Source organism: Phyllobates terribilis, unplaced genomic scaffold, assembly GCF_046119375.1.
Source record: "Phyllobates terribilis strain yellow unplaced genomic scaffold, ASM4611937v1 Scaffold_7__3_contigs__length_470593459, whole genome shotgun sequence".
Taxonomy (NCBI): Eukaryota; Metazoa; Chordata; class Amphibia; order Anura; family Dendrobatidae; genus Phyllobates; species Phyllobates terribilis.
The window spans coordinates 70084962-70229140 of record NW_027362767.1 but is presented as its reverse complement, the minus strand read 5'-3'; the positions used below and the strand labels follow the sequence as shown (position 1 = coordinate 70229140).

The following is a 144179-nucleotide window of genomic DNA, read 5'->3' as shown; positions in this document are numbered from 1 at the left end:
ATGACAGCATAAGCGGGTTCACCGGAGTTCAGGCAGCGCTGCTCCGGTTAGCTGCTTTACGGCCCTGCTGTATAGTGAGAAATTCCCACGGTACAGCAGTGCCGTAAAGGAGGTCTCCGGAGCTGCGCTGACTGAATGCACTCCGGTGACCTCAGTCAGTGGCTCCCGCTGCCGGGAGCGGATGTGTTCCCGGCAGTGTGAGCTTACAGCAGCCATGCACAGCTGTCACCATCTCCAGATGTGACAGCTGTGCATGGGAGATCAGCGCAGGAACGTGGACAGGTAACTATTATTTTTAGTAAACTAAGAATTAAATAAAATTGTGTGTTTTATTTCAAATAAATTATTTTTTTCTGGGTGTAGTGTGTGTTTTTTCTTTTTAACACTTTGTAGGTTAGTAATGGGGGTGTCTTATAGACGCCCATCATTACTAACCTGGGCTTCATGGCAGCTGGCGCTGACATGAACCCCACCACTATTACCCCCTGCCACCGCACCAGGGCAGCGTGGAAGAGCGAGGCTAAGTGCCAGAGTTGGCGCATCCTATGGATGCGCCATTTCTGGGGCGGCTGACGGCTGGTGTTTCTAGCCTGGGAGGGGGCCAATATTCATGGCACCCTTCCTGGGCTATTAATATCAGCCCCCAGCTGTCTGCCTAGCCTTTGCTAGCTATTAAAATAGGGGGGACCCCACGTCATTTTTTTGGGGGGGGTCCCCCATTTTAATAGCTAGTAAAGGCTAGGTATTCAGCTGGGGGCTGATATTAGTAGCCTGGGAAGCTCCGTGGGTTTTACCCCCTTCCCAGGCTTCAAACATCTGCCCCAGCCGTCTGCTTAACCTCCGCTAGAGACTAAAATTATGGGGGATCCCACGCCATTTTTTTTTTAAATAAATCCATTATTTTAACACTAAATGACATTTGAGGAGTTAATAAAGATGCAGTCCCTAAATTATTATTTATTTTTTAATTAATTTTTCCCAAAACTTTTGACGTGGGCTTCGCCATATTTTTGTATGCCAGCCAGGTACAGCATCCAGCTTCTATGAACGCGCCATTTTCCGGGGCGGCTGCGGACTGCAATTTTCAGCGGGGGGCAGAAAGCTTGGGCCTCCCTGCGCTGCAGATTCCATCCCCCAGCTGCCTAGTTGTACCTGGCTGGACACAAAAATAGGGAGAAGCTCCACGTTTTTTTTTTTTTAATTATTTCATGAAATTCATGGAATAATTAAGAAAAAAAGGGCTTCCCTATATTGTTGTGTCCAACCAGGTACAAATAGGCAGCTGGTGGTTGGGGGCAGCCCGTTCCTGCCTGCTGTACCTGGCTGGACCCAAATATAGTGCAAAGCCCCACGTCAATTTTTTTTAAATTATTTCAGGAAATTCATGAAATAATTAAAAAAAAATTATGTGGGGCTTCGCCCTATATTTGTGTCCAGTCAGGTACAGCAGGCAGGAACGGGCTGCCCCCAACCACCAGCTGCCTATTTGTACCTAGCCGGACACAACAATATAGGGAAGCCCTTTTTTTCTTAATTATTCCATGAATTTCATGAAATAATTAAAAAAAAAAATACGTGGGGCTTCGCCCTATTTTTGTGTCCAGCCAGGTACAACAAGGCAGCTGGGGGCTGGAATCCGCAGCGCAGGGAGGCCCAAGCTTTCTGGGCCCCACCCGCTGCAAATTGCAGTCCGCAGCCGCCCCGGAAAATGGCGCGTTCATAGAAGCGCCATCTTCTGGCGCTGTACCCAACTCATCCAGGGCCCTGGTGCGGTGGCTCACTGGGTAATAAAGGGGTTAAGGCCAGCTTGGCATTATCAGCTGGCCCTAAGCCCGAAATTCATGGGGTCACGCCAATATTAGACATGACCACCATGAATTTCTAGTAAAGTATTTAAAAAAAACACAAACACCCAGAAAAAAGTCCTTTAATTGAAATAAAGACACAATTCTTTATTGTTCTAAATTAAACCATACTTACAGTCACGCTCATTCCAGCTGAAGCCAACGATCTCCTGCAATAAAAGTAAAATAATAAAGCAACCTCATCCTTACCTTTCCATGGTTCCCAGGACAGCTTCAGCTCTGCTACATCGAGATGACAGGCTGGACCGCAGCAGAACGCTGCCATCCAGCCTGTCATCCCGCAGACACTGAGAAGCGCAGGCATGCTTGCGCTCCTCAGTGTCTCGCTGTGACGGCATCCAGATGAGCCAAGATCATGTCCAATGAACTCAGCTCACCTCATGCACGTCACTGACAGCGTGGGAAAATTCTCCTGCACTCAGCGCTTCAGCGTGAGAATTTTCCCACGCTGTCAGTGACGTGCATGAGGTGCGCCGAGTTCATTGGACATGACCTCACCTCATGCACGTCACTGACAGTGTGGGAAAATTCTCACGCTGAAGCGCTGAGTGCAGGAGAATTCTCCCACGCTGTCAGTGACGTACATGAGGTGAGCTGAGTTCATTGGACATGATCTTGGCTCATCTGGATGCCGTCACAGCCAGACACTGAGGAGTGGAAGTATGCCTGCGCTTCTCAGTGTCTGCGGGATGACAGGCTGGATGGCAGCGTTCTGCTGCGGTCCAGCCTGTCATCTCGATGTAGCAGAGCTGGAGCCGTCGTGGGAGCCATGGAAAGGTAAGGATGAGGTTGGTTTATTATTTTTCTTTTATTGCAGGAGATCGTTGGCTTCAGCTGGAATGGGCGTGATGGTAAGTATGGTTTAATTTAGAACAATAAAGAATTGTGTGTTTATTTCAATTAAAGGACTTTTTTCTGGGTGTTTGTGTTTTTTTTAAATACTTTACTAGAAATTCATGGTGGTCATGTCTAATATTGGCGTGACCCCATGAATTTCGGGCTTAGGGCCAGCTGATAATGCCAAGCTGGCCTTAACCCCTTTATTACCCAGTGAGCCACCGCACCAGGGCCCTGGATGAGTTGGGTACAGCGCCAGAAGATGGCGCTTCTATGAACGCGCCATTTTCCGGGGCGGCTGCGGACTGCAATTTGCAGCGGGTGGGGCCCAGAAAGCTTGGGCCTCCCTGCGCTGCAGATTCCAGCCCCCAGCTGCCTAGTTGTACCTGGCTGGACACAAAAATAGGGCGAAGCTCAACGTTTTTTTTTTTAAATTCATGAAATTCATGGAATAATTAAGAAAAAAAGGGCTTCCCTATATTGTTGTGTCCGGCTAGGTACAAATAGGCAGCTGGTGGTTGGGGGCAGCCCGTTCCTGCCTGCTGTACCTGACTGGACACAAATATAGGGCGAAGCCCCACATCAATTTTTTTTAATTATTTCATGAATTTCCTGAAATGATTTAAAAAAAATTGACGTGGGGCTTCGCACTATATTTGTGTCCAGCCAGGTACAGCAGGCAGGAACGGGCTGCCCCCAACCACCAGCTGCCTATTTGTACCTGGTTGGACACAACAATATAGGGAAGCCCTTTTTTTCTTAATTATTTCATGAATTTCATGAAATAATTAAAAAAAAAAAATACTTGAAGCTTCTCCCTATTTTTGTGTCCAGCCAGGTACAACTAGGCAGCTGGGGGATGGAATCTGCAGCGCAGGGAGGCCCAAGCTTTCTGCCCCTTCCCCCCCCCCGCTGAAAATTGCAGTCCGCAGCCACCCCGGAAAATGGCGCGTTCATAGAAGCTGGATGCTGTACCTCGCTGGCATACAAAAATATGGCGAAGCCCACGTCAAAAGTTTTGGGAAAAATTAATTAAAAAATAAATAATAATTTAGGGACTGCATCTTTATTAACTCCTCAAATGTCATTTAGTGTTAAAATAAAGGATTTATTTTAAAAAAAATTGACGTGGGGCTTCGCCCTATATTTGTGTCCAGCCAGGTACAGCAGGCAGGAATGGGCTGCCCCCAACCACCAGCTGCCTATTTGTACCTGGTTGGACACAACAATATAGGGAAGCCCTTTTTTTCTTAATTATTCCATGAATTTCATGAAATAATTAAAAAAAAAAATGCGTGGGGCTTCGCCCTATTTTTGTGTCCAGCCAGATACAACTAGGCAGCTGGGGGCTGGAATCTGCAGCGCAGGGAGGCCCAAGCTTTCTGGGCCACCCCCGCTGCAAATTGCAGTCCGCAGCCGCCCCGGAAAATGGCGCGTTCATAGAAGCGCCATCTTCTGGCGCTGTACCCAACTCATCCAGGGCCCTGGTGCGGTGGCTCACTGGGTAATAAAGGGGTTAAGGCCAGCTTGGCATTATCAGCTGGCCCTAAGCCCGAAATTCATGGGGTCACGCCAATATTAGACATGACCACCATGAATTTCTAGTAAAGTATTTAAAAAAACACAACACCCAGAAAAAAGTCCTTTAATTGAAATAAACACACAATTCTTTATTGTTCTAAATTAAACCATACTTACCATCACGCCCATTCCAGCTGAAGCCAACGATCTCCTGCAATAAAAGTAAAATAATAAAGCAACATCATCCTTACCTTTCCATGGCTCCCACGACAGCTTCAGCTCTGCTACATCGAGATGACAGGCTGGACCGCAGCAGAACGCTGCCATCCAGCCTGTCATCCCGCGGACACTGAGAAGCGCAGGCATACTTCCACTCCTCAGTGTCTGGCTGTGACGGCATCCAGATGAGCCGAGGTCATGTCCAATGAACTCAGCTCACCTCATGTACGTCACTGACAGCGTGGGAAAATTCTCCTGCACTCAGCACTTCAGCGTGAGAATTTTCCCACGCTGTCAGTGACGTGCATGAGGTGAGCTGAGTTCATTGGACATGAACTCGGCTCATCTGGATGACGTCACAGAGAGACACTGAGGAGCCTGTCATCTCGATGGGAACCCCACGCCAATTTTTTTTTAAATAAATCCTTTATTTTAACACTAAATGACAAGTACAGTAATCAACACTATCACTGTACTTCATATATATGTGACTGACATGTTTCTATCTATCTAATCTATGTGTGATTCTCTATTCTTTCTATTCTAAATTGTCGGGTACTGAATTGCCGGCCGGCTTTCTTAAAGAGACGGTGCACGAAAACACTAATATTTTTTTTAATAAATCCTTTACACTAAATGACAAGTACAGTAAGCAGCACTGTCACTGTACTTCATATATATGTGACTGACATGTTTCTATCTATCTAATCTATGTGTGATGCTCTATTCTGTCTGTTATAAATTGTCGGGTACCGCTGCTGAATTGCCGGCCGGCTTTTTTAAAGAGACGGTGCACGAAAACACTATTATTTGTTTTAATAAATCCTTTACACTAAATGACAAGTACAGTAAGCAACACTGTCACTGTACTTCATATATATGTGACTGACATGTTTCTATCTATCTAATCTATGTGTGAAGCTCTATTCTTTCTGTTGTAAATTGTCGGGTACCGGTGAATGCCGCTGCTGAATTGCCGGCTTTTCATGTCATTCTACATTATTCTTAGTTGTTTTACTTCATGTAGAATTAACCTACAAGGAAAGAAAGGGTTTATTTTCATTCCGATATTTGTGTCCCATTGACTTGCATTGGTTTCCGGTATCGGAATCGGCGATATCCGATACTTTTTGGGTATCGGCCCGATCCAATCCGATACGATATTTCCTGATATCGGAAGGTATCGCTCAACACTAGTCTTGTCAGTTTTTAATGCCCGAGAAGGACATACAGTACCTGATGCAAATCTTGTGCACCGGTCCGACATACAAATCCAAATAAGAAAACTCTGCATCCAATGTTTTTTAGGCTAGCTCTAGAACCAATCCTGAGCAACAACTGAAATGCTAGATGAAAAGGAATGATCACATAGAAATCTATGGGATCAATTCTGCCATCAGTTTCCCTGTTGGTTGGCTTGTACGGAAACCAACACTGAACCTTTATCCTGCCAATGATTTACAGTCATGGCCGAAAGTGTTGGCACCCTTGAAATTGTTGCAGAAAATGAAATAATTATCCTCAAAAATTATTGCAGTTGCACATGTTTTTTATACACGTTTATTTCCTATGTGTGTATAGAAACAACACAAAAAATAGAGAAAAAAAGGCAAATTGGACATAATTTCACACAAAACCCCAAAAATGGGCTGGAAAAAATTGTTGGCACCTTCAGCTTAATATTTGGTTGCACACCCTTTGGAATAAATAACTGCAATCAATCGCTTCCTATAACCATCAACAAGCTTCTTACATCTCTCAACTGGAAATTTGGACCACTCTTCTCTTGCAAACTGCTCCGGGGCTCTCATATTTGAAGGGTGCAATCTCCCAACAGCAATTTTAAGATCTCTCCACAGGTGTTCAATGGGATTTAGATCCAGACTCGTTGCTGGCACTTCAGAATTCTCCAGTGCTTTGTTTCCATCCATTTCTGCGTCCTTCTTGAAGTATATTTGGGGTCATTGTCCTGCTGGAAGACCCATGACCTAGGATGCAAACCCAGGTTTCTGACACTGGCCACTAAATTGCAACCCAAAGTCCTTTGGTAATCTTCAGATTTCATGATGCCTTGCACACAGTCAATGCTCCCATTGCCAGAGGCAGCAAAACAACCCCAAAACATCTTTGAACCTCCACCATATTTGACTGTAGGTATGGTGTTCTTTTCTTTGTAGGCCTAATTCTGTTTTTGATACAGTAAAATGATGTGCTTTACCAAAAAGCTCTAACTTGGTCTCATCTGTCCACAAGACACTTTTGGCTTACTCACATACATTTTGGCAATCTGCAGTCTAGCTTTTTTTATGTCTCTGTGTCAGCAGTGGGGTCCTCCTCGGTCTCCTACCATAGCATTTCATTTCATTCAAATGTCCATGGATAGTTTGCGCTGACACTGATGCACTCTGAGCCTGCAGGACAGCTTAAAATTCTTTAGAACTTGATTGGGGCTGCTTATCTACCATCTGGACTATCCTGCATTGCAATCTTCCATAAATTTTTCTCTGCCGTCCATGTTCACGGAGCTTAGCTACAGTGCCATAGATTGTAAACTTCTTGATTGTGTTGCTCACCGTGGACAAAGGAACATCAAGATCTCTGGAGATGGACTTGTAACGTTGAGATTGTTGGTATTTTTCATGCGCATTGCCTCTTCAGAGAAAAAGAGGACTTGTACTCTATAGCGCCACCTATTGGAAGCCGCAATCCTACAAGTCACAATCAACCCTTTAACGAGTCGTGCAATATGACTTAGGATAAAAGCCAAATCAGAATCTCAATTTGCAGACACGGTGTTTCGTGCTGTTGGCCCTCGTCAGTGCAAAGTATGAGAACTGATTTGGCTAGGTGAGAGGCTCTGGACTGAGGTCTAAGGGGTAACGTTTCTCCTTATAGAGAGTGACACACCAACGCTGGAACGTCAAGGTAAGGAGGCTTATTCACCGTGCAATGCTCCTCTGGGAATTGGTTTTGTGTGAAATTATAACCAATTTGCCTCTTTTTCCTCTTTTTTTGTGTTGTTCCAATACACACAAAGGAAATAAACAATGTGTATAACAAAACATGTGAAATTGCAATAATTTCTTGGGACAAATACTTCATTTTCCAGAAAAATTTCAAGGGTGCAAACACTTTCGGTAATGACTGTATATCTTGCCAGGAAACACTTTAGTAACTAAAAATGTATCTGATACATCCACTCTAGCTCTAGGCTCTGGAATAGGCTAGACAGCAGCAGGAGCCCCAGTCTTGGTCTTATTTTAAACTCAAGATTGCAAATTGTCTCTTCAGAGAGGAAGTGGACCAGAACTCTAGTGCCACCTACAGGAAGTAGCAATCCTAAAAGTCAATAGTGACCCTTTAACGAGCCTTATCACATGACTTAGGATATAAGACAGAAGCAGAAACTCAATTTGCAGACACTGTGTTTCGGGGTACTGCCCCTGGTCAGTGCAAAGTGTGAGTTCTGGTTTGGCTTGGTGAGAGGCGTCAGACCGGTATCTAAGGGGTAACATTTCTCCTTGCGGAGAATCTAAACTATGCATATATATATTTAATATATATTTTTTAAAATCAACCCTTTTCCCCATTTAAAGCAAAAAAAAAAAAAAACATGTGGTATTGCCTTGTCTATTAAAGTATGATCTATAAAAATGTTAACTTATTTAACCTATAAGGTAAACTGTGAAAAGAAATCAATTTGTAAAATTGCCATATTTTGGTCGCCACCAATTCTCCCAAAATTGGTGGGAGGATAGGAGTAGTAGTCTGCGCTGCTGTGCTAGATTCAAGAAATCTGGAGGACGTGATAAGGGATCATGTGGTTTATTCTCAATGCGTTTCGAAGTTGAATCAACTTCTTCATCAGGAGAATTCCAATTGTTCAACACGACGGGATCTCCCCACCTGAGGGTACTGCAGCAGCTGTCACACCTTGATTCCTCAGTTGTGGATTAAACAAACCCAAAAATTGAGCAATTCCTATACTTCTCACTAAGGCTTAGTGCCCACGATGCAGAAATGAAGCAGAAATTTTCCTGAGCATTTCTGCATCTCCTTGGCAGAAAAACGCATGCGGTTTTTACATGCGTTTTTTGACGCGTTTTTGCACGCGTATTTTCCATGCGTTTTTCATGTCCGTATTTTTTCTGCGAGTAAAATCCGCACAGAAAAAATCCTGACCATGTGCACAGAACTTGCAGAATGTCATAGGAAGTCATGGGATAAGGTATGCAATGTGTTTCTGGAGCGTTTACGCGCTGCAAATACGCACCGAAAATGCATCGTGGGCACACAGCCTTAGGCTGTGTGCCCATGATGCATTTTTTAAGCATTTCCGCAGCAGTAATTCCGCTGCAGAAACGCTTAAAAAACGCTTGGTAGAAGGCCTGCCATGTTCCCCAATGATAATCCGCATGTGCTGTGCACATACTGCGAAAATTTCCGCTGCGGATTATCATTGCAGAAAAAAAAGCAGCACTACCAATTATTTTGCGGAAGTGCTGTGTTTTCGCCGCCATTGACTTGCATTGGAACGCATGGATTACGCATCACTGTATATGTAGATGCGGAATCCATGCGTTTCAATGTGCGGATGGTACCTGGGTGTGGAGGACAGGAGACTCTCCTCCGGACCCGGGTACCATAGTACCTGTAAAAAAAAGAATAAAGTAAAAAATAAATATTATACTTACCTTCTGATGGCGCCCGGTGTGCTTGTCTTCACTTGCCGGCAGATCGCGGTGGACTGTAGGACCTGCGCTGACGTCATTTAGTCATGTGACGGCAGGTCCTTTAGTGTACCGCGAGCTGCCGGCAAGCCAGGACGGAGCGAAGAAAGACTCCGGGGGCCATCAGAAGGTAAGTATAGATTTAATTTTTTATTTTTTAACATTCTTTAAGGTCACACTATATAAATCCATGCCGGTTGCATGGATTTATATAGTGTGATCAAGTTGACAAGCACTTTCCAAGTGATGCTAAAATCGATTGGAAAGCGCTTGACAACCCGCATGCGGAAATGCATGTGAAGAACGCTTCACATCCGCAAGTCTTTGGCAGGAAAAAAAGCATCTACAATCCGCATGTACAATCCGCATGTACAATCCGCATGCGTTTTTTTCTGCCAGGGGAGATGCAGAAACGCTCAGGAAAAAATCTGGAGCATTTCTGCATCGTGGGCACATAGCCTTAGACCGATTTCTCCACCAGATAAAACCCTATTGCGCTTGGTGTCTCCCCCTCTTTCTAATTCTTCAAAAATGCAATACAAAGGAACAAAATATCACAAGTATCCCCAATTAGAATTTTTTTATATTCTGTTTTTCAGTATATTATATGATAAATGTCAATGTTGTCATTCAAAACTACAAATAGTCCTATATGAACTAAGCCCTCATATGGCTATGTCTACAGAAGAATAAAGTTATGGCTCTTTGAAGAAAGGGATGGAAAAAAATGAAAGTTTAAAAATGAAAATTAGCTTTTATACACCCTGCTTTTGGGTGCACGCTGCCACAGTTTTGGAAGTAAATTGCCTAAAAAAAGCGCTCAAAAAATACTTGAAAACCTCTTCCTATTCAATTCTGTTATAAAATGACTTGCTGTTCATATGTTCAGGCTATCGAGAGTTTTTAACCACTTCAGGTTTCGAAAAATACCAAGCAGTTAAAAGAAGTGACCTGATCACTCTTCAGGTAAAGTTGCTCCATATGTTATAATAGAAGCCAATGGGAAAGCTACAAAAATACCACAAGGAAACCTTGGCATCTTTTTGAGGGTTTTCTAACTGCGTCTCAAAAAATGCAAATGTTTTATTCATTGATTTTAGATGTCAAAAAACATGAGAATATGGCCCCAAAAACGCATAAAAAGACACGTTAACAGAAAATGGCCAAGAAAACGTTAAAAACATTCCAACTGGTACCACAGGGGTCAGTATTGGGCCCCCTTCTTTTTAACATATTTATTAATGACCTTGTAGGGGGCATACAGAGTAATATTTCAATATTTGCAGATGACACTAAACTCTGCGGGGTAATCAATACAGAGGAGGACAATTTTATATTACAGGAGGATCTATGTAAACTAGAAGCTTGGGATGATAAATGGCAAATGAGCTTTAATGGGGATAAATGTAAGGTAATGCACTTGGGCGGAGGAAACAAAATGTATAATTATATGCTTAATTGTAAAACACTGGGCAAAACTGTAACTGAAAAAGACCTGGGTGTATTGGTGGACGACAAGCTCACGTTTAGTGGCCAGTGTCAGGCAGCTGCTGCAAAGGCAAATAAAATAATGGGATGCATTAAAAGAGGCATAGATGCTCATGAGGAGAACATAATTTTACCTCTATACAGTTCACTAGTGCAACCACACTTAGAATACTGTGTACAGTTCTGGTCTCCGGTGCATAAGAAAGACATAGCTGAACTAGAGCGGGTGCAGAGAAGAGCGACCAAGGTTATTAGAGGACTGGGGGGTCTGCAAAACCAAGACAGGTTATTACACTTGGGGTTATTTACTGTGGAAAAACTAAGGCTTAGGGGTGATCTTATTACTATGTACAAGTATATGAGGGGACAGTACAAAGACCTTTCTACTGATCTTTTTACTCTGAGGTCTGAGACGGGGACAAGGCGGCATCTTCTACGACTGGAGGAAAGAAGGTTTAATCATAATCACAGACGCGGATTCTTTACTGTAAGAGCAGTGAGACTATGGAGCTCTCTGCCGCATGATGTTGTAATGAGTGATTCACTACTAACATTTAAGAAGGGCCTGGATGCCTTTCTTGAAAAGTATAATATTACAGGTTATAAATACTAGATTCCTTGATAGGGCGTTGATCCAGGGAACTAGTCTGATTGTCGTATGGAGTCGGGAAGGAATTTTTTTCCCCAATGTGGAGCTTAGTGTTTGCCACATGGTTTTTTTTTGCCTTCCTCTGGATCAACATGTTAGGCTATGGGTTGAACTAGATGGACTTAGTCTTCCTTCAACCTTAAAAACTATGTTACTATGTTAACAAAAAAATTGTCTGGGACAAAAAATGACAGCATTTTCTGAAGCTTCAAACACGCCTCGTTTTTGGACAACCGGAAAAAAAGACTCATTGTGACCCTACTCTGAGGATATGTTCACACCAAGTTCTTTTCAGGAGTTTTTGAAGCAGCAATTCTCCAAAACCTGTGAGAAGTTTAAATAATATACAAGCTTTAATTGGAGATATGTGCTATGTGCACAGAGTGTTTTTTGCAGAGTTTTCTTTTTTTTTTTTTTTTTAGAGGAAATTGAGCAGACTCTCAGAGTTTTTCAGGAGTTTTGCATTGAAGGATTTGAAGAGTTCCCTCTCAGTTTCTGCTATAAAAACTCCTCAAAATACTCTGCATGCACACAGCCATGGAATTTTTGCTCTATAAAAAGCCCACTCTTTGGGTGTCTGCACATAAAGTATTTTTCAGGCATATTCTGCCTGCAATCCACCTGAAAAAGCTCTAAAAAGCTACAAAGAATGAACATAACTTGCAGAGCCTTTGTTCAGCCTTTTGGAGCTTCTTTAAGGCTATGTGCCCACGTAGTAGATTTGATGCAGAGCGTTTTTGCCTCTCTCTGGCAGCAAAAAGCACATGCAGATTTACATGCGTTTTTTCTGCCAGAGAGAAGCGTTTTTTCATCGTTTTTACATGCGTTTTCGCTTGCGTTTTTTCAAGCCATTTTGAGCATCACTTGGAAAAGTGCTTGACAAGTTGGTCACGCAATATAAATCCATGCAACCGGCATGGATTTATATTGTGTGACCAACTTAGATGCTTTAAATGCTGCATCTATAGTAAAAAAAAAAAATGAAAAAGTTAAAAATAACAAAACCTGTATACTCACCTCTCCAGTCTCCTCCCGGCGGCGTCCTCTCTCTTCGGCGTCCCGCGGTGTACTTGCAGGACCTGCGGTGACGTCATTTAGTCAGCTGATGGTCACGCGACCATCACCTGACCGCTGACGTCAGCGGTCGCGTGACCATCAGCTGACTAAATGACATCAACGCAGGTCCTGCCAGTTCACCGCGGGGCGCCGAAGAGAGAGGATCGCCGCCGGGAGGAGACTGGAGAGGTAGGTATACAGTTTTTTTTTATTTTTAACTTTTTAATTCTTTTTTTTTCTTACAATAGATGCAGCATTTAAAGCATCTAAGTTGGTCACACGATATAAATCCATGCCGGCTGCAAATTCGGCGCGCTAATTAGTGCATCATGTGCACAGCACATCCGAATTCACATTGCTTTGCATGGCAAACGGTTTTACAAGTGTTTTCGCGGCCGTAAAAACGCCGCAAAAACGCTACGTGGGGTCTTTGGGTATGTTCACACAATGTTTCTTTAAGGCAGGTTTAGAGCATGTCCACTCCAAGACCCGCCTGAAAGAGCGCTCAGAAAACGCTAAAAAAAAAATGAACATATTCATTTGTATGTAAAAACGACTTGCTGTTCATACGTTCAGTCTTTTGAGCGTCTTTTCATCGCTTCACACTTCCAAACTTTATAATAGAAACGGGAAACCTCGAAAGGTGCCTGGGTGTTTTTTTGAGCGCTTTGTCAGTATTTCTGCTTCACAAACTGCTAGTGTTTTTTTCATTGTTGAATGGAGTAAAAAAAAATCATCTGGAAAATGCCACAAAATGCTGGAAAAACATTCTAAAAACCTGCCAGATGTTAAAAACAGGGCAAAGAAAGCAACAAAAAACACCAAAAAAGATTCTTCAGGTTTACAAACCGCCAGAGAAAAGGAGAGTTTCCTGAAGTGTCTTCTACTTGAAAAATAGATGTTTTTGTCTGTCTGAAAACATAGGCGCCAAGTAATGCCACAGCTAGTCATGACTTAGACGAGCCTCCGCTGCGCCACAGTTTTGCCAATTTTGGCATAGCTGAGAAAAACTGGCATGAAAACGCCAAAAATCGCAACACTAAGGTTGCACCGAAACTTTGCTACTTTTCAAAGCAATTTATGCCAGAATTCTTGAAAAATTGCTTTTGCTGAATTGGGGTCTTGGTGTGCACATACCTCCGGCTATCTTCACACATGGCTGTTTATTTTTTTGAGGTGGTCAAAAATTATTTTTCGAGCATGTGCACGACATTTTTTTTTTTCAGGCAGATTTAGCCTGTAAAAAAACTCTGTCATTATGTCACTTTTTTTAACAGCTTCAGGGCTTGGAAGCCGTAAAGCAGATAAAATAAATAACATGTTCATTCTTCATCACTAGTCATAGCTGAAATTACGGAAAAGAAAACAGGAGACAATAGGAAAATACCGCCAGCGAAGACCGAAGTGTTTCCGACAGGGAAGAATTCGGCGGGCACGAACGTCCTTCTAGTACAGGGATGTTAAACTCAAATACACAGAGGGACAAAAAAAACTTTGACAAACTTGCGTGCCAACCTGTATACAGTATAATGGGCCCAACATAGTCCTCCATACAGTATAATGGGCCCCAGACAGTCCTCCATACAGAATAATGGGCCTCACATAATTCTCCATACAGAATAATCGGCCCCCATACAGAATAATGGGCCTCATGTAGTCGTTCATACAGAATAATTGGCCTCACATAGTCCTCCATACAGAATAATTGGCCCACATAGTGCTCCATACAGTATAATGGGTACATAGTCCTCCATACAGTATAATGTGCCCCACATAGTCCTCCATACAGAATAATGGGCCCCACATAGTCCTCCATACAGAATAATGGCACCACATAGTCCTCCATACAGAATAATGGACCTCACATAGTCCTCAATACAGAATAATGGCCCCACATAGTCCTCCATACAGTACAATGGGCCCACATAGTCCTCCATACAGTATAATGGGCCCACCTAGTCCTCAATACAGTATAATGGCCCCACATAGTCCTCCATACAGTATAATGGGCCTCACATAGTCCTCCATACAGTATAATGGCCCCACATAGTCCTCCATACAGTATAATGGGCCTCATATAGTCCTCTATACAGTATATTGGGTCTACATAGTCCTCCATACAGTATAATGGGCCTCACATAGTCCTCCATACAGTATAATGGGCCCACATAGTCCTCCTTACAGCATAATGCGCCCCACATAGTCCTCCATAAAGAATAATGTGCATCACATAGTCCTCCATACAGAATAATGGGCCCCATATAGTCCTCGATAAAGTATAATGGGCCCCAAAAAGTCCTCCATACAGTATAATGGGCCCCACACAGTCCTCCATACAGAATAATGGGCCCCACATAGTCCTCCATACAGAATAATGGGCCTCACATAGTCCTCCATACAGAATAATGGGCCCCACATAGTCCTCCATACGGAATAATGGGCCCCACATAGTCCTCCATACAGAATAATGGACCCCACATAGTCCTCCATACGGAATAATGGGACCCATATAGTCCTCCATACAGAATAATGGGCCCCACATAGTCCTCCATTTAGAATAATGAGCCCCACATAGTCCTCCATACAGAATAATGGCCCCACATAGTCCTCCATACGGTATAATGGGCCCCACATAGTCATCCATACAGTATAAAAGGCCCCATACAGTCTTCCATACAGAATAATGGGCCTCACATAGTTCTCCATACAGAATAATGGGCACCACGTAGTCCTCCATACAGAATAATGGGCCTCACATAGTCCTCCATACAGAATAATGAGAACCACATAGTCCTTCATACAGAATAATGGGCCTCACATAGTCCTCCATACAGAATAATGGGCCCCAGATAGTCCTCCATACAGTATAATGGGCCTCACATAGTCCTCCATACAGAATAATGGACCCCACATAGTCCTCCATACAGTATAATGGACCCCACATAGTCCACCATACAGTATAATGGGCCCCACATAGTCCGCCATACACAATAATGGGCCCCACATAGTCCTCCATACAGTATAATGGGCCTCACATAGTCCTCTATACAGTATAATGGGCCCACATAGTCCTCCATACAGTATAATGGGCCTCACATAGTCCTCCATACAGTATCATGGGCCCCACATAGTCCTCCATACAGAATAATGGGCACCACATAGTCCTCCATACAGAATAATGGGCCCCACATAGTCCTCCATACGGTATTATAGGCACCACATAGTCCTCCATACAGTATAATGGGCCTCACATAGTCCTCCATACAGTATAATGGGCCCACATAGTCCTCCATACAGTATAATGGGTACATAGTCCTCCATACAGTATAATGGGTCCCACATAGTCCACCATACGGTATAATGGGCCTCGCATAGTCCTCCATACTGTATAATGGGCCCCACATAGTCCTCCATACAGTATAATGGGCCTCAAATAGTCCTCTCTACAGTATAATGGGCCCACATAGTCCTCCATACAGTATAATGGGCCTCACATAGTCCTCCATACAGTATAATGGGCCCACATAGTCCTCCTTACAGCATAATGCGCCCCACATAGTCCTCCATAAAGAATAATGTGCATCACTTAGTCCTCCATACAGAATAATGGGCCATATATTTTCCTCGATACAGTATAATAGGCCCCACATAGTCCTCCTTACAGTATAATGGGCCCTACATAGTCCTCCATACAGTATAATGGGCCCCACACAGTCCTCCATACAGAATAATGGGCCCCACATAGTCCTCCATACAGAATAATGGGCCTCACATAGTCCTCCATACAGAATAATGGGCCCAACATAGCCCTCCGTACGGAATAATGGGCCCCATATAGTCCTCCATACAGAATAATGTGCCCCACGTATTCCTCCATATAGAATAATGAGCCCCACATAGTCCTCCATACAGAATAATGGCCCCACATAGTCCTCCATACGGTATAATGGGCCCTACATAGTCCTCCATACAGAATAATGGGCCTCACATAGTTCTCCATACAGGATAATGGGCCCCACGTAGCCCTCCATACAGAATAATGGGCCTCACATAGTCCTCCAAACAGAATAATGTGAACCACATAGTCCTTCATATAGAATAATGGGCTTCACATAGTCCTCCATACAGAATAATGGGCCCCACACAATCCTCCATACAGAATAATGGGCCTCACATAGTCCTCTATACAGACTAATGGGCCTCACACAGTCCTCCATACAGAATAATGGGCCTCACATAGTTCTCCATACAGAATAATGGGCCCCCATACAGAATAATGGGCCTCACATAGTCCTCCATACAGAACATTGGGCCCCACATAGTCCTCCATACAGAAAAATGGGCCCCACATAGTCCTCCAAATAGAATAATGGGCCCCACATAGTCCTCCATACAGAATAATGGTCCCACATAGTCCTCTATACAGTATAATGGGCCCCACATAGTCCTCCATACAGTATAATGGGCCCCAGACAGTCCTCCATACAGAATAATGGGCCTCACATAGTTCTCCATACAGAATAATGGGCCCCCCATATAGAATAATGGGCCTCACATAGTCGTCCATACAGAATAATTGGCCTCGCATAGTCCTCCATACAGAATAATGGGCCCCACATAGTCCTCCATAGAGTATAATGGGCCCCACATAGTCCTCCATACTGTATAATGGGCGCCACAAAGTCCTACATACAGTATAATAGCCCCACATTGTCCTCCATACAGAAAAATGGGCTCCCACATAGTCCTCTATACAGTATAATGGGCCTCACATAGTAGTCCATACAGAATAATGGGCCCCACATAGTCCTCCATGCAGAATAATGGGCCCCACATAGTCTTCCATACAGAATAATGGGCCCCACATAGTCCTCCATACAGTATAATAGGCCCCACATAGTCCTCCATACAGAATAATGGGCCCCACAGTCCTCCATACAGAATAATGGCCCTACATAATCCTCCATACAGAATAATGGGCCCACGTAGTCCTTCATACAGAATAATGGGCCCCACATAGTCCTCCATACAGTACAATGGGCCCCACATAGTGCTCCATACAGAATAATGGGCTTCACATAGTCCTCCATACAGAATAATGGGCCAAACATAGTCCACCATACAGAATAATGGGCCCCACATAGTCCTCCATACAGTATAATGAGCCCAACATAGTGCTCCATACAGTATAATGGGCCCCACATAATCCTCCATACAGAATAATGGCCCCACATAGTCCTCCATACAGAATAATGGGCCCCACATAGTCCTACATACAGAATAATGGCACCACATAGTGCTCCATACAGAATAACGGAACTCACATAGTCCTCAATACAGAATAATGGCCCCACATAGTCATCCATATGGAATAATGGGCGCCACATAGCCCTCCATACAGTATAATGGGCCCCACATAGTACTCCATACAGTATTATAGGCACCACATATTCCTCCATACAGTAAAATGGGCACCACATAGTCCTCCATACAGTATTATAGGCACCACAAAGTCCTCCATACAGTAGAATGGGCCCCAAAAAGTCCTCAATACAGTATAATGGGCCTCACATAGTCCTCCATGCAGTACAGTGGGCCCACATAGTCCTCCATACAGTATAATGGGCACATAGCTCCTCCATACAGTATAATGGGCCCCACATTGTCCTCCATACAGTATAATGGGACTCATATAGTCCTCCACACATTATAATGGGCCCACATAGTCCTCCATACAATATAATGGGCCCACATAGTCCTCCATACATTATAATGGCCCCACATAGTCCTCCATACAGTATAAAGGGCCTCACATAGTCCTTCATACAGTATAATGGCCCCACATAGTCCTCCATACAGTATAATGGGCCTCACACAGTTCTCTATACAGTATAATTGGCCCACATAGTCCTCCATACAGTATAATAGGCCTCACATAGTCCTCCATACAGTATAATGGTCCCCACATAGTCCTCCATACAGTATAATGGTCCCACAAAGTCCTCCATACAGTATAATGGGCCCACATAGTCCTCAACACGGTATAATGGGCCCAACATAGTACTCCATACGGTATAATGGGCACCACATAGTTCTCCACATAGTATAATGATCCCCACATAGTCCTTTATACAGAATAATGGGCTCCACATAGTCCTCCATACAGTATAATGGGCCTCACATAGTCCTCCATACAGTATAATGGGCCTCACATAGTCCTCCATACAGTACAATGGGCCCACATAGTCCTCCATATAGTATAATGGGCCAACCTAGTCCTCCATACAGTATAATGGGCCTCACATAGTCCTCCATACAGTATAATGACCCCACATAGTCCTCCTTACAGTATAATGGGCCTCACATATTCCTCTATACAGTATAATGGGCCCACATAGTCCTCCATACATTATAATGGCCTCATATAGTCCTCCATACAGTATTATGGGCCCCACATAGTCCTCCATACAGAATAAAGGGCCCCATAAAGTCCTCGATACAGTATAATGGGTACATAGCCCTCCATACAGTATAATGGGCCCCACAAAGTCCTCCATACAATATATTGGGCCTCACATAGTCCTCATTACAGTATAATGGGCCCACATAGTCCTCCATACAGTATAATGGGTACATAGTCCTCCATACAATATAATGGGCCCCACATAGTCCTCCACACAGTATAATGGGCCTCACATAGTCCTCCATACAGAATAGTGGGCCCCACATAGTCCTCCATACAGAATAATGGGCCCCACATAGTCCTACATACAGAATAATGACACCACATAGTCCTCCATATAGAATAATGGACCTCACATAGTCCTCAATACAGAATAATGGCCCCACATAGTCCTCCATACAGAATATTGGGCCCCACATAGCCCTCCATACAGTATAATGGGCCCCACATAGTCCTCCATACAGTCTTATAGGCACCACATAGTGCTACATACAGCATAATGGGCCAAACATAGTCCTCCATACAGTATAATGGGCATTACATAGTCCTCCATACAGAATAATGGGCCCCACATAGTCCTCCATACAGTATTATAGGCACCACATAGTCCTCCATACAGTATAATGGACCCCATATAGTCCTCTATACAGTATAATGGGCCCACATTGTCCTCCATACATTATAATGAGTACATAGTCCTCCATACAGTGTTATGGGCCCCACATAGTCCTCCATACAGTATAATGGGGCTCACATAGTCCTCCATACTGTATAATGGGCCCACATAGTCCTCCATACAGTATAATGGGCCCACCTAGTCCTCCATACATTATAATGGCCCCAAATAGTCCTCCATACGGTATAATGGGCCTCACATAGTCCTCCATACAGTATAATGGCCCCACATAGTCCTCCTTACAGTATAATGGGCCTCATATAGTCCTCTATACAGTATAATGGGCTCACATAGTCCTCAATACAGTATAATGGGCCTCACATAGTCCTCCATACAGCATAATGTGCCCCACATAGTCCTCCATAAAGAAAAATGTGCACCACATAGTCCTCCATACAGAATAATGGGCCCCATGTAGTCCTCGATTTACTATAATGGGCCCCACATAGTCCTCCATACAGTATATTGGGCCCCACACAGTACCATACAGAATAATGGGCCCCACATACTCCTCCATACAGAATAATGGCCCTCATATAGTCCTCCATGAAGCACAATGGGCCCCACATAGTCCTCCATACGGAATAATGGGCCCCATATAGTCCTCCATACAGAATAATTGTCCCTACATAGTCCTCCATATAGAATAATTGGCCCCACATACTCCTCCATACAGAATAATGGCCCCACATAGTTCTCCATACGCTATAATGGGCCCCACATAGTCCTCCATACAGTATAATGGGCCCCACACAGTCCTCCATACAGATTAATGGGCCTCACATAGTTCTCCATACAGAATAATGGGCCCCACATAGTCCTCCATACAGAATAGTGGGCCTCACATAGTCCTCCAAACAGAATATTGGGAACCACACAGTCCTCCATACAGTATAATGGGCCCACTTAGTCCTCCATACAGTATAATGGGCACATAGTCCTCCATACAGTATAATGGGCCCCACATAGTCCTCTATACAGTATAATGGGCCTCACAAAGTCCTCCATACAGTATAATGGGCCCACATAGTCCTCCATACAGTATAATGGCCCCACATAGTCTCCCATACAGTATAATGGGCCTCACCTAGTCCTCCATACAACATAATGGGCCAACAAAGTCCTCCATACAGTATAATGGGTGCAACATAGTCCTCCATACAGTATAATGATCCCCACATAGTCCTCCTACAGTATAATGGTCCCCACATAGTCCTCCATACAGAATAATGGACCCCACATAGTCCTCCATACAGAATAATGGGCACCACATAGTCTTCCATACAGAATAATGGACCCCACATAGTCCTCCATACACAATAATGTGCACCACATTGTCTTCCATACAGAATAATGGACCCCACATAGTCCTCCATACCGTTTAATGGGCACCACTTAATCCCCCATACAGAATAATGGACCCCACATAGTCCTCCATACACAATAATGGGTACCACATAGTGCTCCATACAGAATAATGGGCCCCACATTGTCCTCCATACAGTTTAATGGGCACCACTTAATCCCCCATACAGAATAATGGACCCCACATAGTCCTCCATACAGAATAATGGGCCCCACATAGTCCTCCATACAGAATAATGAACCCCACATAGTCCTCAATACAGAATAATGGGCCTCACATAGTCCTCCATACAGTTTAATGGGCACCACTTAATCCCCCATACAGAATAATGGACCCCACATAGTCCTCCATACAGTATAATGGACCCTACATAGTCCTCTACACAGTATAATGGGCCCCACATAGTCCTCCATACAGTATAATGGGCCCCACATAGTCCTCCATACAGTATAATGGTCCCCACATAGTCCTCCATACAGTATAAGGGTCCCCACATAGTCCTCCATACAGTATAATGGTCCCCACATAGTCCTCCATACAATGTAATGGGCCCCACATAGTCCTCCATACGGTATAATTGTCACCACATTGTCCTCCACATGGTGTAATGGGCCCCACCTAGTCCTCCATACAGAATAATGGGCCCCAGACAGTCATCCATACAGTATAATGGGCCTCACATAGTCCTCCATACAGAATAATGGACCCCACATAGTCCTCCATACAGTATAATGGGCCCCACATAGTCCTCCATACAGAAAAATGGGCCCCACATAGTCCTCCATACAGTATAATGGGCCTCACATAGTCCTCCATACAGAATAATGAACCCCACATAGTCCTCCATACAGTATAATGGACCCCACATAGTCCTCCATACAGTATAATGGGCCCCACATAGTCCTCTATACAGAATAATTGGCCCCATATAGTCCTGCATACAGTATAATGGGCCCCACATAGTCCTCCATACAGAATAATGTACCCCATATAGTCCTCCATACAGTATAATGGACCCCACATAGTCCTCCATACAGTATAATGGGCCCCACATAGTCCTCCACACAGTGTAATGGGCCCCACATAGTCCTCCACACAGTATAATGGGCCCCATATAGTCTTCCATACAGAATAATGGGCCCCATATAGTCCTCCATACAGTATAATGGTCCCCACATAGTCCTCCATAAAGTATAATGGGCCCCACATAGTTCTCCATACAGTATAATGGACCCCACATAGTCCTCTACACAGTATAATGGGCCCCACATAGTCCTCCATACAGTATAATGGACCCCACATAGTCCTCCATAGAGTATAATGGGCCCCACATAGTCCTCCATACAGAATAATGGGCGCCATATAGTCCTTCATACATTATAATGAGTGCCACATAGTGCTCCACACAGAATAATGGCACCACATAGTCCTCCATACAGTATAATGACCCCACATGTTCCTCCATAAAGAATAATGGGCACCACATAGTCCTCCATACAGAACAAAGGGTCCCACATAGTCCTCCATACAGAATAATGGACATCACATAGTCCTCTATACAGTGTAATGGGCCCCACATAGTCCTCCGTATAGTATAATAGGCCCCAGACAGTCCTCCATACATAATAATGGGCCTCACATAGTTCTCCATACAGAATAAAGGGCCCCCAATACAAAATAATGGGCCTCACTTAGTCGTCCATGCAGAATAATTGGCCTCACATAGTCCTCCATACAGTATAATGGGCCTCACATAGTCCTCCATACAGAATAATGGACCCCACATAGTCCTCCAAACAGTATAATGGACCCCACATAGTCCTCCATACAGTATAATGGGCCCCACATAGTCCTCCATACAGAATAATGGGCTCTATATAGTCCTCCATACAGAATAATGGGCCCCACATAGTCCTCTATACAGTATAATGGGCCCAAATAGTCCTCCAAACAGTATAATGGGCCTCACATAGTCCTCCATACAGTATAATGGTCCCCACATAATCCTCCATACAGTATAATGGTCCCCACATAGTCCTCCATACAGTATAATGGTCCCCACATAGTCCTACGTACAGAGTAATGGGCCCCACATAGTCCTCCACACAATATAATGGGCCCCACATAGTCCTCCATACGGTATAATGGGCACCACATAGTCCTCCACATGGTATAATTGTCCCCACATAGTCCTCCATACAGAATTATGGGCCCCAGATAGTCCTCCATATAGTATAATGGACCTCACATAGTCCTCCATACAGAATAATGGAGCCCACATAGTCCTCCATACAGTATAATGGACCTCACATAGTCCTCCATACAGAATAATGGGCCCCATATAGTCCTCCATACAGTATAACGGGCCCCACTTAGTCCTCCCATACAGAATAATGGGCCCCATATAGTCATCCATACAGTACAATGGGCCCCACATAGTCCTCCATACAGTATAATGGGCCCCACTTAGTCCTCCACACAGTATAATGGGCCCCATATAGTCCTCCATACAGTATAATGGGCACCACATAGTCCTCCATAGAGAATAATGGACCCCACATAGTTCTCCATACACTATAATGGACCCCACATACTCCTCTACAAAGTATAATGGGCCCCACATAGTCCTCCATACAGAAAAATGGGCCCCATATAGTCCTCCATACAGAATAATGGACACCACATAGTCCTCCATACAGTATAATGGACCCCACATAGTCCTCTATTCAGTATAATGGGCCCCACATAGTCCTGCATACAGTATAATGGACCCCACATAGTCCTCCATAGAGTATAATGGGCCCCACATAGTCCTCCATACACAATAATTGGCCCCATATAGTCCTTCATACATTATAATGAGTGCCACATAGTGCTCCACACAGAATAAGGGCACCACATAGTCCTCCATACAGAATAATGGGCACCATATAGTCCTCCATACAGAATAATGGGCCCCACATAGTCCTCCATACAGAATAATGGACCTCACATAGTCCTCCATACAGTATTATGGGCACCACATAATCCTCCATACAGAATAATGGACCCCACATAGTCCTCCATACAGAATAATGGCACAACATACTCCTCCTTACAGAATAATGGCACCACATAGTCCTCCATACAGAAAAATTGACCCCACAAAGTACTTCATACAGATTAATGGGTCCCACATATTGCTCCATACAGAATAATGGGCCCCACATAGTCCTCCATACAGAATAATGGGCCCCACATAGTCCTCCATACAGAATAATGGGCCCCACATAGTCTTCCATACAGTATAATGGGCCCCACACAGTCCTCCATACAGAATAATGGGCCCCACATAGTCCTCCATACAGTATAATGGGCCTCACATAGTCACCCACACAGTATAATTGGCCCCATATAGTCCTCCATACAGAATAATGGGCCCCATATAGTCCTCCATACAGTATAATGGTCCCCACATAGTCCTCCATACAGTATAATGGGCCCGACATAGTCCTCCACACAGTATAATGGGCCCCACATAGTCCTCCATACGGTATAATGGGCACCACATAGTCCTCCATACAGAATAATGGACCCCACATAGTTCTCCACACAGTATAATGGACACGACATAGTCCTCTACACAGTATAATCGGCTCCACATAGTCCTCCGTACAGAATAATGGGCCCCACTTAGTCCTCCATACAGAATAATGGGCCTCACATAGTCCTCCATACAGAATAATGGACCCCACATTCTCCTCCATACAGTATAATGGACCCCACATAGTCCTCTACACAATATAATGGGCCCCACATAGTCCTCCATACATTATAATGGACCCCACATAGTCCTCCATAGAGTATAATGGGCACCACATAGTTCGCCATACAGAATAATGGGTCCCATATAGTCCTTCATACAGTATAATGAGTGCCACATAGTGCTCCACATAGAATAATGGCACCACATAGTCCTCCATACAGTATAATTACCCCACATAGTCCTCCATACAGAATAATGGGCCTCACATAGTCCTCCATACAGAATAATGGACCCCACATAGTCCGCCATACAGTATAATGGACCCCACATAGTCCTCTATACAGTATAATGGGCCCCACATAGTCCTCCATACACAATAATGGGCCCCATATAGTCCTTCATACAGTATAATGGCCCTCACATAGTCCTCCATACAGTATAATGGTCCCCACATAGTCCTCCATGCTGTATAATGGTCCCCACATAGTCCTCCATACAGTATAATGGTCCCCACATAGTCCTACATACAGTGTAATGGGCCCCACATAGTCCTCCACACAGTATAATGGGCCCCACATAGTCCTCCACATGGTATAATGGTCCCCACATAGTCCTCCATACAGAATAATGGGCCCCAGATAGTCCTCCATATAGTATAATGGACCTCACATAGTCCTCCATACAGAAAAATGGGCCCCAATAGTCCTCCATACAGTATAATGGGCCTCGCATAGCACTCCATACAGAATAATATACCCCACATAGTCCTCCATACAGTATAATGGACCCCACATAGTCCTCCATACAGTATAATGGGCCCCACATAGTCCTCCATACAGAATAATGGGCCCCATATAGTCCTTCATACAGTATAACGGGCCCCACTTAGTCCTCCCATACAGAATAATGGGCCCGATATAGTCATCCATACAGTATAATGGGCCCCATATAGTCCTCCATACAGTATAATGGGCCCCACTTAGTCTTCCACACAGTATAATCGGCCCCACATAGTCCTCCATACGGTATAATGGGCACCACATAGTCCTCCATAGAGAATATTGGACCCCACATAGTTCTACATACAGCATAATGGACCCCACATACTCCTCTACAAAGTATAATGGGCCTCACATAGTCCTCCATACAGAATAATGGGCCCCACATAGTCCTCCATACAGAATAATGGACACCACATAGTCCTCCATACAGTATAATGGACCCCACATAGTCCTCCATACAGTATAATGGACCCCACATAGTCCTCTATTCAGTATAATGGGCCCCACATAGTCCTCCATACAGTATAATGGACCCCACATAGTCCTCCATAGAGTATAATGGGCCCCACATAGTCCTCCATACAGTATAATGGACCCCACATAGTCCTCTATTCAGTATAATGGGCCCCACATAGTCCTCCATACAGTATAATGGACCCCACATAGTCCTCCATACAGTATAATGGACCCCACATAGTCCTCTATTCAGTATAATGGGCCCCACATAGTCCTCCATACAGTATAATGGACCCCACATAGTCCTCCATACAGAAAAATGGACCCCACATTGTCCTCCATACAGAATAATGGCCCCACATAGTCCTCCATACAGTATAATGGGCCCCACATAGTCCTCCATGCAGTATTATGGCCCCACATAGTCCTCCATACAGTATAATGGACCCCACATAGTCCGCCATACACAATAATGGACATTACATAGTCCTCCATACTGAATAATGGACCCCACATAGTCCTCCATACAGAATAATGGCACCACATAGTCCTTCATATAGAAAAATGGACCCCACATAGTCCTTCATACAGAATAATGGGTCCCACATAGAGCTCCATATAGAATAATGGGCCCCACATAGTCCTCCATACAGAATAATGGACCTCACATAGTCCTCCCTACAGTATAATGGGCACCACATAATCCTCCATACAGAATAATGGACCCCACATAGTCCTCCATACAGAATAATGGACCCCACATAGTCCTCCATACAGAATAATGGCACCACATAGTCCTCCATACAGAATAATGGCACCACATAGTCCTCCATACAGAATAATGGACCCCACCTAGTCCTCCATACAGAATAATGGGCACCACATAGTCCTCTATACAGAATAATGGGCCCCACATAGTCCTCCATACAGAATAATGGGCCCCACATAGTCCTCCATACAGAATAATGGGCCTCACATAGTCCTCCATACGGAATAATGAGCCCCACATTGTCCTCCATACAGAATAATGGGCCCCACATAGTCCTCCATACAGAATTATGGGCCCCACATAGTCCTTCATACAAAATAATGGGCCCCACATAGTCCTCCATACGGAATAATGCGCCCCACATAGTCCTCCATACGGAATAATGCGCCCCACATTGTCCTCCATACAGAATAATGGGCCTCACATAGTTCTCCATACAGAATAATGGACCCCACATAGTCCTCCATACAGAATAATGTACCCCACATAGTCCTCCATACAGAATAATGGACCCCACATAGTCCTCCATACAGAATAATGGACCTCACATAGTCCTCCATACAGAATAATGGGCCCCACAACATCCTCCATACAGAATAATGGACCCCACATAGTCCTCCATTCAGAATAATAGGCCCCATAACATCCTCCATACAGAATAATGGACCCCACATAGTCCTCCATACGGAATAATGAGCCCCACATTGTTCTTCATACAGAATAATGGGCCCCACATAGTCCTCCATACGGAATAATGAGCCCCTCATTGTCCTCCATACGGAATAATGGGCCCACATTGTCCTCCATACAGAACAATGGGCTCCACATAGTCCTCCATACAGTATATTGGGCCCCACATAATCCTCCATACAGAATAATGGACCCCACATAGTCCTCAATACAGTATAATGGGCCCCACATAGTCCTCCATACAGAATAATGGACCGCACATAGTGCTCCATACAGAATAATGGACCTCACATAGTCCTCCATACTGAATAATGGGCCCCACATAGTCCTCCATACAGAATAATGGACCTCACATATTCCTCCATACAGAATAATGGACCCCATATAGTCTTCCATACAGTATAATGGACCCCACATAGTCCTCCATACAGTATAATGGGCCCCACATAGTCCTCCATACAGAATAATGGACCCCACATAGTGCTCCATACAGAATAATGGACCTCACATAGTCCTCCATACAGAATAATGGACCCCACATACTCCTCCATACAGTATAATGGGCCCCACATAGTCCTCCATACAGAATAATGGGCCCCACATAGTCCTCCATACAGAATAATTGGCCCCACATAGTCCTCCATACAGAATAATGGGCCCCACATAGTCCTCCGTACAGAATAATGGGCCCCACATAGACCTCCATGCAGTATAATGTGCCCCACAAAGTCCTCCATACAGAATAATGGGCCCCACATAGTCCTCCATACAGAATAATGGGCCCCACATAGTCCTCCATACAGAATAATGAGCCCCACATAGTCCTCCGTACAGAATAATGGACCCCACATAGTCCTCCATACAGTATAATGGGCCCCACATAGTCCTCCATACAGAATTATGGACCCCACATAGTCCTCCATACAGTATAATGGGCCCCACATAGTCCTCCATACAGAATAATGGACCCCACATAGTCCTCTATACAGAATAATGGCCCCACATAGTACTCCATACAGTATAATGGGCCCCACATAGTCCTCCATGCAGTATTATGGCCCCACATAGTCCTCCATACAGTATAATGGACCTCACATAGTCCTCCCGACAGTATAATGGGCACAACATAATCCTCCATACAGAATAATGGACCCCACATAGTCCTCACCAGGCCCAGATGGCATACACCCCCGGGTACTAAAAGAATTAAGTAATGTGATAGACAGACCGCTGTATCTTATATTCAAGCACTCTTTATGGACAGGGACTGTCCCACTAGACTGGCGCCAAGCAAATGTGGTACCAATATTCAAAAAGGGGTCTAAAAGTGACCCTGGGAACTATAGACCAGTCAGCTTAACGTCTGTTGTGGGTAAATTGTTTGAAGGATTTCTTAGAGATGCTATTGTAGAATATCTTAATGATAATAACTGTCTAACTCCATATCAACATGGATTCATGAGGGATCGCTCCTGCCAAACAAACCTGATGGCCTTCTACGAGGAGGTGAGCTCACAGCTGGACCGGGGAGAGTCAGTGGATGTTGTATACCTTGACTTCTCCAAAGCGTTTCATACCGTGCCACACAAAAGGTTGGTATATAAAATGAGAATGCCTGGTCTGGGGGATAATGTGTGCAAGTGGGTAAATAGCTGGCTGAGTGATAGAAAGCAGAGGGTGGTTATCAATGGAGTAAGCTCAGGGGGTGTCAGGGTTACTAGTGGGGTGCCTCAAGGGTCTGTCTTGGGCCCTATATTATTTAATATATTTATTAATGATCTAGTGGAAGGGTTGCATAGTAAAATAGCAATATTTGCAGATGATACTTAACTTTGTAAAGTAGTTAATACAGATGAGGATAGGGCACAGCTACAGGAGGATTTAGATAAATTGGGGAGTTGGGCCAAAAAATGGCAAATGGGGTTCAATGCCGATAAATGTAAGGTCATGCACATGGGAAACAAAAACAGCAGTCACCCATACATATTAAATGGGAAACCGTTGGGGAAATCTGACATGGAGAAGGACCTGGGAGTCTTGGTTAATAGCAAATTAAATTGGAGTGCCCAGTGTCAGGCAGCAGCTGCGAAGGCAAATAGAGTCATGGCATGCATCAGAAGAGGAATAGGGGCATATGATGAGAACATTGTTCTTCCTCTGTATAAAGCGCTGGTAAGGCCGCACTTAGAATATTGTGCACAGTTCTGGGCTCCGGTGCTCAGGAAAGACATATTGGAGCTAGAGAGGGTACAAAGGAGGGCGACTAAGGTAATAAAGGGAATGGAGGGACTAGAATACCCAGAGAGGTTGTCAAAATTAGGCCTATTTACATTGGAAAAGAGAAGGCTTAGGGGAGACCTCATAAACATGTATAAATACATCAGGGGGCAGTACAGAGATCTCTCCCATGACCTGTTTATACCAAGGATGGTGACAAAGACGAGGGGGCACACTATGCGTCTGGAGGAAAGGAGGTTCCTACACCAGCATAGAAGGGGCTTCTTTACGGTCAGAGCCGTGAGACTCTGGAACTCTCTGGGAGAGGAAGTGGTGATGTCCAACTCACTTAATGAGTTCAAGAGAGGCCTGGACGCCTTTCTTGAGAACAATAAAATTACATCTTATGCTTAGTGATGGTTAATTAATCCAGGTATTTAATCTGACTGCCAGATTGGTGTCGGGAAGTGAATTTTTCCTCAATGATGTAAATTGGCCTATACCGCATGGTTTTTTTGCCTTCCCCTGGATCAACGCTGCGGAATAGCTGCAGTGCACAAGAAATAGGCTGAACTGGATGGACGCTTGTCTTTTTTCGGCCTTATAAACTATGTAACTATGAAACTATGTAACTATGTAAATACAGAATAATGGACCCCACATAGTCCTCCATACAGAATAATGGCACCACATAGTCCTCCATACAGAATAATAGACACCACATAGTCCTCCATACAGAATAATGGGCACCACATAGTCCTCCATACAGAATAATGGGCCCCACATAGTCCTCCATACAGAATAATGGGCCCCACATAGTCCTCCATACAGAATAATGGGCCCCACATAGTCCTCCATACAGAAAAATGGGCCCCACATAGTCTTCCATACAGTATAATGGGCCCCACACAGTCCTCCATACAGAATAATGGGCCCCACATAGTCCTCCATACAGTATAATGGGCCTCACATAGTCCTCCATACAGTATAATGGGCCCCATATAGTCCTCCATACAGAATAATGGGCCCCATATAGTCCTCCATACAGTATAATGGTCCCCACATAGTCCTCCATACAAAATAATGGACCCCACATAGTCCTCCATACAGAATAATGGGCACCACATAATGCTCCATACAGAATAATTGGCCCCACATACTCCTCCATACAGTATAATGGGCACCACATAATACTCCATACAGAATAATTGACCCCACATAGTCCTCCATACAGAATAATGGGCCCCACATAGTCCTCCATACAGAATAATGGGCCCCATATAGTCCTTCATACAGTATAATGAGTGCCACATAGTGCTCCACACAGAATAATGGCACCACATAGTACTCCATACAGTATAATGATCCCACATAGTCCTCCATACAGAATAATGGTGTAGTGCCGGCGTCCCTGCCCTCTGCTAGGCAGGGACGCTGCTCCCCTCACCGCTCTGCTCCGTGCCCGGCTTCCTCTCCCCGCTCTGCTGTCAGCGCGCGCTCCGTCCCGACGTCCTCCTCCTGCTCTGCTCTCAGCGCGCGCTCCTTCCCGGCCCCTGTGCTTAGGGCGCGTGCGCGCGCGCTCCCCTCCTCTTAAAGGGGCCGCGCGCGCCGCCCTAAAGAGTCCCCGGCCAATGGCCGGAGGACTTCATCATATATAAGGCACCTCCTCCAAAATGGAGGTGCCCGAGCAATGTTGTTTGCACCTGTGTCTCACCTGTGCTTCAGCCCTCAGGTTCCGTTGCCAGTTTCCTGCCAGTTACCTGCCAGTTACCTGCCTGATTCCTGCCTGAATACTTGTTACCTGTCTGCCAGTCTGAGGTCCGACGGTCTGCCTTACTACTCCTGTCAGTCTGTCTAAAGGACCAGCCTGCCCGCTCACCTGGGAGCGCATATCAGCTACCTGCCTGCTTGCCTGAGGTCCGACGGTCTGCCTTACTACTCCGGTCAGTCTGTCTATGGACCAGCTTGCCCGCTCACCTGGGAGCGCTTCTCCGTTATCTGCCTGCTTGCCAGCCCGGAGGCTCCGTTGTCACGTGCTGTGACCACCTGCTATCTCAGAGACTCTTGCCCGCTCACCTGGGAGCGCATCTCCGTTACCTGCCTGCTTGCCAGCCCGGAGGTCCCGTTGTCACGAGCGGGGACCTCCAGCTATTCCAGAGACTCTTGCCCGCTCACCTGGGAGCGCTTCTCCGTTACCTACCTGCTTGCCAGCCCGGAGGTTCCGCCGTCACGTGCCGTGACCACCTGTTATTCCAGAGACTCTCGCTTGCTCACCTGGGAGCACACATCTACCATCTGCCTGCTAGCCTACCCGGAGGCTCTGCCATCACAGGTCGTACCTACCCTTTACCCAGAGACTGCCCTGATCACTTGCCGTATCTCCCTGTCCGTTCATCCAGAGACTGCCACCCGCTCCCTTACAAGGGCCGCCCCCTTGTATAGTAGCTCAGAGGTTCCGCCTCCCAGACCCGTTACAGTTTGCTCGGGCCATGGAACCCGGTGGCACCCAAGCTCCCTCGCTCTCGGACCTCTGTCTTGAACTGTCCCGTCAGAGGTCCCAACAGGAGGCCATCCTGGGTCACCTGCGGAATGTTAATACTCGCCTGAACACTCTGTCTGATCCACCAACAACCTCCGCCAGTGCCATATCTTGCAATCCGGCAGCTCCGCTGCCCACTAATACTATGGTATCCTACCCCGGACCCCGGCTTTCTGCACCTCCTCGCTTCGGAGGCGACCCCGTCCAGGCTCGGGGCTTCTTAAATCAGTGCACCCTGCATTTTGAACTTTTGTCCTACCAGTTTAACTCCGACCGGGCCAAAATTGCCTTCATCATGTCCCATCTCACCGGGGAGGCCCTGGCCTGGCTGAATCCTCTATGGGAGAGAGGAGACCCCCTGGTGTCCAACTTGCCTGCTTTTCTCACGGCTTTCCGGAAAGTCTTCGACGAACCCGGACGGAAGACCTCATCTGCATCATCGTTGCTACGCCTCCGTCAGGGGAGTCTCACCGTGGGCCAATATGCCATACGGGTCCGTACTCTTGCCTCGGAGCTGGCCTGGGATAACGACGCTCTGGTTTCCGTCTTCTGGGAGGGTCTGTCCGGCCGTATTAAAGATGAACTTGCCGGTCGGGACATTCCTACCACTCTCGATGACTTAATAACTCTTGCCACCCGGATTGACCTACGGTTCCAGGAGCGTGCCAAAGAGGTCACCCGTGAGAGAAGGATTCCACGTTTAGCTCCTACTTTCCAGAAACCCGTTATTCCCTCCATCTCTCCCCAGGTACACTCACCTGAGCCTATGCAGGTCGACCAGACCAAGATGGTCAAAACCCGTCAGGACTCACGCCGTGCCGAGGGGAGCTGCTTCTACTGTGGCAGTAAGGAGCACCGGATCCGTGCCTGCCCGGAGAGGTCGGGAAACGCCTGTGTCTAGGTTCGCTCAGAGAGGTCCACCTAGACAAGAATAAATCCTCTCCATCCCTGCTGTTGTCAGTTTCGATCATCTACGGGGAGAACCGTTATTTCGAACTAGCCCAACTGGACTCTGGAGCAGCCGGGAACCTTATTTCACAGTCCCTGGTTGAGAAATACCGCATCCCCACCAAACCTCTGGCTGTACCCTTGTCTGTCGCTGCCGTGGATGGGGGCCTCTTACCTCGCCCCATTCAACTCATCACCGAATCCATTACCCTGCAGGTGGGAATGCTGCATTCTGAAAGTATCTCCTTTCATGTTCTGCCTGGACTCTCTCACGCCCTCTTGCTAGGTCTGCCCTGGCTCCAGAGACATGCACCCGTGCTAGACTGGCAAACCGGAGAGGTCCTTCGCTGGGGACAAGACTGTCATAAAACCTGCCTGGTTCCCGTCCATCCCGTCCGTCCCTCTCCTACCCCAGCTAATCTACCTGGACTTCCGATTCCTTATTGGTCTTATGCAGATGTCTTTAATAAAAAGGAGGCAGAGACATTACCACCACATAGACCATACGACTGTCCCATCGATCTGCTACCCGGTACTACTCCTCCCCGTGGGCGTATCTATCCTTTATCCGCTGCTGAGACCCGGTCAATGTCCGAATATATTGAGGAGAATCTGGCCAGAGGATTCATCCGGAAATCTACCTCCCCGGCGGGAGCAGGCTTCTTTTTCGTCAAAAAGAAGGACGGCTCTCTCCGTCCCTGTATAGACTATAGAGGCCTAAACCTGATCACGGTGAAGAATAAGTACCCCCTTCCGCTCATTCCCGAATTATTTGATCGTCTGAGGGGGGCTAGGATCTTCACCAAACTGGACCTTCGTGGGGCGTACAACCTGGTTCGTATTCGTCAGGGGGATGAATGGAAGTCGGCATTCAACACCCGGGACGGCCACTATGAATACCTGGTAATGCCCTTTGGTCTCTGTAATGCTCCTGCCGTCTTTCAAGAGTTGGTCAATGACATCTTCCGGGAACTTCTCTACTCCTGCGTAGTGGTGTACCTGGACGACATCTTGGTCTTCTCTCCGGATCTCCAGACTCACCAGAGGGACGTTCGTCAGGTCCTGCTCAGGCTAAGGCAGAACCATCTCTACGCTAAATTTGAGAAGTGCCTCTTTGAGCAGACCTCGCTTCCGTTTCTGGGCTACATTATCTCTCAGACCGGCCTACAAATGGATCCTGAGAAACTGTCTGCCATCGAGAAATGGCCCCGACCGGAGGGGTTGAAGGCCATTCAGCGATTCCTGGGCTTCGCCAACTACTACCGCCTCTTCATACCACACTTCTCTTCCCGGACGGCCCCAATTTCTGCGCTCACCCGTAAAGGTACTAATCCCAAAGAGTGGCCACCCGAAGCAGAGGAGGCCTTTCTTTCCCTTAAACAGGCCTTCTCTTCCGCCCCGGTGCTGCATCGCCCAGATGGCAACAAGCAGTTCTTCCTGGAAGTTGACGCCTCCTCCTCTGGAGCCGGAGCGGTACTTACTCAAAAATCATCTTCCGGGAGGATGGTAACTTGTGGCTTCTTCTCTAAACTCTTCTCCTCCTCTGAGCGCAACTATTCCATAGGAGACCGAGAGTTATTGGCCATCAAACTGGCATTGGAGGAGTGGCGTTACCTGCTCGAGGGGGCTCTTCACCCGGTAATAATTTACACTGACCACAAGAACTTGGCTTACCTCCAGCATGCCCAGAGACTTAACCCGCGCCAAGCCCGGTGGTCCTTGTTTTTTGCTCGTTTTGATTTTGTCCTTCATTTTCGCCCGGCTGACAAAAACGTCAAGGCGGACGCCTTGTCTCGATCCTTTCTGGTGTCTGATCTCGAGGAGGATCCGAAACATATCATCGATCCCGCCAGAGTAATGCAGGTGGCTCCCGTGAGTCTAAATCGTCTTCCTCCTGGTAAGACGTTCGTACCAGTACCTGATCGGGAGAAGATCCTACACTGGGGTCATTCGTCTAAACTAGCTGGCCACGCCGGTCAGAAAAAGACCCTCCAGCTTATTACCCGGCACTACTGGTGGCCTAACCTGCACAAGGATGTAATAGACTTTGTTTCTGCCTGTGTGTCCTGCGCCCGCAACAAGGTTCCGAGACACCTGCCGGCCGGCCGCCTCCTACCTCTGCCAGTACCTGCTGCCCCCTGGCAGCATATAGCGATGGACTTCATTACTGATCTGCCCGTCTCTGCCGGTTGTACGGTCATTTGGGTGGTCGCTGACCGCTTCTCCAAGATGGCTCACTTCATTCCACTGCCAGGTCTTCCGTCTGCACCCGAGCTGGCTAAAGACTTTATCCGCCACATCTTCCGTCTTCATGGCCTGCCCCGTCACATCGTGTCGGATCGTGGGGTACAGTTCACTTCCCGTTTCTGGAGAGCCACTTGTAAATTGCTGGACGTCACCCTGGACTTCTCCTCCGCTTACCACCCACAGTCTAATGGTCAAGTGGAGCGGATCAATCAGAACCTGACCAGTTACCTTCGGCACTTCGTTAATGCCCACCATTCTGACTGGGTGGATCTCCTGCCATGGGCCGAATTCTCGTACAACAATCACGAGAGCGAGTCTTCCTCCAAATCCCCGTTTTTTGTAGTCTACGGTCAGCATCCTCGGATCCCGTTTCCCGTCTCCACCTCGGCGGACAATCCGGCTGCGGAATCTCTTGTTAACAAATTTTCCTCCATATGGGAGAGTACCCGGTCCGCACTCCTTCTGTCATCCGAGCGTATGAAAAGACACGCTGACAAAAAACGTCTGGACCCTCCTCAATTCCGCCCTGGGGATAAAGTCTGGCTCTCGTCCAAATATGTCCGGCTCAAGATCCCTTCCTATAAGTTAGGGCCTCGGTTCATCGGCCCACTGGAGGTCATCAGTCAGATCAACCCGGTGGCCTATAAATTGAAACTCCCGGCCAACTTACGGATCCCTAACTCCTTCCATGTGTCTCTCCTCAAACCTGTGGTGCTTAACTCTTTTTCCAAGTCTACAGGTACGCCTCCTGCTCCGGTTTCTGCTGAGGACGAGTTTGAGGTAGAGAACATTCTTGCCACCAAAAGGGTAAGAGGAAAGACCTTTTTCCTGGTAGATTGGAAGGGGTTTGGTCCTGAGGAGAGAACGTGGGAGCCCCGGGAGAACATCCATGCCCCTCTCATCCTAGCTAAATTTCTGTCTGGCCTAAAAAAGGGGGGGCCTAAAGGGGGGGGTACTGTAGTGCCGGCGTCCCTGCCCTCTGCTAGGCAGGGACGCTGCTCCCCTCACCGCTCTGCTCCGTGCCCGGCTTCCTCTCCCCGCTCTGCTGTCAGCGCGCGCTCCGTCCCGGCGTCCTCCTCCTGCTCTGCTCTCAGCGCGCGCTCCTTCCCGGCCCCTGTGCTTAGGGCGCGCGCGCGCGCGCTCCCCTCCTCTTAAAGGGGCCGCGCGCGCCGCCCTAAAGAGTCCCCGGCCAATGGCCGGAGGACTTCATCATATATAAGGCACCTCCTCCAAAATGGAGGTGCCCGAGCAATGTTGTTTGCACCTGTGTCTCACCTGTGCTTCAGCCCTCAGGTCCCGTTGCCAGTTTCCTGCCAGTTACCTGCCAGTTACCTGCCTGATTCCTGCCTGAATACTTGTTACCTGTCTGCCAGTCTGAGGTCCGACGGTCTGCCTTACTACTCCTGTCAGTCTGTCTAAAGGACCAGCCTGCCCGCTCACCTGGGAGCGCATATCAGCTACCTGCCTGCTTGCCTGAGGTCCGACGGTCTGCCTTACTACTCCGGTCAGTCTGTCTATGGACCAGCTTGCCCGCTCACCTGGGAGCGCTTCTCCGTTATCTGCCTGCTTGCCAGCCCGGAGGCTCCGTTGTCACGTGCTGTGACCACCAGCTATCTCAGAGACTCTTGCCCGCTCACCTGGGAGCGCATCTCCGTTACCTGCCTGCTTGCCAGCCCGGAGGTCCCGTTGTCATGAGCGGGGACCTCCAGCTATTCCAGAGACTCTTGCCCGCTCACCTGGGAGCGCTTCTCCGTTACCTACCTGCTTGCCAGCCCGGAGGTTCCGCCGTCACGTGCCGTGACCACCTGTTATTCCAGAGACTCTCGCTTGCTCACCTGGGAGCACACATCTACCATCTGCCTGCTAGCCTACCCGGAGGCTCTGCCATCACAGGTCGTACCTACCCTTTACCCAGAGACTGCCCTGATCACTTGCCGTATCTCCCTGTCCGTTCATCCAGAGACTGCCACCCGCTCCCTTACAAGGGCCGCCCCCTTGTATAGTAGCTCAGAGGTTCCGCCTCCCAGACCCGTTACAAATGGGCACCACATAGTCCTCCATACAGAATAATGGACCTCACATAGTCCTCCATACAGAATAATGGCCCCCCCATAGTCTTCCATACAGAATAATGGTCCTCACATAGTCCTCCCTACAGTATAATGGGCACCACATAATCCTCCATACAGAATAATGGACCCCACATAGTCCTCCATACAGAATAATGGACCCCACATAGTCCTCCATACAGAATAATGGCACCACATAGTCCTCCATACAGAATAATGGCACCACATCGTCCTCCATACAGAATAATGGACCCCACATAGTCCTCCATACAGAATAAGGGCACCACATAGTCCTCCATACAGAATTATGGACCCCACATAGTCTTCCATACAGAACAATGGGCACCACATAGTGCTCCATACAGAATAATGGACCCCACATAGTCCTCCATACAGTATAATGGGCACCACATAATCTTCCATACAGAATAATGGGCCCCACATAGTCCTACATACGGAATAATGGGCCCCACATAGTCCTCCATACAGAATAATGGGCCCCACATAGTCCTCCATACAGAATAATGGGCCCCACATAGTCCTCCATACAGAATAATGGGCCCCACATAGTCTTCCATACAGTAATATGGGCCCCACACAGTCCTCCATACAGAATAATGGGCCCACATAGTCCTCCATACAGAATAATGGGCAACAGATAGTCCTCCATACAGAATAATGGACCCCACATAATCCTCCATACAGAATAATGGACCTCACATAGTCCTCCATACATTATAATGGGCCCCACAACATCCTCCATACAGAATAATGGCACCACATAGTCCTCCATACAGAATAATGGCACCACATAGTCCTCCATACAGAATAATGGACCCCACATAGTCCTCAATACAGAATAATGGGCACCACATAGTCCTCCATACAGAATAATGGGCCCCACATAGTCCTCTATACAGTATAATGGGCACCACATAATCCTCCATACAGAATAATTGACCCCACATAGTCCTCCATACAGAATAATGGGCACCACATAGTCCTCCATACAGAATAATGGGCCCCACATACTGCTCCACACAGAATAATGGCACCACATAGTACTCCAGACAGTATAATGATCCCACATAGTCCTCCATACAGAATAATGGGCACCACATAGTCCTCCATACAGAATAATGGACCTCAAATAGTCCTCCATACAGAATAATGGGCCCCCCATAGTCCTCGATAAAAGAAAAATGGTCCTCACATAGTCCTCCCTACAGTATAATGGGCACCACATAATCCTCCATACAGAATAATGGACCCCACATAGTCCTCCATACAGAATAATGGACCCCACATAGTCCTCCATACAGAATAATGGCACCACATAGTCCTCCATACAGAATAATGGCACCACATCGTCCTCCATACAGAATAATGGACCCCACATAGTCCTCCATACAGAATAATGGGCACCACAAAGTACTCCATACAGAATAATGGACCCCACATAGTCTTCCATACAGAATAATGGGCACCACATAGTGCTCCATACAGAATAATGGGCCCCACATAGTCCTCCATACAGTATAATGGGCACCACATAATCCTCCATACAGAATAATGGGCCCCACATAGTCCTCCATACAGAATAATGGGCCCCACATAGTCCTCCATACAGAACAATGGGCCCCACATAGTCCTCCATACAGAATAATGGGCCCCACATAGTCCTCCATACAGAATAATGGGCCCCACATAGTCTTCCATACAGTATTATGGGCCCCACACAGTCCTCCATACAGAATAATGGGCCCCACATAGTCCTCCATACAGAATAATGGGCAACAGATAGTCCTCCATACAGAATAGTGGACCCCACATAGTCCTCCATACAGAATAATGGACCTCACATAGTCCTCCATACATTATAATGGGCCCCACAACATCCTCCATACAGAATAATGGGCCCCACATAGTCCTCCATACGGAATAATGAGCCCCACATTGTCCTCCATACAGAATAATGGGCCCCACATAGTCCTCCATACGGAATAATGAGCCCCACATTGTCCTCCATACAGAATAATGGGCCCCACATAGTCTTCCATACAGAATAATGGGCCCCACATAGTCCTCCATACAGAATAATGGGCCTCACATAGTCCTCCATACTGAATAATGGACCCCACATAGTCCTCCATACAGAATAATAGGCACCACATAGTCCTCCATACAGAATAATGGGCACTACATAGTCCTCCATACAGAATAATGGGCCCCACATAGTCCTCCATACAGAATAATGGGCCCCACATAGTCCTCCATACAAAATAATGGGCCCCACATAGTCTTCCATACAGTATAATGGGCCCCACACAGTCCTCCAAACAGAATAATGGGCCCCACATAGTCCTCCATACAGAATAATGGGCACCACATAATCCTCCATAAAGAATAATGGGCCCCACATAGGCCTCCATACAGAATAATGGGCCCCACATAGTCCTCCATACAGTATAATGGTCCCCACATAGTCCTCCATACAGTATAATGGGCCCCACATAGTCCTCCATACAGTATAATGGACCCCACATAGTCCTCCATAGAGTATAATGGGCCCCACATAGTCCTCCATACGGTATAATGAGCGCCACATAGTGCTCCATACAGAATGGGCCCCACATAGTCCTCCATACAGAATAATGGACCTCACATAGTGCTCCATACAGTATAATGGCACCACATAGTCCTCCATACAGAATAATGGGCCCCACATAGTCCTCCATACAGAATAATGGACCCCACATTGTGCTCCATACAGAATAGTGGACCCAACATAGTCTTCCATACAGTATAATGGGCCCCACATAGTCCTCCATACATTATAATGGGCCTCACATAGTCTTCCATACAGAATAATGGGCCTCACATAGTCCTCCATACAGAATAATGGGCCTCACATAGTCCTCCATACAGCATAATGGGCCTCACATAGTCCTCCATACAGTATAATGGGCCCCACATAGTCCTCCATACAGTATAATGGGCCCCACATAGTCCTCCATACAGAATAATGGGCCCCACATAGTCCTCCATACGGTATAATGGGCACCACCTAGTCCTCCATACAGAATAATGGACCCCAAATAGTCCTGCATACAGTATAATGGACCCCACATAGTCCTCTACACAGTATAATGGGCCCCACATAGTCCTCCATACAGAATAATGGGCCCCACATAGTCCTCCATACAGAATAATGGACCCCACATCGTGCTCCATACAGAATAGTGGACCCAACATAGTCTTCCATACAGTATAATGGGCCCCACATAGTCCTCCATACATTATAATGGGCCTCACATAGTCTTCCATACAGAATAATGGGCCTCACATAGTCCTCCATACAGAATAATGGGCCACACATAGTCCTCCATACAGCATAATGGGCCTCACATAGTCCTCCATACAGTATAATGGGCCCCACATAGTCCTCCATACAGTATAATGGGCCTCACATAGTCCTCCATACAGAATAATGGGCCTCACATAGTCCTCCTTACAGCATAATGGGCCCCACATAATCCTCCATACAGCATAATGGGCCCCACATAGTCCTCCATACAATATAATGGGCCCCACATAGTCCTCCATACAGAATAATGGACCCCACATAGTCCTCCATACAGTATAATGGGCCCCACATACTCCTCCATACAGAATAATGGACCCTACATAGTCCTCCATACAGTATAATGGGCCCCACATAGTCCTCCATACAGAATAATGGACCCCACATAGTCCTCCATACAGTATAATGGGCCCCACATAGCCCTCCATACAGAATAATGGACCCTACATAGTCCTCCATACAGTATAATGGGCCCCACATAGTCCTCCATACAGAATAATGGACCCTACATAGTCCTCCATACAGTATAATGGGCCCCACATAGTCCTCCATACAGAATAATGGACCCTACATAGTCCTCCATACAGAATAATGGGCCCCACATAGTCCTCCATACAGAATAATGAGCCCCACATAGTCCTCCATACAGAATAATGGGTGCCACATAGTCCTCCATACAGTATAATTTGCTCCACATAGTCCTCCATACAGAATAATGGGTCTCACATAGTCCTCCATACAGGATAATGGGCCCCACATAGTCCTCCATACAGAATAATGGGCCCCACATAGTCCTCCATACAGAATAATGGACCCCACATAGTACTCCATACAGAATAATGGGCCCCACATAGTCCTCCATACAGAATAATGGGCCCCACATAGTCCTCCATACAGAATAATCGTTCTCACATAGTTCTCCATACAGGATAATGGGCTCCACATAGTCCTCCATACAGTATAATGGGCCCCACATAGTCCTCTATACAGAATAATGGACCCCACATAGTCCTCCATACAGAATAATGGTCTTCACAGTGTGGGGATGGTTCTGGTGTCGTGGAACAAATAAAACCACCGTGCTGGCCAGATTTAGCCCGTGGGCCAGATGTGATATGTATGTCCTAGTAGAAATGCTCGTTTTCTGAGGAGATTTTGGAGTTTTTTCCTTTAGTGATTATTTGCAGCCTTTACGGACGCTGCACTTTTTTTCTTCCGCTTGAGGTTTTGGAAAAGAGAAAAAAATCTTGCGAGGAAAAAAAAGAATCAAATTCACACTAGGAAGCATCTTTCAAGCGTTTTTTATTTTGGCGATTTTTCAAGCGTTTTTTTTTTTTTTTTTTTTAAATCGGACCCGCTCCAAAAGCCTATTGTGATGGTCCCTTTGTTGTGTAATCCCAGCATAGCGCCTCCCACAGGTAACACTGCCAGGTGCCATGCCGCTGAGCCTGGACTAATGAATAGTAATATAGTGATACTGTAGATGGAATATCAGGTGGCGGCGGCGGCCATGGCCGCACACAGGCGCTGACACCCGCCGTCCGCCTGTGCACTTCTCCGCGGGCACCCGCACAGTGCGCGCCCCTGCACCTCAGCGGGGGGATGAGGAGGAGGGAGGTGAGGAGCAGATGGAGGCTGTGTACACGGCACCGGGAGCCGCCTGAGGAGCGCCGCGGCCCGCTAACCGAGGGGGGCGGGTGAGTGCCCGGAAACGGAGGGAAATGTGGGACGGACGCGAGTGCAGAGCCTTCCTCAGTGCCGGCACCGGGCGCGGGGACGTCATTATATCAGGCCGCCGGGAGGAGCGGGCGACATAGCATGCGGCACTGTGCACCCGCCGTGTGAGTAATAACGCGCAGCGTCTGCCGCTCCCCGGGCTTCAGTGTCTGTACGTGCACCAAGGGCTCGCTCTGACTTTCTATGACGTCACCTTTTAGCAGAGAATGAATGCAGTTACCCCTAGCAACCAATCGAATCACATCTTATATTTTCCATAGCTGAATTCTGATTGGTCATTATGAGAAACCACCCTCATCTGGGTCTATGGGGTCCCTTAGATCTTGTGCTGTCCTCCGCACATCATTAATGCCTCGTGTTATGCACCTATGAATGTACCTTTAACCCTTGTCGACAATTTATATTTCCATGTTTTTTTTTTTTGTGGATTTTTTTTTTCATATTTTTATATAATATATTGATTTGACATTTATTTACTTTTATTTATTTGTTATGTTTTAACTTAACTTTTATTTTTTATTTTTTTACTTTTATTTTGCTACCACAGTATAGGGTAAAATCACAGGATAGTCAGATCAAAATGGCAGCGAAGGAGTGATCTCTGTGTAGAAGGCTTTGGAATGATTGTTTTTATGGCATTTTATAATTTATTGTCCTTTTTGTGCAAACATTTTTTTTTCCAGATGTTCTAAAAGTTTTATTGGAGAAAATATTTATCAAAATATATTAAATATAAACTTATTCATTTATATAACATGTATTAAAGAAAATAATTATTAAAAAATAAATATAAAAAACAAACAAATGCTACACAACCTTGGTCACCTGGATTTTGCATTGATTATCCCTATTAATCCACATCCAATGCAAGGAGGGAATGCGGCTTTTGCATCCTAATTCACATACAGTAGAAAAGCAAAAAAAAAGAAAAGTGGATTTTAGTTTGCTCCAAGAGAAAAAAAGAAAAAAAACAACATTTTTTTTCAGTGAACTGGACCCAATTTTCATCAATTTTTGGCCCATGTGGTTGTTTTATCATCAATGCGGTATCTGGTTTTCTCATATGCAAATAAAGAATTTTCCTATCCAAAAAAATCCAGACAGCACTTGAATGCATGTGACCGTGCCCATAGACTCGAATGGATGTGTGCTCTATCTGTTAAAAATAAAAAAGAGAATATCGGATATGTGAATTTGTCCTATTGGGAAGAATTACGTAGCAAAGTTAAAGGATTGAATCTGTGTGTGAAAAAAAAAATCGCAGCACGGACTAAGTTTCTTCCATAAATTGGATGAGACTTACCCATTCAAGTCTATGGGGGCACAACAAAGAAATTGGAATCCATACGTATAGAATCAGTTTTTTTTACGGATACATTGTAATTCTGTAACATAGGAAACTGTAACTGGTCCTGTAAACTATGAATAGCTGCTGCTGTAAAATTTAATTACCAATAGTGTCAAAATAAATATATATATATATATATATATATATATATATATTAGTACAGACCAAAAGTTTGGACACACCTTCTCATTTAAAGATTTCTCTGTATTTTCATGACTATGAAATTTGTACATTCACACTGAAGGCATCAAAACTATGAATTAACACATGTGGAATTATATACTTAACGAAAAAGTGTGAAACAACTAGTTCCCAACGTGAAGCATGGAGGAGGAGGTGTGATGGTGTGGGGGTGCTTTGCTGGTGACACTGTTGGGGATTTATTCAAAATTGAAGGCATACTGAACCAGCATGGCTACCACAACTTCTTGCAGCGGCATGCTATTCCATCCATTTTGCGTTTAGTTGGACCATCATTTATTTTTCAACAGGGCAATGACCCCAAACACACCTCCAGGCTGTGTAAGGGCTATTTGACCAAGAGGGAGAGTGATGGGGTGCTACGCCAGATGACCTGGCCTCCAGTCACCAGACCTGAACCCAATCGAGATGGCTTAGGGTGAGCTGGACCGCAGAGTGAAGGCAAAAGGGCCAACAAGTGCTAAGCATCTCTGGGAACTCCTTCAAGATTGTTGGAAGACCATTTCCGGTGACTACCTCTTGAAGCTCATCAAGAGAATGCCAAGAGTGTGCAAAGCAGTCATCAAAGCAAAAGGTGGCTACTTTGAAGAACCTAGAATATAAGACATATTTTCAGTTGTTTCACACTTTTTTTGTTAAGTATATAATTCCACATGTGTTAATTCATAGTTTTGATGCCTTCGGTGTGGATGTACAATTTTCATAGTCATGAAAATACAGAAAAATCTTTAAATGAGGTGTGTCCAAACTTTTGGTCTGTACTCCAAAGGACACCAAGTAAACCTGACCATAGGGACAGGATTTAATCTTGTATAATTATTTATTTTTCCTATTTTCCCCCATTGGACTATTTTTCATGACATATGGTTCATGTTATTCTTTCTCTATGGTCAGGTTTACTTGGGCGTCCCCTGTAAGCAACATTTTTAATTGTTTTTATATATGTTAAATGAACATTTCTTGCTTTTAATACTCTATGGATCTCTTTGTTTTGTTTTTTTCTGGATAAAACTTTGTATCTGGAAAATTGGTTTAATTGTTGTTAAAAAAAATAAAAAAAAATTGCACACTAATGGGAAGTGAGATAAAAAACCGTCCTAGTTTTCTGGATGAATCATTTTTTACACGCTGGTGTGAACCTGGCCTTGGAGTGGAATGGCACTGCACATGTGCGACCTCCGCTCCATTTACTCCCTGTAGGGCTGCCGAGTGCTGCACTTGTCTTTTTGCAGTTGACTACATAGGGAATGAATGGAGCGGTGGTTGAGTATGTGCACTGCCACTCCATTGTTCCCCATTCTGCCAATCCGTGGGGGACCCAGCAGTTAGACCCCCAGGATGGATATATTATCCAATGGATAGCCGATAACTAGAGATGAGCGAACCTGGAGAGAGATTTTCCAGCTCCAAAGTTCGGGTCCCCATTGATTTCTATGAGCTTCGAGTGCAGGTCTGTTACCCGAACCGAACTTTGGATTAAAGTTCGGTCGAACCCGATGAACCTGAACTTCTACTGGTCCGCTCATCTTTAGCCTATAACTTATTTTCACCTTACATGTGATTTCATTGCTGAGAATTTTCGGACTTGTATTTCCTCCTAAAACACCCTCTGCAGTACAGTACACAGTAATATAAGGAAAGTCACCACACAAATTGTGGAATAGGTGTCATTGGGTCCTTTTTTCCCGGCGGGTGAGGTCCCAGAAGGGTTATTCGGGACTTAGGTTAAAAAAGTGGACCACCCCTGTAGCGACCAACATTTCTAATGGTGTTTGTATTTTTTTGGGGTTATGCAGAATAAGGCTGGGTGCCCACGTAGCGTTTTTCAAGCGTTTATGCTGCGGAATTTCCGCAGCGGAAACGCTTGTGAAACGCTAGGTAATCCGCACCCCATGGTCCCCAAGGGGATTCCGCATGTTCTATGCACATGCTGCGGATTTTTCCGCAGCGTTTATGCTGCGTACAAAAATCCGCAGCATGTCATTTAATTTTGCGGAAGCGCAGCGGAACTCCCGCCATTGACTTGCATTGAAACGCATAGAAACCGCGACTGTACATTTGTACAAGCGGCTTCTATGCGTCTCTATGTTCGGATGGTACCCAGTTCTGGAGGAGAGGAGACTCTCATCCAGACCTGGGTACCATTGTACCTGTAAAAAATGAATAAAATAACAAAGTTTATATTCACCTTTCCGAAGGCTTTTCTCTGAATGCCGGCATCGCTTGAGGACCTGCGGTGACGTCACAGTCATGTGACCGCAGGCCCTTCACCGCTCTGTCTCGCGATATGCTGGCAGCCGGGAACCAGACAGGAAGCAGCGCTGCAGCCACGCCGGGGCCTCGGGGGTGAGTATAGCTTTATTTGTTTTAATTTTTACGGTTCACACTATATAAATCCATGCTGTTTGCATGGATTTATACAGTGTGACCTAGTTGTCAAGCACTTTCCAAGTGATGCTATCGCCTGGAAAGCGCTTGTCAATCTGCATGCGGAAACGCATGTGGATCCGCATGTATTCTGCAGGAAAAACGCATGCACAATCTGCATGCTTTTTTTTCTGCCAGGGAGATGCAGAAATGCTGCAGAAATTTTCTGCATCGTGGGCACATAGCCTAAAAGTGTGAAAAAAAATTGATGTGATCTTAAAGATAACCCTTAAGAAGTACAGTCATTTTAACACCGTCCAGGATGTGCTTCCACCTGAATGGGCCGGTGTGAGGTGTCAGTGTTTGGGGTTGCTAGGTGTTCAGTTTACTATTACTAAGGGAACACTGTAAGGGAGAAATGTCTCTTCAAATCGAAAATGTGTCCATGTGGAGAAAAGGGAAAGTTTCTGGTTAGGATGACAATGTAACGGGAGGGTAAGTGTCACTACGTACATGGATACATTTCTAGTTCACACACGATTGTCTTTTTCTGTTGTTACGTTGTTGCTTTTGAGTATTGAACACTGCACGATTTATTCACTTGTAATCTTTCCTCTAATAAACAGGAAATCCAAACCTTGTGATGCAAACGAGAGAAGTAAATCCATTTGTTTGGCAGGTACAGTAAATAATAAGGCAATTCATGTTTATAAGTCTGAGAGATCCCCCATGAGGTCTGACGCTTTCCCGGCTAGGGATTTCCTTACCTACTGAAACTGCCTGTATATATGTCATGATGGATAGAACAATAAATATAACATTATATTCTTTTATGTTTATTTTGGGATACGTTGGAGTAAAAAAAAAAAAAGAAAAAAATATATGGATAAGAAATGGGGCTATAAGGGGAAGGTGTATCACAAGGTGGGTGCACTTAGGGTACCATTACACATTGCCAAATCCACCAATTTCAGCGGGACCTGCCGAATATATTATGATATGGGTACTCCCAGCTGTTTCCTTGGCAGATACTGACAGGGAAAAGATGGTTCGAGCATGTTAAATTTTAACGTCTGGTCCTTTTGTTCTCAGGAGAGATAAGTAGATACCTGAAGTGTTGGACACCTACTTATTCCCCTCTTCCCAATGAAAACACATGCTTGCTCAGTCAAATTGAGGGTGCATGTGCATAGGAGGGTAGGGAGGAAGAGCTGGCAGCCAAAACGATCCCCTGAAGAAGGCAACAGCGAAACGTGTGTTGAGGCCAACAATAGAAACATTGTGTTTCATACCCTGATCCTTACACGGACATTTGGTCACCGACTATACCACTTGGTACATTATGAATATGCATGTATATGTTACATTTTGTGCATTTATGTCCCATCCCTATAAATTATTTGCACTGCACATTATCAATCATACTATTATGGCCTGCATCCATCTTCTCTGCCGTGCCATCTTTTTTGCCCATTGGGGTTCTGTTTTGAAATTCCCATATTTATTTTTTATTTTTTTCATGTTAATCTATTAAAAAATATTTTTTTTTATTTAAGTGCTTTTGAACTCAATTCTTCATCGGTTTATGCAACAGCTAGTGATGATGTATGGTCAGCCTTATGCCTCAATCTGACGTCTGTTTCTCTTTTTTCATACGTTGTATCTGTTTTTCACAGAACATGTATCCGTTGTAGTTTATGCCGCTGATCGCATGTCCACATGTTGTTTTTTTTTTTTTGTGGACCGAGTGAAACAAAAAATGGAGACATCTGTTTTTTATACGAGTTATGAATTAAACCCAATTTAATCAAAAGGATAACACCTGGGTGCCATTCTTGTGTCATCCAAGTGCTGATTTGTTTCTTATTGTTTAATGGGTAGGAGATGATTGGAAATAGTTTTGTTTTTTTTTACATATGAGAGAAACTGATGCCACATTGATGGTAGAAGCGGAGACACGGATGAAAAATTGATGAAGAAAATTGGATCTGGAAAACTAATGAAAACTATTCCCTTTTTTCTGAAAAATAGACATCTGAATGAGGCATTAGGAAGAAATGCACACACTCGCTATGGTGGCGCCATACTATGATAGAAGGATGCAGTGTGTCTGACGGAACGTGCCAAAAAAACCTGTAACCTTTCATAAAAAATTGGTGCCATTTGGAGGTACAATGTGGCCCCATAGACTTCGAGTTTGCACAAAGTCATGATACGCCTGTGTGCTTGATTCCTTGTGTTAGTTGTGTGGTCCTAGTATGATAATCCTTGCACTTATTGCCTGTACCTTATTTTGTTTGTTTTTTTGTCCTTTTTAGATATTACTATTTCACCGCATAAAAAATGAAACCGAATTCAAAGTTGTGATTCAGAAGAATGGGTCCTGATGTTCCTTTACTAAATGATTACAAGCAGGAATTCTTCTGGAAACGTTTTCCACAAACCATCCTTGGCGGTCCCCGATTTAAGTTGGGTTACAGCGCTCCTCCTTACATATACATCAACCAGGTGATCTTGTTCCTGACACCATGGGTCCTAGGCGGTGTGGGCACTGTGCTATACGAAGTCCATATCCTAGAGGACTACTATGCCGCCGCGCTCTCAACAGGACTGATGCTCATCGCCTCTTTCGTCATTCAGTTGCTAAACCAATATGTCCGCAGGAAAACATCCACTGTAGAAAGGCTACAGAATCAAAACACCCTCACAGATGAAGACGACTTTGATTTTTCCAGCTGCCTTGGCTCAGACACTGTGAAGTTCATCATACCGGGCAAGAAGTTTATAGCAAACCTGATCTTTCATTCCATCTTGGCTGGGGCTCTGTGTGGACTGGGGACGTGGTATCTGATGCCGTATAGGATAGACCTGCTGTACGGAAACACCGGAGGAACGGTTGTGATCTTTATTTTTGGCTGGATAACAGTCTGCATTGGAGAATATTCTTTAATTATCAATTCGGCCACAGAAACGGCCACGTTTCATGCACAAGACACTTATGAAATCACACCCCTTCTCAGACCCGTTTATATATTTGCTTTCATCGCCGTTGATCTTGCATACAGGTAAATTGTACTGATGCTTTTTTTTTTTCTTTCCTGAATTAGACGGTTTTAAATTTTTTTTTTTTCTCCGAAAGCTAACTATCAAAAGATTTTTATGAGGGGTTAGAGCAGTGAGTGGACGGAGCTGTCTGTCCAGGTTTTTGAGGCGCGTTCCACACTTCTGATAATGACACATTAGCGGCACCTGTCAATCATCGGTTTGTCTAATGTAGATAACCCCAGTCCATGTGCCTTACTTGGGCAAAGTTAAAATTTTATCTCAAATGTAAAGCCCCCCCCCCCTTCCCCATATACATTAGATGGCTATCTCATTCATCCGACAGCAATCTGTCCCGATTTCCCCAGACATGAGTCACTTGGCTCAGCCAAGACTCCTGTGTTTTCTATGAGAAAGCCGCTGCCAGACACCTATGTCAGAGGATTATCTCCTGGAGAACAAAAGGATCGGCCGTTGATATTCCAACACCCAGTTCCTTCTCTGCTCCAACGTCATATGTTGGATGAGAGTCAGGAGGCCTCCATACATATTAGATGGTCGGCTGAAATCGGCGAGTTTGGATGACTATTAACTAATGTGTATGGTTGCCTTAAGTTCTGTGTCAGACGAGTATATGAAAAACCCATTTGATTTTCATTCAGAAAACTCGATTTTCGTCCATATTCCATCTGTATCTATACACCAGTATTCTAAAATGCTCAAATACATTTTCCTATGTTATTAATGGCAATGTACCTGATGGAATCCGATGGATACAAATTGGATGGAATATGGAGGTTCAGTATGGAATCCAATTTTTTTGGTTGATAAATTTTGGTAGGTGAATCTCACCCGATACACAAAAGAGAATTCTGCTATTTTTTGTTTTCACGTGCATACATGCAAAAAACTGTCATCTGAACAACCCTATTGAACGACATTGGTCAGTGTGCTGTCCGATTTTTACTCTAGTCCATATAATGCGCTCATATATATGGTCGACTTCAGACCTGTGATGGCTGAGGCACACCTGAGTAACAGAGGAGATTGCTTGTTCTTTGTAATGTAAAATTCCCATTTTCCAGAAGGTTGTAGATAGCGATCAATAAAATGCTTTGTGCTCGCAGCAGAACGGTTGGATTTTTTTGTATGTAAGAAAGTTCAGCCTTCTAAATAGGTTGAACTTGAACCTTTTTACTCTTTAATTTTCTCTTGTATTATTTTATTTTCTTTTTCTTTTACAATTTTTTTTTTTCTATTCTTTCCGTTTCATTTCATCTTTTATTATTGTGTTATGATTGTTTAGTGTTTTTGGCTATATCTTATCCAAGATGATACCTGATGTACTTACTTTTTTGTTTCTTTGCAGATTTCTCACAACTGTACCAGCTTTAGTTTTGGCCAACAAAGTCTTACACATCGTCTTTTTATTTTTGCCCTTTCTTTGGGCTCTGGGCATCCTACCACCTCTTGACGCACTTGTTCTTTGGGGAATGGAGCAGATACTGGAATTTATATTGGGAGGGTCACCGATGTCCAGTAATTTAAGGTATTGTTTATTGTACATTACATGTCCTAGACTTTTCATGATCTTTTTATGTTTTTGGTTGCTATATTCATTTGCTTGGCTACTTTTAACTGTGGTAGATCGCTCACTCAGCTGCACACCGAGGTAGATACAGATACGCTGTCTCTTTAAATCTCTTGTTGGTTTATTAGAATGTGGCATAAACCAACATTGAGTCCATGAAAATAAACACAGCCCACTGGGCAAAACGGCAAAACAAAACTACATCATTCACAACACAGTCCTTGTGTTAGCAGGGGTCCGCCTGCTCAGAGTTAGCAACTCCGCATGGTTCAGGTCAGCACAGAACACACATCTCCTGTCTGGAGTTTGCCTCTCCAGATACACTGAACAACTAATCCCTCGGCAGGCCTTGTATTTAAACTCCAGACCACACCCTGAGGTGGAGATATGGAGAACAATTAGCTCTATGGCTGTTCTCATAAAAACACGCCCTTTTACAAATGGTGAATTAACCCCTCTCAGCAAATAACATGCTGGAGGAAACTTAGCGATTTCAATTCACTGAAGCTAATTGCCTCAGGGAAACATATCTCCCCTCCAGCACTTTACCAGTGACTTTGTCATATAACCAAAAGTGTGTAAGAAAAATAAATACAGTTCCTATTAGGCCTGTGTGAATGGTCCTGTAACTCTTTTCCGACATAGGATGCAACAATTTGTCCTATGTAACGTGGTGGTAGCAGAGCTTGTTCCACACACAATGGATGCCAACTGTGTTACACAGCTGGCATCTGCCTCTAACAGCAGCCATTTTACCCTTTAAAAGACGGTCTGTCCCTGGCAGTGGCATTTAAGGGGCACGATCCTGCTAAAAGTCCCCATGGCTAATACAGGTGCTTCTCACAAAATTAGAATATTATCAAAAAGTTAATTTATTTCAGTTCTTCAATGCAAATAGTGAAACTCTATAATATATGAGTCATTGCAGAGTGATATACAGGGTGGGCCATTTATATGGATACACCTAAATTAAATGGGAATGGTTGGTGATATCAACTTCCATTTTGTGGCACATTAGTATATGGGAGGGGGGAACTTTTCCAGATGCGTGGTGACCATGGCGGCCATTTTGAAGTCGGCTATTTTGGATCCAACTTTATTTTTTTTCAATGGGAAGAGAGTCATGCGACACATCAAACTTCTTGAGAATTTCATATGAAAAACAAGTGTGTGCTTGGTTTTAACGTAACTTTATTCTTTCATGAGTTTTTTTTACAAGTTTATGACCACTTATAAAATGTGTTCAAAGTGCTGCCCATTGTGTTGGATTGTCAATGCAACCCTCTTCTCCCACTCTTGACACACTGATAGCAACACCGCTGGCACAGGCTTCCAGTATCCGTTGTTTCAGATGCTGCACATCTCGTATCTTGATGGTAAGGTGTGGTATATGGGGTAAAAAGATAGTGGGCCATTCTTCATCAATGGAAATCTCAATGCCACTGGATATCTGAAATTGCTACATGTGTTGCCCTCTTTATGCACTGAAGATGGCACGTTCCCTGAGTTTTTCCAACAAGATGGTGCACCACCACATTACGGGTGTCCGATCCGAGCATTCCTACATGAACGGTTTCATTGAAAGTAGATTGGGTCTTTGTGGGCCAGTTGAATGGCCACCAAGGTCTCCCGATCTGACCCCTTAGACTTTTATCTTTGGGGTCATCTGAAGGCAATTGTCTATGCTGTGAAGATACGAGATGTGCAGCATCTGAAACAACGGATACTGGAAGCCTGTGCTAGCATTTCTTCTGCGGTGTTGTATCAGTTTTTTTTGTGAAATTCTCAATAAGTTTGAGGTGTCACATGACCCTCTTCCCATTGAAAAATATAAAGTTGGATCCAAAATTGCCCACTTCAAAATGGCCACCATGGTCACCACCCATCTGGAAAAGTCTCCCCCCCCCCCCCCCCCCCATATACTAATGTGCCACAAACAGGAAATTGATATCACCAACCATTCTCATTTAATTTAGGTGTATCCATATAAATGGCCCACCCTGTATTTCAAGTGTTTATTTCTGTTAATGTTGATGATTATGGCTTACAGCCAATGAAAACACAAAAGTCATTATCTCAGTAAGTTAGAATAATTAACAAAAAAACACCTACAAAGGCTTCCTATGCGTTTAAAAAGGTCCCTTAGTCTGTTTCAGTAGGCTCCACAGTCATGGGGAAGACTGCTGACTTCACAGATGTCCAGAAGGCAGCCATTGACACACTCCACAAGGAGGGTAAGCTAAAGGTCTTTGCTAAAGAAGCTGGCTGTTCACAGAGTGCTGTATCCAAGCATATTAATGGAAAAAGTGAGGTAGAAAAAGGTGCACAAGCAACCGGGATAACCGCAGCCTTGAAAGAATTGTTAAAGGGCCATTAAACAATTTGGGAGAGATTCACAAGGAGTGGACTGCTGCTGGAGTCATTGCTTCAAGAGCCACCACACACAGATGTATCCAGGACATGGGCTACAAGTGTCACATTCCTTGTGTCAAGCCACTCATGACCAATAGACAACGCCAGAAGCGTCTTATCTGGGCCAAGGAGAAAAAGACCTGGACTGTGGCTCAGTGGTCCAAGGTGTTGTTTTCAGATGAAAGTAAATTTTGTGTTTCATTTGGGAATCAAGGTCCCAGAGTCTGGAGGAAGAGTGGAGAGGCCACAATCCAAGCTGCTGGAGGTCTAGTGTGAAGTTTCCACAATCAGTGATGGTTTGGGGAGCCATGTCATCTGCTGGTGCAGGTCCACTGTGTTTTATCAAGACCAAAGTCACCGCAGCCGTCTACTAGGAAATTTTAGAGCCCTTCATGCTTCCCTCTGCCGACAAGCTTTTTGGAGATGTTAAATTTAATTCTCCAGCAGGACTTGGCCCCTGTCCACACTGCCAAAAGTACCAATACCTGGTTTACACACAACAGTATCACTGTGCATGATTGGCCAGCAAACTCGCCTGACCTTAACCCCATAGAGAATCTATTATAGAGAATCTATGGGGTATTGTCAAGAGGAAGATGAGACACCAGACCCAACAATGCAGACGAGCTGAAGGCTGCTATCAAAGCAACCTGGGCTTCCATAACACCCCATGTAGGATGTTACTTCCCCCCCGCCCCCCTCCCATAGCACTGTGGGATGCCCGACGTTGAGTGGGCTTTCCCCCCCCGCCTGCTCAGGGCCCCGGCACTTGCCCGGGTGCTGACGCCGGCCCTGGCAGTGCCACAGGCTGATCGCCTCCATGCCACGCCGCATTGATGCAGAAGGAGCCCCGACCAAGTATTGAGGGCATTTACTGACCATACATTTCAGATTTTAAAAGCATTTTTTAAGATATTGTTATAAAGTATTCTAATTTACTGAGATAATGACTTTTGTGTTTTCATTGGCTGTAAGCCATAATCATCAACATTAACAGAAATAAACACGTGAAATAGATCACTCTGTTTGTAATGACTCTATATAATGAGTTTCACTTTTTGTATTGAAGAACTGAAATAAATTAAACTTTTTGATATTCTAATTTTGTGAGAAGCACCTGTATATTGGTATTTCTATAAGCTTCATATGAAACCATCAGTTTCTTTATATACTGTAATATATAGTATGTATAGCACATGGAACAAGCAATCAAACACAGGGCCAAGTCCCCTAAGGTGACTAAAAGATATAGTTAAAAAAAAGTTTTAAAAAATATTTTAAAAAAAATATATATTTTTTTTAGTCAGCACACTTCCCCCAAAAATGCAAAAGTGATCAAAACGTTGCATATACCAATGAAAACCTCAACTCTCCACAAAAAAAAATTGCCCTCCTACAGCTTTTTTGACCGAAAATTGAAAAAGCTGTGGGTCTCAGAAAACGGCAACCTAAAACCAAATTTATTTATTTATTTTTAACACATTGCTGTTTGTTTTGTTTATTTTTTCACCACTTTATATTAAAAAAAGACACATACCAGTAATCTTTCCGACCTGAAGAATCATGGTGCCAGGTAATTTTTACCCCGCTGCTAAAAACAAAACTCAGAAACAAATGGTGGAATTACATTTTTTTTTTTACCATTTTATTAAACTTGGATTTGGAGAAACTCTGTGGTAAATGCCTAGTTGGCAGAAGGGAAAATTTGCACCAGTATTTACCTGGGTTGGGGGGTATAATTTTGGAAAGCACGGGCACAAAAGAAAAATATTTTTTGTAATTCCGCTGTTCTCTGTCTTTTTGCAGGTTGCTCATCATGTTCATAGTATCCGTCGGGGTAACCATATCGGCCTACTTCATACCAAACTCCATCGGTCTGGTTCTGTTCATAGCTGGACTTGGCTTCATTCTCAGTCTTAATTTAGCAGAAATAGCAATTGCTCTCAGACATCGTGTGAAGAAACAGAGTGAATCCACAGAGAACTATGATGCCTTCTCCTGGAAGATGACCTGGAAGGAACCGGCGATGTACTGCGTCATCCTGACCTTGGTCCTGCTGGAGTCCAGCTTGTTACATCACTACTGCATTTCCACTTTTTCCTTACAAAGTCCTCAGGCCATTGTCGGATATTGTCTCATTATACTTTTAGCTTTTTTATGGATTCTCAAAGAAATTCAAGGTGCTTATATATTGGGGATTGTAAGGAATCCCTTTTTTCAGAACGATATCCGGATGTTAAACGTCTTCATGAAGAAGCAAAGCAGATTAGAAAAAGCTGCTCTTGTAAGGAGAATTGTGCTCATGCTGGGTAAGTAGGAGAAAAGTAAAAAAAAAATAAAAATACATTAGGACATAAAGAATTGCATCCGTGGCAGTTTTTGATTTTGCCTTTTATCCAGAATTGTAGAGGGCTGCACTCCCCCAAAGCTTCCGGGGCCAATACACTTTGGATTGCTATTTCTCCCCGTCTTGAGACTTGGTCTAATGAGTAAGGGAACCTTCAGTTTTGGGGGCGTGAAGATCTTCATTAAAAACTAAATTGCTTTCTACCACTTTCCTAAAAAGAATTTTGGATTGATATTTCTGTTCAAAGTAATTGATTTTTCTAAATTATTTTTTTTAATCTTTTTTTAATTTTTTTTATTTCAGTCTCTCCTTTTGCGATGGTAGCTTACCTCTCTCTAGACACGTCACTGTATAACCTGCACTCTGTGTCAGTCTGCATCGGATTCACAAGGGCTTACAGGATGGTAATATACTTTTTTTTGTCTGAACAGCTGTAAAGTGCCTTTTTACATGGAACATCTAGGCATTAAAATAGCTAATTAAAAAAAAAAAAAAAAAATTCTCCTTACAGGGGTTGTCCACTACTTGGACAACCTTTTCTCATTCCTCATGTTTTGCCCCCGTTAAAATAAAAACACCTATACTCACTTCCGGTGCCGACGCCGTTCCAGCAGTGTCGGCACTTGCGTTCTCATGGCTCACGTGATGTTGTTGCATCACATGAACCCTGCGCCCCCAATCAGCGCTGGCGTTGCTGTCTCCGCCTTCGGACAAATCAAACATCAAGAGGAAGTCAGAGAGGATCGGCAGCCCTGGCTTCTTGTTGATGTTCAATACGTCTGAATGGCGGGGACAGTGAAGCCGGCGCTGATTGAGTGCAGGGTTCGTGTGATGTGATAACCTCAAGTGAGCCCCAGGAACGCGAGTGCCGACATCGGAGGTGAGTATAGGTGGTGGTATTTTTTTAACGGGACCGAACATGAGGAATGAGAAGGGGTTGTCCAAGTAGTGGTCTTCCTTGATAGACTCGATATAGATAAAGGACTTTTCCTCTACTTTAAAACTTAATGAGGCATATTTATCATTACTAGATATAAGCATATACCAAAATGCATGATAAATGTGGATACCGCCACAAATTGTGGTCAGAAAAAGAACCCATATAAATGGTATAAACTACTCTGAAATAACATCATATATGGACAGGAGAATCACTTGGAGTTTTAAGGTTAAGATATAAATTTTATTAGTTGCAAAAATTCAATATTTACTAGAAAAATACTTTGTACATAAAAAAGACAGACAAGCAGACAATAAACACAGGTGGATTACATATATACAAGTGTAAAATAACATGGCACTGGGCATAGGTGGAGTCCCCAACTATAGTGACACAGTGGTCAACAATGGAAAACAGTCCATACTTCACATCATGTAATTCCAATAAAGATTGGAGAACAAACCACCTTACTCATTGCTTAAGTCAGCCAAGTCTGTTACCAGAGAGAATGATTTAAAATAGCGAAACGTGCGTTGGGGACTCCATTCTGTCTGGTAACAAACTTGGCTGACTTAAGCAATGGGTAAGGTGGTTTGTTCTCCAATCTTTATTGGAATTACATGATGTAAAGTATGGACTGTTTTCCATTGCTCACCACTGTGTTACTATAGTTGGGGACTCTACCTATGCCCAGTGGCATGTTATTTTACACTTGTATATATGTAATCCACCAGTGATTATCTGTTTGTCTTTTTTATTTACAAAGTATTTTTCTACCAAATATTGAATTTTTGTAACTAATAAAATTTATTTTAACCTTTAAAATTCCAATTGATTCTCCTGTTCATATATGATATTTATCGTTATTGTCTAATTCTTAGACAGTACAAACTTGGATCATAGTTTGGTGTTTTCTGTGGTAACATAGCGATGTGAAACCTGGACGATAAAGAAACAAGACCAGAAGAATTGATGCCTTTGAAATTTGGTACTGTAGAAGGATGTTATCAATACCATGGATGGCAAGAAGAACAAACAAATCAATGTTGGAACAAATCAAGCCAGACATGTCATTCGAAGCAAGGATCACCAAGCTACGACTTGCCTACTTTGGACACCTCATACGGAGAGAGCAGTCACTGGAGAAGGACATCATGGCCGGAAGAATAGAAGGAACAAGGCGGAGAGGTAGCCTAGAAACCCGATGGCTTGATACAATCAAGATAACAGTGGAGCAGACCCTGGTGAACCTATCTAGACTTGCACAAGATCAATCTTCCCACAAATCGTTAATCCATCAAATCGCCATGGCTTGAGATCGAGCAGAAGGCCATTAAAAAAACAAAAAAAACAAACATTGATCAGACAGTCTTAAAATGTGTCAGATTTATCATGGTGGATCATGCTGTTTGATAAATCTGGTATACTATAAAGGGGTCTCCCTGTTTCCAAAAACCCCTCTCATCTGGCTGCAATTTGTTTTTAAAAAACAAACCAAAAACCAGCTAGCTTTACTCACCCTCTCCGGGTCCAGCTCTAAGTGTTCGCCTCTGCTCCCAGTATCTGTTATTAGCTGCAGCGCTGTAGACAATCAGTGTGCTCAACAGCTCGTGCTGTCAACTTGGGAAGAGCCACTGCGCTTAGTTATTGGTTGCAGCACTGTCGACAGTAACAGACTCCGGGAACAGCAGCGGAGACTCAGCACTGGACCCGGGGAGGGGAGTAAAGATCAGCTTTTATTTTTTCCAAACAAACTGCAGCTGGGGAAGGGTGCTATTCAAGTTCCTTGAAGGACGAGATGCAGATATAGTCTAACACGGAGGTCCCCAACCTTTTTTGCACCAGGGACCGGCTATAAGGAAGACCAGTTTTCCATGGCCCGGTGGGGGCGGGGCTTTGGTCATATGGGGGTGGGGTTATGGAGGGGTGGAGCTGTATGGGGAGGATGCTGGCGGGACCTCGGTGTACAGCGCTGCTAAGTAGCAGCATTGTACATTGAGCGTCAGTGTATACAGCGCTGCTGCTTAGCAGCGCTACACACTGAACACCAGTACCGGGAGCCGCGTCACTGAAGCCAGTCTGCTGCCCCAGCACGCCCCACATAACATGTTCTGCCGGGGGCATGTCAGTGAGGAGAGCCTGCCGCCCCACCCCGTCAGGAACACACCATGCTGTGCAGGAGGGCCGCGTCACTAAGACCCGCCCCGTGACGTACAACAGGTACCATGCTGTGCTGTGGAGGGCTGCGTCACTAAGACCCGCCCGACGCCCCACCCCGTCCTGCATAATGTTCTCTGCCAGGAGCTGCGAGCTGTCACGGCTATGGCAGAAAACATTATAAATCCACACAGAGCGAGCTCTGACCAGGCGCAGGGCCGCGGACCGGCTGAAAAACCCCAACGGCCCGGTCCTGGTCCGCGGACCGGCGGTTGGGGACCTCTGGTCTAACACATTTGATGAAAGACATATTTAGTTTGATAAATCTCCCCCATTGTGTATGGGCACAGGATTAGGAACCATAAATAAAAATCCTGTACTCCAGGACTGTCGCTGCTTCTCCGCACCGACTTCTGTGTCGTCACGTGTTATTTTTTATGCCATGAGACCAGCAGCGGTCAGTGCTGAGGAGCGGCACTGGTCTGGGCAGTGGGTACAAGTTTTTTGATTCCCTCACTCTGGACCCATGCAAAACAGGCTTAAAAGTAGAGGAAAAGCCCCTTTTAAGGCCCATTTTAACGTGCAAACATGGCAGTGATCAGCCGATAGGTGAGCAAAATGCATTAAATATTTTACATGGCCTTAAACATCTTTATCAGAAGCACATTTTCCTGTGTGAGCAGGGATATGCAATGTACATATAAGCATGGAAAAAGGGCCTTAAAGTGGATCTGCTTTCAGATATGACAAGTCTACTTCATACATTGTTAAATAGACCTGTTAGTCCTGATGAGGCCGGTGTGCATGCTTTGAAATTCTACATCAGAATAGCTGTGTAATCTTGATATTAAGCTAGAGCCACTTAATGAAATACCAAAGAGAAAATTTTCAAAAAGGATTGTACAGATATTCTAATGTAGATTGTCAAAGCGTGTACATCGGCCTCATCAGGTTTGAAATTTTGTAAGTGCAACATTTTTGCCTTTAATTTTTCGTGCCTAATTCAATTCTTCTTTTCCTACTTTCTTTCAGATCTGGCAGAATACAGAGAATGCCATGCTTGAGATGGTTGTAGTATCTGTTGTACAGCTGTTCAACACAAATGTGTGGTGGAACGTCTGGCTGGACACCGGCATACGACTCATTTTGGTAAGTTTGCATCCCATAGAATATGTGGAAAGTGACAGATTTGTCACTATTATTAAAGTGTCATTTAACTTCCAATCTCCTGTTTTAACGGATACATTTGTATTTACATGAGAAAAAAGGTCTGTCAAGTAGGTTTTCTGTTTGACATATCATATTTTTTTGGACTATAGGATGCACCAGACCATAAGACGCATCCCAGGTTTTAGAGGAGGAAAATAGGAAAAACAATTTGAGCCTAGCTTGCTGGGGGAGGTGGGGAGGAATTGGCGGCGATTGGAGCTGGGCGCGTGAGGCAGAAACAAGGTCGCCGCTGAAGGAAGCCAGCGGCGGCAGGACTGGGGCGACGCTGCGGACCCTGGGCTGGGAGGAGAGGGTGTCCTGGCAGTGCGACGCAAGGGAGGCAGGAGCGTAGTTCCCACTGCGCACATTCACCTTGCATTGGGCTTCAGTAAAATGGCACCAGTGTCGGCGCATGCACACTTTGCTCTCCCGGTGGTCTTCAGCAGATTGAGATCCTGGCTCATCATCTGTGCATACATCGGGGCACCATTTTCCTGAAGCCCACCTCGAGGTCAATGTGCGCAGTGGGGACTCCACTCCTCCCCGCCCAATGCCCGCAGTATCGCCCCACTCCTGCCGCTGCCGGCTTCCTGTAGTGGCGAACCTGCTCTTATCTCCTGTGACCCCTCCCACAGTGAGCCAGGTTCAAAACTTTTTCCCCCTACATTCGGACTATAAGACGCACCCCCATTTTCCTTCCAAATTTTGTGGGAAAAACTATGTCCTATAGTCTGAAAAATAAGGTACATTTGTGCAGGAATCTGTTTTAAGAATGCTGAAAACGGTATCTGCAAAAAAACAGATGAACTACATATCAGCTTTTTGTAACATCGCAATCTGAAAAAACGTATTGTTGTACATCTGCATCTGATTTTTCATGTCTGTTTTTAAAAAAAAAAAAAAAAAAAAAAGTCGCATGATCTCCTGAATGCTCCCCATTTTAAAAAAAACAAACAAGAAAAACGGATCAGTTTTTAGGAGGAAAAAAAAACCCAATGCAAATAAATGCAATGTTTACAGTGGGAAAAATAAGTATTTGATACACTGATGATTTTACAAGTTTTCCCACCTACAAAGAATGGAGAGGTCTGTAATTTTTTATCGTAGGTACACTTCACATGTGAGACAGAATCTAAAAATAAAATCCAGAAAATCACATTGTATGATTTTTACATAATTATATTGCATTTTATTGCATGAAAAAAAGTATTTGATCACCTACCAACCAGCAAGAATTCTGTCTCTCACAGACCTGTTAGTTTTTCTTTAAGACGCCCTCCTACTCTGCACTCCATTACCTGTATTAATTGCACCTGTTTAAACTTGTTTACTGTATATAAGACACCTGTCCACACACAATCAATCACACTCCAACCTCTCCACCATGGCCAAGACCAAAGAGCTGTCTAAGGACACCAGGGACAAAATTGAAGACCTGCACAAGGCTGAGATGGGCTACAGGACAATAGGCAAGCAGCTTGGTGAGAAGACAACAACTGTTGGCACAATAATTAGTAAATGGAAGAAGCACAAGATGACTGTCTCGCCTCGTGGGGTAAGGATGATTCTGAGAAAGGTCATGAATCGGCCAAGAACTTCACGGGAGGACCTGAAGAGAGCTGGGTCCACAGTCTCAAACATTACCGTTAGTAACACACTACGCCATGGATTATTTCCTGCAGGGCAAGCAAGGTCCTCCTGCTCATGCCAGCACATGTCCAGGCCCGTTTGAAGTTCGCCAATGACCATCTGGATGATCCATAGGAGGCATGGGAGAAGGTCATGTGGTCAGATCAGACCAAAATAGAACTTTTTGGTATCAATTCCACTCGCCATGTTTGGAGGAAAAAGAAAGATGAGTACAACCCCCAAGAACACCGTCCTAACCGTGAAGCATGGTGGGGGAAACATCATACCTTTGGGGTCCTTTTCTGCAAAGGGGACAGGACAACTGCACTGTATTGAAGGGAGGATGGGGTCATGTATCGCAAGATTTTGGCCAACAACCTCCTTCCCTCATTGAAGATGGGTCATTGCTGGGTCTTCCAGCATGACAATGACCCGAAACACACAGCCAGGGCAACTAAGGAGTGGCACCGTAAGAAGCATTTCTAGGTCCTCGAGTGGCCGAGCCAGTCTCCAGACCTTAACCCAAATAGGAAATGTTTGGAGGGAGCTGAGACTCAATGTTGCCCAGTGACAGCCCTGAAACCTGAATGATCTGGAGAAGATCTACATGGAGGAGTGGGCCAAAATCCCTGCTGCAGTGTCTGCAAACCTGGTCAAGAACTACAGGAAACGTCTGACCTCTGTAATTGCAAACAAAGGTTTCTGGACCAAATATTAAGTTCTGTTTTTTTATTGTATCAAATTCTTATTTCATGCAATAAAATGCAAATTAATCACGTAAAAATCATACAATATGATTTTTCTGGATTTTTTTTTTTTAAGATTCTATCTCTCACAGTTGAAGTGTACCTGTGATAAAAATTACAGACCTCTCCATTCTTTGCAGGTGGGAAAACTTGCAAAATTGGCAGCGTATCAAATACTTATTTTCCCCACTCTATGTTAAAAAAGAAAACAGAAGTTTTCTTTAAAATGCATCAGTTTTTTTCTGTCTTTACAATATAAAAACGTGAGGCTGTTTTAAAAATTACAAAAACTTGATGTGAACCAGGCCCTGCTCTAGTATGATCCGTGCACAAGACGTACTTGCGTCTATCCATTTCATATGCGAGATCTGATGACAGGCAGGACGTATAGTGACGCTGTCGCGCTTTTAATGCTCTGTTCACATTTCTTTATCACGCATATAGGAGGGAGTATTTTTTACTTGCATCTGCCATAAACTTTAATTGTAAAAAAATATATACTTTATATTATACTGCATTACATGCTAGATCATGCTTTTCTAAGCAATGTGTAAAAAAAAAAAAAAAAAAAAAAAAGATATGCCAATGCATAGTGTCTACTATATGCCACACTTTTGACACACATTGGGTGCAGAGGGAATATCCATATGTTTTTGAATTCCTTCGACGTGTCCAAAAAATGAATGAACGTGACAAATGAATAGAGCCTATATTTGTCATATCTATTACAAAATGTATTTTACATTCCCCTGTATGCCATTACTTTCCCTAATGTCACAGGTTTCTTTAGAACTCCTTAGAGACTAGCGAATCGATTCTCAAGAGCTTTGTCAGTAATCCTTGGCCACAGGACGGAAGCGCTGCAAACCGTCTCCTACCTGTCGGCATCCTCGGCACCCCTTCTAATTTGTAGACCCGGCACGACACCAGTGTTACACACACGACGTTGTGGCATGCCTAGTAATCAGAAGAGACCCCAGAGATGCCGGCAGGAAGAAGGCAGGGATTCTGTCTGGTGGCCACGGACTACTGCCGAGCGCACTGGACGAGGGTCCGGAGAATCGATTCACTCATCTCTACTCCTCTTCTGCTTTCTGAATTCTTAGAAATAGATAAATGGAGTCACAGCTCAAATACGTTATTTTCTGATTGAGAGTATATCCATTACTACTTGCAGTGCAGATAATTGAGAAAGCTCCGTCCACACTTACAACATGGCTTCTGACAGTTAAACTGGATCTACTTTTAGACTAATCCTGATTTTGACATATAAAAGGGGTCTGCCCGCTTTCCATTGGGTTTGCAGTATTCTTCTTGCAAGACAAGGTCAATATACTTTGTTCTTCTTTAAGTCAATATTACCATGATATCTTGCGGAGACTGCATAATGCTGATGTGAACCGAACCTAATATATTGTTTTAATTTGTACCTGCTTCTCTCGTTCATGTTAAGATTATGTAAACTTCATAATTATTTCAGTTCCCAGTCATATTACAGGGTCAGTCCAACAGACAAGGTGGACACCTCTCTAGGGTAAAAGTACTAATATGTGATGCGTGCCGTCTGTTAGGCTTGGCCCATACTACCCATCTTGTTAAGTGGGTAAAATTGCAAAGTTCTTGTAAAAAAACAACAGAAATTTTGCAGTTTACCTCTTATCAAAAATCTTCTCCATTTTCAAGAAAGGAGGGTTTTTTCAATGCCATAGTTTACTACTCGTTTGCTAAGTCTCTGCAGTCTATCTGAGGTGGCTGGTTTCCTTGGCAAGCAGCACTTACAAGCTCGTTGCTTCAGAGCTTGCCAGCACTTCTCTAGAAGACTCGGCCAGCTTCAGTCCCTCTATGCTTCTCCATTGCTGTAGAGGCAAAGCTTTTTCTGCTTGCAGCATCGGAGGTCGCACAGTTCAGACCAACAGAGCCGACCATGCCACTGCTATGAGCTGTCAATCATCAGGAGCGCACCTTTTCCCCCCGACAAGCTGGAAGCCGAAAGGCAAGTAATCGGTATGCTCCTGCAGATAGACGATGCGACAGCCTCTTTTAATGCAGTGATGCAATATTTTGGCTAAACATAGAACTTAAATCAAGATTAAAATGCCCACCACCCCGTACAAATTAGATGAGTGAGCTATCTCGGCCATCTCTTCCATACACAGGTGCGCTCTTTCAGCTGAGTGCTCTTGTGTTCTCTATGAGAGAGCCACTGACAGACATGTCTGGCGGCGGCTTATCACGGGGAGAAGAAAAGGACCAGCAGTCCTAAATTGGACATACCGGATCTTTAAATCCCCCGGCAATTAATTGTCCAGTGCTCCCATAGACATTAGACTATCGGCCGAACTTATCATTATCTGCGGGTTCGGCTGACATTAATCTGTGTATGGGGGGGCTTAAGCCTATACAAGCCTTACACACACTGGAAGCCCCCATACACATAAAGTTGTCAGCAAGTTTAGTAGCCTTATCCTTACCATAGAAAAGGCAGCTTTTACTCTGAAGCTTGTAGACTAAAAATCTTTTTTTTTCTTTCATTATTCCCCACTGATTGCGGTCACTGTCATCCTACATTGTAGATATGTAACTTTGCTCCTTTCCGTCCCTCTCAGGTTGCTATAATACGTGACCGGCTTTGTCAGCTGGTCTCTAAGCTGCAGTTTGCATTAACTGTTCTGCTGACGTCCTGGACGGAGAAGAAACAAAGGAGGAAATCTACAAGCAGTCTGATTACAGTGAACATCATCTTCTTCCCCGTGGTGCTGACCTTCATCATCCTTTCCGCTCTCCTCTCCTCACCTTTACTGGCACTTTTTACTTTGCCCGTCTTCCTGGTTGGATTCCCACGACCTATCCGCAGTTGGCCGGGAGCTGTTGGTGCTGCAGCCTGCGTCTGCGCTGATACCATCTATTACCAGCAAATGGTGCCGGGCTTCGCTGCTGCACTGCAATCTGCATTTGCTTCAGGTAGTCTCGGTAGGTGTCACATGTGCTGCACATTAAAACTTACCATAACCTTTGACTCTCATCAAAAGTCACTTTTTTATCAATAAAAAAAGTTTTGGGTTGCACAAGTAGCTTTTTAAGGTATGAACCAGTGAGCTGCATGGATTTAGGTTTATGCATTTCATATAGTAAAGGTTGTCATTCATCTTCCACTATTTATTGTTGGATTTTAATTAAAATGTTTATTAATGACATATATATATAATATAAATTTGGGGTTGCATAGTCATCACTTTCTGCTTGTAGCCTGCCATGGAGAAGAATAGGAAACATCATAGTAAAGGGGTGTAATAAGAGGCTGAGCATAGAACTTTTTTACTTCACGTTAGTATTTAATACATTTAAAAGCCCATTTATACAGGCCCGTAATTGGTAAACAAGCAATCGTAAGAACGCTTGTTCCCGATCATCATGCCTTTTAAAAATGCCGTTTATCATTGGCTTATTGGGTCATTTATTGCGGGCCATTAAATGATCTTGTAAAGACGGGACAACATGCACGCTGTATGGGGACAGAACGATCGCATTAAAGGAGTTTGGGTTATTTTTTTTTTTTTGCTATGGGGCTAAGAACTTACCGGCAAGGTGCCTCCTCTGCCCCTCGACGATCTTCCAGTTCAGACAGCGATTCTCCTGCTTCCTTTAATCTTACTTTAACAGAGCAGCTCTTTCTCTTCCAGTCTGTCGACAGCACGTCACTGCCAGCACCATGATGATTGATAGCTGTCTCCCTGCTGTCAATCAGCACGAAATCGGCAGTAATGATCCGTCTTCAGAGCAGACCCGAAGACAAGTAGCTGTTCCGTAAACAGAGCAGACCGGAAGAGAAAAAACTGTTCCGTCAATAGAGCAGGCCGGATGAGAGAAGAAGCTGTTCCGTTGACAGAGCAGGCAGGAGGCGAGAAGAAGCTGCTCTGTTGACAGAGCAGGCAGGAGGCGAGAAGAAGCTGCTCCGTTGACAGAGCAGGCCGGAAGAGAGAAGAAGCTGCTCCGTTGACAGAGCAGGCCGGAAGAGAGAAGAAGCTGCTCCGTTGACAGAGCAGGCCGGAAGAGAGAAGAAGCTGCTCTGTTGACAGAGCAGGCCGGAAGAGAGAAGAAGCTGCTCCGTTGACAGAGCAGGCCGGAAGAGAGAAGAAGCTGCTCCGTTGACAGAGCAGGCCGGAAGAGAGAAGAAGCTGCTCCGTTGACAGAGCAGGCCGGAAGAGAGAAGAAGCTGCTCCGTTGACAGAGCAGGCCGGAAGAGAGAAGAAGCTGCTCTTTCGATGTGATGTCACCGGAAGCAGGAGAATCGGTGGTAGGAGACTTTTCTAAGCCAAAATAAATCGTCGCAAAACAGACAGGTAGTTAGAAACTACCTGCCAGCAAGTTTTTTTTTTTTTTTTTTTTTTTTTTGCCCCACAGAGAAAAAAGTAACCAAAGGCTTGGCTAACCCCTTTAACCATCATTCTGTCCCCATCAAGTTTTGTTGGCTTGTGTGAATGGAGCCATAAACGAGCACTAACCAGTTTGTTTACGGGCAGAAATCGGCTTATGTAAAAGGGCTTTAAATTTTAATTTCCAAGCATTTTTTTTGGCCTTGCAACACACATGGAATGGAGAAAAAAATATTGTGTATATTGATACTAATTTTGCACACATACAAAATACATTGTATTACAAGGTTATTATACTTGTCATTGTTTAGTATAACAAGATGTTTCAACCTAAATTAACAGAAATCAACTTAAGTCTTATTCTTGTCTATTTCTTCTACGGTTTCCAAAACTGACAATGTTAAAGAGCTTGTCCTTCTTATTATACCAGCGTAATTGTGGTTGCCTTTTATATCTCAGCCAGTGGTCACTTCCCCTGAAGCATTGCATGTCTTTTATTGGTACGTTTGTGTAATGTTGATGCCACAGGTCCTCGAGACATTTGATTCACTGCAACTTTCTGCTATGGATAAGTGGTTGTGATGCCACTTATTTATTTTGATACGCCCCAATAGGAGATGATGATCCCGTCCTATAGGGTTTGTTATTCTGTTTTCCCAGAAAGGCAAGACCTTTGTGGGAATGGTGATGGCAGTCATTAGCCAAGGGCTAGGCTAATAAATGCCTGAATGAACTTTTTAACAACTTGTCAGTAAGAGAACGACTCGCAAACATGTCATTATATGTCGAAATCTTCTTTTAAATAGTTTGTGTTTGAAGCTATAGTTGCAAAATTAAAAATGGTCTCTGGCCTACACCCTGGTGTTTGATGAAAGAGTACTGCTTTTATATTCCTTTGTTTTCTTAATGGTTTACTGACGTTTCCATGGTGTGTTGCCACAGCACACGAGGGAAGCATGACAATCCGGCAGAAACACTACTCTCGTATTTCCAGTCATGTTCTCAATGTGAGGAATGGCAGCCTGATGGATAATGTTACACATGGCACTCTCGTCACACATAAAGCAATGTTACATGGGAGCAAACGAAGGTGGATGGTGTAATGCTTTTACCTGGAAACAGATTTTCTTTTACACGGCATGTAGTGGGAAATAGATTGGTTGCTACCTTCTTAGTGCACCAGCACACCAGAGAGTACCTGCAGCAGTGTCTATGAATTCTTGGTGCAGCTATAAAATACTTTTTTCGGGAACTTGTATGCAGTGCTCATAACATTGTATAAACAGATACTCACCAGGATGCAAGCGCGATCGGCTGGTATCGTGCCCGTGTCCTATTCTACGATCGGCAGGGATCTCGCTCGTGTCCTATTCTGCGATCGGCAGGTATCGTGCTCGTGTCCTATTCTACGATCGGCAGGTATCGTGCTCGTGTCCTATTCTGCGATCGGCAGGTATCGTGCTCGTGTCCTATTCTACGATCGGCAGGTACTGTACACGTGTCCTATTCTGCGATCGGCAGGTATCGTGCTCGTGTCCTATTCTACGATCGGCTGGTATCGTGCCCGTGTCCTATTCTGCGATCGGCAGGTATCGTGCCCTTGTCCTATTCTACGATCGGCAGGGATCTCGCTCGTGTCCTATTCTACGATCGGCAGGTATCGTTCTCGTGTCCTATTCTACGATCGGCAGGTATCGTTCTCGTGTCCTATTCTACGATCGGCAGGTATCGTTCTCGTGTCCTATTCTACGATCGGCAGGTATCGTTCTCGTGTCCTATTCTGCGATCGGCAGGTATCGTGCTCGTGTCCTATTCTACGATCGGCTGGTATCGTGCCCGTGTCCTATTCTGCGATCGGCAGGTATCGTGCCCTTGTCCTATTCTACGATCGGCAGGGATCTCGCTCGTGTCCTATTCTACGATCGGCAGGTATCGTTCTCGTGTCCTATTCTACGATCGGCAGGTATCGTTCTCGTGTCCTATTCTACGATCGGCAGGTATTGTTCTCGTGTCCTATTCTACGATCGGCAGGGATCTCGCTCGTGTCCTATTCTACGATCGGCAGGTATCGTGCTCGTGTCCTATTCTACGATCGGCAGGTATCGTGCTCGTGTCCTATTCTACGATCGGCAGGTATCGTGCTCGTGTCCTATTCTACGATCGGCTGGTATCGTGCTCCTGTCCTATTCTACGATCGGCTGGTATCGTGCCCGTGTCCTATTCTACGATCGGCTGGTATCGTGCCCGTGTCCTATTCTACGATCGGCAGGTATCGTGCTCGTGTCGTATTCTACGATCGGCAGGTATCGTGCTCGTGTCGTATTCTACGATGGGCAGGTATCGTTCTCGTGTCGTATTCTACGATCGGCAGGTATCGTTCTCGTGTCGTATTCTACGATCGGCAGGTATCGTTCTCGTGTCGTATTCTACGATCGGCAGGTATCGTTCTCGTGTCCTATTCTACGATCGGCTGGTATCGTGCCCGTGTCCTATTCTACGATCGGCAGGTACTGTACACTTGTCCTATTCTACGATCAGCAGGGAGAAACAATCCCTCCTACACGGACCTCCATATAAGACCTCTCACCCAGCCAATTACTTTAGTATCCTACTCTGCACTGATGAGGGGCAAGATTACCCGAACAGCTGTCTGCAGATGGGTGTCCTGTGGAGAAGACTTTTTTGTTTAGTTAAATGTCATGTTGCAGGGCTCATAAAGGATCCAGCATTGTGGCTACCTACAGTAGGTGGCAGTAGAGAGCCAGCTTTCCTCCTCTTGGAGGAGAACTAATTTACATACACTTTTCCCAAGGAGCATTACCTGACCTAATGGTCTCCCTACTCTAACTGGTGGTCTTCACAAGGAGATACAGGACCCCCCCAGGCCTATATGGAGTGTTGTGATGGTACAGGTTTGGCGCTGGACACAGGAAATTTAAGTCCTGAAACTGATAGAAATGTTATTAGTCCATGAATTGGAAAGTTTAGAGCATTACAGTGTAGAGATTTATATATTATACTGAGACATTTTTATAGGTTAGTAAATAATAAAACTTTTTTTTTATTTCAGGTCTTGTTAATCCAGGGTCGCATTTCCTTTGCCGCTTTCAGGACCGACTAATATGGCTGCTGATTCTTGAAAGGGGCTATAGTTATTGCTGCATTAATATAAAGGTGATTTATTACATGTATTTATAGGGTCTGTGCACATTTGAAAGTGGAATTGCATAGGATATGCTATAAATGTCTGTTAGGTGAGACTTGTACCCATCGGGAGAACTGAATCATCCGATTCATTTTTTGTCTGCAATATATTCCATTTTAGATACCCTATATAATAATAATTTTATTTATAGCGCCAACTTATTCTGCAGCACTTTACAATTAAGCGGGGAATGTACAAAGTAGAGCAGTTCAACAGTCACAGGAGGAGTGAGGGCCCTGCTCGCAAGAGCTTACAATCTATCGTAAATTGTCTGGCAAGTTGTCCAGGAGAGGAGAGATAAGGGTTACAGGCCCTGCAGTCGGAACAAGTGCAATGTTGGTAATGGTGATACAGAGAGGCTGTCAAAGCCAAACGGTTCAAAATTGTTAAAAACCTTATTTCACAAATGCTTTAAAGCCAAAAATACATGTATTTAAACAGGACCTGGCACCAGGTCAAAAGTGATCAGTCTTTGCTATTATTTCATTAACACTGCTTGCCTAAGTTATCAATATATTTATTTTTAAATTTGCCATACGGTTCCAGAGGTTTGGATCTTTTTATTTAGCACAAATTTTCATGGTCTTTATAGGGGGGGGCAGTTATCACAGGTTAATAATGCAAAGTACAACAACACGTCCCAGAAAATCCTCTGAGGCACGCCCTCCCCCCCTCCCAGAGGATCCTCTGAGGCACGCCCTTCCCCCCTCCCAGGGGATCCTCTGAGGCACGCCCTTCCCCCCCTCCCAGGGGATCCTCTGAGGCACGCCCTCCCAGGGGATCCTCTGAGGCACGCCCTCCCAGGGGATCCTCTGAGGCACGCCCCCCCTCCCGGAGGATCCTCTGAGGCATGCCCCCCCCCCTCCCGGAGGATCCTCTGAGGCACGCCCCCGCCCCCCGGAGGATCCTCTGAGGCACGCCCCCGCCCCCCGGAGGATCCTCTGAGGCACGCCCCCGCCTGCCCCCCGGAGGATCCTCTGAGGCACGCCCACCTCTGCCCCCCCGGAGGATCCTGTGAGGCACGCCTCCCTCTGCCCCCCCGGAGGATCCTGTGAGGCACGCCCCCGCCCCCCCGGAGGATCCTGTGAGGCACGCCCCCCCTCCCGGAGGATTCTCTGAGGCACGCCCACCTCTAACCCCCCCCCCCCCCCCGGAGGATCCTGTGAGGCATGCCTCCGCCCCCTTCCAGAGGATCCTGTGAGGCACGCCCCCCCCCCCTTCCGGAGGATCCTGTGAGGCACGCCCCCGCCCCCCGGAGGATCCTGTGAGGCACGCCCCCCCCCTCCCGGAGGATCCTGTGAGGCACGCCCCCCCCCTCCCGGAGGATCCTGTGAGGCACGCCCCCCCCCCTCCCGGAGGATCCTGTGAGGCACGCCCCCCCCCTCCCGGAGGATCCTGTGAGGCACGCCCCCCCCCCTCCCGGAGGATCCTGTGAGGCATGCCTCCGCCCCCCGGAGGATCCTGTGAGGCATGCTCCCATGTACATACCATAAAAATCAGCATTAAATAGAAAAAGCTCATGAAACCGTATGTTGGATTTAACAAATAAAAAAACATGAATATTCGGGGAAGCAGCAGCACTAAAATAAAAAAACTGCCCACTTTTGACCTGTTGACATATTAAAAAAAAGATCCCCAGAGATGTCAATATCCTTTAATGTCTAACAGGGCTAAAATCCCACACCCCTGTAAAAGGGCTCTCGGGGACACTTAGAACGAGCCAAGATTAGCATGTGACTGTGATTAGTATTGTAAGCTGAAATTCTCTGTTGTGCAATAATTCATTTCAGTCCAAAAGCATCAGTCTTATTTACAGCGTGAAGCTCCATCTGTGTTACATTGCTGACTTAGAGTTTGATTTAATGTCTTGAACCAATTATATTTGTACCCAGTCAACATCCACATCTTAAGAAACATCTATAGATTTATATTACCCAACCTGTGTGTGAGGTTAGTGTTTGGCACTAGGCAGCTGAATGAATGAATGAAGAATAAAACGAGCTGCAAGTAGCAGTTTGCCAGTGTACAGGTGCAAGTGCTGCTGCTACCCAAGATAAGCCATAAATCTCTTACATTTGGGACCCGCTTTTATATTGAGAACGGGGCTCGTCTAGCACCTCTGGAAATGGAGAGTGCATGCGCTAAGATATTTTCGGGAAGTCATTCCAGAGGGAAGTGCATGTGCAGCCACCTATCATCCTGGCGGCGTGAGACGATAGATGCAGCCACCAGAGGTGATGCTTACATCATTCAGATATTTATGGCTCTAATGTCTGAGATTGGGAAAACCTTAATATCTGGAGGCCATTCAGATAACGGCTTGAGTCCTCCAGGACAGGAGAAACACATAAAGAGATTTTTGAGAACCTAAGTTCCCAAACTAGCTGTGCTATTGCAGCAGATACTGGCTGTGACAACGGCGAACATATCATTGGTGCAACCCATGCAGCCGTAAGGGGTCCAAGAACACCTTCAAAGCAACTTCTGTTAACAGACCCAAATAGGGGTGCACTATTAGATTGCAGTGGTCCCATATACTGGTATTGCACAGGGGCCCTCTTCTATCTGTGTCCATCCTTGAGCTGTGATATTACAGCCCTTAAAAAAAAAATCTAAAAATTTCTAATTTCCTTAATTTTTATAAAACCCCTTTAATTTCTAGCAATAATTAACATTTAGATTCCTTTTTTTTCTGCCATAGGGACTGGAGCTGCAGGAGACCTCCTGCCATACAGCGGAAGCCCGGAGAGTAGATGAAGTATTTGAAATGGCATTTGAACAAGCAGAAAATTCTGGTCGACTGGCTCTGAATAACCATTTCGGGAACGTCTTAACCCCATGCACCGTCATTCCAGTCAGAGTATATTCGGACGCTAGGAACGTCCTGTCCGGTATAATCGACTCGCACGAGAGCTTGAAACAATTCAAAGAAGATTTCATTAAAGTGCTTCTCTGGGTGCTTCTACAAACCTGCTACAGAAAGTCCCGAGCGCAGGAAAATACTGACGTGGAACCAAAGGAGACTGGTGTGACGTCCCAGCCCGAAAAACAGCAAGGATCTATGGACGTCCGTCCTGTTGAATATAACGAATCATCGAAGGACATGGAAAGCTACAACGAAGATATCATAGACGAGTGGTCCGACGATGACATATTTGAAATTCTTCCACATCCAAAGAAAACTGGAGTCAAACCAAGCATGACCGCGTCTGCTGATGGGTTCTCCATCCCCGGCAGTCTGCAGACCGTACACGTCAACTCCTACGTAGAGCAAGATGTAGCAGTGGATAAACTTTACTCGGTGGTGGGCTTTGGTTTTCCCGCCACCGACATAGGAAACGCAACTCGCGTTGAACATTTCAGAATGGTGGAATTTAATTCCTCTTACTCAAAGTTTCTCACCTTACCTCAGGATTGGATTTTAGGTTCCTTAACTGGATTAAAAATGGCCGAGATGAAGCAGATGTTCCCGGCAGACTGGTATGAATTCATTTTGACTCAGTTAGATTTCCACCACGTTAGTGGAAAACCTTCCGTTCTACTGGAAGAAGGAATAAGAGACCGATCACTTAGAGATCAATATATTAAAGGACTGACGTCTATTTATTTTGCTTTCTTCGGGATGGAAAACTCTTCCCCCAGTTCTGCTTGGCTGTTCAGGGCATATTTAGGTGGTATACCCTGGTCTGTGTCATTAGACTGGTTGACTGGAAATCCAGAACTGTTTCAACTTGCACTTAAGGCATTTAGGTAAGGAATGCATGGAAAATGCCATTTATATGGTGATTTTACAAAAATTCATTGCAAATCCAGAGTGTTATGGGCAAACCAGGCCATCACAAGGTGCGCCAAAACCATCACCTGTAATGGATGCTACATAGTAGATTTGACACCTCTTGATAGAAGTAGACCTTTTTTTTTTTTTTTTTTTTTTTCTAAGTCTGACTTAAAATAATAGTGTAAATTACACCAAAAAACATGTCATTATTACATCTGGAGCATTTTACTGCTTCACATATAGGCACTTTTGAGAAGGGGAGAAAAAAAGGCTCTACAAAAGATAATATTTTGCATGCTGTCCCTTTTAATAAATCTGTTTTTTACTTTTTTTTTTATTTTTTATTAGGGTTGCAACATAATAAAAGTAGAAAAATGAATACTTCACAGACATCACTTTCATTAATATGGACCAAGATATTGATGACCTGCACTTAGGATAGGTTTTTAATATCAGATCAATGGGGGTCCGACACACGGCCCACCTATTGTTCAGCTGATACCTGGTGCTGCGGCTGCCGGAAGCTCAGTGTATGATGCTGGAACAGCACAGCTCCATACATGTGTGGTGGCCGGGGAGGTATCTAAGGACATTGTGGTTGTAAAAGTATTGCACTTTTTAAAGGGGTTTTCTGGTTTCAAAAAACCCTTGTCTCTAGACTCACTTTTGTGGTGTTCCCTTTCCATCTGGGATTTCATTATTTTTTTTTATACTTAAGGGAACTGGTCTCTTGACTCATGCTTCCCTTTTCAAGTGCTACATGATTGCAGACAGGTATATTTTTCTTGGTATGGATCTGGGACTTCAAAAAATATATAGTTAGAAGATCTGGGTTGGTGGAACCAGAGATGAGACTAGTCTGCTCCAATTGATTGACAGGTCTCTCTTATAGCTAGAGACCTGTCAATCACCTGGAGCAACTCTAAGAAAAGCCGGCCGGGGGCAATGGTCTAGTCTTGTTTTTGGCTATGCCGCTCCTCATCTAGGCTAACTTACTAATACCATACCGCTGCCAGTCACTGGTCTCTGTTTAGCCAGCGGTGTACTTCAACCAGTGAGTACCAGTGAAGCGCCGTCATGGGAAGCAGCAGGGGGCCTGTGAGGCATTTCTTTTATGGTTATTTTATACCATAGTCATCTGGAAGATTTAATGAAGCTGGAAACCCCCCTTTAACAGCTTTTGGTGTGCAACTTTCTATTCCTTGTGACTACACGTGCTTATAATCTGTCACCTTTGCCCAGTCTTTGACTTTTATCTTGTAGGTATACTTTCAAGCTCATGGTTGATAAAGCAAGTCTGGGACCTGTTGAAGATTTCAAAGAACTTCTCAATTATCTGGAAGAGTATGATAACGATTGGTACATTGGTCTGGTGTCAGACTCGGAGTGGCAGCAGGCAGTTCTGCAAGAGAAACCATATCTTTTCTCCTTGGGTCACGATCCAAACATGGTAAGATTCACAAGGTTATAAGTTGTGCGTACACATTAGTTCATAGGATGTTAATCTAATGTGTATAGGGGTGTCCTGACACTTCTCCCTCCCCATAGATGTCTGATCAATCTTAGCTGCTGCAACAGGCATCTGCCATTAGTTTGTTCCTTTCCTCCCACTGAGAATATGTGCACGCTCTGAGTGTGCATTTGCATGAGTCAGGTGGGTTCAGTAGGAATAGCTCAATCTGCTGATGGCTATATGTATGGTCGACTTTAGAAGGGTTAACACAGGATAGACATTAGTCGTGTATCCTAGCCATATGCTACCAAGCAGTGTTGTAATCCCCACTTTTTTATGTAGATTTTGGCAGGAAATATACACCAAAAACCAAATCAAGAGAACTTGTTCACACACAATTTCCTTTGGTGTATCTGACATTGTTGCCGTGCATTTTTCTTGAAAACAATTTAGGGTATGTGCAGATGACATCTTTTTCAGGTGGGTTCCGCAAGGAATGCACAGTGCGCAGCGATGTTTAAAGCGACATTGCTGTGCACATGTTACATCTTGTGTCACTTCTTTTATCTACGTCAGGGTTCAGAAACTGAAGCGGTTAAAAAGAAGTTACATGCTCATTCTTAGAGTCAACGCTATAGTGTAAAATATAGAGAAAAGACGCAGACGGAGCCACTGGAAAAAACATTCACAAAAGTCGACCAGTGAAGCCGCTTCAGGAAAAAAGACCGCTGGTGTTTCTTGACGCAGCTTTGCATAGAAAACCTCAGCGGCTCCCCCGGTGGAACAAAGACCTCTTAGGAATATACTCTTAAAGTAGTTTGTGATGAGGTTTTCAGAGAAGACTCAGTTTTTTAAGCTTTTTTTTTTCCAAACGGTTATCCACGGTTATGCATTCAAAAAACTATTTGAAGCGGTTCGTGATGTGGATTTTAAAGCAGGTCCCTGTACAAAAACAAAAAATAGAATCTACCAATGAATAAACGTATAAAGGACAGAAAAAGTAAACAAATATTAAACTGTTTCACCTAACAAATGTAGAGGCTTGGCAATGCCCGTGATGCCCCAGAGATCCTGGCCTCGGACCCATATTGCACAATAGCACTTTCACCCACTTACAAACCACATTTTGATCGTTACAAGGCTGGCAGCGTTTATTACACCAGATAAGGAGCGGGGACATCACCCTGGCAGGACTGCGGTGTCTGATCGCTCTACACTTTTAGAAAATAAGTAACTACTATAAGATAGTGAAGCAGAATTGATTATGGCTGCAGTTCTCCAATCTGTAGCGGAGGCCTGATGCACACAGCAGAGCTATGACCGCTGTGCCAGCAAATCCAGACAAGCTGCATCGGCTCTAAATGGGGGTCCGTCTGGGCAGTAGCAGTTATTAAGACAAAAATAATGTTGCCTACTACGCAATTAATGTAAAATATATCAAGTGAACTTCCCAAAAGCAATTATAACTTCTTAGTTTGCCAAGTATTTTCATGATCGGCATTTCTCTATCGCTTCATTGGGGGGACACGGGTAACCATGGGTGTATGCTGCTGCCACTAGGAGGCTGACCCTATGCAAAAAAGTTGGCTCCTCCCCAGCAGTGTACACCCCACCGACTGGCACAAAGCTAATCAGTTTTAAGATTCATGTTAGTAGGAGGCAGACACGAGACTGGAGTTTTTTGTTTTTTTATTAATGATTTCCCTTTTTTTTTTTTTTTTTTTCAGATACAACTTGTGAGGGCAACAGAGTGGAGTTGTCACTCTGTCATCCCACATAGAGACCGAGAGCACAGTGTGGAGTTGTCATTACTGTATCCTCTCTGGTCTATGAGGCAGGACCCAAACACAGCAACATTGTTTGGGGCTCCCCGGCAGACTGTCGTCGCCATGATACCCCTGCCCGCTTGCCCCCCAGAGCCAGACGTTGCAGGGAGGGAAGACTGACCCATTATCTTCCAGCCGCCTGAGACATCTGATGACTGTCTTCCATCACCGATCTGCAAAGCAGGGCCCTTCCCTTCCACGGCAGTTTTTCTCCCTATTTACTCCTTGTCTTTCCCCTCCAGACCAGCTGCGGCTCCCGCGCTGCCCTGGTTCTCTTTGGTGCCCACACACTAAAATTTAATTCCCAACTTTCTCCGGGTGCCAGACCACACCCCCAGCACGCCTGCTAATCGCATGCGCCGGCTCTCTTGTGTCCCTACGCCCACCGCTGTTTATCAGGGCGCTCCTTTCATTCAAACGTGCACACTTTTGATGCCGCTTCCTTCTCTTCTCCTTCCCGACGCCATTTTCTAGCCACTGGCTGACCGTCAACCACTGCATCCTGCGTGGCTCCCTATCCTCCGGCTAACAGACCCTGCAGCTCACCACCCTGGACTGCTGAGACACTGTTCCCAGCCGTTCTCTAAGAGTCATAGGCTCCAGGACCTGGGTAAGCGCTGTCAGCTGCGAGCAGCTCCCTATCCCCACAATGTTCTTTCTTACACTCTCTGCCTCTGTGGGCTATGGTGCATAGTCTTAAGTCTGGCAGTTAATCAGACCCTTAACGAAAAGGATGTAGAACCGATGTCCTCCTAGCAGACCGTATTCTTCAGGAAAATGAAGTGCCCTCCACTGATTTTCACTAACCTCAAAGAATTTGATGGAATTTTTACCAGATAATGAGAGCACCCGGAAAAGCGCTTTCGGAGAGGAAAACGCATGGAGGTCTTGAGTCCTTTCCCGTCCGACCTTCTAAAGAAGTAGGCAGAGTCTCCCTCAGGGGGGACCCCCTGATCTTCCAACTCTCCCTTAACACTTACCTTCCCCTTTCTGATGGGGCCTCACTGAAGAATCCCTCTGGCACACAGTGATTATCGCCAAATCGCCCTTCAACACTGAGAGATCGGCCCTTTCCCGTCCTTCGCCGCAATGTCTGCATTCAAGTCACTTTCGGCCTGGTCAAAACTCCTTTGCCATGGTGTTCTGTCGGGTGCTTCCACTGCCGAATTAGCTGATCTAGGGGACCAGATTGCCCACACAGTGAAGTACCTGTGTTGGCTTCTCTCAACGTAGCAGCTTGCTCAGCTCTTGCGGCTGGCAACATTGTCACGATCCACAGGGCCTTATGGCTGGAGGCATGGAAGGCAGACTCAGCATCCAATAATTCTCTCATTAGTCTCCCTTTCCAGGGCTTTTTGGAAAGAGCTAGACAAGATTATTTCGGATGCCACGGGGGGGGGGGGGGGGGGGGAGAAGTACTTTTCTGCAACAGAGGGCCAAACTCCCAAGAGACGCATGATTAGTTTTCGCTCCTTTCAGAAATTCTCAGTCCGGAACAACATCTGCCAGGACAAATCTTCGGCCCGCCAGGAAAGGAAGAAAACCTCCATCAAGGCAGCCCCTTACTGGCGTCCACAAAGACACCAGCGAAGATCCTCCAGACCAGGTTCCAACAAGTTCTCTTCAGCATGACTGGGCGCCCCCACCTGGGAAGCCTCTCAGGGTGGGCGGCCGCTGCCTTCTGTTCCCAGACGAATGGCTTTCAATATTCGACAATGCTTGGTTCCGGGACGTCGTCTCCTACAGCTACTAAATAAAATTTTCCACACTATTGTTTCTTCGAGTCCCACTATTCAAAGAAGCCTCCTCTTGTCCCAGGCTTCAAGGCTATCAATTCGGTCCACAAAGCAGGCGTCATCATTCCGGTTCCCGCCCCAGGAACATTTTTCGGGTTTTTATTTAAATCTGTTTGTGGTCCCAAAGAAGGATGGCTTTGTTCATCCCATCTTGGACCTCAAATTATTGAAAAGACACATTCGACTGCCTCACTTCAGGATAGAGACCTTCATTCGGTAATGGTCTTCATGGAGTCCCAGGAGTTACTATGCTTGGTCGACATCCAAGATGCCTTTCTGCACATACCCATTTTCCCCCGTCACCAGAGGTTACTCCATTTCACAGTCCAGGAATCTCGCATTCAGTTCACGAAACTGCCGTTTGCCCTAGGCACAACACCCAGAGTTTTCACGAAGGTAATGGTGACCGTCATGGCCATACTTCAGAGCAGAGGCATTCTCGTTATCCCTTATTTGGATGACATCCTGATCAAGGCTCCATCCCCCTCAGCATGTCGCGAGAGTCTGCAGATTACTCTGGACACCCTCTCTCTTCTCTGCTGGATCATGAAAAGTTCGAAGTCATCTGACTCCGGCCCAACACAGTCTTCCTGGGAATGCTGTTTGACACTGCGCGGGCAAGTGTTTTTCTGCTCAAATAAAGGAAATCAGCCCTTCTACGTGGGATTCGCTTTGTGAGATCCCTCCCCACGCGCTCTCTGGTTGTGCATGAGCGTACTGGGCAAAATGGTAGCTTCAATGGAAGTAGTCCCATTCGCTCAGTTCCGCACACAACTCCTAAAGCTCTGTCTCCTATCAAGTCCACTAGCTTCCTGGACCGGCTGGTCACTCCTCCTTCCTGGATCAAGAGGTCCCTGGAGTGGTGGAGTCGCTCTCCCCTTGTTACAAGATTGACCTGTATACACACTTAGGAGTTGGCTAGCAGAGCCTACCATTATCATACTTGTCCTAAATCTGTCCACAAGGAACATAATACCTATTTATTTCCTTCATATCAATTCAAGGAAACTCCCTAAATCTCCCTTAACCCAAGGTTAGTGGTAAACAAGACACTATCTGTGTGAAAGGATGTTAGGTATATCATACATCATGAATATCCTCCAGATGCATTGACAAGTAATTGTTCTGCCAAAGATATATTATCTACGTAATCCTTTACATTTTACATAGTAAAAGAGGGTAGGACTAAGGGTATATAATCTGATGACATCTAATAATAAACAGGATGATTCTCTTGAGACAGTCTGTAGTGAGTGTCTGTCTTATTTGAAAGCGCCGATACAAGGGATCTCTTAAAAACAAACATTTTCCTGCCTGAGAGAAGTCAGATCCCCACTCGTCTTCAACAGTCACGGAAGATCGTTTCTGCCAATGTGTTGGAAGGTCCTAGCACAATCTGGAACTCTGCAACCTTCTTGGTTCTTCTTTACTGGCAGGACCTTCTGTCTGGCCGTCTGATCCGAGCCCAACCCGACAGTGCCACGGCAGTGGCATACATTAACCACCAAAGAGGAATTTGAAGTTGAGTGGGGATGTCGTAAGTGTCTCAGATCTTGTCATGGGCCGAACGGAACGTGCCAGCAATCTCAAAAGTACACATCCCTGTGAACAACTGGGCCGGTGACTTTCTCAGCCGAGAGGGCTTCGCCGTGGGCGAATGGTCCCTAAAGCCGTCAGTCTTCAACAAGATCTGCCTCAGATGGGGAACTCCCGACGTCAATTTGATGGCGTCCAGATTGAACCACAAGGTTCCCCAGTTTGTATATAAATCATGCAATCCCCTAGCTATCGCTTCAACACGCTGGCGATCCCCTGGTCACAGTTCTCCCTCCCATACCCTTTTCCTCTTCTGCCGCTGATCCCCAAGCTGGTCAAGAAGATCAAGGCGCTCGTCGCTCCCGACTGGCCCAGAAGTTAATAGTACTTGGAAGTAATCAACCTTCTCATGGACACTCCATGGCACCTTCTGGATCTTCCAAATCTTCTTTCACATGGTCCTCACTCTCACCAGAATTCTCAGTCGCTCAATTTAATGGCATGGCTGTTGAAGCCGCAGCACTGAGGTTCGCTGTTTTCTCCGATCAGGTTATCCAAGCCATGATCAGGGAGAGGAAGCCTTCTTTGGCTCGCATTTACCACCGTACATGGAGGCCTTCTTCCGCTGTTGCGAAGCCAACCAGGCCGCCCTCATGGTTTATGACCTGCCATACCTTTTGGCCTTTTTGCAGTCGGGCCTTGAATCTGGCCTGTCCCTCTGTACCCTCAAGGGTCAGGTCTTGGCGCTTTCCATTCTGTTTCAGAAGAATCTGGTGTCTTGTCCTCAGATCAGGACCTCCCTTCAGGAGGTCGCACACTATGTTCCTTCTTACCAGCCACAGGTAGAGCCCTGGGACCTCAACTTGTTCCTGGACATCCTTCAGGACTTTGGCATTCGAACCGCTACGAGAGCTTTCTCTCCTTCCTTTCCTGGAAGGTTACCTTCCTGGTACCCATTGCCTCAATCAGACTAGTGTCCAAACTCGTGGCTCTTTCTTGCTGTTCCCGCTACCTGGTGTTCCACCAGGACAAGTTGGTCCTACTTCCGATACCATCCTTTATTCCTAAGGTGGGTTCCTCTTTTCACATTAATGAAGATATCGTACTTTCTTGGTTTTGTCCGTCTCTCTCATCCTCGGGAGCGGTCGCTATACAAGCTGGACCTTGTGAGAGCACTCTGTCTCTACCTCTCAAGGACGGCACCCTACAGACGGGCGGATTCTAATTATTACTCGGTACTATTCTAATTATTACTAGGTGATAAGAATTTGTTACTGTTACATTTTGACATAAGAGCGGAGGTACACTTTAAAAGAAATTGCTGATAGTAGTTGTCAGTCAGAAACAGCGCCACTTTTGTCCAAAGGTTGTGTCCAACATGGTTGCTCAGACTGAGACAGGATTTGAAAGGAAGCCTGTTGCAATGAAAATGCTGTCCAATCTTCTGGGAACACGTTATAGAGCCGATTTATATAGAGTTTTTGCAACTTATTTAATTGGAATTAATGTTAATTCTGGGTTAGGAGTCCAGTGGGTGGTGCCACTCAGTAGTTGCCAGTCATTTCTCAGTGGGAATGTATACACAGATACCTATCAGGCAATGATTAGGACCGCCTACTGGACTCTTAAGCCCTGAATAAGCAGAGATTTCACTACAAAAGTTGCTAGTTATGTTAGCGCTACACGGCAACAGATGTCCCGCAACAGCAATTTTCAGACAAGTTGTGCAGCCCAAAAAAAAAAAAAATGTGCACAACTTGCGGTCGCTCAACAAATCCTGTGCAACTTGAATTGAAGTCTAAGGCAGGTGAGTCACTTATGGTCAGCGACAAAAAATCCAACACTTTTGGAAACATTTGTAGCATGGTGTCACAGAAGCTCACAAAGCGACACCGTAGGAAATCCTTAGATGCAAAGTCACTTTGCAACACATGACAGTGTAGCCCTAACCATATACACTGCTCAAAAAAATAAAGGGAACACTTAAACAACAGAATATAACTCCAAGTCAGTCACACTTCTGTGAAATCAAACTGTCCACTTAGGAAGCAACACTGATTGACAATCAATTTCACATGCTGTTGTGCAAATGGAACAGACAACTGGTAGAAATGATCGGCAATTACCAAGATACCCCCTATAGAGAAGTGGTTCTGCAGGTGGTGACCACAGACCATTTCTCTGTTCTCATTCTTTTTGGCTGTTGTTTTGGTCACTTTTTCATTTTGCCATTGCTCTCACCCCTAGAGGTACAGTAGCATGAGGCGGTGTCTACAGTACAACCCACAGAAGTTGCTCAGGTAGTGCAGTTCATCCAGGATGGCACATCAATGCCAGCTGTGGCTAGAAGGGTAGCTGTGTCTGTCAGCACAGTGTCCAGAGCATGGAGCAGATACCAGGAGATGTGGAGGGAGCCATAGGAGGGCAACAACCCAGCATCAGGACCGTTGTCTCCTCCTTTGTGCAAGGAGGAACAGGAGGAGCACTGCCAGAGCCCTGCAAAATGACCTCCAGCAGGCCACAAATGTGCATGTGTCTGCACAAGCAGGTAGAAACATGAGGGTTGTATAAGGGCCCGATGTGCACAGATGGGGGTTGTGCTCACAGCCCAACACCGTGAAGGACGCTTTGCATTTGCCACAGAACACCAGGATTGGCAAAGTCGCCACTGGCGCACTGTGCTCTTCACAGATGAAAGCAGGTTCACACTGAGCACATGTGACAAACGTAACAGAGTCTGGAGACGCCGTGGAGAGCGATCTGCTGCCTACAACATCCTTCAGCATGACCGGTTTGGCAGTGGGTCAGTAATGGTGTGGGGTGGAATTTCTTTGGAGGGTCGCACAGCCCTCCATGTGCTCGCCAGAGGTAGCCTCACTGCCATTAGGTACCGAGATGAGATCCTCAGACCCCTTGTGAGACCATATGCTGGTGCGGTTGGCCAGACCTCATGTGGCTGGAGTGTGTCAGCAGTTCCTGCAAGATGAAGGCATTGAAGCTATGGACTGGCCCGCCCGTTCCCCAGACCTGAATCCGATTGAGCACATCTGGGACATCATGTCTCGCTCCATCCACCAACGTCACGTTGCACCACAGACTGTCCAGGAGTTGGCGGATGCTTTAGTCCAGGTCTGGGAGGAGATCCCACAGGAGACCATCCGCAACCTCATCAGGAGCATGCCCAGGCGTTGTAGGGAGGTCATACAGGCACGTGGAGGCCACACACAATACTGAGCCTCATTTTGACTTGTTTTAAGGACATTACATCAATCAGCCTGTAGTGTGTTTTTCCACTTTAGTTTTGGGGGTGACTCCAAATCCAGGCCTCCATTGGTTAATAAATTTGATTTCCATTGATGATTTTTGTGTGATTTTGTTGTCAGCACATTCAACTTTGTACAGAACAAAGTATTCAATGAGAATATTTCATTCATTCAGATCTAGGATGTGTTATTTGAGTGTTCCCGTTATTTTTTTGAGTAGTGTATATTATTTAATATATAGTCTATAGTCCACACTTCTTCTGTGAGTCTGACGCTGGCAAATTAGACTGCTTGTTCAAAGTATAAGATTCCCTTTTCAAAGCCAGAGAATATATATCTGCACTTACATCTACATCTGTCTTCTAAAGGAGGCCATACACATTAAGTGAATGTTGGCCGAAGCTACCAGTTTCAGCAGACTTTGCCCATAGTGTTAAGTATATAGAGGTGTCCTAACTGTCCCCTGAAGGCAGGTGTCTGGGTAAAGAAAGACCAGGCCTGTTGGATTTCAGCATGCTCCATCCTTTTAGTCTCAGAGTCTTAGTGCTGCAGAAATCTTGGCAACTGTTTAGTAAACCTTTGTACAAATCTCCACCCATGCTACAGAAATAAAAAAATAAATAAAAAAATCAGCTTTATGGAACGGATTTGCAAAAGCAGATCTATTTCTGCTTCATGTGAACATACTTTGTCAGCGTACAGAATCCAGGTAGTAATAACCAGCCTTTAACATGTCGTTTCCTTGTACCTGTTATCAGGCTGGTCACATTCCCAGCCCACAATTACTGATCTCTTATTCCCCTCAGTTCATGTAAATCCGGTTCCTCTTTACTACCTGTTAGTAATTGTATTTCTTGTGCATGCAGGGCGTATACACGGGCAGAGTGCTCACCTTACAAGAGCAGCTAGTACAGATTGGAAAACTGAATGCAGAAGCTGTTCGAGGGCAGTGGGCAAATCTCTCCTGGGAATTGTTGTACGCCACCAACGATGATGAAGAACGCTACAGTATACAAGCCCACCCCGTGCTACTACGTAACCTAACCGTGCAGGCAGCAGACCCACCTCTTGGATACCCTATTTATTCCTCCATACCTCTCCACGTGCCTTTGTATTAATCCATTTGTACCATGTTTCTGCATGTCCAGTGGAAAACACTAGTTTAATCACCTAGTAACACAATTCTAGATGCTGCTGTTTGAATTTTTTTTTTTTTTTTTTTTTTTTATTAAACTGCACGTCCCAATGTCATCCCCTCCACATTACCTCTAAAGAACTGCACTCACTTATTTTATTTATTTTTTTTATTAAGTCCAATATTAAATTTGACAGGCAACTTGAAATCAGTCATTGCTTCCTTTTGTAAATATGTGTACACTTAAAAAAAAAAGTCTGACCAAAATGTGTATAATGTATAATATTTCTTTTATAAATTGTTCATTTTGATTGTAGTAAACCAGAGTTTCTTTACTTGTCAGTGTGGTAGATTGTTCTGTCAACTAAAAAAAAAAAATCCCTAAAAAGAGAAAGCCAGGATTGATGAAGCGGATATAGTAAACTCTTTCAAATAGAAAAATATATACTATCTTCAGGAGAAAAAGCTTAGAGAAAAATAGCCTGGAAGGCTTCTTACCCTAATTAATCGTCTACAAACCACCAACACTCATTACAACCTCATTCAGACCTCCTTAAATCTCGTTTGTGTCCTATACTTAATTTTCGTGGATAGGACGTGTATCCATTAGTCTATGGTGCTACTTGCAGCAAAAAAAAAAATGTATGTCTACAAAAAAAAACAATTCAGAGAGACATGTCCATTTTGTGATCCAAGTCGTGGATCAAACTAACTTATACAAAGTCTTTGAAAATCAGACATCACATGGATGCCATTGGTGTGACATTGTAATGGACGGGAGAAGCTTTGCATTTTTTCCCCCTATATGTGAAAAATCACTGATGAATCTCAGATCCAAAACACAACGGTAAATATTTTTACGTATGATTAAAATCAGATGTCTGGATGAGGCGGAAGTCAGACCTGTGGCCTACGTGATAAGTTCAGAACTTCTGCTGATGCCTCTTTAAGGGCATGTTCCTATAGTATGAAAACACAGCTCATTTTACACTGCGTTTTACAGTGCCAGCTAAGTACATAAGACTTTAAGAAATTTCATGCACCTGTTGCAAAATATATCCGCAGCATAAAATTGTTAAAAGCTGCAGGTTTCAAAGCCTAAGCATGTCCATCTATGCTTTGGCTGTAGGTGCAAGTTTTACCCTTTGCCATGCAAGGAGTGAAATGACCAGCTTCTCCACACCTTTATAGCAATTAAATGCAATAAGATTGACCGCTGCTTGTATTTCTGTGGGAACGTAGCTTTATACTTTTAAGCAGGTAACATCTAAAGAGGTCACCTTTTTCCTCGGCTTTATTGCAAGGCGATTGTTCCAACATATTTTGAAGCTGCCTTGCAAATTCCCTCCTCCCCCATAATGATGTTGGCTCAAATAAAAAAAAAATGGGGTGACAGCTGGACACACTGTAAAACCAGCCATAGAAATCGGCATTACTTACCTATTCAATACCCCTCTGGTTTTGCAGCAATGATGACATGTCCATTGTTCACCTGACTGCTGTAACCATTTATTGACCTTAGCGGTCACATGCCATAGTGATCACTGGTGTGGTGAAATGTACGACTGACATAATGTCCTGCCTGCTAGACCAAGAAGGTCAACCAGAACAGCAATAGACTCAACAAGAAGTCTTATTCACATATGTATTTTTTGTATTTTGAAAGCCCAAATCAGAGGTGGGTCTAGAACACATCTTTCCATTATACTTATTCTATGTTTGTGCTCCACTCTTGGTTTGCTAATACAGATACAAAATAGCCAGTTATATATACACACCACCTAAATAGTCCTCTGACCAGAGAACATAAATTTCCTTATTAATGCCTAAAGTCACTTTGCTAAAGCCTCACTTGCAAATCTCCCATATACAGTCATGGCCAAAAGTGTTGGCACTCTTGAAATTATTCCATAATATGAAGCATTTCTCCCAGAAAATTATTGCAATTACACATGGTTTGTTAGACACGTGTATTTCCTTTGTGTGTATTGGAACAACACAAAAAAAAAAAAAAAAAAAAAAGACAAAATTGGACATAATTTCACACACAGCCCCAAAAATGGTCTGGACAAAATTGTTGGCACCCTCAACTTAATATTTGGTCGCACACCCTTTTGGAATAAATAACTGAAATCAATCGCTTCCTATAATCAATCAACAAGCTTCTTACACCTCTCAACTGGAATTTTGGACTCTTCTTTCGCAAACTGCTCCAGATCTCCTATTTGAAGGCGCCTTCTCCCAACAGCGACTTTAAGATCTCTCCACAGGTGATCAATGGGATTAAGATCCAGAGTCATTGCTGCCACTTCAGAACTCTCCAGCACTTTGTTTCCATCCATTTCTGGGTGATTCTTGAAGTATGTTTTGGGTCATTGTCCTGCTGGAAGACCCATGACTTAGGATGCAAACCCTGTTTTCTGCCACTGGGCACTGTATTGAAACCCCAAATCCTTTGGTAATCTATCTTCAGATTTGATGATGCCTTGCACCCAGTGCCAAAGGCTGCATAACAACCCCAACACATTTTTTGAACCTCTATAGTATTTGTCTATAGGTACTGTGTTCTTTTCCTTGTAGGCCTCATTCGGTTTTCGGTAAACAGAATGATGTGCTTTACCAAAAAGCTCCATCTTGGTCTAATCTGTCCACAAGATGCTTTCCTAGATGGATTTTGGCTTACTCATGTACATTTTGGTAGACTGCAGTCTTGCTTTATGTCTGTGACAGCAGTGGGGTCCTCCTGGGTCTCCTGCCATACATTTTATTTCATTCAAATGTCGATGGATAGTTTGCGCTGACACTGATGCACCCTGAGCCTGCAGTGCAGCTTGAATTTCTTTGGAACTTGATTGGAGCTGCTTATCTACCATCCAGACTATCCTGCTTTGCAACCTTTTGTCAATTTCTCTCTACCATCCAGGGAGATTAGCTACAGTGCCACAAGTTGTAAACCTCTTTATTATGTTGCACACCGTGGACAAAAGGAACATTAAGATCTCTGAAGATGAATCTGTAACCTTGAGAGTGTTGATATTTTTCAACAAGTTTGGTTCTCAAGTCCTCAGACAGGTCTCTTCTCCTCTGTTTCTGTTCTCCATGGCTAGTGTGGCACAAACCGACACACAATACAAAGTGAGTCAATGTCTCCCTTTTTATCTGGTTTCAGGTGTGATTTTCATATTGCCCACACCTGTTACTTGCCACAGGTGAGTTTGAATGAGCATCACATGCTGGAAACTAAGTTGTTTACCCACAATTTTGGACCGGTGCCAACAATTTTGTCCAGCCCATAATTGGGGTTGTGTGTGAAATTATGTCCAATTTTCCCTTTTTTTCTGTGTTGTTCCAATACACACAAAAGGAAATAAACGTGTCATTGCAATAATAATCTGGGAGAAATACTTCATTTTCTGGAACAACTTCAAGGGTGCCAATACTTTCAGCCATGACTGTAGATAAAACTATTTTCCACATTAGCAACTGCTTTGTTTCTCATTCTTTGGTGATCCACGTTCAGTTTAGTAAAACAGTTTGCATACAAAGTTTATTTGGATTTTAAGGTTGTAATGCAAATCTAAGGGTATGTGCGCACACTTTTTATTTTATTTTTTTGGAGGTGGTCAAAAGCAACAAGTTTTCTAAGGCCACGGCCCCACTATCAGTATTTGGTCAGTATTTTTTCTCAGGAGTGGGAGCCAAAACCAGGTGAGGAACAATCAGAAAAGCTACAATAAACACAATTGACCAAGTCTGCATTTATCAACCACTCCTGGTTTTGGTGCCCACTCCTGAGAAAAAATACTGACCGAATACTGATAGTGGGGCCGTGGCCTAAAAGTCATAGAATTATTTTCTGAAGTTGTTTCTATGTGCACATAGATTTTCAGGTGGAAACTACCTGAAAACGATGCTACTGTATCTAACATTTCAAAAAGAATGAATATAAGCAAGTCTAGGAAAAACGACTTGTTGGTCACACGTTCAGTCTTGTACCTTCTTTTCATCGCGCCAGGTTTTATGTACCCTGAAACTGTTAAAAGTACGGTATGTTAATTCTCCAGGTGGCATCCACTCGGAAGGCACCTGGTGTCTTAATAGAAGATATAGTAAAGCGCCGCTGCTAAAACCACAGCAAAACCCGCCGGCGGAGGTGCCTCAGAAAAAAAGACAGCGGCTTTGAGTGAAAAAGAGGGATTTTTGGTACTCGCTGTAAAATCTTCCTTGGAGCCTTCATTGGGGGATACAGGACCATGACCATGGGGTGTATGCTGTTGTCGCTAGGAGGTTGACACTAGGCAAAAAAAGAAATATTGCAGAGGAGGGAGCCTGTGGACAGGACAGGGTGTGTGTAGGTGCCAGAGCAGGGCCTACCCGGTCTGGAATGTGCACAGTCCCGTATCCCCCGTCGGAAACTCCGGAGCTGCGGAGACAGGAGCAGGGCTGCGGTGATGAGGCAGTCTGACAGTGATAGTGCCAGAGCCAGAACAAAGAGCAGCGTAGAGGGGCGGGGCAGGAGCAGAGCGTGCTGCCCTGAGCAAGCTAGGAATGGGGGGCGGGCTTAAGAACCCAGCCGCTGATAGGTCCCTGGGAGAACTGTGGGTGTGGCGGAAGCGTCACATTGCTCCTCTGTCCTGATTGGCCGATTTCCGGAGGGGGCGTATACCCGCCGGTAAGAGGAACGCCCCACCCGAGACGCCCCCCGACGGAGAAAGCGCGGGCAGATTTACCACGCAAAAAAGGAAAGAGGGGGAGTTGTGGGGGACACCATGCTGTGGGAGATGTAAGGAGAGGGGGTGTGGCCAGGGAAGCGCTGCTGTAAGTGAGCGTCAGTGGAGATGTGATGCCCCCCATTAATAACCCACAGGGTTTACAGGACCCGCTGGCAGACAGTTCTGTGCCATATCCAGTGTTCTGAGGGACCTGGGAGGGATTACCTTTGTTAGAGGTCCCGATCCCTCTTTTTCCTCTCCACTTCTGAGGATGGTCACAGGAAGTCCTCCGTGGGTAGGGGGGATCCTGGCTCTTCCTCCTTCCCGCACTGACCGGTACTGGACAGTGCAGGAGACGGTGTCGACCCCAGAATCTGGGGGAAGGTCACCGCAGTGACCACCGTCTCCCTCCCAGGCCGCTCCGAGGAGGGGGCTGGGGAGGGGAATAGGCAAGGACTGGCCACCAGGAATCACCCCGAGACCCCCTGGGGGTGACAGGGGATAGGTCCTGCCCAGAGGGTCAGAGAGTGGGCGATGTGGGAAATGCCACACTGCTCTCTCGGTCGCTTGAGAATGGAGATAACGGGGGACGCAGTGTTCCCTGTTAACCCTGAAGAGCTGTATCTGAAAAATAAAGAAGAAATGTTAATAAAACACAACAGGGTTGGATCAGTAGGATCCAGGTCTACCTCCTACAGACACTAAGCTTAAACTGGTGAGCTTGATGCCTGTAGGCGGCTTCATACTGCAGAGGAGGAGCTTTTTCTTTTTTGCCTAGTGTCAAGCTCCTAGCGACAACAGCATACACCCATGGTCCTGTGTCCCCCAATGAAGCGATAAAGAAATCCAAGAGCTACTGTCTAAAGCTTACCGTGTGCACATACCCATTGGGGAGCCTTTGAATGAGTTTTTCCTCACTTCCTGAAGTTTCTCCCCCTCCCCCAAGTGTTCTTTTTGCTGCCTTTTTCTTGGAGCTTTTTCCATCTGGAGATTCGTCAAATAAATTACATTTACTTTTTCTCCCACTGGGCGAACAAATTGTTTTACAATAAAAAAATAAATAGAAAGTCTAGTCGTTTTTTTTTTTTCTTTTAAAGAATTTAAAAGACGTAGTTTGCTCTAATATGGGGGAATTTTAAGTGATGTGCACACTATAATAATTTTTATAGTGCCAACATATTCCGCAGCACTTTAAAGTTTTAGGGGGTGCAAAAAATTATTACAAAATAATCATAACTCATATTAAAAGGAGTGAGGGCCCTGCTCGCAAGTTTACAATCTTGGACCAAAAGACTCCTTAAATTCTGTGTACACTGCAAGTGTTGGAACAGTTCCTGAAGATTGAGAACACCCGAATACTAAAGTGTTGGAAGTAATAATCCAAACACTGCTGTTATTAGAAACTGGGCCTACAACTATGCCTATGCTATAGATCAATGCTGTCTTTGTAGAAAATTGTGCAATTATTGCGTATACTAGATATCTGGTTATTCCCATGAGCAGGCCTAAAAGAGCACAGTGTTGTCAAGCCAATGGCAGAAGAGACGTGTGGATATTTCAGAATTACACAGCTCATCTTAATGCTGGGACATATGTCAAATGCAAATTCAAACTAGACAGTCCTAAAAATGCTCTGGTTATATCATACTAGTTAATGTTTTTTGATAAATCTGGGGCATTTTTTATACTGTCTGGTATAAGTTTACACCACCTATTAGTTGGTTTACTTTGTGCTCCAAAATTCTGGCACAATTTCAAAATTGGGAACTCCCCACCTTTCTGGTAATTCATGCTCTCTTGTCGGATAAGGTGCAGAAAGTGTCTAAAGCATATGATAAATATAGTGCAAGTCATGAAACAGCTTGATAAATCTCCACCAATGTGTATGTGCCTCAATACATAAGCTCAAGCTGCAAAATTTCACTATTAAGATGCAGTACTTGACACAAGTTTCTAATTATTATTTTAATGGTCTCTCAACCTTTCCATTTTTTTTAATTTTCTTATAAATCCTTAGTGCAGCAGCAAATAAGAATCTGCTTATTCTGAAAATAAACATTTCTAGAATATTTTCTGTACCATTTAACAGTTAAAGAAAAAAAAAAAAAAAACAAAACTTGTGAATACACTTGGTCAATGGTAATGGAGCTAATACTAACACTGTTTGCACGTAGTGCATTGGTGCTCTCCCTCACCAGAAGTGCAATTCAAATGGACTAGAAAAGCCAATATAGCTATAGCAAAGCTTGCAGTTTTGATTGGTTGTTACAAGAGTCTTTATCAACAGAATGCAGTTCTTAGTCTTGATGTTGATGAATGAAAAAATATCTCCCATTAGGAAGTTTTCTTTGAAAAGGCAAAAGTAGAATCGGCATCCTGCAGAAGAAAATTGCACAAGTGTTAATAAAGGCAGTAACGCAAAACTATATAAAAACAGTGGGTCTTAGTACCTGCCATAAAATTACTCCAACAATATGAACAAAACTTTTGTCACGAGACATTTCAAGGTAAAAGGGCAGAGCAGTTGTCTAGGTAAACATAAAAGAGCTCATTCACTTGAGCAAAATGTTTTGATGGACCAGCTTCTAGTTTCCACATAGATAAGACCGTGGCCCCCCACCACACTGCCTTGCTAATCACCCGCTACCTGCCAACATCCCCTACGCCAAGGGCCATTTGGATATTTATACCATTCTTCGAGGACCGTACAAAATTCTCAACTTTAAATTTATTCCTCCTATATTTGGCCAAACATTTAATTAACTCACCCCTAATGTGACGGGTGGAGCTGCTTCTCTTTGGTGTGACGTATGATAGCATGGATGATGTTGCTACTCGTAACTGCTTTTATTAAATTTGCATCGGTCTGGAGCGCTGGCAGCTCTTTTCAATGATAAGTTTTATAAAGAACTTGCAGCAGTAAGTCATATCGAACACAGATATATATACACATCTGCAGGTCTCACAGTGTGAAATTAATCACTGCTGACGTAACATTAATTGAACTCAAGCGGTGGGAGATCGGCAGTATATATCACATAGGAGACACAGACTGCTGCACACATTGCATAGGAGACACAGAGACTAGTGTATACATCACATAGGAGACATGGGGCTGCTGTTTTTATCTGTGGGACGGGAGCACATGGTGGGCGTAGTTGGCATGCAAAGTATGTCCTGAAGTTGGCATTTGCCAGCGTCGGTACATAATCTTTCATTGCACACGCTGCAGTGTTCAGTAGTGAACATTGCGTGTTCGCAGAGAAAGAAAAAATTAAAGAGCCAGCAGCTGTCAAATGGAGCTGCCGGCCCGAGCACTGCGGTCCCAGGGATTCTGCCTGGGAGCGAGGAAAAAAGGTCATTGCGGGCCATAAACAGCCCCAGGTCCTGAGGTTCCCCACCCCTACGCCTTCTGATTAGTAGGCCTGGTGCTTCGACATTGATGCATTGCACATGTGATGTTGAGCCAGGCCTACTAATCATAAGAGGCACTGGGGATGTTGCCAGGTAGAAAATAAATAAATAAAAAAGATTTGCAGGGTTATGGATAGCAGCGTTAGACAACTAATGTGGCCTTGGGATCAGGGTCCTGTGGATCCTTTGTCTCAATTATAACATACAACTTAGATCGCCGACAGACATTTCTTCCAACTCCTTATACACATGGATACTTGGTATGACTGGCATACATGTATTCTCAATGAGAGTGCGTTTTTCCCCCATCTACCCATTCGGCGGTAGTTTTTCTTCTGCATGAACAAAGGATCGGGTAGGTTGGATTTTTTTTTTCCCATCTGTCTCTCAGATACGTGCTACTGATAAATTCACATCTTTACCCCATTATTGGCACTTATAAAAAGTGAATATCAGAATATTTGAAAAGCGCCATAGGCATAAGAGGCTAGCAGAAATGGCAGGCTGTATTAGGTTAAATTCAGACGAGTGCTGATCTTTGAAGACCAGTCACATTTGCAAATTGTTGACGTGGCTGTCTGCATAGTGGACAGGTGCAGGCGCGCCCTTCTATTTACATAAGCTACTCCATAAATCAGACCAAAGTTATGATGTTTTCCATATAACCCAATATAACTAATGTGCCAACCTTGGTCATATGCAGTCCATTGCACACGGACCGAAAATGTGTGAATTTAGCTGGTTTTCACATGTCAGTGTAAGATACCTCCCATCAACTGTCTGTGAGCTATGTATCACAGAGATGGTTGTCATCTGTGATGTAATCCTGGAGTGTTGCTCTAGTGCATCTAAGCACTAAGGATTGTTTGGTGCTCCAGGCCATCTTTTACGGTTAGCCGGAAAGATGGGCGTGTCTGGCTACCCACATACCTCATCTCTGGGTGTGGTTAACAAGTTAAAATGGAGGCCGTTGTTTGGCACATGGTCTGTGTTTGGAGGGAGAAGGCCTCCTGTGTGTTGTCGTCTCCAGACTGAGCCAGGGTATTGGACGCTATCCAGCCTGTGTGCCCACAGGACTAGCTAACTAGAGACTTTGCCTAAAGGACTGTTTACTTTGTTTTGCCTGCACTAAAGGCTGTTTTCCTTTTTACTTATGAAGTAATAAACTGACATGGACACTTAAATGCAAAACACTTTGTTTGCCTCCCGATGCACCCAAGTTGAAACCCTACATCCGTTTCATCCAAGCCCTCTCTCCTCCTACCCATTATACTTGTAAATACGAACAGTACACGTTTCTTTCCACAAGGCCAAGGATTTGCTTCTGCAAGTTTCATCCACAACATGGATCAAACTAGGTAGTGTCTCAGTTTTTGCAAACGATCGGTCAGGACACACGACATTAAATTGTAATGGGTCTGTGCTTAATTTGCAAAAATGACATAGCACATGTGCGAAGTGTTTTTTCATCTAGGTGATTTTTTTCCACAGCTGTCATCCTATTTGCATTACTTTCTGTTCACTGAAGCAGGTAGAATGACTTTTTTTCCCAACCCTTTTAGGCTATGTGCCCACGATGCAGAAATGCTCAGGATTTTTTCCTGAGCGTTTCTGCATCTCCCTGGCAGAAAAAAACGCATGCGGATTGTACATGCGTTTTCCTGCCAGGGAGATGCGGAAATGAAGCGTTCTTCACATGCATTTCTGCATGCGGGTTGACAAGCGCTTTCCAAGCGATTTTAGCATCACTTGGAAAGTGCTTGTGACAACTAGGTCACACTATATAAATCCATGCAAACGGCATGGATTTATATAGTGTGACCCGAGAGAATGGTTAAAAAAAAAAAAAAATAAAACCTATACTTACCTTCCGATGGCCCCCGAGACTTGCTGCGCTTCTGTGCTGGCTGCCGGCAGATCGTGGTACGCTGTACTGAAAGACCTGCCGTCACATGACTGACATCAGGGCAGGTCCTTCAGTCCTGCGCGATCTGTCGGCAAGCGAAGAGAAGGAGTCCGGGGGCCGTCGGAAGGTGAATATAATCTTTATTTTTTATTTTATTCTTTTTTTTTTAATGGTACCTGGGTGTGGAGGAGAGTCTCCTGTCCTCCACACCCGGGTACCATCCGCACATTACAACGCGCCAATTACGCAAGTACAGATGCAGTCTTGCTGAATTGGCGCGTTCTAATGCAAGTCAATTGGCGGCGAATACGCAGCGCTTCCGCAAAATTAATGGACATGCTGCGGATTTTTGAGCGCAGCATAAACGCTGCGGAAAAATACGCAGCATGGGCATTGAAAGTCCGGAATTGCATTGGAGATCATGGGGGGAGGTTTCCCAAGCGTTTACGCTGCGGAAATTCCGCAGCGTAAATGCTTGAAAAACGCATCGTGGGCACACAGCCTTACTCTTAGTAATTGATCAACTGATGAAACTCTAAACTACAAATAATAATAATAATCTTTATTTTTATATAGCGCTAACATATTCCGCAGCGCTTTACATACATTACCGTCGCTGTCCCTGTCAGGGCTCACAATCTAGATTCCCTATCAGTATGTCTTTGGAGTGTGGGAGGATACCGGAGAACCCGGAGGAAACCCAGGCAAACACGGGGAGAACATACAAACTCCTTGTAGATGTTGTCCTTGGTGGGATTTGAACCCAGGACCCCAGCGCTGCAAGGCTGCAGTGCTAACCACTGTGCCACCGCACCACCCTACAAAGTCTGTCTTCTGCGTGTTGTCCATTTTATAGAGGTCCCTATAGGCTTTAAGAGGCTGATCTGCTAAACGGGCGAGAATAGAACCAGATTTGGGTCTCATGGACCAGAGACACTGATCTGTTTATATTACGAGTCAGTGTACCGCCCCAAAACAATGTGTGAATGCAGGCAGAAAGCACATGGCAAGAGTGGAGAACTTCATCATGAGCAAGAACTTATGTGCTAAGAATGCTCTGCCCTCAGCTGCGATGCTGGAGGGGAGTATAACTTGTCAGGTTTCCATGCATACTTTTTCTGTTTCAACACGTATCACGCTGGGATACCTTCATCTATCTCTGGTACGTGCAATTTTAGAACACGACCATGGCTCCGTTACACGTTGACTAACATACACCACAAGATGAATATATAATTAAGTGCAATATGGCCAATGCAGATAAATGTTCCAATATATAAAGGAGGTCTGTTCTAATTACAGGTCACATTAAACATGATGTACATCCCCATATAACCTCATGCAAACCTCTCAAAGGGGAATGGAGCAAACTATATACTATATGCACAAATCCCGACATGTTACAATGCTGCCGTTTTAAAGGGGTTGTCATACAAGCAGAATTTAGCACCTATCCAAAAGAACACCGATCTGGTGTCCTCCATGTGACTGGAGTGGTGGTGTGCAGGAGTACCTCTATTAATCTATGGGCATTTTTGTGCACGTGCGAGATCTCCTCTCTTATGAATTGTGTAGTGATCATGCATACTGCAGCTTCATTCACATGGGACTTCCCTGCTTGGGATCAGTAACTGGACCCCAGCGACCATACATTTACCATCTATCAAGTGAATAGGTGATACACACTGTTCATGGGATAACCCTTTTAAAATTGCATATTCATTTATGGCCTCAAAAGGGGTTCATATATATTTTACAAGGAGCACTTACTATTCCACTCTTAAAGTTCTGTATTCTCTTCTGACCACCTTTCTGGGTTATCCACCATCCCCATGTGGGGGCATACTGCCACAGGTAATACAGGATTAAAAAGGGCTGGTCCGCAATCCAGGCTTCTTTCAGGTTATTTGCAGCAGATACCAAAATAAGGCGAACACAGCGGTCTGTTGCCATCTTGTGAGTCTGATCTGTTACGGTTTCAAAAGACTAAAAAAAAAATTAATTAATTAAAAAAAAAATTAAATAAATCTAAGCACTTAAACTACAGGGATGCAGAATACACAAGAAAAAGTTTGTTTTTGTTTTTCCAGCACAAAGGATATGATCAAACTCTACATGGCAAGGAAGAATTTCCTCCCAAAAAAATTAGAAGGTGTTCCTCTTATCCTGACAATCTAATCCCTTGTTTTTTACCCTTAAACATAACGATCCTGTCAAATGGCCATAAAGTCTTAGGGGTCTTTCACACATCCGAATATTTCCAGTACTGGAAAAACCAGTACCGGAGATATCCGTGTATACGTGTGACAACCGTGTGCCGCATCAGTAACACGTACCGGCGCCTGGGAATCAACGGTACAGTTAGCGCTGTTCCCAAGGCACCGGGTGCTGAACGCTGCCCTCATCATTGTCCCCTGCCGCACTGCGATCAGTGTCAGCAGGAAACACTGTTGAATGTAGTATTCTGCTCCCATTGTCGCCTAGTGTAAAAATAAGAATAAAATAAATAAAAAAAAAAATCCTTATACTCACCTGTCCGAAGATTAAGTAAGTGTCCCACACTGAGGAGCTGGGGAGAATGACTCGCTGCAACGAGCGGGCACCTGAACTCAGTGACAGGACACTGCTCAGTGAGCTCAGCGCAGGTTAAGGGCCCGCTCGCTGCAGCAAGTCATTCTCCTCTGCTCCTCAGCGTGTGCGGTCACCTTAAGTCATCGCTCACACTGATGTAGAATTGTCTGTCAGATGGATTACAGCATGGGACAGTATGTCGGACAGGTGAGTATTATGGGATTTTGTGTTTTTTTTTTTTTTTGTTACAGGGGACAATAGCTTCAGGGAATTAGGTGTAAAGGCGAGTATAAGGTTTTTTTATTTTATTCTTATTTTACACTTGCTGGACACAGCGGGAGCAGAATACTACTCCCAACATTGTCGCTTGCTTGTGCTGATCTCAACGCCAACAGGGGACAATGATGACAGATGTCTCCAGCACCAGGCGCTTGGGAACAGTGCAAACTGTACCGGTGACTCCCAAGCGCCGGTACGTGTCACACGGATGTCATCTGCATATCAGTGTCCACGTGTGTGGGACGTTTTGCAGCCCGTGCTGCGGGTAAAATACGGACATGTCAGAGTATTTTGCATGGGGAAGTCCAAGAAATATGAGACTTGAGAAGTAAACCTGAGCCCATTTTTGCCAGTTCAATTTGGCATAAAAACACAAGCACGAGGGTACAACGTGCATGATTTTACCGTTTCATACTGTTCAGTACAAGCATTTTCCACCACTTTTGACTGTACAGGTCCTGGACATATATTGATGACTGCAATATCAGGATAAGCTCCCAGCTCAATTCTCAGACAATTGAAAAATCCCTGCCAAAATAAAAACAAAACATTAAATTGTTAAAATTTTATACAAAGTTTAAAAACTTTCTAGCCATAAACCTATACACAATTACTTTTGTACAATTAAGCAACATTGCCTTGTTTGGAAGACAGCAGGTTTATATAATGCAATTCAGTGATTCACTTATAGAGGGTTTTCTAGGACTCATCAAATTTTGCCCTACATTAATGATTATTCGAAAATGAATAATCTCTTCTTGCCACTCAAATACCCAGCTGGTGCTCTGGTGGTGGCCACCAGGATCAGAAGTGGCAACGTCCCCATCATTAGTCACCCAGACTACTGATGAAATTCACAGTCGGGACATAAAGTCCCAGTGGAAACCACTGGATCAGTGGCAGATTCAAGAAGTAATGATTGTAGGAGCGACCCTTTAATGTAAACAATGACTTTTTTTTGTACGACTAATCTTATACGGAACAAGCCCAGTAAAGTGTCTTTCTTGTATCTTTGTGTCTTTTTTTCCATCTCCTTCTGCCCTGTGTGCATCCAGCTTCACAGAGCTAAATGGGCAGTACTATTCTTATCTGCTAAAACTACATTTCTCAGTAGCATCCCGCTTCTCCTTAGTGCTGCAGACCCCTCACTCAACTCTCCTATGTGCTTCTTTACAGAGATAGATAATTTGATGGAAAATAAAATTGCCCATTTTGAGAGCTATGGATGAGGTGAAAGGCCTAATACTTAATCAACATTCATTATCAAGTAAAAACTTTGCATTTTATTGGTGGTTGATGGAGGGAGGGTTCTTCAGAGCAGGATCACGCTTTCCCCTGCATGCATAGCTGAACAGTAGTGATGCCCTAAAATCAGGGCAATAAGGATGCAGTGAGAGGGTCTGTTCTATTAAACAGTTGTAGGTGTATCTGTTTATGAACAAAGACCGGGCCATTGCAAAGGCAGTTGCTATCAAAGGGATCTTCAGCATAGCATAACCAACCATCAGATATTTTAGAAGACAAGGTGACTAGGTGCATCTGCATATTCTCGATTAAGAGCTTTAGCACTTCTGGAGGATGAATCCAGAGGCAACAGATAGTCAAGAGGGCAACTTTCTGTATTGCCGTTACCCCCAATTCGTTTATCTAGAAGTTCAATAGGCGTTTTTTCAAGGTACATTCTCCTCCCCAGATTTTTATTTTTTTAATGCTTCAGCCTTAGTTTCTCTCCTCTCTCAGCTCACTGTTTCCCACACAGCTAAAAAATATTTTTTTGTGCAAGTAAATATTTGCCTGAATGATATGAAGCAATCCATGCAAACATTTCATTTAACAAACAAATCGTAACGCATTTACCTGAAGGGCATGCTTACTGGCTGCATATCCCGATGACAGGGGCACTCCGATCAGGCCTGTAATGCTGCTTAAGGTAATGATCTTTCCCCTCTTCCTCTCAATCATGTGGGGTAATACATGCTTCGTTATGGAAACTGTTCCTATATAATTGAGATTCATCAATCCCTGATAAACATCCAGACCTGTATCCACAAACAGAGAGCGCTGTGACCGGCCACCATTATTCACTAGAATGTCAATCTACAGACAAAGAAAATTGAAGGCAAAATTATCAACTTTTACATATTGATAACTGAAGTTTGTGATTATTACTAGCCATTGCCAAGCCCACTTATCCTTGGATTTCAAAGGTGACCATGTAATTCCAAGCATAGGAACCTCATGATATCCTGGAGGGGTTCCACATAAAGATGAGCGAATCGATTAGCAGGACCCTGATCTAGTGGTAGCGTCAGTAGCCCGTAGCCACCAGACAGGAGACCTGTGAACAGCGTCCTATCTGCCGGCATCCTTGGATCCGCTTTTCCATTAGCCAGCCTGGTGTGACACTGTGTGTGTCATGCGGCAACAATTATGTCGCACCAGGCAACTTAGTCGAAAGATGAGCCAGGAACGCCAGTGACAGTTTGCAGAGCTCCTGTCCAGTGGCCACAAACTACTGACAGAAGTATGAGGAATTACATAGAAATCACATTATAAATGTACACTTACTCTTCCAAAATATTTTATGACCACGTCTGTTGCCGCCTTGTGTGTACTAATATCGGTCAGGTCAAGAGGCACAATTAATAGATCCTTCTCTTCCAAACTGCTGATCTCTGAATTAAAAAAAATAATTCAAACAATAGCATAATGATATAAAAAAAAAAAGTTATGAAGTTTTGCCAACAAAAAGGCGTTAACTTAGCACCACTCTGTTCTCTAGTCATAAACTACAGCATAACGAACAGAAAGTATTATCTGCTTCATATAACGAGCATCTGTATTCTGCAGAGTGCAGCCGCCAGAAATATAAATTCTCTGCCATGCATTATTATATTAAAACTATTCCCCCCCCCCATTTTGCATAAGAGACCAAATGTGCCAGATCACCTAATAAATAGCACCTACTGAGCCTGTGGCCGATCTGCTCTACTGATATTGTTGTGCCAGCCAAAATATTTTTGACCGATTTAGGGTTTACATTATAGTGGTAAAATTTATTTTGGAAAAAGAAAAAAACGTGGCATAAAATACACACACACACACACACACACACACACACACACACACACACACACACACACACACACACACACACACACACACACACACACACACACACACACACCTCATTTAAGGATTTTTCCGTATTTTCTTTACTATGAAAATGGTACATTCACACTGAAGGCATCAAAACTATGAATTAACACATGTGGAATTATATACTTAACAAAAAAGTGTGAAACTACTGAAAATATGTCTTATATTCTAGGTTCTTCAAAGTAGCCACCTTTTGCTTTGATGACTGCTTTGCACACTCTTGGCATTCTCTTGATGAGCTTCAAGAGGTAGTCACCGGAAATGGTTTTCACTTCACAGGTGTGCCCTGTCAGGTTTAATAAGTGGGATTTCTTGCCTTATAAATGGGGTTGGGACCATCAGTTGTGTTGTGCAGAAGTCTGGTGGATACAAAGCTGATAGTCCTACTGAACAGACTGTTAGAATTTGTATTATGGCAAGAAAAAAGCAGCTAAGTAAAGAAAAACAAGTGTCCATCATTACTTTAAGAAATGAAGGTCAGTCAGTCCGAAAAATTGGGAAAACTTTGAAAGTGTCCCCAAGTGCAGTTGCAAAAACCAACAAGCGCTACAAAGAAACTGGCTCACATGAAGACCGCCCCAGGAAAGGAAGACCAAGAGTCACCTCTGCTTCTGAGGATAAGTTTATCCGAGTCACCAGCCTCAGAAATCGCAGGTTAACAGGAGCTCAGATTAGAGACCAGGTCAATGCCACACAGAGTTCTAGCAGCAGACACATCTCTTCAACAACTGTTAAGAGGAGACTTTGTGCAGCAGGCCTTCATGGTAAAATAGCTGTAGGAAACCACTGCTAAGGACAGGCAACAAGCAGAAGAGACTTGTTTTGGCTAAAGAACACAAGGAATGGACATTAGACCAGTGGAAATCTGTGCTTTGGTCTGATGAGTCCAAATTTGAGATCTTTGGTTCCAACCACCGTGTCTTTGTGCGACGCAGAAAGGGTGAACGGATGGACTCTACATGCCTGGTTCCCACCGTGAAGCATGGAGGAGGAGGTGTGATGGTGTGGGGGTGCTTTGCTGGTGACACTGTTGGGGATTTATTCAAAATTGAAGGCATACTGAACCAGCATGGCTACCACAGCATCTTGCAGCGGCATGCTATTCCATCCGGTTTGCGTTTAGTTGGACCAGCATTTATTTTTCAACAGGACAATGACCCCAAACACACCTCCAGGCTGTGTAAGGGCTATTTGACCAAGAGGGAGAGTGATGGGGTGCTACGCCAGATGACCTGGCCTCCACAGTCACCAGACCTGAACCCAATCAAGATGGTTTAGGGTGAGCTGGACCGCAGAGTGAAGGCAAAAGGGCCAACAAGTGCTAAGCATCTCTGGAAACTCCTTCAAGACTGTTGGAAGACCATTTCCGGTGACTACCTCTTGAAGCTCATCAAGAGAATGCCAAGAGTGTGCAAAGCAGTCATCAAAGCAAAAGGTGGCTACTTTGAAGAACCTAGAATATAAGACATATTTTCAGTTGTTTCACACTTTTTTGTTAAGTATATAATTCCACATGTGTTAATTCATAGTTTTGATGCCTTTAGTGTGAATGTACAATTTTCTTAGTCATGAAAATAGAGAAAAATCTTTAAATGAGGTGTGTGCAAACTTTTGGTCGGTACACATACACATTTATTTTGTTATATAATTTTTGTTTGGGCAGTTTAAAATAGAAGGCCAATGGCAAAAAAAAAAAAGACCTCAAATTGTTAAAGAAAAAAAATAGGATATATTGCAATCTTTATTCTCAGGAGGATATATTGAATGCAGACAGTCCATCTCTGCCTTGAAGATAACGTTTTGCTGCAGATTTGTGACGCAAAAAAACATGATGTGTGACTATAGCCTAGGTATAACGGTTCTATCGGGGCAGCCTGCATCAAATGTGTTTTTAGGGTGCCAATCGCCGCGGCTAGGTAGAACGCAGAATAGAGGTGAATAGGGCAATACCCCTTTGAACCGAAATCCCGCCAAGGACTATACGACCCTACTCATATCTAATAATATTATTACATAACCATTGGCCTTCTATTTTAACTGAATAAAAATTGTGTTTTACGTAGTGACATTTTTGTGAATTAATCTGATATATTCGTACACGGTCTAATCGGTGAAACATCCATTACACAACTGTAACTACCAGCTCCATGCAGCTCAATAATGACTTGCAAATGGGTCTATTAGGTTACACAGAACTACCTGTAGTTTTGACAGGAAAACTGGCGTTATACTAATTTTAATGTCAAATACATGTGACTCTGTCATGAAGCCTAATGTGAACAAAGCCTAGGCCTGCATCCTCTATGCCTAGATGAAAAAAAGCTTTAATCACAGATACTGATTCTTTACTGTAAAGTGAGATTATAGATTCTTTACTGTGCAAGCGAGAAGTGTCACTATGGAACTCTCTGCCACACGATGTTCAAGGAGGGCATGGGTAACTTCTGTGAATAATATAAAGTCACGGTTAAGAGTACTAGACTGTTGCCATATTGATCTAGGGAACAAATCCGACTGCCGTATCTGGGATCGGGAAGACATCGAAACCCTAAGGCCATGTTCACACATTCAGTTAAATACAGAAGTGGTGACGTGTTTCTATTATACTTTTCTACTGATTGTTCCACTCCTGGTTTTGGCTTACAAATACTAATCTGAAAAACCTGACTCGAATACTGAACGTGATCTAAAACAGAACAATGTAGCATTTATAACATCCAGGAATGGGTGGTAAAAAAAACAAACAAAAAAAAACAAACTATTTTGCCAGCGACATAAAGCCATGAAGAGGAGTCATAAAAATGTGCTACATTAAAAGCATGTGACACTTTCGGGAACAAAATCCCACCTAAGGGTATGTGCACACGATGCAGAAATGCTCAGGATTTTTTCCTGAGCGTTTCTGCATCTCCCTGGCAGAAAAAACGCATGCGGATTGTACATGCGGATTGTACATGCATTTTCCTGCCAGGGACATGCGGATGTGAAGCGGTCTTCACTTTCATTTCCGCATGCGGATTGACAAGCGCTTCCCAAGCGATTTTAGCATCACTTGGAAAGTGCTTGTCAACTTCACACTATATAAATCCATGCAAACGGCATGGATTTATATAGTGTGTGAATGTCAAAAAATAAAAAAATAAATATATACTACCCTCCGATGGCCCCCGGTGTCCTGCTTCCCTCCGTCCCGGCTGCCGGCAGTGTAAGACTGAAGGACCTGCCGAAGTCAGCGTCACGTGACCCATCACATGACTGACGTCAGCGTAGGTCCTTCATTCAACCGCGAAGTGCCCGGGAAGCCAGGAGGATGCAGCGCTGGACGCCGGAAGGGGAGTGTATGTATGTATATATATATATATATTTTTTTTTTATTTTATTCTTTTTTTTTTAATGGTACCTGGGTCTGGATGAGAGTCCTCTCATCCACACCCGGGTACCATCCGCACATTAGAACGCATGGAATGCGCATCTACATATACAGTGATGTGGATTCCATGCGTTCTGATGCAAGTCAATGGTGGCGAAAAAGCAGCGTTTCCGCAAAATTAATGGTCATGCGGAAAAATCCGCATCATGGGCACAGCACATGCGGATTTCCTTTGGGGAACATTCGTGCCCTTCTACCATGTGTTTTTAATGCGTTTCTGCAGCTGCGGAAACGCATTAAAAATGCATCGTGTGCACACAGCCATATGGTGCATGTTACGTGGCATAAATAAGAGTGCGGGAGCAGCGGTATGATAGATACATATTGCACAGCAATCTGCCTTTATTTCATGCAATCACTTTTTCATTACTATAGAGTGAGAAAAAAGAAGTTGCACAACTTTTTGCAATTGCAGGAAATCCAGTCTAAGTAGAGGGAAAAAAAAAAAAAAAAAACAGCTTTATTTGGACGACGAGTTATCATGCAGCACCCCAATTCAAGCACTGGGACCCCCACCAAGGACATGAGAGACCACAAGCAAAAAAAAAAAAAAAATTATATATCATACCGAGACATTTCTTTTTCACTCTTAACAATTCATCTTTTCTTCTGGAGGAAAGGATTAGGGAAGCGCCTAATTTTGCCAGCTGGTAACATAATTCTTCCCCAATTCCACTGGATGCGCCGGTGACCCAGATGACAGAACCACGGAGCTTACTTTCTGCAAAGAGAAAAATAAAAAAAAAATAAACTAATTATATTATATTATATATACATACACACTTCTAACTTATAAGTCACTTTTACTTTATGCAACTACACGTCCCAGCATGCCCTATAGACTAAAAGCTTGCATTATGCTCCATGAAGGAGTTTTTTTTTTGCATCTCTCTATAGGTTGAGATAATATTACATTTCTAGTGATGCACTTTATCTCCGGCCTCTGATAATTACCTGGGGAGCTCCCAAATCGTTCAGCCCATAACAAAGTTAAATCTGCATCGGCTTTACTGAGCCTGACGAGCTGCAGAACGGAGTATAGGAGGCAGCCGAGGACCAGCAACGTGCAGCAAGTAAGCACATCCATGTCCGGACCCTGCACCGCTCCCGGGTATGTTTGCGCGGCTGCTGTCAATCACACGGTGGCCTCGCTTAGTTCCCCGCCCACCTAGTAAACCGAAGAAGGGGCGGAGTCTCGCCTAGTCCCCTCCCCTTTTATCTCCGCTTGGTTGTAAGGTGACGCTAGCGACAGCCCTCACGAAGCCCCGCCCCCTATGTAACATGGCGGCCGCACTCTATGTTACCTAGGGGAGGAGGCTTATGAGGGCTGTTGTTGCATAAGTTCAGAGCAGTTGCCAAGATGGAAGCCTGACAGGGCTGCTGTGTGAAAAATAAGCACACAATTTCCTTCATTTTCCACGTTCATGAGGGCTCCAGAGTAAATGATGGCTGTCTTGTTACCTGTGTACAAATAATACAATTACAAGTGTATAGACTCCGCAACACTGAGAAGAAGTGGAGTATATGTGCACAAATCCCCAGAGTATGAGCGCCACGTGCACAAATCCCCAGAGTATGAGCGCCACGTGCAGAAATCCCCAGAGTATGAGCGCCACGTGCAGAAATCCCCAGAGTATGAGCGCCACGTGCAGAAATCCCCGGAGTATGAGCGTCACGTGCAGAAATCCCCAGAGTATGAGCGCCACGTGCAGAAATCCCTGGAGAATGAGCGCCACATGCAGAAATCCCCAGCGTATGAGCGCCACATGCACAAATCCCCAGAGTATGAGCGCCACGTGCACAAATCCCCAGAGTATGAGCGCCACATGCACAAATCCCCAGAGTATGAGCGCCACGTGCACAAATCCCCAGAGTATGAGCGCCACGTGCACAAATCCCCAGAGTATGAGCGCCACGTGCACAAATCCCCAGAGTATGAGCGCCACGTGCACAAATCCCCAGCGTATGAGCGCCACATGCACAAATCCCCATAGTATGAGCGCCACGTGCACAAATCCCCAGAGTATGAGCGCCACATGCACAAATCCCCAGAGTATGAGCGCCACGTGCACAAATCCCCAGAGTATGAGCGCCACATGCACAAATCCCGAGAGTATGAGCGCCACGTGCACAAATCCCCAGAGTATGAGCGCCACGTGCAGAAATCCCCGGAGTATGAGCGCCACGTGCAGAAATCCCCAGAGTATGAGCGCCACGTGCTGAAATCCCCAGATTATGAGCGCCACGTGCAGAAATCCCCGGAGTATGAGCGCCACATGCAGAAATCCCCAGAGTATGAGCGCCACATGCACAAATCCCCGGAGTATGAGCGCCACATGCACAAATCCCCGGAGTATGAGCGCCACGTGCAGAAATCCCCGGAGTATGAGCGCCACATGCAGAAATCCCTGGAGTATGAGCGCCACGTGCAGAAATCCCTGGAGAATGAGCACCATGGGCAGGAATCCCCGGAGTATGAGCGCCACGTGCAGAAATCCCTGGAGAATGAGTTTCACGGGCAGAAATCCCCGGAGAATGAGCGCCACGGGCAGAAATCCCTGGAGAATGAGCGCCATGGGCAGAAATCCCCAGAGTATGAGCGCCACGTGCAGAAATCCCCGGAGTATGAGCGCCACATGCAGAAATCCCCGGAGTATGAGCGCCACATGCAGAAATCCCTGGAGAATGAGCGCCACATGCAGAAATCCCTGGAGAATGAGCGCCATGGGCAGAAATCCCCAGAGTATGAGCGCCACATGCAGAAATCCCCGGAGTATGAGTACCACATGCAGAAATCCCCGGAGTATGAGCGCCACATGCAGAAATCCCTGGAGTATGAGCGCCACGTGCAGAAATCCCTGGAGAATGAGCGCCACGGGCGGAAATCCCTAGAGAATGAGTGCCACGGGCAGAAATCCCTGGAGAATGAGCGCCACGGGCAGAAATCCCTGGAGAATGAGCGCCATGTGCACAAATCCCCAGAGTATGAGCGCCACGAGCAGAAATCCCCAGAGTAAGAGCGCCACATGCAGAAATCCCTGGAGTATGAGCGCCACGTGCAGAAATCCCTGGAGAATGAGCGCCACATGCTAAAATCCCTGGAGAATGAGTGCCACGGGCAGAAATCCCCGGAGAATGAGCGCCACGTGCAGAAATCCCTGGAGAATGAGCGCCACGGGCAGAAATCCCCGGAGAATGAGCGCCACGGGCAGAAATCCCTAGAGAATGAGCACCACATGCAGAAATCCCTGGAGAATGAGCGCCACATGCAGAAATCCCCAGAGTATGAGCGCCACATGCACAAATCCCCAGAGTATGAGCGCCACGTGCAGAAATCCCCGGAGTATGAGCGCCACGTGCAGAAATCCCCAGACTATGAGCGCCGCAGGAAGAAATCCCTGGAGTATGAGCGCCACGTGCAGAAATCCCCGGAGTATGAGCGCCACGTGCAGAAATCCCCGGAGTATGAGCGCCACATGCAGAAATCCCCGGAGTATGAGCGCCACATGCAGAAATCCCTGGAGTATGTGCGCCACGTGCAGAAATCCCTGGAGAATGAGCACCACGGGCAGAAATCCCCGGAGTATGAGTGCCACGTGCAGAAATCCCCGGAGTATGAGCACCACATGCAGAAATCCCTGAAGTATGAGCGCCACGTGCAGAAATCCCTGGAGAATGAGCACCACGGGCAGGAATCCCCGGAGTATGAGCGCCACGTGCAGAAATCCCTGGAGAATGAGTTTCACGGGCAGAAATCCCCGGAGAATGAGCGCCACGGGCAGAAATCCCTGGAGAATGAGCGCCACGGGCAGAAATCCCCAGAGTATGAGCGCCACGTGCAGAAATCCCCGGAGTATGAGCGCCACATGCAGAAATCCCCGGAGTATGAGTGCCACGTGCAGAAATCCCCGGAGTATGAGCGCCACGTGCAGAAATCCCCGGAGTATGAGCGCCACGTGCAGAAATCCCCAGAGTATGAGCGCCACATGCAGAAATCCCCGGAGTATGAGCGCCACGTGCAGAAATCCCCGGAGTATGAGCGCCACATGCAGAAATCCCTGGAGTATGAGCGCCACGTGCAGAAATCCCTGGAGAATGAGCACCACGGGCAGGAATCCCCGGAGTATGAGCGCCACGTGCAGAAATCCCTGGAGTATGAGCGCCACGTGCAGAAATCCCCGGAGTATGAGCGACACATGCAGAAATCCCCGGAGTATGAGCGCCACATGCACAAATCCCCAGAGTATGAGCGCCACGTGCAGAAATCCCCGGAGTATGAGCGTCACGTGCAGAAATCCCCGGAGTATGAGCGTCACGTGCAGAAATCCCCAGAGTATGAGCGCCACAGGAAGAAATCCCCGGAGTATGAGCGCCACGTGCAGAAATCCCCGGAGTATGAGCGCCACGTGCAGAAATCCCCGGAGTATGAGCGCCACGTGCAGAAATCCCCAGAGTATGAGCGCCACATGCACAAATCCCTGGAGAATGAGCACCACGGGCAGGAATCCCCGGAGTATGAGCGCCACATGCAGAAATCCCTGGAGAATGAGCACCACGGGCAGGAATCCCCGGAGTATGAGCGCCACGTGCTGAAATCCCTGGAGAATGAGTTTCACGGGCAGAAATCCCCGGAGAATGAGCGCCACGGGCAGAAATCCCTGGAGAATGAGCGCCACGGGCAGAAATCCCCAGAGTATGAGCGCCACATGCAGAAATCCCCGGAGTATGAGCGCCACGTGCAGAAATCCCCGGAGTATGAGCGCCACATGCAGAAATCCCTGGAGAATGAGCGCCACGGGCAGAAATCCCCAGAGTATGAGCGCCACATGCAGAAATCCCCAGAGTATGAGCGCCACGTGCAGAAATCCCTGGAGAATGAGCGCCACGTGCACAAATCCCCGGAGTATGAGCGCCACATGCACAAATCCCGAGAGTATGAGCGCCACGTGCACAAATCCCCAGAGTATGAGCGCCACGTGCAGAAATCCCCGGAGTATGAGCGCCACGTGCAGAAATCCCCAGAGTATGAGCGCCACGTGCTGAAATCCCCAGATTATGAGCGCCACGTGCAGAAATCCCCGGAGTATGAGCGCCACATGCAGAAATCCCCAGAGTATGAGCGCCACATGCACAAATCCCCGGAGTATGAGCGCCACATGCACAAATCCCCGGAGTATGAGCGCCACATGCAGAAATCCCTGGAGTATGAGCGCCACGTGCAGAAATCCCTGGAGAATGAGCACCATGGGCAGGAATCCCCGGAGTATGAGCGCCACGTGCAGAAATCCCTGGAGAATGAGTTTCACGGGCAGAAATCCCCGGAGAATGAGCGCCACGGGCAGAAATCCCTGGAGAATGAGCGCCATGGGCAGAAATCCCCAGAGTATGAGCGCCACGTGCAGAAATCCCCGGAGTATGAGCGCCACATGCAGAAATCCCCGGAGTATGAGCTCCACATGCAGAAATCCCTGGAGAATGAGCGCCATGGGCAGAAATCCCCAGAGTATGAGCGCCACATGCAGAAATCCCCGGAGTATGAGTACCACATGCAGAAATCCCCGGAGTATGAGCGCCACATGCAGAAATCCCTGGAGTATGAGCGCCACGTGCAGAAATCCCTGGAGAATGAGCGCCACGGGCGGAAATCCCTGGAGAATGAGTGCCACGGGCAGAAATCCCTGGAGAATGAGCGCCACGGGCAGAAATCCCTGGAGAATGAGCGCCATGTGCACAAATCCCCAGAGTATGAGCGCCACGAGCAGAAATCCCCAGAGTAAGAGCGCCACATGCAGAAATCCCTGGAGTATGAGCGCCACGTGCAGAAATCCCTGGAGAATGAGCGCCACATGCTAAAATCCCTGGAGAATGAGTGCCACGGGCAGAAATCCCCGGAGAATGAGCGCCACGTGCAGAAATCCCTGGAGAATGAGCGCCACGGGCAGAAATCCCCGGAGAATGAGCGCCACGGGCAGAAATCCCTAGAGAATGAGCACCACATGCAGAAATCCCTGGAGAATGAGCGCCACATGCAGAAATCCCCAGAGTATGAGCGCCACATGCACAAATCCCCAGAGTATGAGCGCCACGTGCAGAAATCCCCGGAGTATGAGCGCCACGTGCAGAAATCCCCAGACTATGAGCGCCGCAGGAAGAAATCCCTGGAGTATGAGCGCCACGTGCAGAAATCCCCGGAGTATGAGCGCCACGTGCAGAAATCCCCGGAGTATGAGCGCCACATGCAGAAATCCCCGGAGTATGAGCGCCACGTGCAGAAATCCCCGGAGTATGAGCGCCACATGCAGAAATCCCTGGAGTATGTGCGCCACGTGCAGAAATCCCTGGAGAATGAGCACCACGGGCAGAAATCCCCGGAGTATGAGTGCCACGTGCAGAAATCCCCGGAGTATGAGCGCCACATGCAGAAATCCCTGAAGTATGAGCGCCACGTGCAGAAATCCCTGGAGAATGAGCACCACGGGCAGGAATCCCCGGAGTATGAGCGCCACGTGCAGAAATCCCTGGAGAATGAGTTTCACGGGCAGAAATCCCCGGAGAATGAGCGCCACGGGCAGAAATCCCTGGAGAATGAGCGCCACGGGCAGAAATCCCCAGAGTATGAGCGCCACGTGCAGAAATCCCCGGAGTATGAGCGCCACATGCAGAAATCCCCGGAGTATGAGTGCCACGTGCAGAAATCCCCGGAGTATGAGCGCCACGTGCAGAAATCCCCGGAGTATGAGCGCCACGTGCAGAAATCCCCAGAGTATGAGCGCCACATGCAGAAATCCCCGGAGTATGAGCGCCACGTGCAGAAATCCCCGGAGTATGAGCGCCACATGCAGAAATCCCTGGAGTATGAGCGCCACGTGCAGAAATCCCTGGAGAATGAGCACCACGGGCAGGAATCCCCGGAGTATGAGCGCCACGTGCAGAAATCCCTGGAGTATGAGCGCCACGTGCAGAAATCCCCGGAGTATGAGCGACACATGCAGAAATCCCCGGAGTATGAGCGCCACATGCACAAATCCCCAGAGTATGAGCGCCACGTGCAGAAATCCCCGGAGTATGAGCGCCACATGCAGAAATCCCTGGAGTATGAGCGCCACGTGCAGAAATCCCTGGAGAATGAGCACCACGGGCAGGAATCCCCGGAGTATGAGCGCCACGTGCAGAAATCCCTGGAGTATGAGCGCCACGTGCAGAAATCCCCGGAGTATGAGCGACACATGCAGAAATCCCCGGAGTATGAGCGCCACATGCACAAATCCCCAGAGTATGAGCGCCACGTGCAGAAATCCCCGGAGTATGAGCGTCACGTGCAGAAATCCCCGGAGTATGAGCGTCACGTGCAGAAATCCCCAGAGTATGAGCGCCACAGGAAGAAATCCCCGGAGTATGAGCGCCACGTGCAGAAATCCCCGGAGTATGAGCGCCACGTGCAGAAATCCCCGGAGTATGAGCGCCACGTGCAGAAATCCCCAGAGTATGAGCGCCACATGCACAAATCCCTGGAGAATGAGCACCACGGGCAGGAATCCCCGGAGTATGAGCGCCACATGCAGAAATCCCTGGAGAATGAGCACCACGGGCAGGAATCCCCGGAGTATGAGCGCCACGTGCTGAAATCCCTGGAGAATGAGTTTCACGGGCAGAAATCCCCGGAGAATGAGCGCCACGGGCAGAAATCCCTGGAGAATGAGCGCCACGGGCAGAAATCCCCAGAGTATGAGCGCCACATGCAGAAATCCCCGGAGTATGAGCGCCACGTGCAGAAATCCCCGGAGTATGAGCGCCACATGCAGAAATCCCTGGAGAATGAGCGCCACGGGCAGAAATCCCCAGAGTATGAGCGCCACATGCAGAAATCCCCGGAGTATGAGCACCACATGCAGAAATCCCCGGAGTATGAGCGCCACATGCAGAAATCCCTGGAGTATGAGCGCCACGTGCAGAAATCCCTGGAGAATAAGCGCCACGGGCAGAAATCCCTGGAGAATGAGTGCCACGGGCAGAAATCCATGGAGAATGAGCGCCACGGGCAGAAATCCCAGGAGAATGAGCGCCACGTGCACAAATCCCCAGAGTATGAGCGCCACGTGCAGAAATCCCTGGAGAATGAGCGCCACATGCAGAAATCCCTGGAGAATGAGTGCCACGGGCAGAAATCCCCGGAGAATGAGCGCCACGGGCAGAAATCACTGGAGAATGAGCGCCACGGGCAGAAATCCCCGGAGAATGAGCGCCACGGGCAGAAATCCCTGGAGAATGAGCGCCACGTGCAGAAATCCCTAGAGAATGAGTGCCACATGCAGAAATCCCCAGAGTATGAGCGCCACATGCACAAATCCCCAGAGTATGAGCGCCACGTGCAGAAATCCCCGGAGTATGAGCGCCATGTGCAGAAATCCCCAGAGTATGAGCGCCACAGGAAGAGATCCCTGGAGTATGAACGCCACGTGCAGAAATTCCCGGAATATGAGCGCCACATGCAGAAATCCCCAAAGTATGAGCGCCACATGCAGAAATCCCCGGAGTATGAGCGCCACATGCAGAAATCCCTGGAGAATGAGTGCCACGGGCAGAAATCCCCAGAGTATGAGCGCCACATGCAGAAATCCCCGGAGTATGAGCACCACATGCAGAAATCCCCGGAGTATGAGCGCCACATGCAGAAATCCCTGGAGTATGAGCGCCACGTGCACAAATCCCTGGAGAATGAGCGCCACGGGCAGAAATCCCTGGAGAATGAGTGCCACGGGCAGAAATCCCTGGAGAATGAGCGCCACGGGCAGAAATCCCTGGAGAATGAGCGCCACGTGCAACAATCCCCAGAGTATGAGCGCCACGTGCAGAAATCCCTGGAGAATGAGCGCCACATGCAGAAATCCCTGGAGAATGAGTGCCACGGGCAGAAATCCCCGGAGAATGAGCGCCACGGGCAGAAATCCCCGGAGAATGAGCGCCACGGGCAGAAATCCCTGGAGAATGAGCACCATGTGCAGAAATCCCTAGAGAATGAGTGCCACATGCAGAAATCCCCAGAGTATGAGCGCGACATGCACAAATCCCCAGAGTATGAGCGCCACGTGCAGAAATCCCCGGAATATGAGCGCCATGTGCAGAAATCCCCAGAGTATGAGCGCCACAGGAAGAAATCCCTGGAGTATGAACGCCACGTGCAGAAATTCCCGGAGTATGAGCGCCACATGCAGAAATCCCCAGAGTATGAGCGCCACGTGCAGAAATCCCCGGAGTATGAGCGCCACATGCAGAAATCCCTGGAGAATGAGCGCCACGGGCAGAAATCCCCAGAGTATGAGCGCCACATGCAGAAATCCCCGGAGTATGAGCACCACATGCAGAAATCCCCGGAGTATGAGCGCCACATGCAGAAATCCCTGGAGTATGAGCGCCACGTGCAGAAATCCCTGGAGAATGAGCGCCACGGGCAGAAATCCCTGGAGAATGAGTGCCACGTGCAGAAATCCCTGGAGAATGAGCGCCACGGGCAGAAATCCCTGGAGAATGAGCGCCACGTGCAGAAATCCCCAGAGTATGAGCGCCACGTGCAGAAATCCCTGGAGAATGAGCGCCACATGCAGAAATCCCGGGAGAATGAGCGCCACGGGCAGAAATCCCTGGAGAATGAGTGCCATGGGCAGAAATCCCTGGAGAATGAGCGCCACGGGCAGAAATCCCTGGAGAATGAGCGCCACGTGCACAAATCCCCAGAGTATGAGCGCCACGTGCAGAAATCCCTGGAGAATGAGCGCCACATGCAGAAATCCCTGGAGAATGAGTGCCACGGGCAGAAATCCACGGAGAATGAGCGACACGGGCAGAAATCCCCGGAGAATGAGCGCCACGGGCAGAAATCCCTGGAGAATGAGCGCCACGTGCAGAAATCCCTAGAGAATGAGTGCCACATGCAGAAATCCCCAGAGTATGAGTGCCACATGCACAAATCCCCAGAGTATGAGCGCCACGTGCAGAAATCCCCGGAGTATGAGCGCCATGTGCAGAAATCCCCAGAGTATGAGCGCCACAGGAAGAAATCCCTGGAGTATGAACGCACGTGCAGAAATTCCTGGAGTATGAGCGCCACATGCAGAAATCCCCAGAGTATGAGCGCCACGTGCAGAAATCCCTGGAGAATGAGCGCCACGGGCAGAAATCCCCAGAGTATGAGCGCCACATGCAGAAATCCCCGGAGTATGAGCGCCACATGCAGAAATCCCTGGAGTATGAGCGCCACGTGCAGAAATCCCTGGAGAATGAGCGCCACGGGCAGAAATCCCTGGAGAATGAGTGCCACGGGCAGAAATCCCTGGAGAATGAGCGCCACGGGCAGAAATCCCTGGAGAATGAGCGCCACGTGCACAAATCCCCAGAGTATGAGCGCCACGTGCAGAAATCCCTGGAGAATGAGCGCCACGGGCAGAAATCCCTGGAGAATGAGTGCCACGGGCAGAAATCCCCGGAGAATGAGCGCCACGGGCAGAAATCCCCGGAGAATGAGCGCCACGGGCAGAAATCCCTGGAGAATGAGCGCCATGTGCAGAAATCCCTAGAGAATGAGTGCCACATACAGAAATCCCCAGAGTATGAGCGCCACATGCACAAATCCCCAGAGTATGAGCGCCACGTGCAGAAATCCCCGGAGTATGAGCGCCATGTGCAGAAATCCCCAGAGTATGAGCGCCACAGGAAGAAATCCCTGGAGTATGAACGCCACGTGCAGAAATTCCCGGAGTATGAGCGCCACATGCAGAAATCCCCAGAGTATGAGCGCCATGTGCAGAAATCCCCGGAGTATGAGCGCCACATGCAGAAATCCCTGGAGTATGAGCGCCACGTGCAGAAATCCCTGGAGAATGAGCACCACAGGCAGGAATCCCCGGAGTTTGAGCGCCACGTGCAGAAATCCCTGGAGAATGAGTTTCATGGGCAAAAATCCCCGGAGAATGAGCGCCACGGGCAGAAATCCCCGGAGAATGAGCGCCACGGGCAGAAATCCCCAGAGTATGAGCGCTACGTGCAGAAATCCCCGGAGTATGAGCGCCACATGCAGAAATCCCCGGAGTATGAGCGCCACGTGCAGAAACCCCTGGAGAATAAGTGCCACGGGCAGAAATCCCCGGAGAATGAGTGCCACGGGCAGAAATCCCCGGAGTATGCGTGCCATATGCAGAAATCCCTGGAGAATGAGCGCCACGGGCAGAAATCCCCAGAGTATGAGTGCCACATGCAGAAATCCCCGGAGTATGAGCGCCACATGCAGAAATCCCTGGAGTATGAGCGCCACGTGCAGAAATCCCTGGAGAATGAGCGCCACGGGCAGAAATCCCTGGAGAATGAGTGCCACGGGCAGAAATCCCTGGAGAATGAGCGCCACGGGCAGAAATCCCTGGAGAATGAGCGTCACGTGCACAAATCCCCAGAGTATGAGCGCCACGTGCAGAAATCCCCAGAGTATGAGCGACACATGCAGAAATCCCTGGAGTATGAGCGCCACGTGCAGAAATCCCTGGAGTATGAGCGCCACGTGCAGAAATCCCTGGAGAATGAGCGCCACATGCAGAAATCCCTGGAAAATGAGTGCCATGGGCAGAAATCCCCAGAGAATGAGCGCCACGGGCAGAAATCTCCGGAGAATGAGCGCCACGGGCAGAAATCCCTGGAGAATGAGCGCCACGGGCAGAAATCCCCGGAGAATGAGCTCCACGGGCAGAAATCCCTGGAGAATGAGCGCCATGTGCAGAAATCCCTGGAGAATGAGTGCCACATGCAGAAATCCCCAGAAAATGAGCACCACATGCAGAAATCCCCGGAGAATGAGCGCCACAGGCAGAAATCCCCGGAGTTTGAGCGCCACGTGCAGAAATCCCCGGAGAATGAGTGCCATGTGCAGAAATCCCCGGAGAATGAGCGCCACATGCAGAAATCCATGGAGAATGAGCGCCACGTGCAGAAATCCTTGGAGAATGAGTGCCACAGGCAGCAATTCCCGGAGTATGAGCGACACATGCAGAAATCCCCGGAGAATGAGTGCCACGGGCAGAAATCCCCAGAGTATGAGCGCCACGTGCAGAAATCCCTGGAGAATGAGCGCCACGGGCAGAAATCCCCACAGTATGAGCGCCACGTGCATAAACCCCTGGAGAATGAGTGCCACGGGCAGAAATCCCCAGAGAATGATTGCCACGGGCAGAAATCCCCGGAGTATGCGTGCCATATGCAGAAATCCCTGGAGAATGAGCGCCAAGGGCAGAAATCCCCAGAATATAAGCGCCATGTGCACAAATCCCCGGAGTATGAGCGCCACAGGCAGAAATCCCCGGAGTATGAGCGCCACATGAAGAAATCCCCGGAGTATGAGCGCCACATGCAGAAATCCCTGGAGAATGAGCGCCACGGGCAGAAATCCCCAGAGTATGAGCGCCACATGCAGAAATCCCTGGAGTATGAGCACCACGTGCAGAAATCCCCGGAGTATGAGCGCCACATGCAGAAATCCCTGGAGTATGAGCGCCACGTGCAGAAATCCCTGGAGAATGAGCGCCACGGGCAGAAATCCCTGGAGAATGAGTGCCACGGGCAGAAATCCCTGGAGAATGAGCGCCACGGGCAGAAATCCCTGAAGAATGAGCGCCACGTGCACAAATCCCCGGAGTATGAGCGCCACGTGCAGAAATCCCCAGAGTATGAGCGCCACATACAGAAATCTCTGGAGTATGAGCGCCACATGCAAAAATCCCTGGAGTATGAGCGCCACGTGCAGAAATCCCTGGAGTATGAGCGCCACGGGCAGAAATTCCTAGAGAATGAGCGCCACATGCAGAAATCCCTGGAGAATGAGTGCCACGGGCAGAAATCCCCGGAGAATGAGCGCCACGGGCAGAAATCCCTGGAGAATGAGCGCCACGGGCAGAAATCCCCGGAGAATGAGCACCACAGGCAGAAATCCCTGGAGAATGAGCGCCACGTGCAGGAATCCCTGGAGAATGAGTGCCACATGCAGAAATCCCCAGAGAATGAGCGCCACATGCAGAAATCCCTGGAGAATGAGCGCCACAGGCAGAAATCCCCGGAGTATGAGCGCCACGTGTAGAAATCCCCGGAGAATGAGTGCCATGTGCAGAAATCCCCGGAGAATGAGCGCCACATGCAGAAATCCACAGAGAATGAGCGCCACGTGCAGAAATCCCTGGAGAATAAGTGCCACATGCAGAAATCCCTGGAGAATGAGTGCCACGTGCAGAAATCCCCGGAGAATGAGCGCCACATGCAGAAATCCCCGGAGAATGAGCGCCACGTGCAGAAATCCTTGGAGAATGAGTGCCACAGGCAGCAATTCCCGGAGTATGAGCGACACGTGCAGAAATCCCCGGAGAATGAGCGACACGGGCAGAAATCCCCAGAGTATGAGCGCCACGTGAAGAAATCCCTGGAGAATGAGCGCCACATGCAGAAATCCCTGGAGAATGAGTGCCACGGGCAGAAATCCCCGGAGAATGAGCGGCACGGGCAGAAATCCCTGGAGAATGAGCGCCACGGGCAGAAATCCCCGGAGAATGAGCACCACAGGCAGAAATCCCTGGAGAATGAGCGCCACGTGCAGGAATCCCTGGAGAATGAGTGCCACATGCAGAAATCCCCAGAGAATGAGCGCCACATGCAGAAATCCCTGGAGAATGAGCGCCACGTGCAGAAATCCCCGGAGTATGAGCGCCACGTGTAGAAATCCCCGGAGAATGAGTGCCATGTGCAGAAATCCCCAGGAATGAGCGCCACATGCAGAAATCCACAGAGAATGAGCGCCACGTGCAGAAATCCCTGGAGAATAAGTGCCACATGCAGAAATCCCTGGAAAATGAGTGCCACGTGCAGAAATCCCCGGAGAATGAGCGCCACATGCAGAAATCCCCGGAGAATGAGCGCCACGTGCAGAAATCCTTGGAGAATGAGTGCCACAGGCAGCAATCCCCGGAGAATGAGCGACACGGGCAGAAATCCCCAGAGTATGAGCGCCACGTGCAGAAATCCCTGGAGAATGAGCGCCACGTGCATAAACCCCTGGAGAATGAGTGCCACGGGCAGAAATCCCCGGAGAATGAGTGCCACGGGCAGAAATCCCCGGAGTATGCGTGCCATATGCAGAAATCCCTGGAGAATGAGCGCCAAGGGCAGAAATCCCCAGAATATAAGTGCCATGTGCACAAATCCCCGGAGTATGAGCGCCACAGGCAGAAATCCCCGGAGTATGAGCGCCACGTGAAGAAATCTCCGGAGTATGAGCGCCACATGCAGAAATCCCTGGAGAATGAGCGCCACCGGCAGAAATCCCCAGAGTATGAGCGCCAAATGCAGAAATCCCCGGAGTATGAGCACCACATGCACAAATCCCCGGAGTGTGAGCGCCACATGCAGAAATCCGTGGAGTATGAGCGCCACGTGCAGAAATCCCTGGAGAATGAGCGCCACGGGCAGAAATCCCTGGAGGATGAGTGCCACGGGCAGAAATCCCTGGAGAAAGAGCGCCACGGGCAGAAATCCCTGGAGAATGAGCGCCACGTGCACAAATCCCCAGAGTATGAGCGCCACGTGCAGAAATCCCCAGAGTATGAGCGCCACATACAGAAATCCCTGGAGTATGAGCGCCACATGCAGAAATCCCTGGAGTATGAGCGCCACGTGCAGAAATCCCTGGAGAATGAGCGCCACATGCATAAATCCCTGGAGAATGAGTGCCATGGGCAGAAATCCCCGTAGAATGAGCGCCACAGGCAGAAATCCCTGGAGAATGAGCGCCACGGGCAGAAATCACCGGAGAATGAGCGCCACGGGCAGAAATCCCTGGAGAATGAGCGCCATGTGCAGAAATCCCTGGAGAATAAGTGCCACATGCAGAAATCCCCAGAGAATGAGCGCCACATGCAGAAATCCCTGGAGAATGAGTGCCACAGGCAGAAATCCCCGGATTATGAGCGCCACGTGCAGAAATCCCCGGAGAATGAGTGCCATGTGCAGAAATGCCCGGAGAATGAGCGCCACATGCAGAAATCCCCGGAGAATGAGCGCCACGTGCAGAAATCCCTGGAGAATAAGTGCCACGTGCAGAAATCCCTTGAGAATGAGTGCCACGTGCAGAAATCCCTGGAGAATGAGCGCCACATGCAGAAATCCCCGGAGAATGAGCGCCACGTGCAGAAATCCTTGGAGAATGAGTGCCACAGGCAGCAATCCCCGGAGTATGAGCACCACGTGCAGAAATCCCCGGAGAATGAGTGCCACGGGCAGAAATCCCCAGAGTATGAGCGCCACGTGCAGAAACCACTGGAGAATGAGTGCCACGGGCAGAAATCCCCGGAGAATGAGTGCCACGGGCAGAAATCCCCGGAGTATGTGTGCCATATGCAGAAATCCCTGGAGAATGAGCGCCAAGGGCAGAAATCCCCAGAATATAAGCGCCATGTGCACAAATCCCCGGAGTATGAGCGCCACGTGCAGAAATCCCCGGAGTATGAGCGCCACGTGCAGAAATCCCCAGAGTATGAGCGCCACAGGAAGAAATCCCCGGAGTATGAGCGCCACGTGCAGAAATCCCCAGAGTATGAGCGCCACGTGCAGAAATCCCCGGAGTATGAGCGCCACGTGCAGAAATCCCCGGAGTATGAGCGCCACATGCAGAAATCCCCAGAGTATGAGCGCCACATGCACAAATCCCCAGAGTATTAGCGCCACGTGCAGAAATCCCCGGAGTATGAGCGCCACGTGCAGAAATCCCCAGAGTATGAGCGCCACAGGAAGAAATCCCTGGAGTATGAGCGCCACGTGCAGAAATCCCCAGAGTATGAGCGCCACGTGTAGAAATCCCCGGAGTATGAGCGCCACATGCAGAAATCCCCGGAGTATGAGCGCTACATGCAGAAATCCCTGGAGTATGAGTGCCACATGCAGAAATCCCTGGAGAATGAGCACCACGGGCAGGAATCCCCGGAGTATGAGCGCCACGTGCAGAAATCCCTGGAGAATGAGTGCCACGGGCAGAAATCCCTGGAGAATGAGCGCCACGGGCAGAAATCCCCAGAGTATGAGCGCCACGTGCACAAATCCCCGGAGTATGAGCGCCACATGCAGAAATCCCTGGAGAATGAGCGCCACGGGCAGGAATCCCCGGAGTATGAGCGCCACGTGCAGAAATCCCCAGAGTATGAGCGCCACGTGCAGAAATCCCCGGAGTATGAGCGCCACGTGCAGAAATCCCCGGAGTATGAGCGCCACGTGCAGAAATCCCCGGAGTATGAGCGCCACATGCAGAAATCCCCAGAGTATGAGCGCCACATGCAGAAATCCCCGGAGTATGAGCGCCACGTGCAGAAATCCCCAGATTATGAGCGCCACGTGCAGAAATCCCCGGAGTATGAGCGCCACATGCAGAAATCCCCAGAGTATGAGCGCCACGTGCACAAATCCCCAGAGTATGAGCGCCACGTGCACAAATCCCCAGAGTATGAGCGCCACGTGCTGAAATCCCCAGAGTATGAGCGCCACGTGCTGAAATCCCCGGAGTATGAGCGCCACGTGCAGAAATCCCCGGAGTATGAGCGCCACGTGCAGAAATCCCCAGAGTATGAGCGCCAAAGGAAGAAATCCCTGGAGTATGAGCGCCACGTGCAGAAATCCCCAGAGTATGAGCGCCACATGCAGAAATCCCCGGAGTATGAGCGCCACATGCAGAAATCCCCGGAGTATGAGCGCCACATGCAGAAATCCCTGGAGTATGAGTGCCACGTGCAGAAATCCCTGGAGAATGAGCACCACGGGCAGGAATCCCCGGAGTATGTGCGCCACATGCAGAAATCCCTGGAGAATGAGTTTCACGGGCAGAAATCCTCGGAGAATGAGCGCCACGGGCAGAAATCCCCGGAGTATGAGCGCCACATGCAGAAATCCCCAGAGTATGAGCGCCACGTGCACAAATCCCCAGAGTATGAGCGCCACGTGCACAAATCCCCAGAGTATGAGCGCCACGTGCTGAAATCCCCGGAGTATGAGCGCCACGTGCTGAAATCCCCAGAGTATGAGCCCCACGTGCAGAAATCCCAAGATTATGAGCGCCACGTGCAGAAATCCCCGGAGTATGAGCGCCACATGCACAAATCCCCAGAGTATGAGCGCCACATGCACAATCCCCAGAGTATGAGCGCCACGTGCAGAAATCCCTGGAGAATGAGCGCCACGGGCAGAAATCCCCAGAGTATGAGCGCCACGTGCAGAAATCCCCGGAGTATGAGCGCCACATGCAGAAATCCCCGGAGTATGAGCTCCTCATGCCGAAATCCCTGGAGAATGAGCGCCACGGGCAGAAATCCCCAGAGTATGAGCGCCACATGCAGAAATCCCCCGAGTATGAGCACCACATGCAGAAATCCCCAGAGTATGAGCGCCACATGCAGAAATCCCTGGAGTATGAGCGCCACGTGCAAAAATCCCTGGAGAATGAGCGCCAAGGGCAGAAATCCCTGGAGAATGAGTGCCACGGGCAGAAATCCCTGGAGAATGAGCGCCATGGGCAGAAATCCCTGGAGAATGAGTGCCACGTGCAGAAATCCCTGGAGAATGAGTGCCACATGCAGAAATCCCCAGAGAATGAGCGCCACATGCAGAAATCCCTGGAGAATGAGCGCCACAGGCAGAAATCCCCGGAGTATGAGCGCCACGTGCAGAAATCCCCAGAGAATGAGTGCCACGTGTAGAAATCCCCGGAGAATGAGCGCCACGTGCAGAAATCCCCGGAGAATGAGCGCCACGTGCAGAAATCCCTGGAGAATGAGTGCCACAGGCAGCAATCCCCGGAGTATGAGCGCCACGGGCAGAAATCCCCGGAGAATGAGTGCCACGGGCAGAAATCTCTGGAGTATGAGCGCCACGTGCAGAAATCCCCGGAGAATGAGTGCCACGGGCAGAAATCCCCGGAGTATGCGTGCCATATGCAGAAATCCCTGGAGAATGAGCGCCAAGGGCAGAAATCCCCAGAATATAAGCGCCATGTGCACAAATCCCCGGAGTATGAGCGCCACAGGCAGAAATCCCCGGAGTATGAGCGCCACGTGAAGAAATCCCCGGAGTATGAGCGCCACATGCAGAAATCTCCAGAGTATGAGCGCCACGTGCAGAAATCCCTGGAGAATGAGTTTCACGGGCAGAAATCCCCGGAGAATGAGCGCCACGGGCAGAAATCCCTGGAGAATGAGTGCCACAGGCAGCAATCCCTGGAGTATGAGCGCCACGTGCAGAAATCCCCGGAGAATGAGTGCCATGGGCAGAAATCCCCAGAGTATGAGCGCCACGTGCACAAATCCCTGGAGAATGAGCGCCACGGGCAGAAATCCACAGAGTATGAGCGCCACATGCAGAAATCCCCGGAGAATGAGTGCCACGGGCAGAAATCTGGAGTATGAGCGCCACGTGCAGAAATCCCCGGAGAATGAGTGCCACGGGCAGAAATCCCCGGAGTATGCGTGCCATATGCAGAAATCCCTGGAGAATGAGCGCCAAGGGCAGAAATCCCCAGAATATAAGCGCCATGTGCACAAATCCCCGGAGTATGAGCGCCACAGGCAGAAATCCCCGGAGTATGAGCGCCACGTGAAGAAATCCCCGAAGTATGAGCGCCACATGCAGAAATCTCCAGAGTATGAGCGCCACGTGCAGAAATTCCCAGAGCATGAGTGCCACGGGCAGAAATCCCCAGAGTATGAGTGCCACATGCAGAAATCCCCAGAGCATGAGCGCCACATGCAGAAATCCCCAGAGTATGAGCGCCACGGGAAGAAATCCCCGCACTTACAGGTTTGGTTAATAGTGGTCGTCTGAGGAATGTTCTGCCGTGCTGAATGCAGTTGGACAAATTATCAAGATCCGATGCTGTGTAGTCGCTGTCCAATGACGTCCCAGATGTGCATGATGGGGGACAAGTCTGGGGTCCAGGGGGGCACACGAGCATCAGTGCAGCAGGCGGGTGCGTCCTGGAAGATGCAGGTGGACACGTAGCAAAGGCAAACTAAAAGTCTTAATAAAGTACTGGACACCGCAGGCATTACTGGAGCCGCAGACAAACAACTGAAGTCCTGGAGACCACTGACAGGTAGCGGGGTTCCTGGAAGCTGAAGACAAACAAGTGAAGTCCTGGAGAACACTGACAGATAGTGGCGTTACTGGAAGCCGCAGACAAAGAAGTGAAGTACTGGAGACTACTGACAGGTAGCAGGGTTTTACTGGAAGCTGCAGACAAACAAGTAAAGTCCTGGAGACCACAGACAGCAGAGTTACTGGAAGCCACAGACAAACTGGTGAAGTCCTGGAGACCACTAACTGGTAGCAGAGTTACTGGAGACCGCAAACAAACAGGTGAAGTCCTGGAAACTAATGACAGGTAGGAGAGTTACTGGAGGCCACAGAAAAACAGGTGAAGTCCTCCACTGATAGGGGCAGGTTTACTTGAAACCGCAGACAAACTGGTCAAGTCCTGGAGGTGACTGAAGACCACATACAGATTCCAGTAACTGAAGGCCTCAAACAGACTGGAGACGCAAGCACTGGAAACCGGAGGCAGCTAGGAGGCATAATGGAGACCGCAGACAAGTAGCAGACAAAACTCCGGAGTAACAAGAAAGTCCAAAAACCATGGAAGCCGCAGGCGGCTAGGAAATGTCTTGGAAACTGCCGGACACGTACCAGAGGTCCTAGAAGATCGGGAACAGGTAGCAGACAGAACACCGGAGTAACTAGAAAGCCTGAAAACTATGGAAGGCATAAGTAGATAGGAGATGTACAGGAGAATCTAGCTAGTTAGCAGTGGTACTGAAATCTGCAGACATATAACTCAGGGACTGGAAACCACAAGCGTCTTGGAGACTCTTGACGGGAACTGTGCACAGATAAACTAAAAGTCTTAATACCAAGACACAGGTGTGTATTTTGGAGGCCTTATATAGGCCTAGTAAATAAACACATGGGAGCACGCCGGGCTACTTGCAAAGCCCGATGTGGAGCACAAAAAAATTAAGCTTATTGGGGTAAGAGAAGCAAAGTGTTATGATCTGCAACAAGTACTAAGGAAAGAAGGGTGAAAGCTTTCCCTACAGTAAGACTAAGCTGAATCCCTACGATGTAGCAGGCTGCCTGTTCCTAGTGAACGGACCAGCCTTAGTCCTAGGCTAGTCTGAACGAAGACCTATAGAATAAAGGGAAGGGGTCCCTAAAAGAACTAAGGACTGGAACAAAAATGGGACACCTCCTGAACAGAGAAAGTTGTTGCAGAATACAAAAAGATAAACTGACAAAAAGGTACTAGAGGTCCCAGAAGGACCAAGCGAACTAACAGAGATAGGCACAGAAGCACCTGGCTAGCAAAACAGTCAAACAACACTGAAGTCCAGCACAGCCAAAAAGGCGGAGCTGGAATATAAAGGCAGATGGTCACGTGACCACAAAACACAAGATGGAAAAAACAAACAGGAGGGTTCTAACAGCACCCCCTCTTTTAAGAGGATCCTCCGGATCCTCCAGGCCCAGGCCTATCCGGAAACTTCTTGTGGAAAGCTCTGACAAGCCTAGGAGCAGAGACATCATCTGCCCTTACCCAGAAGTTGTCTTCGGGACCGAAACTCTTCCAGGAGGTGAGATACTGTAATCTCCCTCTATGCCATCTAGAATTCAAGATACATGAAATTTCATATTCGCTGTCTTCCACCACAGGAGGAACTGTGACAGTGGCATCCCTATCTGATACATCCGCCTTTTTCAACAAGGAAACATGAAACACAGGATTAATCTTCCAGGAAGTAGGGACATCCAACCTAACCGCAGACGGGTTAACAACCTGAAGCACTTTAAATGGACCCACAAACTTAGGACCCAGTTTTTTAGAGGGAATCCTCAACCGCAGATTCCTTGAGGACAACCAAACCATGTCACCCACAGTAAACAAAACCTCCTTACGTTTCCTGTCAAAATACATCTTGAACTTCTTGTTAGCCTCTTGAAGGTTGCAACGTACATTAGTCCAAACTCTCTCCAAATCACCGGAAAAATTCTCCTCCTCCGGCACAGCCGACCACAATTTGGAGAACGAACCAAAAGACGGATGTCTCCCAGTACAACAAGAAAAAAGGAGAACACCCAGCTGAGGAGGATGTATGATTGTTAAGAGCAAATTCTGCGAGAGGCAGAAACTCAGACCACACCTCTTGATTGTCCGCTACAAAACATCGCAAAAACTGTTCTACATCCTGGTTCTTTCTTTCATTCTGTCCATTAGACTCAGGATGATACCCAGACGAAAATCACAAATGGACTCCCAACCTGTCACAAAAAGCACGCCAAAAGCGAGCCACAAACCGAGGTCCTCTATCAGAAACAATATGCGTGGGAACGCCATGAAGCTTGACAATCTCCTTAACAAATGTCTTAGCAAGTGTCTTGGCGCAGGGCAACTTAATGAATGGAACCAAATGACACATCTTACTAAAACGGTCCACGACCACCCAGATGATACTATAACCCTCGGACACAGGAAGATCAGTAATAAAATCCATTGTGAGATGCGTCCAAGGCTCACTAGGAACCTCCAGAGGGCAAAGCAACCCCGCAGCAGGAGTATGTAAAGTCTTTGACCTAGCACACACAGTACATTGACGCACCCACTTGATGACTTCTTTCTGCCATCCAGGCCACCAAAAACTGCGACTGATAAGTCTCTTAGTCTCAGAAATTCCTGGATGACCTGCCAACCGAGACTCATTACACTCCCCAAACAAATCTCTCCTAAAGGTTCTAGGCACGAACAACCTCCCATGGGGAGTGTTAGATGGAGCCTCATCTTGATCTTTTAGAATCCCATTCTCCAAAACGGAGTCCAATGCCGCCACCACAACTCTTTTCTGTAAAATGCTCTCCTCCTCTGTATAGATTTCAAACCTATAGGCCTAGGCCATTCCTGCACAGCCTGAACCTTCACCGGGTCCATCTCAAAGCCCTCGCTGGAGACAATGTAACCCAAAAAACTAATTTTCTGCACAGCGAACTCACATTTCTCCAGCTTAGCAAAGAGTGAATTATCACTCAATAACTGCAAAACTTCACGTACACTCTACCAATGGGACTCCAGATCTGGCGAATAAATCAAAATGTCATCCAAATACTCAACCATATTCTTACCAATCAAAGGTCTCAGGATGTCATTAATAAGGTTCTGAAAAAATGCAGGTGCATTGGTAAGACCAAAAGGCATCACCAGAGTCTCAAAATCATCTGACCCCTGATTCAAACGCCTGAGTTCTGCCTCAGCAGATGAGATTCGATCAGGATCATCATATAATAGACCCATAGCAGAAAAAAACTCTTCTACCGACCTCAAGCATGGATGATTATGTTGAAGAGAAAAGGCTCACCCTTGTGGTTCATTGCACAAAAGTGACATAATAAAACCAATGCGCTGTGATTCATTCCCAGAGGACCTGGGAGGACCAGAGGACGAAAATATAACAAACAAGCATTTTTAAAGGAAAAAAAATCTTGCTGTTTACCATAAAATTCATCCGGCAGTCCTACTTTGGGTTCCACAAAATGCGCTCCAGAACAGCTACTCACGTGTTGCTGGAGCTCGGCCACCTCCAGAGACAATCCCTGCAAGCGTTGAGCCAAAACTTGGATGGAAGCCATACTGATCCCCGAATTTCTTTCCTTTATTTTTTTTTGGGCTGGACTTACTGTTATGATCTGCAACATGTACTAAGGAAAGATAGGGGAAAGCTGTCCCTACAGTAAGACTAAGCTGAATCCCTACGATGTAGCGGGCTGCCTGTTCCTAGTGAACGGACCCGCCTTAGTCCTAGGCTAGTCTGAACGAAGACCTATAGAATAAAGGGAAGGGGTCCCTAAAAGAACTAAGGACTGGAACAAAAATGGGACACCTGCTGAACAGAGAAAGTTGTTGCAGAACACAAAAAGATAAACTGACAAAAAGGTACTAGAGGTCCCAGAAGGACCAAGCGAACTAACAGAGAACAGCACCAAAGCACCTGGCTAGCAAAACAGTCAAACAACACTGAAGTCCAGCATAGCCAAAGAGGCGGAGCTGGAATATAAAGGCAGATGGTCACGTGACCACAAAACACAAGATGGAAAAAACAAACAGGAAGGTTCTAACACAACGCACTGATCTGGGACAGATGCGTAACAGTCTGCAGGCCATGGTGGCACATTTGGGCCACGCAGACTGCTCACAATAGCACAAGCATCATGTGGCCTGGTGTGGTCATTTTTAAAAATAGCTCCTGGGACATCTTTGAGAAATTGTCTCTGCCAGAAATGATAACAGCTGATCAGTGGGGGTGCCGAAGGAGAGGTCTTCAATATCACTGTGGCGGATAATCTTTCTAAGACTTATACGGAGATTCAAAAGATATTGGGTTGTTTAGATTGAATCAGTTTATGTGCTGTACCGAGAGACATCTATGTGTTCACCGCACTGTGTGATTGGCGGCTTAAGGGCCCCATACACATTAGACTAATGCCAGTTGAACCCGCTGATATTGATGGGTTCGGCCAACAGTCTAATGTGTATGGGGGCACCGGCCGACTGGTGGTCGAGAGAGATTTTGATCAAACATGACTGATTTTGGACTGCCGATTGCATTACTGTCCCAGAGATATACCGCTGACTGATATGTCAGTACGCAGTTTTCTCATAGAGAACACAGGAGTGGTCAGCCAAGCAAGCAATCCTGAGTATCGGGTAGTTGGCTGACATGGCTGTTGGCCGAATGATCAGCCGAAACACGGATCGGCCAACAGCCATCTACTGTGTCAACATATGGAAGTCATCACCCCATTTCCCACTTGTTTGGAATGTTCATGTTTTACAATTTTGTATCTTTTAAGTACCGTGCACCTGAGAACCACTACAACTAACTGTACTGTGTCCGGAACATTCTGGGGGAAATAATCTTTCCACTGGCATTTTGCAATTTCAAAAAAAGGTATTGTGTAGGAGAAGGAGGTGGGCCAGACAGACACTCAAGGTCCCCATACTAAATAGATAAAAGCCTAACCTGTCAATTTCACAGGGATTGACTAACCATCTAATATGTATGGGAGCCTCCTGACTGCCCTCCGACAGAATATGTGCGGGAGAGAAGGATCCGTCATGTTGAGTTTCAACGGCCAATCCTTTTGCACTCCAACAAGATAAACCCCTGATAGAAGAGGCTGTGATGGGCTCTCTCATAGGGAACACAGGAGTGTTCTACCGAACCCAGGAGAAATAGCTGTTGAATGAACTTTTGTTCGGCCAACAGCTATCTAATCTATATGTGGGACTTTACCCTTTAAGTTACTGTTAACTTTACACATGCATGTTGAGGAAATCATTCCCTGGTCTACCTTGCTAGACACTGATAGTGTTTTAGTACTCCTTACGACAGTGTATTATAATATCCTGGCAAGTCATTAAGCAAATGGTGCAAAAAAAGTAGCACTGCAAAAATTAAGATTTTTATTAGATACAAGATTCCACATTTTTGTATTGTAACCTGCCTTAAACAATGGAGTAGGGTATCATCTGACAAGTCTCTTTAAAACCAGACATGGGAAGTACAATTGGAGCACATTTACAAGTCAATAGGCAGTCGTTAAGGGTGCTTTCACAATGCATTTAGTTACACGTTTGTGGGCCATAGACTATAATGGTGCTGGCAGAGTGAACGTGCGCACTGCCGTGCATCATTTTCGAGCGTGTATGCCTAATGGAGGTGGACACCCTGATGCAGTCTACTACATCTGGATGTCCGCCTCCAGTAGGCAGACACACACGAGAAATGATGCACGGCAAAACGCACGTTTGCTCTGTTTGCACCATTATAGTCTATGGCCCCTTCGGCGTATACGTCCGAATTCCGTTTTGGGTGGGATGGAGAGGTTCGGACGCCAACCCAGACTGGACCCACGAACGTGTAACTAAACGCAATGTGAAAGCACCCTTAGTGCCATGATTAAACAGGTCAACTAGATTTCTATGCTCGCAGAACGATCTTTAATTCTGATTAAAAATCTACACACCCAACAAATGAGCTTTTTCCTTGTTTGTCCGACGATTTCCATCCTATTTAGATAGGCCAATAAATGGTAACGACCATTCCTGCAAACTTTCATTTTCTGAAATGGGTCTTTAGTGTTTTTATTTTGGTAAAAAACAAATTTGATAATCTTTAGCCCTAAAAAGTAACTATTAAACCACCACTCCAGCAACTAATGTAAGTTCCCTGCACCTAGTATTATACTCATCAGCTGCCGGATTTATCTGTTACCGGTGCCGCTCCGGTCATCTCCTGTAGGTTGTGACCTACCGGATCGCTCCAGTGTTTGCTGGGTGAGCTGTAAGTCACAACTCAATATAAGTCTATGAGAGGCAGAAGAGACCAGAACAAGGCTCTCATACACTTACACTGAGAGCTTGTGACTGTTACCTCAGACTTCCAGTCGGTCTAAAGATGGCGGATCGGGACCAGAGCATTGCCGGGAAGAGTTGAAGATGGAGACATATAATACCCGGGTCAGGGACCTTACTTTAGTGGCACCACTCCAGCACTAAATAAAAAAACCTCTCTTATCCGATTTACACAATTGTAATCAGAAACCGTTTAATTTTTTATCTCTTTATTGCTTTATTTTGTTTGATAAATTATTGAGAGTTGCGGATGTTGGATTATCAGCTCATCTGCACTGTCAGCAAAAAAAAAAAGTGAGAGATTAACTGTTAACACTCAACAAAACAAAGGCAAATCTTAAAATCCTCTGTAAAAAAAAAATTAAAATGATATTAAAAATACATTTTTGAAGGTATTATGTAATCATTGTTTTCTATTTTTGCCTTTTTAATAAATGGAGAATGCCATTTTGAATTAAGCCAAAAGGGATTTTATTAGGACACCAACCCCTATCCACATTTCCGATAGGTTGAATTCAGACATGGTGGATTTGCTCTGTAGATTCCGCACTACAAAATACTGTATGATAGACATGAAATGCCATAGATTTCAATCACAGATTTAATCTCTTTAATGACTGTGGCTGAAATCCACAGTGAAATCTACATATAATACTTACAGATTTGCAACGGAACTGACGCAAAGTTGCGACAAAATCCACAATGAAGAAATTCTGGCATATATTGTCTTGCCCTATTAGAGCATAAGAACACTTCCTTCTATGCACCAGGATGGAAGGCTGCTCTTTAACGCCTTCCCAACATCTGCCGTACATAGGGGGTGATCACAACAAGCTAAATGTGGTAAGGAAATAGAGCTTTAATGACGGATGTTTAATTCTGGATTAGTGACAGTGTAATAAGATGCATGATAGGAGTAGTGGTGGGGGCAATGCACTAGTTCAATTGTAGACACCAGTCACACGAACTGGATTTATTATTTATTGAGATCATAATTAAAGAGAACCTGACACCAGGTTTTCCCCATATAAATAAGGCCAGCACCTGTAAGCCCTCTGTTACAGCATTCTAGAATACTGTATATTTGTCCCCAATCCACTCTGCAAGGTACCAAAAATAGCTTTTATTATACTGATAGACAGAGCGGACCAGTCCAATGGACGTCTCTGGTCTTGTTCCGTCGCCTCCTCTCTTCTTACAATCACTGTCCTCCTTCCCTGCTTAGTAAAGATGTCACGTCCTACATTATCCACACAGTGGCCTCCATTGCGCTCTTGCGCAGGCGCACTTCTCTCTGCCCTGCCGAAGACAGAGCAAAGTACTGTAGTTATATTCTCCTTGCAGCCTCTCGCTTCCAGTCACCGCTCACTATACTGTGAGCGTGGCTATAATCAGTCCCTGGCACTATGAATGACAGCTTGCACTGCACTCACACCATTAGCCGCTCCAATAAATGTGTTTATATCTGACTATTTTCAGCTGATTGATGGTGGTGCTGAGTGTTGGATCCCCACCAATTTGAAATTTTTGTCTGTCACAGATAACAGCAGGGGAGATCAAGCAGATCCCACTACTGCCACCAGTTTTTCAAGGCTAACACAGGGGAAAATCGCATATATCCCACCGCTGCCACCAGTTTGTTACAGAGACGCAAATCTGCCCCCTCGAATCGTCAGGACAATTACACAATTGATTGATGAGTGATGGACAAGGCCCTGGATGCTTCCACTATTAGAGCAGTTATTAGGGAACGCACAGTGAGCATATGGTATATACACCTCCAATTCCAACGCATGGATAAATATTGTAAGACAGTTAGCAGACATATAGTTTATGGGAGGTTTGTGTCACAGAGATAGTTGTCATCTGTGATGTAATCCTGGAGTGTTGCTCTAGTGCACATAGCACTAAGAGGATTGTTTGGTGCATCCGGGACCAGGTTTTATGGGCAGCCATGAGAGCCGGACGGGTCTGGCTACCCACATACCTCATCTCTGGGTTTGGTTAAGAGGTTAAAATGGAGTCCTTTGTTTGACACATGGTCTGTGAATGGAGGGAGAAGGCCTCCCATGTGTGTTTCTATCTGCAGACTGAGCCAGTGTACTGGACGCTATTAGTGTTGAGCGAGTATGTTCTGTTAACCCTTTCGCCAAGTATACTCGGGCGAGCACTGAGTAGTTACAGCTGCTCGGTGTTATGTTTAAATCACTCCCGCGTGCATGATTTGCAACTGTTTGACAGCTTTATTACATGTGAGGAATGCAAAAGTAACAATCATTCCTCACATGTATTAAAGCTGTCAAACAGTCGCAAATCATGCACGCGGGAGTGATTTAAACATAACACTGAGCAGCTGTAACTACTCGGTGCTTGCCCGAGCATACTCGGCGAAAGGGTTAACAGAACATACTCGCTCAACACTAGACGCTATCCAACCTGTGTGCCCACAGGCCTGGCTAACCAGAGACTTTGTCTAAAGGACTGATCACTTTGTTTTGCCTGCACTAAAGGCTGTTTGTTTTCCTTTTGCTTATGGTCGGTTTATGAGGCAATAAACCGACATGGACATTTAAATGAAAATGTTTCCTGTTTGCCTCCCAACGCACCCAAGTGAGTAGAAACCCCACAATATATGCAGTCATGGCCAAAAGTGTTGCCACTCTTGAAATTCTTCCAGAAAATAAAGTATTTCTCACAGAAAATTATTGCAATTATTGTAATTACACATATTTTGTTATACACATGTTTATTCCCATTGTGTGCAGAAAACAAAAAAAGCAGAGGAAAAAAAGGCAAATTGGACATTGTTTCACACAAACCCCCAAAAATGGGCCAGACAAAATTGTTGGCACTTTTCTAAAATTGTGGGTAAACAACTTTGTTTCAAGCATGTGATGCTCGTTCAAACTCACCAGTGGCAAGTAACAGGTGTGGGCAATATGAAAATCAAACCTAAAACCAGAAAAAAAGGGGAGAATCTCAATCTTTGCATTGCGTGTCTGTGTGTGCCACATTAAGCATTGAGAACAGAAAGATGATAAGAAAACTATCTGAGAACTTGAGAACCAAAATTGTTGAACAATATCAACAATCTGAACGTTACAAGTCCATTTTCACAGATCTTGATGTTCCTTTGTCCACAGCTTGCAACATAATCAAGAAGTTGATTACTACAGACTCTCTCATCTATCGGCATCACAGACTTGGACCTATCCTGGATCTCCTCATACCTAACAGACCGGACATTCAGTGTCTCCCACTCACACACCACCTCCTCATCTCGCCCCCTATCTGTCGGTGTCCTCCAAGGTTCAGTTCTAGGACCCCTGCTCTTCTCCATATACACCTTCGGCCTGGGACAGCTCATAGAGTCTCACGGCTTTCATTATCACCTCTCTGCTGATGACACACAGATCTACCTCTCTGGACCCGATATCACCACCTTACTAACCAAAATCCCACAATGTCTATCTGCGATTTCATCTTTCTTCTCTGCCAGATTTCTAAAACTTAACATGGACAAAACAGAATTCATCATCTTTCCGCCATCTCATTCAACCCCCCCAACTGACCTATCTATCAACTTCAATGGCTGCCCACTCTCCCCAGTCCCTCAAGCTCGCTGCCTTGGGGTAACCCTGGACTCGGAACTCTCCTTCAAACCACATATCCAAGCCCTTTCCACTTCCTGCCGACTCCAACTCAAAAATATCTCCCGGATCCGCACATTCCTAAACCATGTATCTGCTAAAACACTAGTGCACGCCCTCATCATCTCCCGCCTTGACTACTGTAACCTCCTGCTCTGTGGCCTCCCCTCTAACACTCTTGCACCTCTCCAATCTATCCTAAACTCTGCTGTTCGACTAATCAACCTGTCCCCCCGCTATTCCCCGGCCTCTCCTCTCTGTCAACCTCTTCACTGGCTCCCCATTGCTCAGAGACTCCAGTTCAAAACCCTAACCATAACATACAAAGCCATTCACAACCTGTCTCCTCCATATATCTCCGACCTAGTCTCCCGTTACATACCTGCACGCAACCTCCGATCCTCACAAGATCTCCTGCTCTACTCCCCTCTTATCTCCTCCTCCCACAACCGTATACAAGATTTCTCCCGTGCTTCCCCCCTTCTCTGGAACTCTCTACCCCAACGTATCAGACTCTCGCCTACCGTGGAAACCTTCAAAAGGAACCTGAAGACCCACCTCTTCCGACAAGCCTACAACCTGCAGTAACCACCGCTCCACCATACCGCTGCATGACCAGCTCTACCCTCACCTACTGTATCCTCACCCATCCCTTGTAGATTGTGAGCCCTCGCGGGCAGGGTCCTCGCTCCTCCTGTACCAGTCGCTGTCACATTGTGTTCAAGATTATTGTAATTATTCTTGTATTATACCCCTTTTTCACATGTAAAGCGCCATGGAATAAATGGCGCTATAATAATAAATAATAATAAGTTTACAACCCATGGCACTGTAGCTAATCTCCCTGGATGCTGACGGCAGAGAAAAATTGATGAAAGGTTGCAATGTAGGATAGTCCAGATGGTGGATAAGGAGCCCCAATCAAGTTCCAAAATTCAATCTGTCTTGCAGGCTTGGGGTGCATCACTGTCAACGCAAACTATCCATCGACATTTGAATGAAATGAAACGCTATGACAGAAAACCCAGGAGGACCCCACTGCTGACACAGAGACATAAAAAAGCTAGACTGCAGTTTGCCAAAATGTACCTGAGTTAGCCAAAATTCTTCTGGGAAAGTGTTTTGTGGACAGATGAGACTAAGATAAGCTTTTTGTTAAAGCACATCATTCTACTGTTTAACGAAGATGGAATGAGAAAAGAACACAGTACCTAAAGTCAGATATGGTGGAGGTTCAAAGATGTTTTGAGGTTGTTTTGCTGCCTCTGGTACTGGGTGCCTTGACTGTGTGCAAGGCATCATGAAATCTGAAGACCACCAAAGGATTTTGGGTCACATTGTAGTGCCCGGTGTCAGAAAACTGGGTTTGCTTCCTAGGTCATGGGGCTTCCAGCAGGACAATGACCCTAAACATACTTCAGAAAGCACTCCGAAATGGATTTAAACAAAGCGCTGGAGAGTTCTGAAGTGGCTGCAATGAGTCCGGATCTAAATCCCATTGAACACCTGTGAAGAGATCTTAAAATTGCTTTTGGGAGAAGGCACCTTCAAATATGAGAGACCTGGAGCAGTTTGCAAAAGAAGGGTAGTCCAAAATTGCAGTTGAAAGTTGTAAGTAGCTTGTTTATGGTTATAGGAAGCGATTGATTGCAGTTATTTATTGCAAAATATTAAGTTGAGGGTTCAAATACACACAAAGGAAATAAACATGTGTATAACAAAACATATGTAATTGCAATTATTTTCTGGGAGAAATACTTCATTTTCTGGAATGAGTGAGCTCATATGGGGGCTGGTTGTGGAATGTGCTAGGTATTTTAGAAGTTTATTAGATCCCCAACTTTCAGGATAGCTTCACCCCTGGAAGTCCCAGGTGATAGATATTGTTGTGATGTTTCCTACCGCTATTATACCTTTCTATAGAGATGAAACATGGCATGGATAGCATCTTTAATCAGACCAATATTAAATTTTAGGTGTTAGAATAGCACTACAATGATGTGAATGAATGCCCTATGTTCGTCCCTTCACTACAAAGCCCAAAATATTTCTCCTATAAATATCGGATCAATGCAAACCCCAATAATCATCACTGACAACTGGCTCCAAAAGGTCTGTGATCAGTGCTTTGAACAGAGGAAACTCTTGCCTTGGAAGTGTACTTCTCCACCTCTAAATACATAAATCCCAGGCTTAGTGTCTGGCTCTCAGAGCAGATCTCCTGTTGTAATGACCTGGTCACTGCAAGAGGTCCCTACTTAAATTGAGATTGAAGTGTCAGCCCTTTCTCACTTCCCCGGTTATAATTAATCCCATATGTTCAATGTGAGGTCCTACTTCAATCAAGGTTGACGTGTCAGCTCTTTCTTACTTCCCCAGTTATAATTACCGTATATACTCATGTATAAGCTGACTTTTTCAGCACATTTTTTATGCTGGAAAAGCCCCCCTCGGCTTATACTCGAGCATATACTGTACTTACTGTTATGCACACGCCCGGGCTGACTGGCTTGTGCATGATTTAGTGATTCCACTGTGCCATGAACCGGAGACTGCCTGGAGGGGCGTAACTAAGTATCTACCCAATCCGACCAAGGTCGCACGACGGCTAACGACGCCGTGCACCAGGGAGGAACCGAGCAGAGGGACCAGGTGCTACTCCAGGCCAGACCCCGGACACGGCTGTTGACCCACACCGGGGAGTGCAGGAACAGGCTGGTTAGGCTGGCACACAGACAGGTGGGTATTGGCAGGCACGGCTGGCATGCAGACAGGTGGGCACTAGCAGGCACGGCAGGAGTGCAGACAGGAGGATACTGGCAGGCACGGCTGGTATGCAGACAGGAGGGTACTGACAAGTATGGCTGGCGTGCAGATGGAGAGGTACTAGCTGGTTGGAGCACAGGCTGGATAGGGTCCAGTACAGACTGGGATTCAGGAACAGAACCGCAGATGCGGTAGACAAGCAGAGCAGAGAGGAACCGCCGGAGCAGTGGGCAAGGCGGAGCAGAGAGGTACCGCCGGAGCGGTGAACAAGCAGAGCAGGCAGTAACCGCTAGAGCGGTGAGCAAGGCAGAGCAGGCAGGAACCGCCGGAGCGGTGAGCAAGGCAGAGCAGGCAGGAACCGCCGGAGCGGTGAGCAAGGCAGAGCAGGCAGGAACCGCCGGAGCGGTGAGCAAGGCAGAGCAGGCAGGAACCGCCGGAGTGGTGAGCAAGGCAGAGCAGGCAGGAACCGCCAGAGCGGTGAGCAAGGCAGAGCGGGCCGAAACCGCCGGAGCGGTGAGCAAGGCAGAGCGGGCAGAAACCGCCGGAGCGGTGAGCAAGGCAGAGCCGAGATAAACCGCCGGAGCGGTGAGCAAGGCAGAGTGGGCAGAAACCGCCGGAGCGGTGAGCAAGGCAGAGCAGAGGGGACAGGGCTCTGTTTACACGGAACAGACTGGAAGGGAAAGGCAGAACCAGATACACAGAAGATACTTGCAATGAAGTAGCGAGTGGACTCTAAACTCACAAACGGAAGTACAGCAACAACGAGTAGGAGTTAGGTGCAGGTTCAGACGCTGCAGAAAAAGGGAAGGTACGGACATAGAGAAAAACAGGTAACAGACTAGGAGAGTGTTCAGACAGGAACTGAGTGTTCAGACAGGAACTGACACTGCAGCGAGATACAGGAGCGGGTCTGGGTATGCGGCCCACAGAAGGCGGGACGAACAGGCTAGGAGCGTGTTCAGACTGGCCTGGAAATACAGCCTTCAGGAAGGCGGACAGGCAAGAAAAACAGAACAGTACCTGGCAAATGAGCGGCAAGAAGCCCTCTGAAGATAATAGTTGCTCAGGCACCAGCTTCAAGGTGGAGCTGGTTTAAATATCCAGTGACAGACAGCAATACGCTGAGGACGCATTAGGGGTGTGCCCACAGCAGCTACAAGAACCAGGAAGTAACTGGGCCGCCACCCTAAGCAGTCAGAACAGAGACAAACAGACAGCATGAATAGAAGCCAGGCTAGCAGACTGGACTGAAGATCAAGTTTGCGATCTGGCATAGTGAGAGATGGTGCACCATGCAAGCCCACCACCAGGTATGCTACACTTACATTCTGGCTATGAGGGGGTTGCAGAGGAGGAGGAGCGGTGCACAGGCAGTAGCCGGCTGCTGCAGCTACCACGTGTGCCACTGCTAAAGAAAATTAAAATTCACTCTTCTCCACACCCATGGGCGTGGAGAAGAGTGAATATTCATTCTCTTTAGTAGCGGGCACAAGTGATCGCAGAGCCGCAGTAGGAAGCCAGCGGCTGCGGCTACAGTGTGCGCTATTGAAGAAAATGGATATTCACTCCTCTCCATGTCCATAGTCCCGGCGTGGAGTGAATATCCAAGCAGCTCACCTCAGCGTCTGAGGGCGCATGGCAGTAAAGTCATGCACTGCTCGGATGCTGAGATCAGCTGCTGGCAGAACAAGACGCCACTCTGGAGCAGAGGGAAAGAAGGTGAGTAGAAGTGTTTATTTTTTTATGTGTGCAGTAATGGGGGGCCATGCTTACCAGTATGGGGATGGGGGGCCATGCATACCAGGATTGGGGATGAGGGGGCCATGCATACCAGGATAGGAATGGCATGCATACCAGGATAGGGGTCCATGCATACCAGGATAGGGGTCCATGCATACCAGGATTGAGAATGTGGGTGCCATGCATACCAGGATTGGTGATGAGGGGGCCATGCATACCAGGATTGGTGATGAGGGAGCCATGGGTACCAGGATTGGGGATGATGGAGCCATGCATACCAAGATTCAGGATGAGGAGGCCATGCATACCAGGATTGGGGATGAGGGAGCCATGCATACCAGGATTGAGGATGAGGGGGACATACATATCAGGATTGGTGATGAGGGCGGCATGCATACCAGGATTGGTGATGAGGAGGCCATGCATACCGGGATTGGGTGTGAGGGGGCCATGCATACCAGGATTGGGGATGAGGGGCCATGCATACCAGGATTGGGGATGAGGGGGCCATACATATCAGGATAGGGGTCAATGCATACCAGGATTGGGTATGTGAGGGCCATGCATATCAGGATTGGGGATGAGGGGGCCATGCAAACCAGGCTTGGGTATGAGGGGACCATGCATACCAGGATTGGGGATGAGGGGGCCATCCATACCAGGATTAAGGATGAGGGAGCCATACATACCAGGATTGGTGATAAGTGAGCCATGCATACCAGGATTGATGATGAGGGGGCCATGCATACCAGGAATGGGGATGAGGGGGATATGCATACCAGGATTGGGGATGAAGGGGCCATGCATACCAGGATTGGGGACGAGGGGGCCATGCATACCAGGATTGGGGATGAGGGGGCCATGCATACCAGGATTGGGGATGAGGGGGCCATGCATACCAGGATTGGGGATGATATCAATTTTCTTGATACTCTTGTAAACCTTGAACAAGACGGCTTATTTAGCATGGATTTATACACTAAACCAACAGACCGTAACAGCTTATTACAATTTACCAGCTGTCATTCACACCATATTAAAAAATCACTTCCTAAATCACAATATCATAGAATTCATTCCATAGTATCCAATAAAATGCTATGTGAAGCTCATCAGGAAGAAATGAGTCAAAAATTGCGAATGAAAGGCTACCATGAATGAATCTTGAAATCTTGAGATTGAGACCACTAAAAGACTTACCTTCATCAGTATCTATCATCCTTTCACGCACAAGATTAACCAATGTGTGAAAAAACATTGGAAACTTCTAAGTACTGCTTATGCTAATATCTCAGAATACCAATCATCACTACTATAATGTAACAAAAGAGCCAACAATCTTAGAATCACTTAGTGAAAGCTGATGTGGGTCCAAAAAAACCCCAAATGTCCCAAAGTCTTCTTTTACAAAATGTAAAGTAACATTCCCCTGTTTGGGCTGTGCACAATGCTCAAATATCATTAAAGGCGATTTCTTTTGTCATCCATGGTCAGAAAAACGGTTTCCGATCAAAATTTTTTTACATGTGACTCGTCATTTGTAATATATTTAATTAAATGTCCTTGCTGTCTCAGATATGTTGGAGAGACTTCTCAACATATCCGACACCGCATCTCACAACACAAGTCTACTATACGTTGTAAACGCACAATGCTACCTATTCCTGCCCATTTTACTGATATGGGACACTCTATTACACATTTGAAATACCAGGTACTAGAACACATACCAATGGCCAGAAGAAACGCGTGGCCTTTTGGATCCATATCCTTCAAACATTGGATCCAAGTAAGTTTAATAGGGAGTATGAAATTGTATATTGATAAAATGATACATGTGACCAAGAGCCTGTGGTTTATTCTACTTCATTCTGTTGTACTTCATGTTTCTTTATTAGTGTTGAGCGAGTATGTTCTATTAACCCTTTCGCCGAGTATGCTCGGGCCGAGCTCCGAGTATTTACAGCTGCTCGGTGATATGGTTGAATCGCTCCATGATTTGCAACTGTTTGACAGTATTAATACATGTGAGGAATGTCTATTTCTTACACATTCCTCACATGTAATAAAGCTGTCAAACAGTTGCAAATCATGCACACGGGAGCGATTCAACCATATCACCGAGCAGCTGTAACTACTCGGTGCTCGGCCCGAGCATACTCGGACAGAACATACTCGCTCAACACTATTCTTTATTAATTTTCTTTTCCATCTCTAGTATTATTAATATTTCTTCTTAATATTGTATAGCATGCATACGTCCGGCCTTAGCTGATTCTTCATTTTTTTTATTTTCTCCCTCTTTTCTAGATCCAATAGGAGCTACAAACCGCATCCTCAGGCATAATCATCTATACTGACATCTATTCTTCTCATTCATCCATTTGCTTACTCTTTCTCTCCTTTTCCAATTTCCTCTATCATTCTCTTTCATTCTTTCTTTTGCTCTATTCTCTCTATGTTCCCCTTCTCTGTTTACTCCGCTATCCCATATGGTACATTCACTACTTTTTAACATACTACAGCGCTTTGATTTCTCTTCTGACCGTCACGCTGGACATGCACGCGCAGATCATCAGCCGGAAACAGGCCCACATCCTGCCTCTTCCCCATATTAGACGCGATATCCGGCACTGGTCAACCACTGCAGCACGACTAGGTCCTCAACGCCCACATTCCCATCTCTACATTCCATGTGCAGGTAAAATCGCTGATCTGTCCAGTCTGTCTCTCCATGAATTCAGGTGTCCATTATACATCTTACATACACCTGTTATATATCAGGTTCACAGCTCTTACTTCTTCTCTTTTTATATATCTATGGTCTTTCACTCCTACTTATTTCTCATTTTTTATTCTTTATGGACTTATTGCTTCCATTTTCTTTTTATTATGCTATATTTTCTTTCTTTTGCTATCCTTTTCTAATATTTCCTGGGACCATATTATTTCATATGGATTATTATTTTGATTTGTATCCACAGGCTCCTGACCCAATATGATCTTATTAAATGCCTTTGTATCACTACATTGTACGGCATCAGCAATTTTCATAACATTAGATATATATATCAATAAATCATTGATGTTGATCTGTTTATTGATTGTGACTTATTTCTTCTTGAAATTTTCTATACATGTACTGTATATAAATATTGATGTATGTGTGTGTGTAAATATACCTTATCTAGTATTCTTAATTTGAACATGTCCTTTTTTCTCAAATTTTCATTGTTATTATGCAGATAATACTTGATAAAGGCTTGACAGGACCGCAAGGTGGCTCAGTGGTTAGCACTGGGGTCCTGGGTTCAAATCCCACCAAGGACAACATCTGCAAGGAGTTTGTATGTTCTCCCCGTGTTTGCGTGGGTTTCCTCCGGGTTCTCCGGTTTCCTCCCACACTTTGAAGACATACTGATAAGGAATCTAGATTGTGAACCCCAATGGGGACAGTGATGACAATGTCTATAAAGCGCTGTGGAATTAATGGTGCTGTGTAAGTGAGTAAAATAAAATAAATAATAGGCTGAAACAAAATATATAAAACCAATTTCTGCAAATAAGAAATAAAGTATGATCAAGCATATTTCTGTGAACTGGAAATATATATTTTAAGAATTATTTCTGTGATTGAGAAAATTACCTCCTTAGAGTGCTGAAGATGATCTAAGATTATATCACCATACGGGCTCGTGCAGACAATTGTATTTTCGGTCCGAGTGTGACCCGACAAAACATTGGATCGCACTCGGACCAAGGTTAGTCTATGAGGTCTTCCACATATCATATGTTTTCCTCAGACCACGCTGGTCTAAAGAAAATATCACAGCATGTCCGAGTTTGATCGGATATTCAGATCGCACTCAGCCATGCAAGTCAATGAGTTTGTGGAAACCATCGGACTGCACTCGGATGACATCTGAGTGCAGACCGATTTCCACCGACTGACAGAATGGAGAAGATGGATATTTGTTTTTCTCCATCTCCTCATCCGAGAGAATCGGATCACACTACGATCACACTCTGATCAGCATAATCGGACCGATTCTCTCAGATGAGAGATTACACGGTTGTCTGCACCTGCCCTAAGAGGAGGTGGCCAACAGAAGGCACCACACAAAACACCATCCACGTAGAGCTGGCTACGGGAATACACTTCTACTCTGAGCTGAGGTGCAGTAAGGGACCACTGGAGTGGAGACCAAAAAAAAAAGAAGAAGCTTTCTTGTCCTGGACTCATTTGCTGCTAAAGGTGGTTATAAAAGACTGATGCTTCATGGTGTTTTGTTCCATCCCCGGTGAATACTTCATGGTGCTTACAATCTACATTTTGCTAATGGGCATGAAACAGGCATGAACCCAATACCAGTCTGAGGCCAGAATAGTTTCAGACTGCAGGGCAAGCTACGCAGAACCCCTGTGTATATTGGTAAAAGTACAAACCTTGTGCTGATGGTTTTTGCGCAGAATTGACTCTGGGGTTTCAATAGCATTTCCATAAAATAATAACCTGTATTTGGATATTGGGCAAAATGTTTAACCATGCCACCCACTACTTTACTAGTGAGATTCCTACTTTTACATAAAAATGAGAGTAATTACATTGATTTGTGTAAATTGTGCAAAATGCGTGAGCATTCACAACTGCAAACATAAGGGCTAGTGAACTAGATATCTAGGCCAGTAATAAACATTTGCCCCGGAGCTAAAAATCTGCCAGCATGCCCCAGCGTTGCCAAGCAGCAGGGTTTATTGACAGAGAAACTAGTATGGGTTCTCTGTGAACATCAAGGATGGTTTTGTCATGTAAAATAAGCACAGCTGATTAATGTCAAGCTTATAATAAAAATAATGGGCAGGAAATGTTATGGAAAATATAGTCTGGTTAATAGGATTAGAAATAAAATAAATTATAAAAGAGGGTTGATTATAAGAAAAGCTCCATGTAACAAGTGTATGCCGTAAAGTGGAACAATAGCTCGTCCAGAGCTGCATTCATAATTCTGCACTATAATACCCTATAACCTGGGATTAGAAGCAGATAAGTACTGTAAATCAATGCGTTTATAAAATCTCTTATTTTCATAGGTAGTTTATATGTTGTACTACATATGCTTTAAAGATATCGACACATTTGTAGAACCATGTATTTATGGCTAAAAAGAATTTGTGGAATAGGGTTTCTTTAAATATTTTGGACCAGAGTAGGAAGTGGAAGGACTTATATATATTGTCATGCTTATAATATATTTCTAAGAAATACCCAGTCATATAACAAATTTATGTATGATTTTTACGTTTATTTTCTGTTAACTACTTATAAAAATTTCAATAAAAAATTACAGTTGAAATTAAAAAAAAAAAAAAAATTTGGATCGTTAATAGCAGATTGTAAAAGAGTAAATCCATAAATTATCTGTTCTTTTTCCCTGGACTCTTATGAGCTGATTTTTGACCAAATAAAAGTTGAACTTGCATGTATGCCTTCAGTGTGAATGTACAATTTTCAAAGTAATGAAAATACAGAAAAATCTTTAAATGAGAAGGTGTGTCCAAACTTTTGGTCTGTACTGTATATATTTCTGGTCATGTTTTCCCACATTTTTCAGCAGTTCCCCCCTCTGTAGGCTCTATCTATTTCTATTTTTCAGTTGTTTCAGAGCTAGTTGGATACTAGCTGCTATCATGTCTCCCATACATACCACACAGAGACATGAGGGATTCCTGCTTGTCTATCTCAAAGGAGCACATGGTTAAGAACAGTAGCAGCATAGAGGACATTTTACAACAGAAGTGAGCAGTGTACCTGTGACTACAGCTCTGGGATATGATAAAAAGTTGCTAGAAAAAAAACAGCACTCTCTCTGCTTTTCTCTCACGCTGCTCCTTCTGGCTCTTGCCTTCTCTTTTTCCATTGACTTCAAAAGGCAACTGTAATCTGGTCTCTAAGTGAGCTCGCAGTCAACTGTAATCTGGTCTCTAAGTGAGCTCGCAGTCAACTGTAATCTGGTCTCTAAGTGAGCTCGCAGTCAACTGTAATCTGGTCTCTAAGTGAGCTCGCAGTCAACTGTAATCTGGTCTCTAAGTGAGCTCGCAGTCAACTGTAATCTGGTCTCTAAGTGAGCTCGCAGTCAACTGTAATCTGGTCTCTTAGTGAGCTCGCAGCCAACTGTAATCTGGTCTCTTAGTGAGCTCGCAGTCAACTGTAAACTGGTCTCTTAGTGAGCTCGCAGCCAACTGTAATCTGGT

The 144179-nt window shown here is 46.0% G+C and overlaps 2 protein-coding genes across 10 annotated transcripts; one reads left to right on the top strand and one right to left on the bottom strand.

Annotated features, from left to right (window-relative positions):
* Window positions 1-42159: 42159 nt before the first annotated feature.
* Window positions 42160-85122, top strand: PCNX4 (pecanex 4). Of its 5 annotated transcripts, none has more exons than XM_073638727.1 (12): window positions 42160-42393; window positions 46976-47028; window positions 48668-49414; window positions 50761-50940; window positions 55201-55703; window positions 56045-56145; window positions 59871-59987; window positions 65029-65392; window positions 69866-69969; window positions 72702-73750; window positions 75042-75228; window positions 84519-85122. In XM_073638727.1, the coding sequence occupies exons 3-12, from the start codon at window positions 48726-48728 to the stop codon at window positions 84768-84770; spliced, it is 3546 nt and encodes a 1181-aa protein (XP_073494828.1). In that variant the 5' UTR covers window positions 42160-42393; window positions 46976-47028; window positions 48668-48725; the 3' UTR covers window positions 84771-85122. The 5 variants fall into 5 exon arrangements, with proteins under 5 accessions (XP_073494828.1, XP_073494829.1, XP_073494832.1 ...); XM_073638728.1 differs by having other exon boundaries at window positions 42160-42537; XM_073638730.1 differs by having other exon boundaries at window positions 42167-42313.
* Window positions 84856-105456, bottom strand: DHRS7 (dehydrogenase/reductase 7). 5 transcript variants are annotated; one of them, XR_012247334.1, is made up of 8 exons: window positions 105213-105455; window positions 104827-104979; window positions 100238-100344; window positions 99527-99766; window positions 98075-98197; window positions 96590-96805; window positions 89162-91875; window positions 84856-89081 (listed from the first exon to the last, which is right to left on the bottom strand). XR_012247334.1 is itself a non-coding variant. In XM_073638732.1 (7 exons), the coding sequence occupies exons 1-7, from the start codon at window positions 105343-105345 to the stop codon at window positions 91834-91836; spliced, it is 1014 nt and encodes a 337-aa protein (XP_073494833.1). In that variant the 5' UTR covers window positions 105346-105455; the 3' UTR covers window positions 84856-91833. The 5 variants fall into 5 exon arrangements, 2 of the variants coding, with proteins under 2 accessions (XP_073494833.1, XP_073494835.1); XR_012247335.1 differs by having other exon boundaries at window positions 89725-91875; XR_012247336.1 differs by having other exon boundaries at window positions 84856-90483; window positions 91659-91875.
* Window positions 105457-144179: the final 38723 nt, after the last annotated feature.

Coding starts and splice junctions, on each gene's coding strand:
- PCNX4 (XM_073638731.1), top strand. CDS start 48,726: ATGGGTCCTGATGTTCCTTTACTAAATGATTACAAGCAGGAATTCTTC. Junction 49,415..50,760: donor GCCGTTGATCTTGCATACAG/GTAAATTGTACT, acceptor GTTTCTTTGCAG/ATTTCTCACAACTGTACCAG. Junction 75,229..84,518: donor TGGGTCACGATCCAAACATG/GTAAGATTCACA, acceptor TTGTGCATGCAG/GGCGTATACACGGGCAGAGT.
- DHRS7 (XM_073638732.1), bottom strand. CDS start 105,345: ATGGATGTGCTTACTTGCTGCACGTTGCTGGTCCTCGGCTGCCTCCTA. Junction 98,198..99,526: donor CCAGTAAGCATGCCCTTCAG/GTAAATGCGTTA, acceptor TTATTTTGGCAG/GGATTTTTCAATTGTCTGAG. Junction 96,806..98,074: donor GTACTGAACAGTATGAAACG/GTAAAATCATGC, acceptor TTTTTTTTTTAG/TCTTTTGAAACCGTAACAGA.